This window comes from Sorex fumeus, unplaced genomic scaffold (genome assembly GCF_029834395.1).
Source record: "Sorex fumeus unplaced genomic scaffold, SorFum_2.1 ptg000044l, whole genome shotgun sequence".
NCBI lineage: Eukaryota > Metazoa > Chordata > Mammalia > Eulipotyphla > Soricidae > Sorex > Sorex fumeus.
The window spans coordinates 41,052,977-41,197,155 of NW_026606101.1; the positions used below are offsets into that span (position 1 = coordinate 41,052,977).

A 144,179-nucleotide genomic window follows, 5' to 3' on the forward strand; every position below is an offset into this window, starting at 1 on the left:
TGCTCGGTCACTCTCCCCGCGGCCCCGGAGGCCCGAACGGACTGCCTCCCCTCGCCCCCCCTCGCTCCCCTCCGGACAGCCCGACACTGCTCCCCTCCGGCGGGCGCGCTCCTCTCGGACTGCAGTGCTCACAGCCGGCGGGAGGGCGCGCGAAGGGGCCGCTCGGCTCAGCAGTCCCCACCGTGCAAGACACATGGATACACCCGTCCGCGGGCCCCAGCGCACCGACTGCACGATCCGGCGCGTGGAACGACCGGGGCTCGGGGCTCCGGGAACTGCAGCGGGCCGGGCCTGGGGCTTGCGAGGGACTGGGCCTCCGCACCCCGAGCGCGGGGCTTCCCGGCGGCCCCCGCGGCGTCGCTATGACGTCATTTCCCGCCGCCAGGAGCACGTGGGAGGAAGCGGCAGTGCCGGCCGCCGCTCCCGGGGTCCGCGCGTTGTCGGGCCGCCTGCGCCGGCGCCATGGGGGTCCCGGCCTTCTTCCGCTGGCTCAGCCGCAAGTACCCGGCCATCGTCGTCAACTGCGTGGAGGAGAAGGTGAGCGACGCCACGTCCACGCTGCGCTCGCAGCGGGTCCGGCCCGCGCGGACGGCGGCCTCCGCGGAGGGACGGGGCGGGCGGAGGCCTCTCCCGGGCCTGTCCTGCGGCCTCTCCCGCGCCTCTCCCTCTCCCCGGGCCTCTTCCCGTGGCCTCTCCTCGCCTCTCTCCTGCGCCTTTCCCTGCGGCCACTCCCGCCTCTTCCCGCGGCCTCTTCCCGCGCCTTTCCCCGCGGCCTCTTCCCGCGCCTTTCCCCGCGGCCTCTTCCCGCGCCTTTCCCCGCGGCCTCTCGCGCCTCTCTCCCGGGCTTCTTTCGCGCCTTTCCCCGTGGCCTCTCCCCGCGCCTCCTCCGCGCGGCCTTTTTCCGCGGCCCGGAGCCTGCCCGCTCTGTGCTGCTCCCCGCGGCCCCGCCTGCGGGCCGAGCGTCCCGCCGAGCGCGCCCCCACTCCCACCCCCTCCCCGGCGCGGGGCAGCTGCGCCCGGGGAGGTGGGCGCGTCCCGGGAACGCCTCCCCAGAGGTTTCCCGGGCGCCCCTTCGGGCTCCTCCGGATGAGGCGCTCATTGGAATTTCCGGGGTCTCTGCAGACGCTTGAGCGCTTGCCGGCTGGCTGCCGCGTGTCATTCGTGTGCGTGTGCGTGTGTGTGTGAGTGTGAGCGCACCCTGAGCTCTCGTCCCTCCCCCTCCCGCGCCACCGAGAAACCTGGATTCACGGACCTGACGGCCACGGATGTGCCTGCTTCTTTCTTGCTGATTTAGTCACCGCAAAGTGACAGAGTTACGCGTGGCCGGGCTTCAGGGTTACAGTGTCTCTGCACTGATGTCTCTGCACTGATCCTTGGCCGAGGTCCGCTTCCCTCGGCCTGTGCCACATCCTTTGCCTCCTACGCACCAGTCTGTCTCCTTTGACGTTTTTTCTGAGTGTTTTTGTCCGGTGTCTACAGCGCGGTGGGTGGGTACGGTGGGTAGCTCCCACACCGTGCGCGCTCAGCAGAGCCTCCCCCTCCGCGCAGCAGTGGCCCCTCCCTCCTGATCCCCAACCCCCCTCCCCCCACCTACCCCCCCCCCTTCCTGTCGAGGACCAGTTAGTTCTCCTGTTCTTGGGTTCCATTGTCTCTGGACTTCATTGTTCTCCCATTCTGTTTCTTTGTGGCCTGCATTTGAGAGAGATCATTCCGTGTCCTTCTCTCACCCCCTAATTTAGGGATACTTTCCACATGCATCCATGTAGCAGTGGATTGCTTGGTTTTGGCTTTGCTTACGGCCGAATAATATCCCGTTGTGTGTATGTAGGAGTTTCTTTATCCAGTCATTATTCTTAGACACTTGGGTTGTTTCCAGACTTTGGATGTTGTGGATAGTGCCTCAAGGTACTAGAGGTGTATATGTCTTTTCTCCATTTTGCCTTTGGGCCCGTAGGATATATTCCTAGAAGTGGAATTGCAGGTTCAATTGGTATCTCATACCTAATTGTTCAGGACTGTCATTTTTCTAGTTTTCTCTGGTTGTTGATTGAATACCCTGTTGCAGACACTGATGAATTCATCCTGTGCTTGTTTTTTTTCTTTATGATTCATTTCTCTTTGCGTAATTCCTAAGTGTGCCTTCCAGTTTGTTGCAAATAGAAAACTTTTTTTTTAAGCTGAACACTACATTACATCTTTGCCCATTGTCTTTTGGTTGGTGCTCTGTTTGCTTCTGTATTCTAGCTGTGTAAGCTACAATAAACATCAGGACGATATTTTTGTTTCTTTGCTTAGGTAAGCAGAAGAGGCATTGCATTATTTCCTTGTTTTTGAAACTTTCATCAGACTTTTTTTTGTCCCATTTTTCACTCTTTGGAGAACTGAGTCACATGTATAAATATGAATTATTGGTTTGACATTGTATATTAAGATTAATATGATAGAAGAGGATTTAGTCTCTTAAATAGACCTCTACTAATAGTAAATCTTCACTATTTTTGTTCTTAGGATAATGGTTAGAACATTAATATGCCTTTTTAAATTATATTTGTTTTTGGTCACAACCAGCGATGCTCAGGGAAGTATACCTTTTTTAATTCCATCTCTTGTAAGGTAGCTTAGGTATTTTTCTATCCCTAGCACCCATATTCTTCATCCTGAGCCTTGTCAAGTACAGCTTTTGTCATGTTCATGTTCGTTTATGTTGTAAGGGCTCTGGTATACTGGCTTTGTTTTAAAAGATGGGAAAAGATGGTGTTGATTATTATGTTGTGAAAATTCAGGTTACATGTTGTGCTTGTTTCATTTTTTTTGAGGGGGGGGTTGTAGTGTTGGAGTTTGGGGATTGAACTGGGGTCATCTGCCTGCAAGGCAGTTGCTTTAGCCTTTAACTGTACTATTGCTCACCCTCTTTTCTTATGCTGCCTTTGTCTTTGGGGGGATGACTAGGGGGAGGACAAGACCTTTCTCAATATCATTCCACATCCAAACTATTATATCAACAGGAGAAATACCAGGTTCTCTTCTAAAAGACTTTCTTTTGAGGTCTTTTATTTTTATTGCTGCCACATCCTACCTCTAATGGGAGACTCTGATTTGAGGATCATCATGCTTTTTGGTTAGTAAGCCCTTTCTTGGTTCTTAATACTATTTGTGTTACAAAGAAATGCTTTGTATAGCCAAGAGAGTAAACACATACCTTGCATGCGGGAGACTTGTTTAATCCCTGGCTCTGCCAGAGAGATATAGATTGATGTGGGGTGTGAGTTTTCTGAATTCAGTCTACTTTTGTACACACTGAAGCAGTCTTATTAGCATAGAGCTTGAGGTTGAAAATTAGTTTCTGTCACAACATTGATAGTTGTTTTCCTTTGTCATTGAGTATTCTTGATAAGAAGTTGGGGGTAAATATGATTTATTTAACTATAACATAACACAGACTTGCTTTGTGCATTTTAGCAATGAATTTATATTCTCCTAAATTAACCACATGACTGCAGCTGCTTATTGTTGTAATTATTACCCATGAGAAATATGAAGCACCGAGGGAATTAAGTGATGATTTCAAATCACTTTACTAGTAAATATTAGAGACAGTGTCAAAACCAGGAAGACTTTATACTTAATTTCTGAGTTTGCTCTCGTTCTTTGACAGTTGGCCTATTTTTCTTTCTGACTTTTCGGTGGCTTGGGGAACACATGAGGTGCCAGGGATCGAACTCCAGTCAGTGGTATGGAAGGCAAGCACTCACTCCCCACTGGAATTACTCTGGCCCTTGGAAATACGTGAGGATCTTTTTCCTTGGTAGTGTCAACTTTCACAGTTGTGTACTTAAAGAATTCCTTTTCGTATAAACTAAATTTTGATTGGGATTGGCTCCCTCTGCCTCTGTACCCTTATTTTTTCCAGTTCTGTTCTTGGAAGCATTAACACTTACCACCACCCACCACCCCCTAGACTTTTTCTGGCTGCCTCTGAACTGGATAATAGTCCACCTAGATTGGTGGTTTTTTTTTTTTTAATTTTGGAGTACTGCTATTTATTCAGCCATTGATTAAGCTGATTGAATTGGGCATGAACTCCACATTTTTTTTAACTTTTTAAAATTGAATATTCGTGAGATAGACCATTACAAAGCTGTTCATGATTGGGTTTCAGTCATACAGTGATCCAGCACCTATCCCTCCCAGTGCACATTTCTCACCACCAATGCCTCCCCAGCCCCCCACCCCCACCCCACTTTCCTTCTTGCTTTCTCTCCTTTTCCTTTTGTGCTATACTATCACTCTGGCCCCCGGATTACATTCAAGTCTGTGACTTCCAAAGCACTGCCATGCTGCCGGCCTGACTTCATAGTCTCAGGAGGGACCTTTCAGAGATAGAATCTGCTGAAAATTTGGGTATGCGGGTTTTGTGACTGAAATCTCCAGTCCTAAGGCCGGGATGAGCTACCTTCGCCCGCCTCCCTGTACTTTTGGAAGCCTCGGCAGACATGTCCACAACCCAAAGCTGGCACCCAATTGAAAAACTACTCTACCCTTACCATCCCCATAAAAGTACTGAATGGCCCTGAACAAACACCATGACCTCTTAGCACCTGCATTGCAAACCATAATGCACAAAAGAATGTTGGTGGATGGTGGGAGGGAAACTGGGTACCCTGGTGCAGGGATGGATGCTGCATCATTATTGTATGACTGAAATCCAATCATGAACAGCTTTGTAATGGTCTATCTCTATGGATAGTCAATAAAAAATTAAAAAAGCAATGTGGAGCTCATGCTGCTTCAGTCAGGCTTAATCAGTGGCTGAATGAATAAATAACAGTACTCCTACATCTAAAAAACAGAACAAAAAAAGTATATGGCTCCCTGAAACCATGGATTTTTTTTTCTTTGACATTTATTTCAGATGTTTTAATTTTTTGCCATTTTATAAAATTAAACACAATCTACGGGCTGGAGCCATAGCACAGCGGGTAGGGCGTTTGCCTTGCATGCAGCTGACCCAGGTTCGATTCCTCCGCCCCTCTTGGAGAGCCTGCAAGTTACTGAGAGCATCTCACCCGCATGACAAAGCCTGGCAAGCTCCATGACGTATTCGATATGCCAAAAACAATAACAACAAGTCTCACAATTTGTTGTGAGATGTTACTCGTGCCCGCTCAAGCAAATCGATGAACAGTGGGAGGACAGTGCTACAGTTCCATTGAGATACACAATCTACACCTGTTTTACCTTATATAGCTTCTTCTATTCAGAAAGTTTTAAACTACATCCATATTGTTAATAAATCAGAAATTCTTCCCTCCCATTTTGAGTAGCATTATGTGTTTTGTATATATTGGGTTTCATTTGTTCATTTACCTGATTGGTGAATCTTTGCACTCCTTCCTGTTTTTGGTTATTATTACAGAGATAGCTTTGTGTAATAGCCTTTGTGTTTAGCATATTCTTTGATTCACTTTAGAGAAAATGTCTAGAAGTGAAATGGTATAATTGTATGGTTGGTGGGATTTTTCTTTTTTTTTTTTTTTAAATTGAATCACGGTGAGATAGACCATTACAAAACTGTTAATGATTTGGTTTCAGTCATACAGTGTTCAGCACCCGTCCTTCCACCAGTGTGCATTTCCCACCACCAGTGTCCCCAGTTTCCCTCCCATCACCCACCCAACCTCTCTTCTCCCTTCCTTCCCCTGAGGCAGGCACCTTTTGTGCATTACAGTTTGCAGCACAGGTGCTAAGAGGTCCTCGTGTTTGTTCAGGGTATTCAGTATTTTTATCGGGAAGGTACAGCTGGAGTATTTTTTCATTGTATTCAGAAAGGATCTTTTAAAATTTTAAATTTTTTGGCTTGTAATACTACAAATAATGCTCATGGTCATAATTTTAACACCACACCTATCACCAATGTACCCGTCTCCCTCTCCATCCCCCAATTCAGTTGTGCTCAGGTTGGCAGCCAATTGAAAGTGGCTGAATAGTTATATCAACTGAATGTGTGCCACATGAGTATTAAATATATTAAGTACTTCAAATATGTATCTGGTGTACAGATGCATTTCATATTTCAGAGTTTTTTCATCCAGTTTTTGTAGTTCATTTGTCCAGATAAAACTGGGAATAATAATAACTGGTAACATTGTTAGTGTAAAATTGTATTCTTTTTTTTTGTAATTTTTTTTTTAAATAATGTAGGAGTACTGCTGTTTGCTCAGCCATTGATTAAGCTGTTTGAATTGGGCATGAACTCCACATTACTCTTTTTTTTTTATTGTATCACAGTGAGGTAGAGTTACAAAGCTTTCATGTTTGAGATTCAGCCATACAATGATGGAACATTCATCCCTCCACCAGTGCACATTTTCCACCACCAATGTTCCAAGTATCACCCCCCCCCCCCACACACACACACACACACATATCGCAGGCCTTACTCTGCCTCCAAGGCAGACAATTTCCCCAGTACACTCTCTCTCTAATTTTGGGCATTAATTTTGTTCGAATTTTCCCACCACCATTCAATCCTACCTGCCAGGGGCAGACTCTAGGTAATATATTTTCCATAGCTCATTTCGAATATCACGAGAGCTCACATGGCCACGATTGTAAATGTAAATTTCTAGATTGTAAATGGTTGGGTTCCAGAGACATCTCTGTATGGCATTAATCCATTTTGGGATTCAATTGGGAGTTTCTGGGCCAGGGCTATTGGTGTGCTAAAATGGCATCCGGAAGCAAATTGTGGGTATGACTGCCAGTCTGCTGGGCAGGTGGGAACCTGAGGAGGGACAGCCCTGGTCCTCTACCACCATGTGGCCTGGAGATTTAGTCCTGAACCCGTATACATGGGCCTTGCTTGTGGAAGCTCTAGGTCACCAGGATTTCATCTGGAGTAGGGGGGGGAGACTGCACCTGCTCCACTTGGGGTGCCTCGGTAATAATTGACTCGGTTTGGGGCCTGGAGAAATCTCCAGCACTGTGGTATCTTCTGGGACTTGCTGCTTTGTTTCTGAACAAGGGCCGTTGGTGTGCAAAGATGGCACCTGGAGGCAAATTGTGGGCATGATCGGGACTTGCCTCTCTGTCTATGAGCCAGGGCTGCTGGTGTGCTAAGATCCACATTACAAAATTTTCAGGAGATTATATCTTGGTGAGGTCCATCCTGAGACGGTGGAGTCAAGCTTGGGGTATGGTGGCAATTTTAGATTGTGGAATTAAGTGGGCACAGGCCAACCTGCCCCTTCCAATTTACTCTGGTCAGGTCCGAGCTTAACTGTGGCTTTTGATCGATCTCTTTTGAGGTTTATTTAGGGGTCTCTGAGGCAAGGCCAATAGTAGAGCTTACAGGGTGGCGCTGGAGTTGGTTCCTGGGGGTGACTGCCAGTTCTTCCATGTGTATTGGGAAGTGGGGGAGGTATGCCATCCCAACTCTGAGTGAGCTTGTGTAGCTGAGCTGGAGGTGGTTTGTGGGTGTAACTCCCACATACCTAACTTTTGGCCATTTAATTTCTTGGTAAACTTGTCCCCAAGTTGTTGGGGTCTGGCCAAAGGCACAGCAGCAATTTTGTGGCATCAGGAAGCCTGAAGGCAACATCAGGCTGCTGATGTACTTGCCCCACAGGTGCAGGTTGACCGTTGGCTATACCATACCCCTGTAAAATTGTATTTTTACTGTATTCATCAGCTGGAGTGATAGCACAGTGGGTAAGGTGTTTCCCTTGCACAAGGATGATCCGTGTTCGATTCCTCTGCCCTGCATGGCAAAGCGTCGCAAGCTCCCTGTGACGTATTCGATATGCCAAAAAAACAGTAACAATAAGTCTCACAATTTGTTGTGAGTCATTACTGGTGCTCGCTGGAGCAAATCAATGAACAATGGGAGGACAGTGCTACGGTGCTATTGTATTCATAAGTAAAATCAAGTTTCCTAACTAGCTTTCTCCTTGCTCCCCCCCCCCTTGTAAATTTTGTTTCGCAATCATCCTGTTGTTTGTAGATTGCCTCAAGCAGGCACCAGTAATGGCTCCTTCGCCCTAGCCCTGAGATTTTAAAAAGTGCCATATTCAAGGCTCTTTCAGGGTTAGGAGAATGAGACCCATCATTGTTACTGGTTTTTGGCATATTGGGTACGCCACGGGGAGTTTGCCAGACTCTGCCATGTGGGCAGGTTACATTCGGTAGCCTGCCAGGTTGTCCAAAGTAAGAATGAGATAAGATGTCCCACGCGCTTCCGGGAGCTGGGTTTTTATAGTCTCTGGGTCTTGGCAGTTGATGGGATTACACGGTGCCAGGGGGCTAATTGGTGGGTGTGACCCCTGCCTACTGGAGGGTGGAGGATGCTCAGTCCAGATCCGAGCAGGCTTGGAGATCTCAGCCCCGGGACCTGCATGCCTTTGTTCCTCTCTGCCAGTACCTTCATGTGTGTGGAGAATGGTCTTGCATGGTTGTGGCAGGTTCTGGAGGTCTTCGGCTGCCGGGGCTCTGCTCGGGGCAGGGAGGGAAACTCAAACCCCCCCCCCCCCCCTCCAGAGGACAGCCAGGCTGTCCTCGCAGGGGACAGAACAGTTTTGTTTATTGGTTAATTTAGGGGCGGGGCAGATAGGCCACACTCAACAGTGCTCAGGGCTTTCTCCTGGCTCTGCACTCAGGGATCACTCCAGGTGGTGCTCAGTGGAACATATGGGTTGTCAAGAATCAAACCCAGATTGTCTGTATGCAAAGCAAGTGCTGTACGTGCTGTACAGTTGCTCGGGTTCTAGAGAACTTTTATTTTGGTGATACTTGGAGGTGCTTGGGGTCCTACTTCCAGCTCTGCACAGGGGATGCTTCTAGTGGTGCTCGGGGGAACCTGTGGATGAAACCCAAGTCTGCTCTGCAGAGTGTTCTCAGCCCGTTGAGGTTTCTGTCTGCCTTCCCTGCCTTTAAAAAATAAATTATGAACACAGTTCTAATTTATCAGAATTATAAATTCTAATAAATTTATTATTTATTAATATTAATAAATTCATAGGCCTGGAGAGATAGCACAGCAGGTAGAGTGTTTGCCTTGGACGCAGCCAACATGGCCGACCCGAGTTCGATTCCTCTGCCCCTCTCGGAGAGCCCAGCAAGCTACCGAGAGTATCTCGCCTGCACGGCAAAGCCTGGCAAGCTACCTGTGACGTATTCGATATGGCAGACACAGTAACAACAAAGTCTCCAATGGAGACGTTATTGGGCCCCCTCGAGAAAATCGATGAACAACAGGAGGACCTTAATTAATATTATTAATTTTAATAATATTAAGGAGGAGTAATATTGACAAGGGGCATTGGTGGACCCCTTTCCTGCTTTCTGCTTTCCTCAGTTTTTGCATTTTGAGCCTGTCTCCTATGATCTTTATAAGACCAAGCTTTAATGAATACATTGTTTTTAATGCTTTTGGGATATACCGAAGAAGAAATTTTTCTACTCAGTCTGTGAACCTGGTATAAATTTGACATTCAAATTTGGCAAATAGTACAGGAAAAATATTAAGATCAATCTCACTTGTAAGCATTATATAAAAATTCTAAATGGGATGTTAGCAAGTTTAAATTAAGCAGTGTAAATAAAAAGTTACTACATGAAAAATTAGATTTTCTTTGAAAAGGCAAGGTTAGTTTAGCATTCAAGTAATGACGTGTGCCTTTAATCATATTAAGGTTAAATGAGGAAGAATTAGTAGATGCCAGAAAAAATTTGACAAATTCAAGCTGTTTGTGATTAGAAAAATAGTATCAGGAATCTAAATATTTAAGGACAGCCCCATAACCAAGTGTTAGGTATTAAAAAAAAAGTCCTAAAGTGAACATTATTACTTGCTTTTTTCTCTCTCCCACTTTACAAACATGTTTATTCAGCAAACATCTAGGGAATACCAGTTATGTGATGAAATTTGATGCTGAAAGCTTAAATGATTGACAAAGACCCAAGCAAGACTTGAATGGCTATTACACTCAGGCAGCTATATTGACCCCTAATTCACACAGCATATAATTCACCTACTTAAAAGCTATGGTTTTTCACGTTTCTCAAATGTGTGCAGTCTGCCCATCACTAACAGTCTCTAGTCTACTCTTCCATGCACATTTTTTGACTAACTTTTTAAACATCAGTATTTAAACATCAGTATTAAACATCAGTATTAAATATCAGTATTAAACATCAGTATTTTTAAATGTCCAAATATTTTATGACTACTGTGTTTTTTTGTGTGTGTTGATACACATTTGGGTTATTTCTAAATTTTGAGTTATGTATAGTTTCTGTGTAGATATGGTTTTCATTCTTTTATCTTCAGTTGGGTTTTGGGGCTATATCCGACAATGCTCAGGGCCCTCTCTTGGCTCAGTGCTCAGGGATCACTCCTTGTTGTGCTTGGAGTGCCAGGTATTGAACTTTAGTCAGCCTCCTGTAAGGCAGGTACCTTTATCTATGTGCTACCTCTCCAGTCCCTACCATAGTATTTTCAAGTGTTACTATTAATTATGTAGTACTTCTGTGTTTAGTTGAGAAATTGCTAAACTATTTTCCAAAGTAGCTGCATTTTGTTTTCCCTCTATCAGTGTTGCTAGTTTTCAGTTTTTTACATTCTTAGCAGATGCTTGCTGACTTTAACCCCCTTTAAGTTTAACCTCCCAACAGTAAGAAGTGGTATTTCCTTGGGGTTTTGATTTGTCTTTTCCCAGTGGCTAAAACTGGACATACTTTCTTGTAGGTATAGAACATTTGTATAGCACATTGTGTCTTTGAATTTCAAGTGTCCCTTGATCGTACTTTTTTCCCTCCCTCCCTCCCTCCCTCCCTCCCTCCCAGGCATAGTGCTGGAGGTCTCTCCCTTGCTGTGTACCCATTCCCACCTCGTTGAGTTGTCTCCCCAGGCTAGTTTCGTATTTTCTCCCTGTGTTGTTGCCATGTCCAGCGGTGGCACACTTAATTGTGAGTTGCTGGAAATTCTATAGACTTTGTGGTGCCACAGGTGGCACACCCAAACTTGTGACCTCCCGAAGGTTCACACATTGCCGCTGAAGCACGTGTGAGAAGCCCTGTGTCTTTCCTTGGGGGAGGTGGGTAATCACACCTGCAGCAACTCGGCTTACTCACCGAGTTGCTGCTGCAGGCCTGGTGCTCCTGTGTGCAGAACATGTACCAGCCTCGTGAGCCCTCTCGGGCCTCTGGCACCTTAAAGTCCAGACTGACTATCTCTGGTTTTGACTGGATTCTTTAGTATCAGATGTGAATGTCAATGCAAGGCTATGTTTTACCACTGCATTTTTATTTCCCAGGGGCCCCCACTTTCCCCTTTTCATGATATTGGCATTTTTTGTTGGTTGGTTTCTATGTTTTGTTTTCGGGCCGCAGTCAGCTATGCTCAGGGAACACTCCTGGCAAGGTTTGGTGGACAACACAGGCTGTCAGGAATCCAACCCAGGTTGGCAGGAGCAAGGCAAGCACCCTACCTACGGTACTGTATCACATTATAGTACATAGTATGCCATTGTTATAAACTCAAAATGCATCTTCATTATGCAGCATATGTCATCATACCCTTGGTTCATTTCATCCACCCAATTCTTTTCTGGAACTGTTACTGGGAAATACATTACACTTGTAATTAATTCTGTTACAAGACCAATAGCATATTTTATGCAAATATTTCTAAAATAAACTAAGGGTGGGAGGGAAGATTACAGTATGTATCCTTTTATTGAAGTCACTTGCTTCTAACTAAAAGAGCTACCCTGTATAATTTTTCTTGTAATTTAGTTCTGCTAACAACAAATTCACTGTTTTTTTTTTAACCTGGCAAAATGTTTTTCCCCTTTTTTGGGAGGCATTGTAATCTACAATACTGTTAATGACAGAGCTTCAGATATACAACATTCTAATACCACCCCACCCACCACCAAGGTGCCTTCTTCTCAAGGGCCTCTCCAACCAACCCCTCACCCTAAATTGAGACTTGTGATTGTACCCATCCCATTGGCTCTCTAACTACCTAACAGAAGCTAATCTGACTACTTAACAGAAGCTAGCTTTTAATCTTTTTTAGGTTTCCTGGTGACTTCTTAGTTCCTTTGGAAATTTTCTCCTTTTACCTTCAACATTTTTATTATGATGGTTCTATTTATGTATTATCTTTTGTATTATTTATCTTATCTTACTTGGGAGTTCTTAAAGCTTCTTGCATGTGTAGGTGGTTTTCAGTAAAAGTGAGTTTTTGATCATCACTTATTTGAGTTTTTTTGGGTGGGGGGGATTGCTCCTCAGTGGTGCCCTGGAGGCTCAGGTCTCTCACCAGACTCAGGTGGTTCAGTGGATGCTGTACCTGTGCTGGCAATGACTTGGGTCAGCAGGGCAGTTCCTGGAGGTGGGATCAGGGAAATGGGGGCATGTGGTGCTAGGGATCAAACCAGCTTTGTCTACATGCAAGGCATGTGCCTTTACTTTAGCTCTGTACTATTTCCTACCCTTTGCTTGAAGCTTTTTGTGGAGGGAAGAGAGTAAACTGGTTCTGCTTAGGGTTTACTCCTGGTGCTGCTCAGGGATCACTTCTGGCAGGACTGTCTGGGGTTCTGGGAGTTGAACCCAGGTTGGTCACAGTTAAGACAGGCACCCTACCAGATGAACTATCTGCAGTCCCAGAATTCTGGTGAAATTTACTTTTTTTGTTTGTTTATTTTGGGGGGGTCAGTGCCAGCAGAGCTCAGGGCTTACCAGGGATCACTACTGGTGATGCGTGGGGGACCAGCATGTGGAGTGGGGGATGAAGCTATGTGCAGGCGAGAAACTTCACCCCTGTACATGTATCTCCTGCATTAGTCACTATACCTGTAAATTCTAGAGTTGCCATTTTTCAAAATTTTTTTTAGTGAAACAGCATGAGGTACAGTTGTAGACAAAGTAAAATTTAGCTTTGATGACAAAATGTCTTCAACTTCCTTTATTTTCTTAACTAGTACTTTTTAGTTTCTGTGAGCCTAATTAACTTATCATAAAATCTGTTACTGAATCCTGACAAGCAGTATCTTTTACCTATCTTACCCTTGTATCGAACTCGGGTCGGGCTGGAGCGATAGCACAGCGGGTAGGGCGTTCGCCTTACAAGCGGCCAACATGGCCGACCCGAGTTCGATTCCTCCGCCCCTCTCGGATAGCCCGGCAAGCTACCGAGAGTATTCGATATGCCAGACACAGTAACAACAAAGTCTCCAATGGAGACGTTACTGGGCCCGCTCGAGCAAATCGACGATCAACGGGAGGGCCTTTACCTTTACCTTTACCCTTGTATACGCAGGGTAATACTGTACCGTTTTTCTGCATGCCTGTTATACAGGTAATACTGTACTGTTTTTTATGCATGCCTGATGGTGTTTTCTTCTGTGGTCCCCCTCTCCCAAATCCTTCTAAGACTTCTGTCTTGCTGCACTGTAGCACTGTCCTCCCATTATTCATCGATTTGTTCGAGCGGGCACCAGTAATGATTTGATATTTGAAGTGAGTCTTGTAGTTACTGTTTTTTTTTTTTTTTTTTTTGAATATTTTTTTTCCCCCTTTATTTTATTTTATTTTTTTTAAAGTTGTAGATTTACAATTTTTTGTGCTTTGGTTTCAATTATACAATGATCAGATACCCATCCCTCCACCAGTGCCCATTTTCCACCACCATGGATAATATCCCTCCCACCTCCATCCCCCCATCCCCCCGTCTCTGTGGCAGGGCAATCCCCTGTGTTCTCTCTCTCCTTTTGGGTGTTGTGGTCTGCAAAAGAGGCATTGAGTGGCAAACATGTTCAGTCCATAGTCTACTTTCGACATGCATCTCCCCTCCTGGGAGGATCCTCCAAACATCCTTTGTTTGGTGCTCCCTTCTCTATCTGAATAGCCCTTTCCTCTAGGATACCCGGCTGGCCTCTAAGTTATGGAGTAATCCTCCTGGTGCTGATCTCAGCTATTCTTGGGTATTAATCTCATACTTTGTTACTTTATATCCCCCAGATGAATGCAATCTTTCTATGTCTATCCCTCTCTTTCTGACTCATTTCGCTTAGCATGATACTTTCCATATTGTACCACTTGTATGTAAATTTCATGACTTCATCTTTTCTAAGAGCTACATAGTACTCCATTGTGTAGATGTACCAAAGTTTCTTTAACCAGTCATCTGTTCTTGGGCATTCAGGTTTCTTCCAGTTTCTGGCTATTGTAAAGAGGGCTGCAATGAACAAACAAGTGCAGATGTCACTTCGACTATACATTTTTGCCTCTCTGGGATATATTCCCAGGAGTGGTATTGCTGGGTCAAATGGGAGCTCAATTTCTAATTTTTTGAGAATCGTCCATACTGTTTTCCAGAAGGGCTGAACCAGTGGACATTCCCACCAACAGTGAAGGAGTGTCCCTTTCTCGCCACATCCACGCCAGCATCGGTTGCTTTTGTTCTTTTGAATTTGGGCCAGTCTCTGAGGTGTGAGATGGTATCTCATTGTGGTTTTGATCTGCATCTCCCTGATGATTAATGATGTAGAGCATTTTCTCATGTGCTTTTTTGCCATTCGGATTTCTTCTTTGAGAAAGTTTCTGTTCATTTCATTGCCCCATTTTTGGATGGGGTTGGATGTTTTCTTCTTGTGGAGTTTAACCAGTATTTTGTATATCCTGGATATCAACCCCTTGTCAGATGTGTATTCAGTGAATATCCTTTCCCATTCTGTAGACTGTCTTTGTATTTTGGTCACTGTTTCTTTGGAGGTGCAGAAGCTTCTTAGTTTAAGATAGTCCCATTTATCTATCTCTGTTTTCACTTGCTCGGCCAGTGGCGTGGCATCTTTGAAGATACCATTAGCTTCAATGTCATGGAGGGTTTTGCCAACTTTATCTTCAATGTACCTTATGGTTTCTGGTCTGACGTTGAGGTCTTTAATCCATTTTGATCTTACTTTTGTACATGGTGTTAGGCAGAGTTCTGAGCCTATTTTTTTGCATGTAGCCGTCCAGTGATGCCAACACAATTTATTAAAGAGGCTTTCCTTACTCCACTTCACATTACTTGCACCTTTATCAAAGATTAGATGAGCATATGATTGAGGAGAGATGTCAGTGTATTCAACCCTGTTCCATTGGTCTGCAGTTCTGCCTTTGTTCCAGTACCATGCCTACAGCAAGCATCATCCTCAATGGGGAAAAACTGAGAGCCTTCCCTCTAAGATCAGGGACGAGACAGGGATGCCCACTCTCTCCACTGCTGTTCAATATAGTACTGGAAGTACTTGCAATAGCGATTAGGCAGGAAAAAGATATTAAGGGCATTCAGGTAGGAAAGGAAGAAATCAAGCTCTCACTATTCGCAGATGATATGATACTCTACTTAGAGAACCCAATAACTTCCACCAAAAAACTCTTAGAAACAATAGACTCGTATAGTAAAGTTGCAGGTTATAAAATCAATACCCAAAAGTCCATGGCTTTCCTATACGCAAACAGTGAGAGAGAAGAAAGCAACATGAAAAAAACAATCCCATTCACAATTGTGCCCCAGAAAATCAAGTACCTAGGAATCAGCTTAACTAAGGAAGTAAAGGACCTGTACAAAGAAAACTACAAAACGCTACTTCAGGAAATAAAAGAGGACATGAGGAAATGGAAAGATATCCCCTGCTCATGGGTCGGGAGACTTAACATTGTCAAAATGGCAATACTACCGAAAGCATTGTATAAATTCAATGCAATCCCTATAAGGATACCCATGACATTCTTCAAAGAAATGGAGCAAACACTCTTGAAATTTATATGGAACAATAAGCCCCCACGAATAGCTAAAGCAATTCTTGGGAAAAAGAAAATGGGAGGAATCAACCTCCCGAACTTCAAACTGTACTACAAAGCAGTAATAATTAAAACAGCGTAGTTACTGTTTTTGTCATATCGAATATGTCACAGGGAGCTTGCCAGACTTTGCTGTGAGGGCGGGATACTCTCGGTAGCTTGTGGGCTCGAGGGGTGGAGGAATCAAACCCGGAATTGAACCGGGGTTGGCTGTGTGCAAGACAAACGCCCTACCCGCTGTGCTATTGTCTTACTGATGAACTGAATTATTTTTGGTGTGAAATCTCTTTCTCCCTCACTGTGTCAAGCCTCTGATGACTGCTTTCCAGGGAAGGGCAGACTGGGCATGGCAACAGCCATGCTCTGGGGCATGCTGCTGCCCTAGCCACACCTAGCAGTTAATTCTACTAGTTAACGCCCATTGGTCTGCTTTCAGCAGGGCCCAAGGGTTTAAACTGCTCTACAGGAGTCCAGTTAGACAGTAGCTCTTCTCCCTGATTTGTTTCTGGTATAAATGTTTGCTATTCCTTCCAGCCCCAGAAAGGCCCCCTTTTAGCTTTCTTACTCAATTATTCTTTTCTACAAACTGGCTGGCCCATAATCTCGGCTTCAGAGATCCGTGGTTCTTTTCTCAATTGCTCACTACAATTCTTGCTTTGTTGATGTGTCTTTGTCTTTTTTGAAGAATGGTCAGCATGTTAAGGTGCTGCTAAAAACAATGATTTGATATTTGAATATATTAATAGAATTATCATAGTCTATTGAAAATGTATCATTAAATTTTTGTTATTATGTAGCACTATCCTCGGTTGTTCATCAGTTTGCTCAAGTGGGCACCAGTAACATTTCACAACAAATTGTGAGACTTGTTGTTACTGTTTATGGCATATTGAATACATCACGGGAACTTGCCAGACTTTTCCATACTGGCAAGATATTTTCGGTAGCTTGCAGGGCTCTCCGAGAGGGGCAGAGGAATCAACTCTGGTTGGCCATGTCGGCCACATGCAAGGCAAATGCCTTACCCCCTGTGCTATCACTCCAGTTATTATGATGAGAACTTAAAATATTTACTTTTAGCTGCTTTTTTTTAATACACAGTGCAGTATTGGATAAGCTATCTTTACAACTGTTTTTCTTGTATTTGCTTTTATGTTTTGGATCACTACCGGCTCTGTGTTTGGGTATCATTCCTGGCAGGGCTTGGGCTACTCTTTGGGATGTCAGGATAAACCCTAGTTAGCCATGTACAAGGTCTCTTCAGCAGTAATTGGTCTGTTTCGGTTTTATATTTAAATTCATGATGTGGTTTGGGTATGTTCTGTGTTTAGGATTTGTTTTGTTTTGGATTTGGGGAACACACTTGACAATGCTCAGGGATTCCTTTACTCCTGACTGCTAAGTAATCTGGTGGCATTCTGGGGGCCACATGTGGTGCTGAGGTTAAAATGGGTTCAGTTGCATGCAAAGTTACTGTTTTGCCCAATATACCATCTCTCTGGCCCTTAAGATTAAATATCTAGATTTTTTCTTTTACCTGTTATCTGTTCAGAGGATGTTTTTAGGTTTAAACTTTATGCTCAGATTCAAAGGAAATAAATGTGAAATTTTCATAGTGGCTAGTTATTTATTTTTTTAAACGAGATTACTTTTAGCTTCAGAACCTTACTCAAAGGTTGGGGGTGAGGGAAGAATGAATGGTTGGGCTACACCTGGTAATGGTTTGGGGTTTACTCTGACTCAGTGCTCAGGGATCACTCCTGTTTGTACTGAGATGGAGGGAGGGTGATGGTGTATGTGGTGAAAGGGATTGAACTGGAGCAGCCACCTGCAAGGCACGACCCTTACAAATCCTAATTTTTCTCAATTCCCTAATTCTTAACAAAATTCTTGTCTTTTTTCCCAGAGGAACAAGTGATGAGAACTCCTTACACTACTCTGTTGGAAGTTGCTTCTCCAGTATGATCATTTATCTGGAAAAGGATCAGTTTTACTCATGTTGCATATCTTGTATTTAGTAATTACTAGAGTCATCAACATGAATCTTAGGTTTCTAACAAATCATGTTAAATCTGGCAAAATGACCACTGTAATCTGGTTAGGATGTTAGCTTTGAATTCGGATTGCTGGGTTCAGATTCCAGTCTCCAAACTCAATACCTGTGTATCTTTGGAAAGACTGCTGAGCCCTTCTAAGTTTGTGTTAGCATTTGTAAGTGAGTACCTGTTCTGTGGATAGATTGGAAAAGTCAGAGTAAAAGTCCTTGGAGCAGTGCCTATCCATTTTAAGTGCTCTTTGGTCATGAGCAGTCGTTTTTTTGTTGACCAACATATAAAAAATGAAGATGAAGACTACTTAGATATACAATCTGAAAAACAACCCATCACCCACACATGTTAACATTTTCTATTAGGCAACTCTGTCAAAACTTATGACTTTAATTTTTAACTAAAATACTATAATTTGAAGGCTTCACTAGCTCTTTGACCATTTTTCCTCAAAATATTACTCATGTTTTGAGTTTTCTTCCCTAGAGTCAAACTGCTCTGAGGGGAAATCTAAAACTGCACTTCTGTAGTTTGGCATCTGATTTCCTCCAGTGAGACCTTTCCTTATGAAATCTGAGGCAGTTCAAATTTCTTTAATGTTTTAGTTAAACATGTAGATTTAAACAAAAATATGTCTATTAGGTTGCTATTAACAGTAATGGTTTCTGCCTCATATTTGAGGTGTTTTATATTTGAGGTTTCAGAAGGCCTTATAAGAACAGCAGGTTGGTGTGAATATCATTTTGAGGATTTGCTTCAAAACCCACGGAGTGCATTTTTATGTAGATTCACTGTGTGTTTGTATCATCTATACTACCCATTTATCTTGATTTTTTTTTTTTTTTGGAATCTGTGTGCAAGAAGAATCATTTTCCAACGGCCTGTTTGGGAGCATTCTAAACTTCCTTTCACCATGAAGTAAAGCAGGAACGAGTTGGCCAGTGTAGGCATGCTTTTGTGTCCTTAGGAACTGCACTTCACTTCCTGAGTATGCACTCGTGTACAGGTTTGCAGTTGCCTGTCTCAGGTTGCCTGTGGTAGGACAAGGGAAGAAGGGAGTGCGGGAGGTGACCAGGATTCAGTGCCTGTGCTGATAACCCATCCAAAAGCCCCCTTTGTTCCTTCTCTGTTCCACGGCCCCTCCTTGTGTTCCCTCACTTCTGGGCATTGAGTATTTCTCGCTGCAGTTTTGGCTGTGTTCTCCATTGCTTGTTTTACATTTTAGGCATCGCCCTGGAGTCTCTTCACTGCAGGCCCTGGGGTTGCTGTTACTGTCCAGCACAGTCACGCATTGTGGTTGTTTCAGTGGTTCATGTGGTTGGGTAGAAAGGGAAGGCCACCATGGGCTAGTGGTTCTTACTTGGCCAACAGGTAAAAATACTGCCCTGTGGCTTTCTGTGGAGATGCGGAAGGAGAGTCTCGATGCTCCTGAGTGTGGCTATATCCTTGTGCAGGTTTCAGAATTGCCATTTACCATGAGGTGGAGGGTCACAGAGAGAGTACCTGCCTTTATAGATAGAGCCTGGTTTTTGTTTGGGGTCATCATGTTTTCTTTTATGATACCCCCAAATTGACTTCCTGCTTTACTTGATGTTTGCCCTGTTCCCCCACCCTGGGTGCTCATCACCGCACGTCATGCTGGGGTGAGCCTGGTGTGCTCCCTCCCTCAGAGCCAGCCTCTAGTGCCGGTCAGGGCTGTGTTATGGCATACATTGGAGACACATGGAATAGCTTTCATTGCATTTTTCCTCTTTTGCCCTTAGTTGCTTGATTTCTCCTAATTGTTAATACAGATTAAAGTATTGTCTTGTTTTCTCCCCTTATAGATGATTAACCACTGCCCTGATATTGGTGTTTATGGGTTCCTTCCTTTTCTCAATGCTTTCATTGTGTATATTTCTCTTTTAACAGTGCCTAACAGCAAACCAAAAGAATGTTTATTTTCCAGTAATAAATCATTTTAAAATAACAGTTCTTTTTTTTTTTTCAAATTTTGGGGTCACAACTGCCCGTGTTAGGGGCTACTTGTGACTCTGTTCAGAGGATACTCCTGGCTGTACTTACTGGAGTATTGGAGTATATGCTGGGGTTGACTACATCCATTCATCTTTTTTTTTTTTCCTTTTGGTTAGTGGCAGGAATCAAACCCAGTACTTCCATACATATGAAGAAAGTGCTCTACCACTGAGCCATATCCAGAGAGGTTAAGGTGCTTACCTTGCATATGGCTCATCCCAGTTTAATCACTGGCACCACATAAAGTCTCCTGAGTATACTCAGAAGAGTTCCTGAGTACTTTTACGTGTGTCAACAACTCCCCCCCAAAATAAAACAGCATTTCCTGAACAGATACAAAAGCATTATTTTTAATAGTTTTAGAAAAGATAAATTATCGTTTTCAATAACATTGTGCTAAATGAAAGCCATTAGCTCAAGATTGCGTGTGTATGAGAAGTCTAGAATAGGGACAGAGAGATAATACAGTGGATAAGGCGCTTGCCTTGTCTGTGGTTGACTCAGGTTCCATCCCTGGTCTCTGAGCCCACCAGGAGTGATTCCTGAGCATTCCCTGGTATAGCTTCTCCACAGAAACAAAAGCATTATTTGGGCCCGAGCAGTAGTACAACAGGCAGTGCCCTGGACTCACACATGTCTGACCCTGCACCCCATATGATGCCCTGAGCACTGCCAGGTGTGGCTTAAAAATAAAAGCAAAAAATAAACCCCCACACAAATGCCCTAGAATGGACAAATCAATAGAAACAAACAAGCTTCAATCTAAGGATGGTGTAAAGGTGAGATAGGAAGTGAAATAAACGGGAGCTTTTATTTAGCTAGTGATGAAAAATAAATATTAGAAGACAATAGTTATATACTGTATACTTAAAAGCTGCACATTTAACAAATGAACGTGTGAACACTATGCCGTATTAAGTTATAGTTCAGTGAAGCAGTTAAAGAAATGGTGACCTTCAACACCCAATTGAGAGAGAAAGAGAGAGAACAAAAGGGAATGCCCTGCCACAGAGGCAGGGTGGGATACTGGGATCCGTGGTGCCGGGAAATGTTCACTGGTGGAGGGATGGGTGTTCAAAATTAATTAATTAAAAAAACAAAGAAATGATGACCTTAATTTGGAAAATAAAAAAACCAAAGAATGAATAAACTGCTATCCTATGTAGTAGTATTCCAGATACATGTTAGAGTTAAGAAAATGGAGCTAGATGGTTACATATATTAAGCCTCAATAAGATAAGTTGTAGAAGAATTACACTGTGCCATTTTCTATGTGCTTCAGCTTTTTTTTCTAGGAATAAGGTAACATCACCCAACTTAAGTGTAACTTGATTTCCAGTCCGGAAATGAAACATGTTCATACTGAGTCTAACATGAAACTGTTTTAGATTTGAACAAATAGTTCTTAATTATTACTTTCTTGTAGCCAAAAGAATGCAATGGTGTGAAGGTGCCTGTCGATGCCAGTAAGCCAAATCCAAATGATGTGGAGTTTGACAATCTTTATTTGGATATGAATGGAATCATACATCCCTGTACTCATCCTGAAGACAAGTATGTAACCTTGTTTGGGTGACTAATAGTGCAAGATACAGAGAAGTACTATGCTACAATTACATTGTTTACTTATCATTATAGACCAGCACCAAAAAATGAGGATGAAATGATGGTTGCAATTTTTGAGTATATTGACAGACTTTTCAATATTGTAAGACCACGACGACTTCTTTACATGGCCATAGATGGCGTGGTAAGTATAAAATAATTTGATTTTGTTTTTGTTGTATTCTCATTGTCTGAAACAAAGATTCCCTAACTAATTTGTCCTCCCACCCCCTTTTCAGGAAAAATAGTAAGATAACTAGTTAGGACCCTGGAAATCGACCATTTTTAAGTGTACAGACAGAAATTCCCTCCTGCTTGTCCCAGGCTGTTACTCACACACGCTGGTGCACACAGGCACGGCCAGCATCCGCAGTGTTGGGGAAGCAACCACCTTCTTGGAGAAACAGTTTAGAGCAAGAGTTGGCCAAAGAATGAAAAGGGTGTAACAAATTTGGGCAAGCAAGGCTTCAGTTGTTCATTCAAACATTTCCTTTTCTTTTTCTTTTCTCTGGGGTGCAGGTGGGGGCACACCCAGTAGTGCTCAGGCCCTACTCCTGCCTGTTCTGCACTTGGGGGTCACTCCTGGTACCACTCAGGCAACCATGTGGGGTCCTGGGGATTTGATCACATGCATGACAAATGGCTACCTGCTATTTGTTTTTCCTGCCACTCAGACATTTTCTTAGGTCTGTTTTGACCGAGGTGCTGGGAATGTTGGTGCTGGTGAATGTTGGTTGCTTTTGATTTTTTTGTTTCCTCTCCTCGAGGTACTGGAGATTGTACCCAGTACTTCAATTATACAGAGCATGCATTCTACCATTGAGCTAAGTTGTCAACCTCTGCTCTTGCTTTTGAAGATTTATCATTAATACAAAAGAGACATACATTAGTGAGATCAGGTTTTTTTGTTTTTTTGTTTTTGTTTTTAATTGGCATACCTACAGAACGGCTGGAGCAATAGCACAGCAGTAGGGCATTTGCCTTGCACACAGCCAGCCCGGCTGAGCCGGTTTCGATTCCTCCGCTCCTCTGGGAGAGCCTGGCAAGCTACCAGTGACGTATTCAATATGCCAAACACAGTAACAAGTCTCAAAATGGAGACGTTACTGGGCCCGCTGGAGCAACTCTATGAACAACAGGAGGACAATGATAGTGACCTACAGGGCATTAAGGAAAGAAGGAATAAGTGCACTTACAGGAGTTAGGTGATAGAAAAAGGGACTTTTGTCCCATTTCTTGAAGTTGGACGGTAGTGGGAGATGAGTGGGCAGTGGTGGGGATCGATGGATAACCAGGGGTAAGGAAACTTACTCTCAGTTATTTCAGTTACACACCTCTAATCTTTGGCCACGGTGACACTTTTGGGTAGCTGCAGGTGACTCATGGCAGAAAGGGAAGTCAGGTGCTGACTTGAGAAGGCCTTCCTTTTCTGCCACACTCAAGAACTATGGTTTATCCTATAGGAAGCTTACTGACCTGTACTTCATAATGCCAAGTAGTATTATTAGTATAGATTATAAATGTAGATTGTAAATGACCTGCAGACATATATCACAGTTCAAGAAAAACTAAGGTAAATTATAACCTTGTTTATTCATGTACAGATAGCTTCCTTTTCTTTTATATTCAGTTATCCTAACTGGCCAGCAAAATGATTTTTTGACAATCCAGAAAGCTTTGGGTCCAGAAGATTTAATTCTTCTGAGGTTCCGTTTAACTCAATTAAAAAAAAATCTCAGCTAACAATGAAAAATTTGAATGAAAGGATTTAGCTAACTTAAGCTTACTTGCTAAGTTAAAGAACAAAGGAGACAAGCAATATTAATGGGAGTGTATTCTAATTTACTTTTAGCTAAATGTTGTAAAGATCTGATCTGACTTTTATCTGGTTTGCCTTTATTCCTAGTTGAAGTTTAAAATATGTGCATATTTGTGTGTGCACACATTAACACATTTTTTGTTAAAAATTTAAATGTAGATCTTAGAATTTGGCGGTATGAAAGATAATAGATTGTTTACTATTACAGGAAAAGTAACTTTAAAGAGAATATAAGATATAAAATGATGTATTTTAGATGTTAAGGATCCTTCAGAGCCCCCCCCCTTTTTTTTTTCTTTTTTGGCTCACACCCAGTGATATACAGAGATTACTACTCCTGGCGGTGCTTGGGGGACCATATGGGATGCTGGGAATTGAACCCAGGTTGGCTTTGTGCAAGGCAAACGCCCTACCCGCTCCAGCCCCAGAGCCCTTTCTGACTTCTGAAGTCAGTGTAGTCATTTTAAAACTATAAAATTCAGTTCTTTTCATTCAGATTTATCTATCATATACACTTGGTTAGTACCTGCAAGATGACTCAGAGATGACTTATGAACTGAAGCACATTCTTGGCATTCAGGAGCCCTAGGTTTTATCTTTCCCATAGTCTTGAAACCCCTAGCCTTGGGACATAGTCCCTGAGGAGTACGTATGGGTGTACATTCCCCATATACATAAAATAAATTGATCAGAGTGATTTAAAAGTACTGTGCTTTGGGACTGAGGAATAGTACAGCAGTTAAGCATGTTGTATTGCACCCAGCCAACCTGGGTTTGATCTGGTCCCCAGCACTGTATATGGTCCCCGAAGCTCTGCCACGAGTAATCACAGATCACAAGGGATCAAAGTCGGGAGTAAGCCCTGAGTACATGCAACAACTTTGCTTAAAATCTTGTTCTCTTTTTCAGAAATGTGCCTCATTATAAAGAAAGTGGTAATCATTAGCTTTATTGTAGTGCCTTGAAGTCTTATGATTAAGTAGTTTTTTGTTACTTTTTTTTTGTTTTGTTTTGGGGTCAGACCCAGTGGTACTTGGGCTGCTCCCAGCTCTGTATTTGGGAGTCACTCTGGGAACCGACCATATAATGCCAGGAATTGAACCAGGACTAAGTGCTTACAGGCGAGCACTATCTTTGTACCATCTCTGCACCATCTACTATTGCATAGTTGTTTTCTTTTGCTTTCTTAAGCATTGTGAATTCCATTTAAATGCCAGTTCTGTTTTCTCCTTGTTTCCCAAGAGCTATTGATGTGGACTTAAGGAGAGTTTTCCTGATTCTCATTCTGTAGCAGTTACTCGAGGATGACTGGATCTTTGAGTAGCAACCATTTTTCCCTTCCTTCCTTTCTTTCTGTCTTTCCTTTGAGGTAAACATGTAATTTACCTGAGCTCAACTCTTAAGTCCTTTGTTTTGATATAAGTTCTTCATCATGAAAGAGTTTTTAGTTGTATTGCTTACCTCTTAAATTTTACTGTATTGTATAAAACAATCAAAATGTAAAAATGTAGTTGTGAATATTTTAAAGATTATTACATGATTATAACATGCTTATTTTCAGGCACCACGAGCTAAAATGAACCAGCAGCGTTCAAGGAGGTTCAGAGCATCTAAAGAAGGAATGGAAGCGGCAGTAGAGAAGCAACGAGTCAGAGAAGAGGTTCTGGCAAAGGGTAACGAATACGCATCTTGAAATCAGATATATACATCTATTTTATAAGATATATGCAGAAGGGTAGGGGATAGCAACTTTTTTTTATGAATAGGTGAGCCTTTAACTGGAATCCTAGAATATCCAGAAAAATTAATGTTCACAGTTGAGGGAAAGTATTTAATGGAATCTTTTACTCTCATTAATTAGTTGATTTCCAAATACTGAGATCAATGAGGAAATGAATGGAGAAGATTCTGGTAGGGGAGCAGATTTTCATCACCTTTCAGAATAAGGCAACTCTTCAGGTAGCTTTTACCTCTGTGTAAAATAGAAATAAGTTGAGTGTTTCTTGAGGCTCAAGGAATCTTCCAGCAGGTGCCTGACCTGGATTTGACTTCTGTTGCCACATGGACCTCCTCTCCCCGCAATTCCTCCAGTATTAACCTGTGTGATGGTGGTCCTCTGTACCATAAAGCCCCAATAGTGCCACATTCGGAGGCACACTTGCAGTTCAACTAAGTGACCAGGTTGACTGACCGTGACCCCCAGGCACTGCTTGGGAGGCCTCCCCAAGATAAATATTTCTTTTTCCATGGGGGCTAAGAAAATTCAATGCTGTGTTACTTTGATAAGTTTGCTTATTGCTGCTTCTCCTTGGACTTCATTCTCTTCATGGAGCCCTAGTAGTCACGTATTTTAATCAAGTCATGAGCTCATTAAGTATAGGTTGATATACGGACTATGTGAAATATATGAAGGGGTTTATCAAGTATTGAAATTCCCAGTGGATATATAAGTAGAAGCTGATTAAATCTTAGAAGAGGAACGCCAAGAGGCTGATGCCTATTGGGCCTAGTTTTCTGTTGTGATTCCCAATATGTATGGTTGTAATGATGATTTGTTTTGCTTACTTTGCTAAATAGGTCAGTATGATAGATCAGTAAAGCTGCCATTTATTGGCTTAGAATATTGTACTTGGCAGTTGGGGAAAAAGCAGGATAGTCAACTCAAGCCTACAATTATGAGAAACTTTAATTTGCTCAAAGTGTGTAAATATAGTTAATTTAACGTTGACTTGTAATTAGTGGTCTGAACCAGATTGTCTTCAATTTTATTTATTTATTTTCCCCTTTTTATAATTTAATTTTAAAAAATATAATTTTACTGAATCATACTGTGAGAGCAGTTACAAAGCTTTCAGGTTTAAGTCTTGGTCATACAGTGAAAGACCCATCCCTTCACCAGTGCCCATTTTCCACCACCAAAAACCCCAGTATAACCCCCCATCCACACCATCCCCCTACCTGTGGGGCAGATGATATCCACAACTCTCTAATTTGATTACATTCAATATTTTGACACCAGACCCACCATTATTATGTGGGATTTTACCCCAACTCTCAATCTGCCAAAAAGGCGACCGTAGACAATTTGTTTTCTGTTGTTGGTAATGAATAACATATGATGTTGCACAGCCACAGTAGTGGCTGCGCAATTTTGGAATTTCAAAATTTTAACAATTAAATCTGGAGGGACTTCTGCCAAAATCTGCTGGGTTCCGAAATTTGTTCCTGGCCATTAAGCAGCTTGATCAGGAGCCAGAGAGGCCGTTCGTGAGCAGCAACTCAGGGTCTTGTTGGGGCGGGGGGAAAAAGGGCCAGCTCCACCCCTATCCCGTGAGGCCCCGCATGTTTCATCACTGCGGGCCCAAACCTGACTATCTAGTGGCCTCTGGAGGATGGCGACCACCCAGCCGCCAAGGGTGAGCAGGTAGAAGAACAGCACCCTTTCTCCCTGGGGTGGTCCAGTGACAGTAACCTGCTGCGGGGTCCAGACGCATTTCTGCCAAAAGGCGCTGGGTTCTGAGATTTGTTTCTGAGTCTCTTGGATCATGGCCGTGAAGCAGCTTGATCAGCAGCCAGAGACGTCATTTGTGGGCGGCAACTCGGGGACTCATTGGGGTGGGGCGGAAAGGGCCGGACAGGCCTGACTGTCTAATGGCCTCTGGAGGATGGCGGCCACCTAGCCGCCAAGGGGAAGCAGGTGGAAGAACTAAACCCTTTCCCCCCTGGGCTGGTCCGTGCCAGTAACCCATTGCAGGGACCGGACACATCTCTGCCAAAAGCCACTGGGTTCCAAGATTTGTCTCTGAATCTCTTAGGATCATGGCCATTAAGCAGTTCGATCAGGAACCAGAGAGACCTTGCCTCCAATTATGTAGCTGAGCCGGAGGATTGTGGGTATGTCTCCCACATACCTAACTTTTGGCCGTTTACTTTCTTGGTAAACTCTGCCCCAAGTTTTGGGGTCTGGCCAAAGACACAGCAGCAATTTTGGGATATCAGGAAGTCTAAAGGCACCATCTGGCTGCTGATGCACTCGCCTCATAGGTACAGATTGACCTGCTGGCATCACCATACCCCGTTGTCTTTAATTTTAAAGTTTTCACCTTTTAAAGTTACATGAAGTATATTTGTTTTTTTTGTTTTTGTTTTGTTTATTTTGCTTTGTGGGTCACACCTGGCAATGCACAGGGGTTACTCCTGGCTCATGAACTCAGGAATTACTTCTGGCGATGCTCAGGGGACCATATGGGATGCTGGGACTCTAACCCAGGTCGGCCTCATGCAAGGCAAATGCCCTACCCGCTGTGCTGTTGGCTCCAGCGCCTGTTATTTTTTTTAACATGAAGTATATTTTTATATTGAAACTGGTTTTTAATAAAAGGGGAAATAAGTTTCTAGCTAATAAATATAAAACTATGCTAAACTAACATTTAAGGCATCTTTATATAAATAACTTAGTAGATTTGAGTGTTTAACCTGGGTGTGTGCATGCATGTTTTTGTTCACTGCTGCAGAGGAATTTCAGAGCAATATTTAATATTTTTATATAACAGTGTCATTTGTATACTATATTCTGATTTTGGGGGGGTGTTTCTTGTGTGTGTGGGTTGTTTTTGGTTTTGGTTTTTTTTTTCCTTTTTATTTTTGGTGGTGGGGGTGTATATCTGGCTGAGCTCATGGCTTACTCCTGGCTCTGAGCTCAAAGATCACTCCTACCCATGCTAAGGGGACCATGTGGTGCCAGGGATAGAACCCAGGTCGGCTGTGTGTAAGGCAGACACCCTACCCATTGTACTGTCACTCTGGCCCCAGATACACTGTATTGTTTAAAAGTCATGTTAAAGCTTAATTAAATTTGAGGGGAGGATCTTTATATTCGTCTCCCAAGAGGAAAACAGTGTTCGTCAGATGGCAGTGTTTCTCTTTTTGTATTTGATTTGATTTGATTTGAGCTTCTCATTGTTCTGACATAATACTAAATATTTCATTTCACTTTTTATGAGGGAACAAAACATTGCCTCTTTTTTCTCTAGGTGGCTATCTTCCTCCAGAAGAAATAAAAGAAAGATTTGACAGCAACTGTATTACACCAGTAAGTAGTCTCACCCTTAGCTAGCTATTGCTAACTCTTAAATGATAGGCTAATGTATTTCCTTCTGTCATTTTAGGGAACTGAGTTCATGGACAATCTTGCTAAATGTCTTCGCTATTACATAGCTGATCGTTTAAATAATGACCCTGGGTGGAAAAATTTGACAGTAAGTTTCACATTTTGATACTTCAAGAAGATTAGGGTGATCATCTGAGACCTCACTTATATATGACTGATATTATTTGACTTTTTCTTTTCTCCCCGAAAATGCTAGTTTACTGTCAGAAGAAAGGAAGATTTCAGGGTTATTGGAAATGGGATACCCTGTGTGGTCCAGTTTTTAGATAGCTGAATTTTCTCCCATTGCCAATTTTGTCTTCTTACAATCACCATGAAGCCATAAGATGAAACTTATGATTTTAAAATGTACATATGGAAAAGTAATTTTTTTAATAAAATTTTCTGTTACTAGAAAAAATACACCAAGATTCAAGTTTCTGTGCTCTGGGATAGAGGGATGTGGAGGACAGATGGCCCAGGGCTGGAGTGTGTGCTTTGTATGTCAGGGTACTGATTTCAGTCCCTGGCACTCAGTGATCCCTGGGTGCTGCATTTGGAAGAGGCCCCCAAATTTAAATCTCTGTGCTCCTGAGCATTTATGTGAAAATTAATTTTGGGGGGGGTCTAATTTTAGGTTTATAAGCTTGTTTACTTATTTGATATGGTAAATTGAATGGTTAGTTGCTAAGTTTGATACAAACATTTCTATCTTTTGTTAATATTTGATCTTCCAAAGCAATGCTCCAAATTATCCAGGGTTCACTCCTGGAAGTAGTTTTAACCTGACTCTTCTGGTCAGACCTACCGGTGTTGGGGAACACCAAGACCACAAATGGGGATCATGTGTTGCCAGGGATCTAACTTGGAGTCTTGGCGTATGTCAGGCATGCATTCTAACCTTTAAAATATTTCCTCTGCCCACTATAACATATTTTATGTTCTGTGTAGTCAACCAGTGCAAAAGCTGTGGTGCTTAACGTGTATACATGGTCACGTTTTAGGGGAAATGTTCCAATTAATTACAGTAATGTACTAGAATCATCTACTTTAATATATTTTCTATTGATTTTTGTGCTGTAAAACTGGAAATAAGTTAAAAATGTTAAAAAAATAAACTTTTTTTTATAGGTCATTTTATCTGATGCTAGTGCTCCTGGTGAAGGAGAACATAAAATCATGGATTATATTAGACGACAAAGAGGTAAAATATTTATAAATATTTGACTATCATATCCTCCATTATCCTCAAGGGAGATGTTTCAGGATCCCTGATAGATCCCTGAAACTCCAGGTTGTAACAAGCCCTTTATATGTTTCTTCCTGTAATACATGGTATTATAAAAGTTTGTTATAAATCAAGAGATTAACAACAGTGACTAATAAAATAGAACAATTTTATTTTTAATTGAATCACTGTGAGATAGAGCCTTACAAAATTATTCATGATTGTGTTTCAGTCTTACAGTGTTTTAATACCCATCCCTCCACCAGTGTCATTTCCCAGCACCAGTGTCTCCAGTTTCCCTCCTACCCTACCCCAGCCTGCCTCTGTGGCTGCACTCTTTCCCTCCCCCCTCCCTCTTCCCCTCTCCTTCCTTCCCCTCTCTTCCTCCTTTCTTCCTCCTCCTCCCCTGACCTCCCCCCTCCCCTCCCTCTCCTCTCCCTTTCTCTTCCTTTTTCTTCCTCTCTCCTCTCTCTCTCCCCTCTCTCTGCATTACGATTTGTGATACAGATGCTGAAAGATTACATATATATCATATATCCCTTTACCTGCTTTCAACACTCAGTTCTTGTCCAGAGTGATCATTTCCAAATAGTGTTGTCATAATGGACCCTCCTCTATCTTAACTACCCTCCATCCCCCACACCATTGACCAGCCCTCCTGGTCCATTTTCCCACTTTTTTTTTTTTAATATCCACAAATGAATGCAGTAATTAATAGAACAATTTTATCATTGGACTACTTATTGTAATGAAAGTTGTGTGAAAGTGGTATCTGTAGTTGACCATAAGTAACTGAAACCATGGATGGGGGTGTATACTATGTTCTTCGAAAAAAAGATATCTTTTTAAATATTTAAAAGTATTTGGTAAAATGTATTATCTCTATGTTAAACATGTATGTAAATACATGTTTTCTTTCCCTTTAGCCCAACCCAACCATGACCCAAACACTCATCATTGTTTATGTGGAGCAGATGGTAAGTTTCTTCTTTAGGACTTAATTCTCTTGAATTATGCTGTAGCAAGTCAATGATTTGTTATATAGAATATAGAACATACTATAGAGTTTTCATGATCGTGTGGAAAAATACAAAATATTTTATTTATTTCATGTTTGAGTGGGAACTCACTGAGTTGTGTGATCTGTGATCATGTTCACTTATCTTTAACTTTTAAAATCTTTTCAAGGATTTAATATTGATGAACATACCTTTAAAATACAAAATGTCCCTTGTTCACTTCCTTGTGGTCGACTTTATTTTAGACGCTTATAATCAGAAGACATCTCTTTGGCTGTTTCAGTCCTTATCGCTTTGCTGCTTCTATTCATATGCTTATTTGGATTCTGCTTTATCTTGCTGTTTTGTGCAGTAGGAACGTCTTCGGAATTGGGTAAGGACCTTCTGAAAATGCTCACTGTTTTGTCATTGTTGATTTATAGCTGATCTGATTATGCTTGGCCTTGCCACCCATGAACCCAACTTTACCATCATTAGAGAAGAATTCAAACCAAACAAACCCAAACCGTGTGGTCTTTGTAATCAGCTTGGACATGAGGTCAAGGATTGTGAAGGCTTGCCAAGAGAAAAGCAGGGAAAGGTAAGAACTGAGAGGCAGAGTTACCGCTTTTTTTAAAAAATCTTTTTTCATTTCATTTTTATGTGCTAAAGTATATATAACAAAATATTTTCAGTCTACAGTGTAATAGCATTAAGTATATTCAGGATGCTGCTTTCATTTTTTTTCTAGGGGCCAACTTAGGGCCACAGACCCCACTGATGGTTCTTGGCTGACTGGACTTGGGGGTTCAGTGCAAGGGCTGGAGACTTTGTTGCTCCACCCTGCTGTGCCAGAAGTACTGTGACTACTGTGGGTACTGGCAGCCATCAGGGTCATAGCCAGTGTTACGGGTTTCATTGGATCAGGGGAATGCATCTTGCTTCAGAACATGCTCTAGCCCCCAGGGTGCATTATTTGTAAGTGGATATCAAAGACTGTGATTCGAGTTCTACTACCATCTACTGAGATGTAGCCTTAAAAGTGCATAAACACATACTCCAAAGCAGTGCACTCCCTCTACTTTCTGCTTTTGTAGCATAGCTTATGTCTGCCTGAGGCTTAGGTGTCATGCGATGTCCATTGCATAAGATTAGTCTAAAGAAATTTTGGGTCCAAATGCAAATGGTTATTTTTTTGTTGTCTGTTTTTGTTTGGGGGCTATACCCTAAGGATGCTCAGTGGTTACTCCTGGCTTTGCACTCAGGAGTCACTCCTGGCAGAGTTTGAGGGACAGTATGGAATGCTGGGGGATCGAATCCCTGTCAGCTGCATGCAAGGCAAGAGCCCTACTACTGTATTATCTCTTCATTCTTGTTTATTTCTGGGCCACACTCGGCTGTGCTCAGTACTTACTCCTGGCTCTGTGCTCACGGATGATTCATGGGGTAGGGCTTGGAGGGCCATATGGGGTGCCAGGGATCAAGCCAGGGCCAGCCACATGCAAGGCAAGCACCCTACCCACTATTCAATTGCTTTAGCCCCAACAAATTGCTCTTCTTAGAAGGACTGTGGGAATCTAGAGTGAGTGCTCAAAGGGCTGGAGCACTTCCATTGCATGCAAAGCACCTCCAGCACTGCTGGGAATGACCCTGAACACTGAGTTGGGGGTGACAACGCCTCAACCCCAATGGAATTTTTTTTTCTTTTTGAGTCATACCTGGCAATGCACAGGGGTTACTCCTGGCTCTACACTCAGGAGTTACCCCTGCCAGTGCTCAGGGGACCATATGGGATGCTGGATATTGAACCTGGGTCGGCCGTGTTCAAGGCAAACACCCTACCTTCTGTACTATTGCTCCAGCCCAATGGAATATTTTAAATCCTTGACAGTTTTTTAAGTTATTCCTAATTTAGTAACACCTCTAAGAAACTAAAGGGGAGCAAATTTTGTTTGATACAAGGTTGTGGACCTTCTTGAAAGGACATACCAAGTGTGCGGGGTGGGGGAAACGGGTAAGAAAGGCATGATTTTAGGCTAGAGATGTGGTTCAGTTATAGAGCAGATAAAATAAAGATTCATGGATCTTTATAAATGTTCACAGAGAAAGGTCCACGGGCATTAAGACTTATCAGAATATATCAGTTGGATGTAGGCCAGAGATTGGCAAACTATGACTTTGGATTTGACATGAGCTAAGAATTTTTTTAAATTTTTAATTTATTGAATCACCATGAGAACAGTTACAAAGCTTTCGGTTTAAGTCTCAGTCATACAATGATCAAACACCTATCCCTTCACAAGTGCATATTTTCCATCACCAAGAACCCCAATACCCCCCATCCCACCCCTCCCTCTGCCTGTGAGGCAGATGATTTCCACTTAACTCTCTCTCTACTTTGATTATATTCATTATTTAGACAAAAGATGCACCATTATCATTTGAAATTTTCCCCCACCAATCAGACCTGCTGAAAAGCCATCGTGAAATAATTTGTTTTCTGTTGCTGGTTATGAAGACCATATGATTTTGGATTTCTGATATTTTACTATTTTACTTCACGGCAGAATCTGGCACACTCCCTGTGGCATACCAAATACCAGTAACAATGATGGGTCTCATTCTCCTAACCCTGAAAGAGCCTTGAATGTGGCACTTTTTCGAATCTCAGGGCTCGGACGAAGGAGACGTTAATGGTGCCTGCTCGAGGCAGTCGATGAACAACAGGATGATCATGAGTCTGGAGGGATTTCTGCCAAAAGCCACATAGTTCCGAGATTGGTTTGTGTGCCTCTGGGGCCATAGCCGTGCCGGAGAGCTGCTCATGGTGGGCAACTTGTGGTCTCAGTGGGGCAGGAAGGACGGGCTGGTTCCACCTCCCATCCCTTGAGGCCGCAATTACCCTGTCACCGCTGGCTCATACCTGTTTTCCAGTAGGCTCTGAGGCGGCGGCCATCATGCTGCGGGTGGTGGGGGTTGCACAGCGCCATAGCTTAATGCATAGTCCACTCACATTTCTGCCAAAAGCCACTGGGTTCCGAATTGGGTCCGTGTGCCTCTGGGGCCATGGCCATGCTGGAGAGCCGCTCATGGGGGGGCAGCATGTGGTCTCAGTGGGGCAGGAAGCTGTTATTTTTAACAGATTGTAAAAGTAAAGTAAAATGGCAAAGTACTTAACAGGAGACTTGTGTCCCACACTTTTAAAACATTTTACTATCTGCCTCTTTTTAGGGCTGATGAGGATTATGGATATTTTTATATATATTTTTAAATGCATTTTTCGTTTGTTTTAGGGCCGCACCTGACTGTGCTCAGGGCTTATTCCAGGCTGTGCACTCAGGGATCATTGCTAGTGGGGCTCTGGGGACCATATGGGGTGCCAGGGATTAAACCTGGGTAGGCCACATGCAAGGCAAGCTCCCTACCTGTTTCATTCGCTCACTGATCCCTTTAAATGGTCTTGTAACTTGTTATTTAGGTGGGTGGGGTTTTTTTGTTTTGTTTTGTTTTGTTTTTGTATTTGTATCTTGGGCCACACCTGGCAGTGCTCATGACTCTGTGCTTCGGAACCCATACTATGGTGCTGGGGATTAAACCACTTTTAGCTGTGTGCAAGGTGGTCTCTAGCCCTGTACATTATTTTTTAACTGGATGCATGTACTATTACAGTGGACCTTAATTTAGAAAAATCCATGACTATTTGGAAAAAATTACAACTATAAGAGTGGCCATGTTCAATACTTGCCTTCGTTCTTGCAGCATGATGAACTTGCAGATAGTCTTCCTTGTGCAGAAGGAGAGTTCATTTTCCTTCGTCTTAATGTTCTCCGTGAGGTATGTAACAGTGGGCATTGAACTTGGCATTCTAAAGCAAGTTACCTCCTGATAGCTTTCATGACACTGCTCCTTTTCTGGCTGTAGTATTTAGAAAGAGAGCTCACCATGGCCAGCCTACCGTTCACTTTTGATATTGAGAGGAGCATTGACGACTGGGTCTTCATGTGCTTCTTTGTGGGAAATGACTTCCTTCCTCATCTGCCATCCTTAGAGATTAGGTATGTGTGCTGTTTGAGTTTCTGGTCTGTTTTGACCTTTATAGTACAAACTGTTTCTAATATGTGATGTTTATTTCCTTGTGGCAGGGAAGGTGCAATTGACCGTTTGGTTAACATTTACAAAAATGTGGTACATAAAACAGGGGTAAGTTTACTCTTGAACAATTTCAAAAACAAAAGTATTTGCCTTTATCAGATCATTTTACATTTATTTTGTCACTTACAGGGTTACCTTACAGAAAGTGGTTATGTCAATCTGCAAAGAGTACAGATGATCATGTTAGCTGTTGGTGAAGTTGAGGATAGCATTTTTAAAAAGAGAAAGGATGATGAGGTAAAGTGTTTCTATTGCAGCAGCTAAATTATTTCTATTCCTAATAGGCTATGATGGTACTGTGATTGTATATTTAACCTCCTTGAGTACAGTTGTTAGCATTGATTTAATCAAAGGCCAGTATAATAATGTCAGTGTATTTCTTTTTTTGGATTTTTTTTTTTTTTAGTGTTTTAACCACTTTTTTTTTTTATCTTTAAACACCATATTTTACAAAGTTGTATGTAATACAGTGTTTCGGGCATCCAATCCCACCACCTATTTCATTTCTTCTACCATTGTCCCCAGCTTGTAGATGGTTAGTAAAGTATAAGAAAGTACATGGAGATTGAGTGTCTATGATAGATGAGTGCTTAGGTGAGAAGCTCAGGTTTCTCTCTTGGGCACTTGGGAGCTTGCTTGATTGCTGATGCCTTTCACTGGGAATAGAATTGGGATGCGGACATGATACAGGTTGAATTTCATTTTGGAGATACTGAGTTTAAGGAACTACAAGACACTTGAGAAATCCATCAAGGCACGACATTAGAGACCCATAAAAAGACGGTACATTCTTTAAGTCAGAAGTGTAAACTTGCAAACCTGGGAACTGGTTTAGAATCTGAACACCCTCAGAAGCACAGTCATGTTCTAAAAGGACACAGCCCTAGAGAGTAGGGAGAAAAACCCCTAACTAATAAGTAGAAGCTGCTGGGCTGCCCGAGCTGGTTGAGATGGTCACGCACCCGCTCTTTGGGAAGAGGAGCTGGAGAGACAGCAACCTAGAGGCAGGAAGGGCTGGAGGGGGATGAGTGGCAAGGGGACAAGCAATGACTCGGTTGTAGTCATGAAAAGGGGATTTTCACAGAAACGGATTTATTAATAGTTTTGAGTTTTCTAAACAAGTAGTAATATAGTGTGCTTTGAATGCCAACGCTAACACATGTCTGTCTGATAAGGTCTGACACATGAAAAAGATCACTGGCAGCCATGCTGTGGAAACAAAGAAGTAGTGAGTCCAATTAGGAGAACCTATTGTCATTGTTTTAGGGTACCAGCGTGGGGGCAGCAAAGACATGACCTCATTGGACTTTGAATGTGTTTTGAGGGTAGAACCGCTAGGTGATGTATGGGTTAACTGCTCCATATGAAGGGAATCGTATCAACACCAGTCCTAAGACATTTTGTTTGTGCATCTCTGAGCAGTAGTGATGAGGAACACTGTTAGAGCTGGCGGTGTTGAGTGGGAGTAGGTTCTGAGTGCGCAGAGGCTTGAGTGTGTAGATGTATTTACAGCCATATAACTAGATGGTTACTCTCAGTGAAAGCAGAAAAGCAATAATGTCCCAGAATTGCCCTCAGCAGGAGTTGAAGAGCTACGGCGGCTAGACTGAGTGACAGAGAAAGGGGAGAATGCAGTGTCCTGGATGCTGTTTGAGGAACTGGATTTAAGAAGTAAAGTCACATTCAGATTAAAAAGCAACTAATGGTTTTTACAGTCTGTGGCTCAGTGGTAACCTAGATAGTAGAAGTTGTATGAAAGATAGAGAAAAAAAACTAGATTTAAAAATCTGGTGGGTTTTTTTTTTTTTTTGGTATCTTAGGCGGTTCAGATAGCCAGTCATCATTTATCTTAACAGCCAGTCCCTCTCCTGGCAAAAAGCCCAAATTTCATAGCTCGTTGAGGTCTTATAGTGTAGTTGGCAGTCCTGATTCAGAAGGATAGACTCTTAGCAAGTGGGCTAGCAGTTAAGTGAACCATGGTCCCTGAGCTGTCTCTTTAGAAACTGGAGCACAGGAGGAGTCTTCCTGGGGCAAAGGAGGCTCTGAGTGGCTCAGCTTAGTTAACAGGGAACAGAATCAAACCCAGATTCTCTCCCGCTGAAATTGTCTCCATTTTGAAAATGAGTGGAAGGAAAGAACTCCTGTGCCAACCTTTTTCTGTCAAAACTTTAATTAAACTGGCCCATAATGATACATCTGAATTTTGTTCCTTTCTTTTGGAATGAGGGAGGGTAGGAGAAGGTTCATATTTCATATTACAGAGCCCCGCATCTCCCTCGGCCCAGCCGTGCTTCCGTGCTACACAGAAGCCTGCTTTTGGTAATAAAGATGCATTATTAAATTGTCTTGTTGGTTTTAAATGTTGACTTACTAGTTATTAACTGTAGTCAAGTACAAATAATGAAGAACTGTTTGTTTCCTTTTTCTGCTTTCTCTGTATTGGCAGCATATTCGCTCCAGAGTAAAACCAAGTGTCATGACTTCCACAGCTTTCCTAGAATGATATTTTATTTACTTTTGGTTTTGGAGCTATACCTGGCTGTGTTCATGGTGGACTCCTGGGTCTGTGCTCAGGGATCACTCTTGGCAGGGATGCCAGGGGTTGAACCCAGTTGGAGACGTGTGAGGCAGGCACTCTCCCGCTACTATTGTTTTGCCCCCCCCCCCCCCGCCCATGATACTAAAAAATTGAGAACCAAATTATATTTAAATTTCATTTAGAGTGGTTTCTGTCCATCTAAAGATTGGCTGGCAGGACTGTATTACTTCATTGCCTATATTTAATTATTTAATCAGGGTTTCTGGGGTTTTCCTTTAAAACTTAAATTATTTCCTGAATCATTCCTGGTAATATTTAACTCTGACATTTTGTGTAATTATTTGACAGAATATATGGATTTTATACTTTTAGGACAGTTTTAGAAGACGACAGAAAGAAAAAAGAAAGAGAATGAAGGTGAGTTTTGATTAATTTCATAAGATTGGCAGTAGCATGTGCTTAATTGGAGGATGATGATTATAACAATAACTTCAGTCCTTTTTACAGTATCCACTCAGCTACCTTCTTACTTGGAGGAACAATATTGGTGTAGATTTTATAGAAATCCTTTCTATTCTCTGGACTGAAAGAGAATACACTTTGAGTTGGGATATTTTTGTTGTTGGTGGTGGCGGTAGTGGTGGTTTTGTTTTTGGACCACACCTGGAAGTGTTCAGGGGTTGTTCCTGGCTCTGCACTCAGAAATCACTTCTGGTGGGCTTGGAGGACTCTGTGTGATGCTGAGGATTGAATCTGGGTTGGCTTTCTGCAAGGCAAACACCTTACCCACTATACTGTAACCTCCCCAGGAGGTGGTTTTTAACTATTTTAAAATTATTTTTTTCAGCTGTATGAATTTTTTAAAAATATTATGGTTTTTGTAATGCAAAAAATCCTTTCTGCCAGCTTGAAAAGTTACTATACTTAAGTTATTTGCACATTATTTTTGGGTTAATCCTCAAATACGACACTTCACTTTTGGTTATGTTTGCAAGAAGAAATGACACTGATGCCTTAGTCCTTTCTGAATTCAGCTCTTTGTCTGGAATGGAAAAGGTACCATGATCTGGTCAAGTTTTTGCCACCTAACTTTTCCCCAGCTGGTTTCTAACTGTACCATATTTATCCTGACTCAGACGTTGCCTTCTCTGAACCCTCCAAGCGAGTTTCTGATCACATCTCTCAGCTCCCCAGAAGCCTCCCCTTGTTTTTTCATGATCCCAAAGAATTCTCCTTTGAACTTTGTGCCTTTTGAGTTTGTGATACTTGTTTCCTTGGTGGCATAACGCTTTGTGTTACTTGAATGCTTTATTTCCGGCCCTTCTCCTTTTGTTTTAAAATTTTTTAATGTATGGAGTTTAGGGACTGCCTTTTATTATTGCATTTTTTGAGATTTAAGTAATTTGGGGAACTTGGAAGGGGGAAATATTGTTTTTACAGGTAATTTTGAAATCGGTTAGATTGGAAATGGCACCTTTGGTTTCTACCTAACATTATTTTCAATTTCTTTTAAAAATAATACTGTACCCATCAACCATGGCTGCCACTTAACGATATGTCTTGTTAATAGCATGTAATAGTTAAATGCTAGTGGAAATAGTTAAAAGTATAGCATATTGAAGGACAAACAAAGGACAAACGAAAGTTGTATTTCCTCAGGTATAATAATTTTTAAATATAGTAATTCTAAGTTTAAATCAATCTCCTCTGGTGCCAGGTATCAAACTCAACCTTATATCCAAGGCTGTGCCAGATTATCAGTTCCCTGACTTAACTTTTTACATGAATAGTAATTATTATTATTTAGTCATATAATTAATTTTACTCATCAGTAGTGTATTTTTGTCTGAACTGAAATTGTGTCCCATATATTTTTTGAAACGAATTAAATGGATTAGCTTGAGAGTTGAATGGATTCTGTTGTATCAGAACAATATATTTTAAATATGTTTGGAAGTTATTAGTCATAACATACTATTGTTTGTAGAATTTATATCAAAAGGTAGACTATATGTAGTGTTAATAGAAATTGTCTTAAGTATTTATAGTGAGGACTCTCTCTTTTTTTTTAATCATCTTACTCTCGTGATTTCATTTGAATTTTTACATTCACTTTCATTTGTTAGAGAGATCAACCAGCTTTCACTCCTGGGGGAATATTAACCCCTCATGCCTTGGGTTCAAGAAATTCACCTGGTTCTCAAGGAGCCAATAATCCAAGACATGCGGCCTATGAAATGAGGATGCAGAATAACTCTGTAAGTGTCTTGCTTTTACGTAATGTTGGTCACTCACTATCAGATGCTTCTAGCATTTGTCTTTAAGTTTTATACCTTAATACGGATGTTTGGAATTTTGTATAATAGTTTTCATGAATTTCTTTTAACTTGAGTTAAAAACAGAATAGAACAGGCTGAGCCCATTCTTAGAAATAATGTAAGTATCTAAATACCATTTAAGGAGAAGAATATTTGTGTAAATACATAGTTAAGCTATATTGCTTCTCTTATGTGACTGGAATGTAGTGCAGTGACCCTTCACCAAAAGGTCAGTTCGTGAAACTGGAAACATGGGGGGGGAGTATGCAGCTGTGTCATAGCTGAGGCAAGGAAGGAGAGTAGATTTTCTTGCCATATTCCTCTTAACTTCCAGTGATCAGTTAAGTGAATTTTACAGAAATGTATTGCTCAGTCTATTAAATACAGGTAGTCTTTATAACCTAAGCTCATACTCCCTCTCAGGCAGGCTCAGTACTTTGGGTTTGGCTGGGTTTGGTTTTGGCTTTGGGGCCACACTCACCAGTGCTCAGGGCCTCTTGTGTCTGTGCTCGGGATCACTCCTAGGGGACTCGAGGATCCATACAGGATGCCAGAGATTGAACCCGGGTCGGCTGCACTAATAATACGCCCTCCCTGCTGTGCTATTGCTCCACCCCCCTGAGTACATATTTTAAGATAGTTCTCACTATCCAGTCTGGTTTCCTCTTAAAAACTTAGATCTGAACTGATCTGCCTCATGGAATTCTCCTTGTTTGAATTTGGTCATCAAAACTATTCTCTTTTGCATCATGGTGCTCTAGCATGGGTGAGAAGATAGGTCATGGGCTAGTCTGCAAAGATGGCAGAGCATCAAAGCTGTGGCTTATTGGGTTTGGTTTGGTTTTTTGTCTTGGGACCACACCTGACAGTGTTTGGGGCTTATTCCTGTCTGTGGTGCTCAGGGGGCTGCGTGCAAGGCAAGTGCCGTCGCTGCTGTAGTAATGCTCTGGGCCCAGCTATGGCTTATTTGAGATTAGTGGCCATTAGAGTGTAATAGAGAATATGCTCTGTAAGGTTGGAGATCTTAATTTTTTCCCCACCTTTCCTTTTGTAGTGATGATTGTAGTGGTACTCACCTGGTGCTGGTGCTCTCTGAAGGAGACTGATTGCATTTATATTCCCTTTGAGGAAAGGCAGGGAATTTCCTTTACCCTGTTCTGTTCTTCTAGGGCTGGTAGTGCTAAATAGACTAATGAAAGAGAACCCCAAATTAAGCTTTGAATGCATGGAAAGCTAATACAGACTTGAGAGGTCTGAGGACAGAAAGAAGTGAGTTGTATGTGCCATTCTAGCTAAGTAATGGGCTAGAGGCTTAGGGCTTCAACAGGAGGAGGGAGGGTAATTTACATGATGAAAAAGAAAAGTGCTCTGTCATAAACATAGTCTATTCACTTCACTGTTTATGGTAATAACCCTGATTCTGTGTGTGACAACCAGTTTATTCTTTCAGGTATTTGAGTGAATGGTAGAGATTTCTTTTGATCCTGCCGGGTCTGAATTGATTTCACCACAGAATAATCTGCATGCCAAAATGGCTTATTTTGAGGAGGCATTCACACCTAGAAATTTTGGAATCTTAGATTTAGAATTTTAGAACTGAGATTCTGTCCCCTGAGAGCTGCAGACTGTATTTCTTTTGTGTATAGGTTCTCTTGATTTTTTTTTTTTGTCTTATTCATTACACCGTTAATGGTGGCATTTGGAGGGTCAGAGAAAGGGGTTTGTTTTCATAGGACACACGAGTAAATAGAAAAGGTTGTGAACATTATTTAAGATTTTGGTAACAGAGAGGAACTAAAAGTGATTGATTTCTTTAAATATGTTGATGTCAGAATGCCTGTTTTCTCATCTCAAATTTGCCAACTATTATTGCTGTGAGACTGGTTCCAGTGTTACATTTGGGTTATATATACTGATGATTGTAACATCTGCTATGGGAGTAGGAATGGGAAGATTGTTCATTATGTTGCTAAATTATTTCTGTAGGTATCTTTGCATGGAGGGATATCTGCAACCAACTTTAATTTAGTAAATGTTGTCTATGAGAACCATTTTTCACAAAGAAATTTGAAAGAATTGGTATGATTGGAACATTTAGGAATGAATACTTGTGCTAGAGAAAAGCAGTAGGAGCAAGCATTTCTTTTTTCTTTTTAAAATTTCCTTTGAATGTACATTATTTTATTAACAAAAGATAAAGTTTGTGGGGCCAGAGATAAATCAGAACTGGAGCCACGTGCCTAGCATGTATGAGGCCCTTTGTTTGGTCTGGTACTATGTGTTCCCCACCTCACCAAGTGGCCCTAGAGACCCCCAACATTGCTAGACCTGAGTAACACCAGGAGTGGCCCCTGTACCCCTAAGGTGCCTCCCCATCCTACCCTATCCCAGTGAAAAGACAGCTTTTATATTTTTTGCCAATTCAGGGATTTTTTTTTCTTTCTATGAAACTTCACTGTACTTATTAAAATGATCGATATGATTATTGCCCTTATTCATATGAATTAGCGTGGTGAACTATGAAGTGGTTATCCTTTGGTGCAAGTCAGGATGTATGCTGTTGGTCTTTCACACGTGTTATTTTTACTTTACAGGATCTTTCAATAACCTGTAAAGAGCCACAACATTATCATCCCCACTTGAAATTAGGCTGACAGAAATTAAATTTCCCAAGGTTGTATAACCATTTAGGATCAACTTGGCATTTCCAAACTCAGGTCTGCCTGGGACAGCGCAATAGCTCAGAGGGCTGGAGCACAGGTCCAGATGTGCTGGTTGTGGAGTCCTGTCTTAGTAGCTCCTAGCACTGCCCCTGGAGAGCTTTCCCTCTGCTTCAGGCTCAGGTTGTCCAATGAGAAATGCCCATCTTATTTTCCAAGTATAATGTCTTCCCGTGTTTGGTCTTTTGTTTTTCTTCACCCCACAACATTGGCCATAATTATTATAATTACAATATGTATTTTTTTTAAAAAAGTACTTAGTTGTCACTTTCCTTGGCCATGAGTGACCCTTTGAGGTGGGTTTTTTTGTTGTTGATGTTGTTTGCTTTTTGGGTCACATCCGGCGATACACAGGGTATCCTGGCTCATGAACTCAGGAATTACTCCTGGTGGTGCTCAGGGGACCATGTGGGATGATGGGAATCGAACCCAGGTCGGCCTAGTGCAAGGCAAACGCCTTACCCACTGTGCTTTTGCTCCGGCCCCACCCTCTGAGGTTTTAGTTACTGTATTACAATAACTTTCTGAGGTCTCAGTTTTAAAAGAATTCTTTATTTAAAATAGCCAGTAACTAATAGGAAAGTCTAACATGGGAAACCTTTCCTACTACTTATATTTGTGATCATTTGATGTAAAAGTAAATTTGCAGTTTTTTGTTTTAAATAAAAGTCCCTACTGACTAGTTATGGCAAAAAGTTTAGTATAACTAAGATGAACTCTCATTTATATAATCGTGTATGTGTTTAATTTTATATAAGTGTGTGTGTATATTACATATATATATATGTATATATATATAAACTTGCAGAGCAGAGCTGGGGACGTCAGTTCCCTCAGCAGCTGAGCCCCAGTTGGGTGGATGGTACAGTGCTGCTTGAGCCTGGCAGTGTTTGGGACCACCAGGGCCAAACTGGACCTTTAGACGTGGCAGTTGTATACTTTGCTCCTGGAGCTATCCCTGGGCCATGCAACCCTTTTTTTTTTTTTTTTTTTTTGCTTATTGGGTCACACCCAGCGATGTACAGGGGTTATTCCTGGCTCTGCACTCAGGAATTACTCCTGGTGGTGCTCAGAGGGGACCATATGGGATGCTGGGAATTTAACCCGGGTCAGCAGCATACAAGGCAAATGCCCTACCTGCTGTTCTATCGCTCCAGCTCCCCAATTCAAATATTTTTTAATGAAAATTTTATTTACTGTTGGTTTATAATGCTATATCAGTTGGGGGAGTATAGCTTTAAACCTTTGGTGTGTAAAAACCACTCCCACCATTAAAGTTCTACTTTTTAAGATTTAAGTTTTAAAATCACGTGAGACTCCTACCTCCAGGGTTAGCACTGGTCTTGTAAACACAAATCACGTGAGGCGCGTTTTAGTACTGCAGGTTAATAGTTGTAAAACCACTAATGGTCATAAGTCTAGCTAGTTAGCTGCAATAACATACTTCTTTACCTCTACTGAAGAACATTGGTGGCCCTGGTTTTAAGAGTGTGCTGGAGCGATAGCACAGCGGTAGGGCGTTCGCCTTACAAGCGGCCAACATGGCCGACCCGAGTTCAATTCCTCCGCCCCTCTCGGAGAGCCCGGCAAGCTACCGAAAGTATTCGATATGCCAAACACAGTAACAACAAAGTCTCCAATGGAGACGTTACTGGGCCCGCTCGAGGTAAAAAAAAAAAAGATAATACTGAATTTAGGGTAATAAGATAATAAAATCAGGCACCATAGTTGATATCTTTGCATATTGAGTTTTTTAAAACTATGTATATAATTAATAGCTGATAGTCTCAAACTATTGCTATCCAGAGTGTTTATTGTATTTATAACTTTGCTACTTCATTCTCAGTAGCACTTATTTTTATATATTACATGATGATTTATGTAGTACAACTTTATCCCTTGCAACTTTTGGAAAGTGATTTTAAAAGTATAGAATGGGGGGGGAAATGACTGTTTATTAAATGACTTATGATTTTCATTAAAAAATGACTTTCATTGTTTCACATTGTGAAGTAATAAGGTAAAGGTAAAGGCCCTCCCGTTGATTGTTGATTTGCTCGAGCAGGAAGTAATAAAAGTAATAAAAGAACATTTTAGTGTGTAAAAAATAAATTCACCAAATGAGGGAGTTCCCAAAGGAAAAATGCACATTCAAGTCCTGTCATCTAAAACATCTGTGAAATTAGTTTTCTTTCTTCTGAAACAACTGTTTAAATTCTTTCAAGTTTAGGGGCCAGAGAGATATAGTGCAGTGAGTTGGGTGTTTGCCTTGTACCCAGCTAACCCAGATTTGATCCCCAGCACCCAAAATGGTCCCTAAGCACCACCAGGAGTGACCCCCGAGCGAAGAGCCAGGAATAACCCCTGCGTACTCCTGCATGTAGCCGAAAAACAAAACAAATTCTTTTAAATTTAAGTTTAGGGTGGTTGTAAGTCTTTCAGGGAAAGAGGAAACGTGCCAGCGTCTGTCTTTGTAGTTTCTAAATATATTTACCATAATAGCCTTGTTTTAAAATGCATTACTGCGAAGCATATTGGTCATTGTGGTTGGATATAATTCTCATATGAAATGAATAATCAAATTCTTCGTTATAATGTTATAATTTTCTGCAGAGTCCCTCAGTGTCTCCTAATACAAGTTTCACTTCTGATGGTTCCCCGTCTCCGATAGGAGGAATCAAGCGAAAGGCAGACGACAGTGACAGTGAACCTGAGCCAGAGGATAATGTCAGGTGAAGCCGTTTTTTTCAGTAGCACTTTGTTAGCAAATTGCTGAAATGGATGCAGTGTAATTAATGCTGTTTAGCTTAAAACAGCAGTGCCTTCTGATGCTTGCCTGTGATCTTTTTATCCACCAGTAATTAATGTGGAGAGTTGGAACAGTCGGTAAATTCCAGTGAGATATGTAAGCTATAGCTGTTAACTCTAAGCATCTAGATTAGTATGCGCACAGGTTTTTGTCCTCCAAGCCACTTTTCCCTCTGAGACCAGGCACTAGATAGGCTAGATATGAGGTGTTTAGCTCTGATTATGTGATCTGAATTTTACTGTTTTGAGATTAAATTTTCAAGCAGCTTAACCTAGAAAGTTCAGTTGCATTTGGTTACTTAATATAGTTTGCTTTAATATACTCGATTGAAAAGATTCTTCCTCAAAATGAAATATGCAGAAATTATTCTTGAGATGTAAACATGTACATTTGTTAAAAACACAAGCTTGCATGTGAACAGTTGTATTTTATAATGTTTTCCTGTAGTTGTATATTTAAAATTTATAGTAAGAGATTTTGATTTTTTATCCGATAATTTGAGATCATTATATAATGAGATCAAATGCTTCAGGTATAATTAAATCCAGATTTGTACCATGGACTTTACTCATGAAAGACTCACGATCTCAACAGTAGTAACTCACTAAGAATTTAGCAAAAGTATATATACCAAAGTTAAACATTGGGTTCCACAACTCATGTTTCTTTTTGTATAGGCATTGTGTTTGTATTCATGACTCGAAACTTCACAAGTATCATCTGTGGCTCTGTTTTTTTTTTTTTTGACATCCTTTGAAGTCATATTCTGAGACCTATGTTGATTTGTGAGTTTTATCCTTGTGCTTCTGTAACTTGGTTTTCCTCTTAGGAATAAACTTTTGTAGTCATTGCGATTGTTACAACTTATTCACATAATCTACTTAACACTTTATTGGCTAATGCTGGTAGTAAGCATTGTCAAGAGAGAAATGCTTCCAACAAGAAATACCTTGGGTTCTTAGCATTTGTTTCATCAGTATTTCTGTAAAATAGAGATAATCCATTTTTATAATAGAGGGTATTTCTCCCAGTTGATGTTTGTAAATACTGTGCTTATGTGGAAGACTAAAATCAGTAAGGTCAGTTTTCAAATGTGGCTACCATGAACTTGTAAGAGCTGGTATGCAGTAGAAAATAGCTTTTAGGCTAGGAAAGATATCTCAGCAGAATGAGTAAATGCTTTGCATGCAGGAGAATGAGGTTTGAGCCCTGGCACCGCGTAATTTCCTGAGCGCACCCATTGGTGACTCCCAAGCATTGAGTTAGAGTTGGCAGTTGCTCTTGAGCACCTGCAGGTATTAGCCCCCCCCCCCCCCCAAAAAAAAAAAGAAAACGAAGGAGAAAAGCAAAGAACCTTTAATGGAGTCATTTTTATGTGTTTTTTTTTTTTGTCCTTGTTTAAATCTATTGGAAAATGAGAAATGAGTACGTTCTGTTTTTTAAACATGTCTTTGAAAATGTTCTTTGCATTGTATTTTCAGTGATTGGTGATGATTTGGTGAATTAATTGATTTTTTTCCAAATCTTACCAAAAAGTATATACAGGGACCAGTGAGATAAACTCAGGGGTTTAGTGTTTCCTTGCATGCAGCTGACTCTGTTAGACCCCCAGCACGTGTCCCGCATTATAGTACCCTGTGTGATTGGCCCTGAGTACGGAGCCAGGAACACCTCTGGATATCAGGAAAACAAATCCTATATGCGTGCTTGTGTATATGTTCATGCACACATTGTGAACATGTAAACTTAAGCCAGCATTTCCTAGATGAAAAGTGGAATAAATCCCAATAAGGAGAGTAGTAATGCACTTAATTTAGGCCTGGTTCATATTCCAACCTATTTTTACTTTTTTTTTTTTTTATAGCATAGCTGGTAGGAAGTTTGCCTTGCATGCAGCCGACCCGGGTTTGATTCCTCTGCCCCTCTCGGAGAGCTCAGCAAGCTACCGAAAATATTCCGCCCACACGGCAAAACCTGGCAAGCTACCTGTGACTTATTTGATATGCCAAAAACAGTAACAAGTCTCACAATGGAGAGGTTACTAGTGCCCGCTCGAACAAACAAAGGGAGGACAGTGCTACAGACAGTGCTTTTTTAATTTTAAGTTTAGTTGTAGGGGAGACAGCCAGCATCTACCTTGTGCTCAGGGCTTCTAGCTCTACATTCAGGGATCACTCCAGGCAGTGCCCAGGTACTTTATGGGGTGCCAGGGATCAAATCCATGTCAACTGTGTGTAAAGCAAGTGCCCTACCTATTTAACTGTCTCTCTGGTCCCCACTTTTACCTTTTAAAATTTTACCTGGTTCTCTACATGGGCTATGATTCAGTGGTTGCATTCATATTTCACATGTATGAGGCCATCAGTTAATCCCAAAAAATTGCAGAAAAAAACTTTTTTTTAGCACTGACGTTGTATAACTTAAATATTATATATGTGTGTTTAGTGAATTTATATTATAGAAAATATCTTTAATATTTAAATCTTTGGGGGTCAGAGGGCACACGCAGTAATGCTCAGGTGTTACTCCTGGCTCTGCACTCAGGAAGTACTCCTGGCAATGTTGGGGGGGCCATACGGATGCCGAGCATTATAGAACCTGAGTCAGCTGCGTTCAAGGCAAGCGCCTTACCTGCTGTGCTATACTCTAGTCCTTAATATTTAAATCTTTACATGTAAATTTAGAATTGTTTCATTAAAAAAAACACGTAAGACAGTATTGACATATAAACAAATAAGTATTCTATACTTATGAGTAGCTTTTCTCTTATTTTTTAAAATGTTTTATAACGGTTTTATAGGATCACTGTTTAGGTTTTTGTTGTTTACATTGACAATATATCTCATGAAAGTGGACATTTTAGAAACAAATGAAGCCAACTTACATTTTACCTAGGTTTAACTTACATACTGGCTTACAAATCGATAGACCATTAGTGAAGTGTACTCATTCAACATAACCCAGCTTTACCTTTTAGGCTGTGGGAAGCTGGTTGGAAGCAGAGGTACTACAAAAACAAATTTGATGTTGATGCAGCTGATGAGAAATTTCGTCGGAAAGTTGTGCAGTCTTATGTTGAAGGGCTCTGCTGGGTTCTTCGATATTACTACCAGGTACAAAAGAATGGTTTCTAAGTCTAATCATTTTAGAAGATAGGAGTTTCTGTAACAATGTATATTACTGAATTATATTTGAACACAGACTTATTTTTAAAAGTTTCCTGTTTAGAAATTCATTGCCCTAAACAATAATTGTAGAGACCTTAGAACTAATACATAAGTAAAGCTATTTTCATATTATGTTAATGATTGTAGCGTCATATAGTACAATCTGTATTTTATGTACTTTGTCTTTAAAATTATTGAGGTTTAGTTTATTTTACATTGGAATAAAGAGTAACTGAGCATTAAATGTTTTTACTGTATTTACTGTTTTTATATCTAAATGGTTGAATCAAAAAGAAAGTCTTTTACTCATAATAATTTGAAAAAAATTTGAATACCATTTTCCCTGTATAATGCAGTCATGCTACACGAAGTACATTCTAATTGAAGTAATCTCCTTCTGACTTCAAGCTTTTGATAGTTGAGATGCCTAATTTCTAACAGATTAGGTAGCCTTACTGTGGATTTTAGCACTGAGTACGTGTGTGTGGTTTTGTGCTTGCAAAATGACATAATTTAAATTTTGCTATTATCTGGAAATAAATAGGTGAAGTTTGTTAACAAATAAAAAATAGTCCATTCAGTACTGTTGACTTAGTTCTAGTTTTATGTTTCTCTGTAGACTCAGATTTAAAACACATACCTCTGTAATTTAAAAATATAGAGGTTTATAATTTAAAATTATCTCACTAGACTCAGATTTAAAACACATCTCTATAATTGCCTTTTGTTTCAGTTTCTTTGATAAGCTTACTTGACTATTATTGTAGTTAAGAAAAGTAATATTCATATATTCCTTATAAAAATATAAGGAATTATAAAAGGAAATTTGGGCTGTTTTGTTGCATTCTGTTGTACTGTTTTGTCATGTCCTTTACCCACCTGTATGCTCAGCTGCAGAGGTGAAAGCATCTTTAGATTTGGAAAGAGATACCACCAAACACATTTTAAAAATAAAAATTTTCACTAAATACTAAAGTATTTGGGCTGGAGCTACAGCACATCAGGTAGGGCGTTTGCCATGCACACGGCCTACCTGGGTTTGATTCTTCCTTCCCTCAGAGAGCCTGGCAAGCTACCGAGAGTATCCCGCCCGCATGGCAGAGCCTGGCAAGCTCCCTGTGGCGTGTTCAATATGCCAAACACAGTAACAACAAGTCTCACAATGGAGACGTTACTGGTGCCCGCTCAAGCAAATCGATGAACAACGGGAGGACAGTGCTACTAAAGTATTTAGTATTATTGAAGATGCTTTTCATTTTTATATCAAGGGGACATTACTAGAAGTCAAAAGTTCAAATTTAATCAATAAAAGAGAAAATATTCCAGAACTCTCATGTGTTTTATAAACAATACTGTGGGCTGATAACCTAGTTCTCTGGGGTATTTTTTATTTTATGGTGTCCATATGTAACACAGATTTTTGGGTTGTTTTATTTTGATGATTCTAGGGCTGTGCCTCCTGGAAGTGGTACTATCCATTCCATTACGCACCATTTGCGTCGGACTTTGAAGGCATTGCAGACATGCCTTCTGATTTTGAGAAAGGCACTAAACCGGTAAGGTGGACTATTTAGAGATATGAATTTTATAGAATTTTGGCTTGGATAAAAATGTTCTTACCTTAAACATTTTTTTCTTTCTGTAGTTTAAACCGTTGGAACAGCTTATGGGAGTGTTTCCAGCTGCAAGTGGTAACTTTCTACCTCCTTCATGGCGGAAGCTTATGACTGATCCTGTGAGTATCTCAATATTTTGAGTCTGTCTGTAACTGGGTTTTGTCAGACATTTTACTATTAGTCACGATAGGTTCTGCATGTCATAGTTCACTGTCACGGTCCTCCCGTTGTTAATCGATTTGCTTGAGCCGGCCCAGCAACGTCTCCATCATGAGACTTGTTGTTACTGTGTTTGGCATATCGAATACATCACAGGGAGCTTGCCAGGCTCTGCCGTGCGGGCGAGATACTCTCGGTAGCTTGCCGGGCTCTCTGAGAGGGGCAGAGGAATCGAACTCAGGTCGGCCATGTTGGCCGCTTGTAAGGCAAACAAATGCCCTACCGCTGTGCTATCACTCCAGCATGTCATAGTTAAAAAATAAAATGTATAAGCAAAGTAAAAATGAAAGAGTTGCTTTGCATGTTTCTCACTACACTTTGTTCTACTATGCTTTTCTTGTGATATGTCTGTCAGTGTCACTGCCCTCCCATTGCTCATTGATTTGCTCAAGCAGGTCCAACAACATCTCCATTTTGAGACTGGTTGTTACTGTGTTTGGCATATTAAATACATCACGGATAGCTTGCCAGACTTTGCCGTGCGGGCAAGATATGTCAGTACTTACAAATAAAACCAGTTTTGGATTTTGGCTTACTTGTAAGGCATTATTTCATTTGTCCTCGCCATGTAGAGCTCAGAATAGCTCTGGCCTATCTGAAATTACCACTGAACTTTTTTTGTGTACTAGCTAAAAAGAATGTGACTTGGCCAGGAAATATATATAAAAATCAGTAAGCCCTTCACAGGCTGCTGTTGGGCCCACAGGTCAAAAATTCTTTTGCAATAATATCTTTCCCCATCTTTAAAAAAATTTGCTAGTTTTAACTTATGTAACCTATGCTTAAGGACCATTTGTCCAGCATTCTTTTAAAAGACTTGAAACCTCATCTTGTCAGACCTAATAATTTGAACAAAAGTTGTCTTACTCTCTATAATAGGAATGTGTAACCTTTGTTTTGAATCTTTGTCTTCCTGATACAGGATTCTAGTATAATTGACTTCTACCCTGAAGATTTTGCGATTGATTTGAATGGGAAGAAATATGCATGGCAAGGTAAAATTTAGATATTCTTTTCTGTTGAAAAAATATATTTTAATATAAATAAGATGATTTGTGGGCGAAAAGAATTTCTGTAATAACTTTTAGAGAATTATTTGTAAAGATTTGATTTTCCACCAATCTGAAATTAGCGCTGAATAAGCACCATTTTGATACATTGTAAATTTGATTGATGTGGAAAATGGTATGTGGTGCTGGGGATTAACTTCAAGGCCTCATACATGAGAGACAAGAGCTCTACGACTTGAGATATATCCCCAGCTCCCCAAGTAGAACTTTTAAAATTTTTTGGCTATACTAGTTAGTGCTCAGGCTTACTCCTGGCATTGTGTTCAGGGGTCACTTTGATGGGGCTCAGAAGACCATATGCTGTGCAGGGATAGAACCCAGGTCAGCCAGATGCATGACAAGTACATTACCTGCTGTACTCTCTCCAGCCCCGGAACTTTTAACTTTAAATATTTATTTTGACTTCTTAAATGTAGTGGAATGCTATTTATCTCTGAAAATATAATACTAAGCACTTGACAATTTTGGAAAATATTTCATTTCTCATTATTTAAATGAGAATCACAAATACAGCAGTTTTAGTTAGCAATAGTTTTTTGTTTTTTCTTAAAAACTTTATCTTGCCAATATATTTTACTATATACAGCAGGGTGTATGTATATATGCATGAACATCTTTATATAGTTATCCACCAATAGAGTCTCTATTACTAGTATGCCACTTTAAAAACTATGTATGTAGATAAAATAAAACAACTTTTATTCCAGCATAGTAAACACACTGCCTGAAAATAAAAAGCTGCTGTGCTTATTTCCCTCCACAAAGAAAGTTATTTTAGCAAGTTTCTAGATTTTTTTTTTTATTTTCTGGTTTTAAATTCATGGCCACTGTAGATCTAGAAGGGGCATTCAAGTATTCTAGTGAGTAGACTCTGATTGTTTTGTAGTTGAATATTCTCTTTTCCATAAAAGAAACCAAGTGCTATGAAAGTTTGTAAGTCTGTAACTGTACCTCACAGTGATTCATTTAAAAATGAAAAGAAAAAGAAAGAAACCAAGTGCTAGAAAGATGAAAAGAAAAGCTCGAGCCCTTGGGAGATTAATAGAGTTGTCTAAGGTCATCGTAAAAGAAAAGGAACAGAGAATCCAGGTGGGCACTTACTCATATAATTTAAGAATTTTATCATCACAGAATTAGATTCAGCCAGCGTGAGCCATTTTCAGTATGTGCCTTTGCGTGTTTAAGATGGAGAGTGATACGATTTTACCACCATGTGGAAGTATTTTTTGGCTTGAGTTCAGTTCCATTGGGGCTCAATTTCAAAATGTTTCTATATCAGCTAAAATAATCTACTAGGAGTGTCTCTATATAACCAGAAATGAGTTGAAATTAGGTAATTTGAATTGCTGTGGCAATTGATATTCATTTGTTTTCCCAGGAGTTGCTCTATTGCCATTTGTAGATGAAAGAAGACTTCGAGCTGCCCTAGAAGAAGTATACCCAGACCTCACTCCAGAAGAGAGTAAGAACTATGTTTCTCACTTGCCTTGTATCTGTCTGTAATGTAGATATTGTAGTTACTTAGTGAATTTGGTCTTGGTCTTTATTTGATGTTTATAGCATTGTCAAATTTCCCACAAAAGAGGTGTAAGTCAACAAAAAAGCAACTTTAAAAATATCTTTTGACCTAACTAGAAATTGAGCTTCCATATGACCCCGCAATACCACTTCTGGGGATATATCCCAAGAATGCAAAAAAAGCACAGCAGAAGTGACATCTGTACCTACATATTCCCTGCAGCACTGTTCACAATAGCCAAAATCTGGAAACAACCCAAGTGCCCTAGAACAGATGACTGGTTAAAGAAACTATGGTACTTCTACACAATGGGATACTATGCAGCTGTCAGGAAAGATGAAGTCATGAACTTTGCTTATAAATGGATAGACATGGAAGTATCATGCTAAGTGAAATGAGTCAGAAAGAGAGGGACAGACATAGAAGGACTGCACTAATTTGTGGAGTATAAAACAACATAACATGAGGCTGACACCTAAGAATAGTAGATACAGGTAGATTGCTCCATAGCTGGAGGAAGCCTGCCTCATGAGCAAAGAAGAGAAGGCAGCTGGAATAGAGAAGGGATCAGTAAGAAAATGATTGCTGGAGTGATCAGTCGGAATGGGAGATGTGTGCCGAAAGTAGATAATGGACCAAACATGATCACCTCTCAGAATCTGTATTACAAACCATAATGCCCAAAAGTAAAGAGAGAGTATGGGGAATATTGTTTGCCATGGAGGCAGAGGGAAGGTGGGAAGGGGGGGGTGTGGTATACTGGGGACATTGGTGGTGGGGAATGTGTACTGGTGGAGGGATGGGTGTTTGATCATTGTGTGATTGTAACCCAAACATGAAAGCTTACTACTTTCTCACGGTGATACAATAACATTTTTTTTAAAAAAAGAATCTCTTGGCCTTTAACCTCATAAGCACACAAAAGTAATTTTTCATGTTGGGATAGTAGTAGTATTGATCTTCCTTCATCCCTCCCCAGATGGTAACTTTGCTTGAAAAGTTAGATGGAAATAAAGGCATTACCCCTAAGAGTGCTAATAAAAAATATTTTGCACAAAATGTATTATTTTGTCATTAATACCGACAGAATTACTGCGAAATTGCAAAGCCAGTCTCTCTTGGGATATTTAAATCCAGCATAATCTACAAAATACTCTTTCTTAGCCTTTTTCATGATATAGTTTGTGTTTTCTCAGGGAATGAATGTTTTGTCAAGAAATTAATTTCTAGGCCAGAGTGATAGTAAAGTGGGTAGGGTACTTAGCTTGCACGAGTCAGCCTGAGCATTGCCAGTTGATCACCCTTCAACAAAAAGACCCAGAAATTAATTCCTATATAAATAAGAAAATGTCTCTTACAATATTATGTGTAGGTGTCTTCTGTAATCATTCTGAGAGTGATTGATGCTTGAACCGCTATGGCTGGTAGCTTCTTTTCCTTCTGCAAAAAAGTGTCACATGTTTAGGACTTTTGCTTTAAAATTATTTTTTGTAAACTTTGTAATGAAGTTTTAAAATTTAGATGCTTTTTATATTACCATAAGTTGTTCTTTCAGGTATAATTATTTGAACATTGTTCTTGTTCACTTACTTGTCCCCCAGCTAGAAGAAACAGTCTTGGAGGTGACGTCTTATTCGTGGGGAAGCATCACCAACTCCATGATTTTATTCGAGAGTTATACCAAACAGGTTCTACAGAGGTAGGATCCGGTCACTTTTCAATAATACAACTACTAAGGAAGCTAATTTTCTATTTTTGCTAAAATTTAAACACAATTACCCACTTTAAATTGATACACTGACATGATTCAAAGTGCATTGGCCTACATTCATTGTTGTACAACCATCACCACTTCCCATTTTTTAAAATTTGAACTTCTCATATAGAAACTAACCACTGATCTGGAGGTTTTTGACCACCATTCACTGATCATTGGCAAATCAATTACTGCCACTTTACATGATTTTTATTTTATATTAGATATTAAAACTATCCATGTGGATGGTGCGAGAGGGATCATGCTAATTAGTAAGTCTGGAGCGACTGATGCAGACTGCCGCTATCAAATGTGGGATATAAAGAAATACAATAGGGAGTAACAATGACCAAAGGCAGGAGAATCTGCAGAGTTGTCTGCAGACCTGGGTTCCCCAAGGGCAAGAGGCTGGGAGTGCTTGGCGGGGTCTCTGAGCTGGGTGGAAGGGAGCAGACACTCTGGGGAGGCTGTGGTCGTAGAACATTGCATCATGAAACTCTGACAGTGACAGTATTAGAAATCATAGTCCTCCAATCAAAGAAAGATACTAATACACAAAATACTCTTGAAAACAGTGCATTTGATTTGTGCCTCAGTGATCCATAAAATGTTCCTTCGTTTCACTGATCCACAGTGTAAAAAGTTAAAGGAAAAAACCATTGCATTATACACGTTTTCCATTTTCTTTTTCCTCCTTCCTTCTGTAACCTTTCTTGTTTCCTATCTAAATTTCCCTAATCTTGATACCTAACATAAATGAGCTTTGCAGTGTAAATCTCTGGGTCTGATTTATTTCACTTAATATTTATGATTTAAAGGTTCACCATATTTAGCATGTATCAGAATTTCATTTCTTTCATGCTGAATAATTCTCTATTACATTTCATTTATCCATTTTTGGGTAGGAACGTGGTTTGTTTACATCTCTTTGCGGTTAAGAATAATGCTGGAACACAAATACCTATTTGACCTCTTGCTTTCTGTTCCTTTGGAAATATAATCAGGAATACATTTTTCCACAGCCAGTCGATGTCCCACCTGAATTATGTCATGGGATTCAAGGAAAGTTTTCTTTGGATGAAGTAGCTGTTCTTCCTGATCAGTAAGCATTCACTTGTATATAATTGGGGAAGCTGGGAGGAGTTTAACATTTTTTCCTATGTTACTTAAGTATTTTATTTTCTATTAATTGTGAGTAAACAACACCTTTCCACACCCATGCTGATGTGTAAAGATTCACATTTTTTATTTTATTATTTTTTAAAGTTACAAATAATTGTTATATTCTGTTGGTATTTAAATGATTTCTTTTTATTAAAGCCTACCAAACATAGTGTTTACTCCCACTTAAAGATTACAGTTTACAAACACATGGTTCTTTCTTTGTTATGTCTCTTTAGAACTGTATGTTCTCCTGTCCCCATGTTAAGGGACCTGACCCAGAACTCTGCAATCAGGTATGTTTCCTAGAATTCATGGCAGAGCCCCAGCACACTGCTTTGAACTTTACAGATAAAACTAAGTAGACCTTTGATTCACAAGGAAATTGTGCCTTTTTCTGAGATATTAGAATCCCGGTGTTGCAGAGCTTCTTGACTTTAGATTATGTGTATTGGTAAGGGCACTGATTTAACACGTTTGCTTTTCTGCTTTTTGGTTTCCCTGACAACCTCTAATTCTTCCTGGATTAAGAAAGTGGGAGGTAGAAAGTAGTCGTCTCTGGGAGTTTGTTAGAAACGAGCAAATAGACACCCCGTTGGACCAAATAGCTTCATTGTATTATAACACTTTAATTTTGACCCTGTGGGATTAGAACAAAACTACCATGTACTTTTGTTATTGTTAGGTAGGTGAGGTGAGATTAGAAATTGATTCTAAGATGCGGTAAAATTCATGGATATTATGCAATTATAAAATTAAAAGGTTTATTTCTTTACTGAAAGAAGTGTATTTGTACTTTATTTCTTCAAAGATGACAGTATTTTATGAAGAGTAAAAGTACAAACTGATTGTTTAAAATAAAAGCCAACACTACTCATGTATATGATTATAAAATTGCTATTCTTGTTTACCTTCAATTTCAGGCAAGTCTAAGGGCATATTCTGGTAATGCTTTGGGAGGGTCATTATTAAATCCTTTCCCATTCATCATTTTTAATTCAGGAAATATTTTAGACCTTGCTTGGGTATCTCATTATGAAGTTACAAGCATGTTTATTTTCCTGTCGTTGGTGAATTTAGAGAGCAACTGCTGTACTAGAGAGAGTTTTCTTTAAAGAAAATTTGTAGATTTGGGAAATCTTTTTAGTTAAATGCTTTTTTAAAATTTTTGCACGTAATTTGTCCTGACTCTTTTCTTTGTCTTGGAGCTCAGCATTGTAAGCCGTGCTTCTCCGCCCGCGCATCACAGCTCTGGTGTGGGTCCTGCGCATTAACTCCCCGGTCTGACTTGCAGTGGTGCTTCAAGCCAGCTAATCCCACCAGTTCTCTTTGGCTGCCACATGTTTGCTTGTGCTCCTTAATTTTTCTGTGTGTTTTCAAGGGTCTTCCTGTCCAGACCGCTGGAATTAGTTAATACTACTTAACTTTCTAATTACAATAGAGACTTTCCCAAAGGGAGAGTTAAGAAAATAAGTCCTGGACTTTTTGTTTGTATGATTTTGTTGGTTGGTTGATTAGCTCTAAGTCCATAGGGGCCTTGGTGGTTGGTATTCACTGTGTTTATAAAATCTTTGTATATATATATATATATATATATATATATATATATATATGCAATCCTAGATTGAGTTGCATATCTAGATCCATGTTGAAAATAGCTTTGTAATAAAATTAATTCTATTAGGTTAATTTCCTAAAGACCAAAGTTAATGTCTTATATCTACAGTTTGTGTATCTGGGGTTTTTCTGATTGTTTTTTCTGGGCTTGTATATCCCATTGTTATATATATTTCTTAAATAGAAACTTGAAAGTGCAACTTTAGAGCCATTGTTTCTTAATTTTTGCTCCTGGCATTTTCTCACCTTCTCTTACTGAATTGTCTCATAGTGTTTGAACTAAATTCCTTATTTGAGAAGTTGTTACCTCAAGATGAGTTTAGTTGGACTCTGCATTATGTTAGGGCTTGTCTGTAATGTTGAGAAAGCAGATAATAGAGGTTGTTAAAATGTTTTAAATATTTCTAGGAACCTTTGAGAGTACCTAGCTGTGGCTAGGTGATTGTTTTTTTGTTTTTCTACTTGTGGTTCTGTAAATAATTCTGTATGTTTAACCCCTAACTTTGAATAGAACTGAGCTACCTCTCCCTTAATCTTCCTCATCCTGCTTTTTCATCTACCATGTAATGTACTCGAATGTCATCGTTTTACCTCCAGATGAAAGCTTGATTTTCATAGTGTTGGATCTACTGCATGCCAGTATTCTCAAAGCCCAAATTTATTTGTTTTGAAGAATGTTTCTTAAACTCTCAATGTTCACCTTGTTGGGAATTGTGCAAGGGATAGAATGTTCAATTTCTTTTGAGGGCCTTGTGGGGTGGGTTGGAGCACAACCAAGCACTGTCAGTGGGTCAGTCTTGGCTCTGTGCTCAAGGATCACAGATGATGGTGGAACCGGGGTTGTCATGTGCAAGACAGATGCCCTAACGCCTGTTAGGTGCCCCTCGAAAGTTTCATTTCTTTAAGGAGAATTCTTAAAATGGGAATATTTGTTGTTGGACTAATACAATAAAAACAAATTGGCTGACCTAGGTTTGATCTCCAGCACCCCATGTGGTTCCCTAGCCCACCGGGAGTGATTTTGAGTATGGAGCCAAGAGTAATCCTTAGTACCGTTGGGTATAGCACCAAACAAAGATAATCCCCAAAAGGTGAATGTTTGCATAGATTTTTTTTTTGGGGGCCTTTTTGGGTCACACCCGGCAATGTACAGGGGTCACTCCTGGCAGTGCTCAGGGGACATTGTGGTATGCTGGGAATTGAACTCGAGTCAGCCGCATGCAAGGCAGACGCCCCACCCGCTGTGCCATCACTCCAGCCCCCCCGATTGCATAGATTTTTTTTTTCAATGTAACTATTACTGCAGTGTTCAAGAGGCTTATAGTTGCAAACAGGTAACTGGAAGTTAGAAACTTGAAGGAAGAAGAATGTATAAAATATTAATAATAGACTTGATGGTTGAAAATTGCAGGTTTTTAATTTACTGCTTCACATGATATGTGACTGGTTATTCTCTTCAGATCGATTGTCAAAGGCACTTAAAGTTTTATAAACTTTTTAAAGTATATTTAAAATGTCAGGTATATAAATTGTGCAAATATATCAGTTTGCATTGGTATGCTCACAGTGTTAATTATGGGGAAGATAAAGTTAAAAATGAAACATTGTTTTTTGGAGTTGTTTTCTTTGTGAAATATGCTGACACTCTCAAATAATCGTACTTAAAATAGCAATTCTAAAGATAAATCTTGAAGTGAATTGCATTCAGAATTCTATTGAGACTTTGTAATAGTATTTTCTTCTTAGTAGTAGTGTTTGATGGGATAGAGCTGTATCCTATCTCAGTAGGAGAGCCTAACTTTGTATGTATGGCACCCTGGTTTCAATTCCTGGTGCTCCCCTCCCCACCCACTTTGTGATACAAATACACTCTTTGTGGTTCACCTACACACCCCACTATCATATGTACCTTCATCTTAAATTTTTTTGTGTGCAGGGACAGGTGGTTGGATCACACCTGGCAGTGCTCAGGGCTGTTTCTGACTCTGCTTAGGGATTGCTCCTGGTGGTGCTCAGGAGGCCATATGTGGTTCTGGGGATTGAACTGGGGTTCACCTTATGTAAGACAAGCACCATATTCTCTCTTCAGCCCTTGGTCTCTCCTCTCCTCACTTGTTCCCCTTCCCTCCTCTCCCGCTTCCCTCTCATCTCCCTTCTTCCCCTCCCTTCTCCCCTTTCTCCTTATGGGCTGGGGGAATTTGTTGGATTAACCCATTTGTGGGATTGAACCATAATCATCATGTGCAAAACAAGTGTCTGACCCATTGCACTGCTTCTCTGGCCCCTGGACAACTTATTTAGTCCATAGGCTGGCTCTTTTCTCTGTTTTTTGCTTTTTGGGTCACACCCAGCAATGCTCAGGGGTTATTCCTGGCTTTGCACTCAGGAATTACTCCTGGCGGTGCTTGGGGGACCATATGAGATGCCGGGGATTGAACCTGGGTCGGCCATGTGTAAGGCAAATGCCCTACCCAGCTGGCTCTTTTCTTAATTTACCTCTTTTCTAACGGTGCTTCTATCTCACTGTTACTTTTCTCTCTTCCCCTGATTAGCTTTGCAGTTCCTTTTGTTTCTGTTTGTGGGATTTGTTAGAATGATCTTTTATCTTTTTGCTCCTTTATTATTGTTATATTTTATTATAATATTTTCTTTATTTTGGTGTTCTACCTTTAAAAATTATTTGAGTCAAATAAGCCCAGGGACAACGGAAGAAATTTAGGATGGGTCTGAATAAAAAGTGATCCCGTTTGATCTTTGCCTAATAGGTATCTTCCTGGCCTCTGGTTTCACTTTTAAGACATGTGCTCAGGTTTCGAGTGATGTTACCACATAGAAAAAGTGCAGTTGAACTGAGATTTTGCTTTTGTTTTTAGTAAAAAGCAATAGTTGTTAGTCTTACTTGGGGAGCAAACTGAAATATTAAAAGTTCTCAGCCAGTGATAACCAACCAGTTTTAGGCGAGAGTAGGTAAGTCTTCAAATTCTCAAAGTTTCAAGGGAAAAGGATATGTTAAATTTTTGAAATCATAGTGTCCTTTGTCCCTTCAGTAGGGCCCTCAAACTTATTTTTAGATACTTCTTTTCTGTCTTCTAGTAGTTGGACCTTGCTAAATATATAGACCACTCTGTTAATTATAGTCCTGGGGGGATGTAGGGGAATCTTGGAGACTATTTTTCTATTAGCTTGAAATCTTTTTTTCCTTCAGAACATCAGCATGAATAATGGAGTTTTTAAAAACAATTTTATTGAGCACACACTTGTTAAGTAAAGGGATATATTTTCCTGAATGGTCTTTTGTAACAGTACCATGTCTTCCAGGAGAAATCATCTCCATGACCCTGAGACTATTTTTTTCTTGCTTTATTTTTTAAAAAAAAAATAATTTTTCCCTCTCCACCTTATATAAACGCTGTGGTTGACAAAGTTGTTTGATGATTTGTTAAAGATGTTTAATATACCAACACAAATCTCACCACCATTGCATCTTCTCACCACCATTGTCCCCAATTTTCCCAACCACCCCTTAAACCTGTCCAGATAGCAGGCCCTTGGTAATTTATTTTATATTTCTTATTATAATTTGCTAAAAGAGTGATCAAAAAATGTTTTCCTCAGAAGAAAGCGAGGATGTATATCTTACCATGGAGCTGCTAAGCCTTTGTATAAAAGATTACTAAGATATTGTTAGCGGTTAAGCCTACTGTGTTTTGTTAATTAAGATTGGATGCCTTCTATATTACATCCTATTCAATCTTGTGTGCTACTTTTGGTTTATCAGTGTTGTAGAGTTTGAGGTGTCACAAGGCCTCGAATGTAGCCCCACACTCCAGGAAGTCCAAAATTTTTACTGGGGTGATACAGCTGGAGTTAAATTTTTAACTGGGTGGCTGTGTGTGTGTGTGTATGTATGTATGTATGTATACCAGGACTTCTGGAAATACAGGGAGATGGGGGAGATGTGTGTGCGTGTGTGTGTATGTACATGTATGTGTACTTGTGTCCCAGGACTTCCAGTACAGGGAGATCGGGGGGAGGTGGCCCATTCCCGACTGCTTGGAAGCCTGGAGATTTCAGTCACAAAATCCACATACCTGAATTTTTCAACAGATTGATTTCTGGATGAGGCTCCACCCGAATAGTGGAGTTCTTGGGAGCTTGGCACCTTGGTTTTTTGCTTCATTTTTTTAAGTTCCAGCTCTTTCTTTGTATGACTTGCAGGGCTTCTTGAGCTTTTACCAGAATGTGATTTTCATTCCCGATTTCTAACACTTTTACTTGTTCAACATTCCTACCTCAAACATACGTTGATGGTTTTTCCTAGACTGTAATTACTTTGCATCTGTTCTTTTCCTCTGCTCTCCTATAGTCTTCTGCTAGCAGGTTCATTCTAGTTGCATCTTTGATCAGTTATAATTCCTGTCAACATTTTTTTTTGTTGTTTTTTCGGCCATACTCTGGGTGCCTAGGACTTGCTTCTGGCTCTGCACTCAGAGATCAGACCTGGGCTGGTCATGTACAAAGCAAATGCCCTACCTGTTGTACAATCTCTCCAGCCCTAATCCCTTAAAACTTGAGGTGGCTTCACTTTGTGGTCAGAGCAAGCCATTTACAACAGTAACCCAGTTTGACCAGCCTCTTATTGCTCCTTCTAATCATCGGCCTTTTCGCACTAATTCGGTCCTCAGTAGAGTTTTGACCTACCTAGGAACCGAACCTCAAGAACTTAAAGCTTCTGTTGCATGTGAACAATCAGTTTGTGTTCTCTATTGAGAATGGTACTAGTTAATCTTAAATGGGAATATATTCACTTAATATCTCGAGAACATAGTCATCCAGGTAACATTTTTGTAGGACTGATTTCTCTCCTGTGTCTTCGCTGGCAAAAGGTTGCTCCAAATGAACTGGCCTCCAACCAGACCCATTTTTGTGTTTGTGTCCCGTTTATTTCCTCTGTTGTTCTATAACCCATTCTGTCCCACATTAACAATTTTCTTAAGCCTTACAACAAATTCTGTTTCCTAGGGTCATAGATGTTTTCCTTGTGTCCTAGTGTAAATATTCCTTTCTGCCTTCCCCATATCCTGGTGTGGTTAGCCAACACTCAGAGATGCTTGTGGAAATTGGAAGCATTCAAAGCTTTTGATTTGGCATTTGTTTCTGTTGTTATCTGGCCCACCACCTGATTAAGCATTCATATTTAATAACATATAAATTGTGTTATAAACATTGCTATCTCTCTTTTTGAAGGGGACACAGGTTTTTTGCCTGGTCTGTGTTCATACACATTCCTACCCTAATACCTGTGCGTAGTGGACACTTAGAGTCTGTTTGGTAGCCTGTTGGGAAGTCCTACTGACACACAGGCATCTGCTTTGAAACTCTTGTCAAAAGGCCTTTTTTTTCCCTTTTAAGTCTGTTTTCTCTTTATGTTGTATCTGCAAAGCCCTAAAGGAAGCCCAAATACTTAATTTCTGTTTTCTCACTTAAACTTTCAACATTGCCTGTTACCCTTTGCCCTGCCCTTTGCTGCCTTGATCAGTAGAGGATATTTGAAGTAAAGGCCGTTGGTAGAGAAGGCAAAGTTGTAAGAGAAACATTGCATAAATGAAGTGTTGCTCAGTGATTATTGAGCTCATGGCATTTTTATTATCAATGAACCTGGATTTTGTGTACTTAAAATATACATACAATTAATCAGAGGGCTTAGCTCAGTGGGCTGGAAGGCATGCAGGAGGTTCCCTTGTGTGATCCCTCCTTTGCCTGGACCTTGCCTCCACCCTGAGCACTGAACCAGAAGCTGAGCATTGTTGGGTGTGTGAAGTTTTAAAATCAAAACAGACTAACCAAATCCAGGAATGAAACAGTAGTTAGATGCTTTCCTCCCGTACTGTGTTTGATCCCCAGTTACACATACATATTTACCCATTTCATTTTCTCGCCACCCACCCCCACCACACACATAATACACATAATGTTAAATTCTGTAATAAAAATATCTTAAAGTGGCAGTATGTGAAGAGAAAAAGTCATGTAAAATGGCAACCAGATCATTCTGCCTATGTAATTGGTAGTCATTGGAGGAATTTTAGAACATACAGTTTACCAATAAGAGGATTGCAGAGAACATTTCACTGATAACCTTTTGATGAATAGTGTTTAGTCAGTTATATGTATTTTTTCCAGGTCATTATGAACTTTTTAAGAATCTCAGTTGAGGATATTTAGGAATGACCTTAAGTTCTTCTCAGTATCCACTGTTATTTATACATTTAGAATTTATAGCTTTTCAGCAATAAGACTACTAAGAAGAGGACATCCATAACTATAAACCTGGCACATGATCAGTCCTAGACATTACTGATGCAGAAGTCAGTACACTTAGCTTTAGGAATGGTCACATGCCCATACATACTAACACCACCACAAACACCCCAAAAGTTGTTTGATGTAGCTTAAAACTTACGTACTTATTCTGGGCTTTTAAGTAAAACATTTTATTTGGAGGCTTTTAGGAAGGAGGAGAGGGGGAGAGAGGAGCGTGTCCGAGAGAGAATGTGGCTTCTCCCAGGACACAGACAGCCCCAGTTCACGTCTCAAGAGGAAGGGCGGGTGCCGTGTGTGCTTGGCCATGGAGGCACAGGCACATGGGCTCACGTAGCACATGTGCGAGCTTCCATTGTTCAAGGTGGCTTTTATAGGGTTTCTCCAGTCTGCCTCACATGTGGCTGCTTCACCTTTGTGTAGCTTGTGGGAAACAGAACAAGATACCAGGTTCAAATTGGGCAAGCGTTTTGTTCCACAGATTATTAGGGTTTGTTTTTTATTTTGCGAATGTTTTTGTTGGTGTTTGCCTCTTTATTGCTAATCTTCCCTAAGACGCTCGAAGAAGAGTATCTGAACAGAATAAAAGATTTAAGACTTTTTTATTCTTTTTTTCCTTTTTGAGCCACACCTCATGGTGCTCTGAGTTTACTTCTGGCTCTGCACTCAGGAATCATTCCTGGCAGTGTTTAGGGGCCCTTTTGGAATGCCGGGGATTGAACCTGGGTCAGCATGTACAAGGCAAAGCACCCTTTCTGCTGTACTGTGTATCCTGCCCTCTAAAACAATTTTTGTTATTTTTACAGCAATTTAGCAGAACTTTTCATTGTTTTTAGAGAAGAATTTATTGCTTGAATATGAAAAATGGTTATTTTACATGGTAGTTAAGCCAAGCTAATACAATAAAATCTTAAAGTGTGTATTCTTCTCTTCTAGTATTAATTTTAAAGACCCACAGTTTGCTGAAGATTTCATTTTTAAAGCTGTAATGCTTCCCGGAGCAAGGTAAAATTGCAGTTAGAAAATACACTTTATTTGAGATTGTTTTGTGTGAATGATGTTCACCTGTATAACTGTGTATTGTGTTTTCAAATGGTTAGAAAACCAGCACCAGTTCTGAAACCTGGTGATTGGGAGAAATCCAGCAATGGACGGCAGTGGAAGCCCCAACTGGGCTTTAATCGAGATCGGCGGCCTGTGCACCTGGACCAGGCAGCATTTAGGACCTTGGGGTGAGTGGTGGGACTCTATCCTCTGTTTCTCTCACTGCTGTATCCATTGCATGGATGCTGCAGAGAGTAAGACACCAGTCAGGCACAGTTATTTTGAAGATATTTTAATGAATCTGATATGTTTGTGCTTTCCTTTAGATTTTAAAAAAAATGCACTTGTTTTATTGGTATTATACTGTTTTATGTGTTGCTTGAGAATTCCAGTATTTCCTCCTCAGGTTTTACTTACTTCTTTATAGTTAAAGAAAACAATACTTTCTTCTTTCAGAATTTCTCAGAAATTCTGTTTTTGTTTGATTTTGATTTTGGGCTATACCCAGTTTCCCTTAGGACTACTCCTTGCCCTGAGCTCAGGGCTCACTCCTGGAGGGCTTAGAGGACCATACAAGGTACTGAGGGTTGAGTCTAGTTTGGAGGTATGGAAGGGAAGCACCATATCCGCTGTGCAATCTTTCTAGCCTCAGCTCTCAGAAATATTTTGGTTTTGTTTTTGGATCACATCCAGTGATTCTCAGGGATTACTCCTGGGTCTGCTCTCAGGAATTACCCCTGGTGGTACATGGGGAACCATATGGGATGCCGGGGATCAAACCTGGGTCAGCCATATGCAAGGCAAGCACATTACCTGCTGAATTATCTGGTTCCTCCCTTAGAAATCTTAACCCGTTTGATGTATATCAGGAGAGTGTTTCAGTTGCTAACCAGCATAACAGTTCACAAAGTCACCAATCTCTTAGGACTTTTATGCTTAATATTATTGGTTGGATTTGCATTTCTTCATGATGCTAAATCATGTTCATTGGTCATTTGTGTTTTTTCTGTCAGTTTTTGTTTTTTTTTTTTGTTTTGTCCTTTGCACCTATTAGTTATTCGATTCTACTTTTCCTACCATAGAGAAGCAGCTTTGAAACAGTAGCAGGTAAATCTGGGATAAAAATAGAGACAGTAAAAAAATCCACTTCTGAAATGTTCATACAAAAAAATAGCAATAGATCAGAGAAAATATTAATGAGTTATTGTAATTAATGATAACTCATAAGCAGGTATCTCCAATTTATAGGATATCTTTAAGATTCAAAATGGGAGGGCCAAAGAGACAGTCCAGCGGGTAGGACATATGGCCAACTTGGGTCCATCCCCATCATTACCCCAAGCAGGCACCACTGACTATACTCCTCTCCCCAGGCCCTTCCCCCAAAGAAATTTTTTTCAGGATTGCATATCAGCAGTAGATCACAGTTATCATCTTATAAGGGATAGTATTGCATAATAGTTAAGAATATGGGCTTTAGATTCTAAATGTCTGGATTCAGATCCTCCCAGTTCAGTTTTTTCTGGTTTTTTTTTTGTTTGTTTGTTTTGTTTGTTCCTCCGCCCTTTTCTTCTTTCATCATTTTTTTAAAAAATTGGCTTATTTTGATACACATGGGTTCTGCAGCATAGAATTTTAGAGCTGTAGTGGGGTTGAAGGTGGGGAATTCTCGCCTCATGTGTTCAGGGCCTGGGGGTCAGTCACAGTGGTGCGGGGGACACACAGTGCTTGGGATGGAGCCTGTATAAAAAGGGTCTGCTCCATCTGTTTACTTGTTTTTCTGGCCCTCAGAGCTTCACACCTCTGTGTACATTGTGCCTTACAACTGAATGTGCAATTAAGACTCTGCACTCACTGTCAAACTTCCATTGCCATCACACCATTTATGTGTTTATTTATTTTTTAATTTTTATTTGTGAGACACCATGAGGTACAGTTGTAGACTTACAAATTTTGTGCTTGAGTTTCAATTATGCAATGATCAAATACCCATCCCTCCACCAGTGCCCATTTCCCACCACCACGGATCCCAGTATCCCTCCCACCCCCCATTCCCCCTATCCCACCCTGCCTCTCTGGCAGGGCATTCCCCTCTGTTCTCTCTCTCCTTTTGGGTGTTGTGGTTTGCAAAAGAGGCATTGAGTGGCAATCATGTTTGGTCTATAGTCTACTTTCAGCATGCTTCTCCCATCCTGGGAGGATCCTCCCAACACCCTTTATTTGGTGCTCCCTTCTCTATCTGAGCTGACTTTTCCCCTAGCATATGTGGCTGGCCGCCAAGCCATGGAGCAAAATTCCTGGTACTAATCTCGGCCATTCTTGGGTGTTAGTCTCCTATTTTGTTACTTTATGTTCCCTAGATGAATGCAATCTTTCTGTTTATCCCTCTTTTTCTGACTCATTTCGCTTAACATGATACTTTCCATGTAGTACCACTTGTATGTAAATTTCATGACTTCGTCTTTCCTAACCCCTACATAGTACTCCATTGTGTAAATGTACCAAAGTTTCTTTAACCAGTCATCTGTTCTTGGACACTCAGGTTTTTTCTAGATTCTGTCTATTGTAAAGAGTGCTGCAATGAACAAACAAGTGCAGATGTTACTTCGACTATACTATATTTATTTATTTTTTAAGTTTTATTTATTGAATCACCGTGAGAACAGTCACAAAGCCTTTCAGTTTGTCTCCGTCGTTGGTCATACAATGATCAAACACCCGTCTCTTCACCAGTGCACATTTTCCACCACCAAGAACCCCAGTATACCCCCTCTCCCATTGCCCCCCCCACCCCCTGTGTGGCAGATTTCCACTTTACTCTCTCTCTACGTAGATTACATTCAATATTAAGACAAAAGATCCAACATTATTACTTGGAATTTTCCCCAACATTCAGACCTGCCAAAGACATCATTAGATAATTTGTTTTCTATTGCTGATTATGAACAGCATATTATGTCGTGGACTGGAGCTATAGCACAGCGTTAGGGCATTTGCCTTACAAGTGGCCAACATGGCCGACCCGAGTTCGATTCCTCCGCCCCTCTCAGAGAGCCCAGCAAGCTAACGAGAATATCTCGCCCGCATGGCAGAGCCTGGCAAGCTACCCGTGACGTATTCGATATGCCAAACACAGTAACAACAAGTCTCACAATGGAGACATTACTGGGCCCGCTCGAGCAAATCAATGAACAACGGGAGGACCGTGACCGTGATGATGTCGTGTGGCCACAATAGTGGCCAGGCTATTTTGGATTTCTGATATTTTAGTAATACCCCTAGAGGGAAAACTGCCAAAAGCCCCTGGGTTCTGAGATTGGTTTGTGTGCCTCTGGGATCATGGTTGTTCAGGAGCCGGAGGAGGCATTTGTGGGTGGCAACCCAGGGCCTTGTCAGGGCGGGGAGGAGGTCCAGTTCCACCCCCACATCCCACAAGCCCTGCGTGCCTTGTTAATGCAGTCTCATACCTGGCTCTCCATTAGGCTCTAAAAGATGGAGGCCACCATGCTGCTGCCACAAGGGGGGACAGGCAGAGGGAGAAACACCCTTCCCCTCCGAGGGTGGCATAGCACTGTAGTTAAGTGTACAGTCCAGATGCATTATGGTTGGGCATAATGTTTTGCTCAGATTTTCCCACCACCATTCAAGCCTGCCTTCCAGGGACAGACGCTAGTTCATTTACTTTACATTGCTCACTTTGTGTATCAGGAAATGTCCAGCTTATTCGGCAGTGCTGTTCGGACAAATAGTCCTGGTGCCCGCATACTGGAGCCATGATTGTAGAATCTCATGGTTGCCGGGATTCCATCTGGAGAAGGCAGGAAGACAGCACCGTCTCACCATTTAAAACCCCTTACTGTTCCTTCTACTATTATACCTTACCTTTTGAGTCTAGGAGTTACTTTTGGGTTCATTGTCAATTTTTCTGTTTCAGTTATATTCCATATATGAATAAAGCCATCTGGTGATTCTTTCATTTCCTTATTTCAGATAGCAAAAATCACTTCAGGGCCCCTTTTTTTTTTAACCCCAAAAGACATGATTTTATATTTTTTTTAAATGCGCAGTAATGCCCATTATATCCCTAACATACCACAGGAGGGATAGTCATTAGTTTTTCCTCTCCCCCTTTTACATAGTGGTCACATTTTGGTCACAAACCTGGTCATATTTTGCGTGTTCTCTCTGTCCCTTCTCTCTGTCTCTTTCTCCCTCTCCTCCTCTCCTCCCTCTCCCTTCTCTCTCTCTCTGCCCTCTCTCTTCCCCTCCTCTTCTCCACCCCTCACCCCCCCCCCCCCAATTCGTTGTTGTCAGTTGTCAGGGATAGTTATAGTGGCCATACCAGGATCAATGCTCAATATGTCGAACAGTGCCAGCAAGACACGCTCTCCACCATTTAAGCCACAGCCCTAGCCCCAGAGTTTTTATTTTTCATAGTAAAAGAACTGCAAATTTAAAAATAGTCTTAAGTTATCATATTGCAGTATTTCTACTCTTTTGGAAACCACCTTAGAAGCCCCTCTAAATAGAATTCTGAGCTTGAAGATGATTTTACTTATTTATTATTATTTTGTTTATTTATTTATTTTTGCTTTTTCTTTCTTTTTCTTTTTTTTAAAGCGATGCACAGGGGTTACTCCTGGCTCTGCACACAGGAATTAACCCCTGGCGGTGCTCAGGGGACCATATGGGATGCTGGGAATCAAACCTAGGTTGGCCGCATGCAGGGCAAACCCCCTACACGCTGTGCTATTGCTCCAGTCCCTTGAAGATGATTTTAATTTGACTCAAATTACTATTTCTCAGAACTTATCCCTAGAAAATAATAGGAACTGCATAAAATTATATGTTTAGATACCTCTGTTGCATCATTCTTCATAATACTAATATTCATTGAGCGAAATGGTTTAGTGAAATTAGAGCCAACAATATAATAATATTACAGTGACACAAAAGATTCAGAGAATGTATAACACAACACGAAAAAAGCAAATTACATAGTGTATATAGTTATAATAATAACAGCATGGGTTGTTGAAGACAAAATATAATACAAGAGAAAGAAAAATATTTTTTTCTAAAGTAAGCATAGCAAATGAACTTTCGCTGTCAGTGTTACCATAGGGTATTGTTTTGAACTTTGTTAATTAGAGATCTTTTGAATTTATATTAGCTTTCTAGTTGTAAAGAGACAGCTATTAGCATTGTTAAATTTGTATCAACTGTAATTTGATGGTTCTAGCTGTATGATTTTTTTTTTTAATTGGGGATGTCTTTATAGCCATGTTATGCCAAGAGGCTCAGGAACTGGCGTGTATAGCAATGCTGCACCACCGCCTGCCACTTACCAAGGAAACTTATACAGGCCGCTGTTGAGAGGACAAGCCCAGATTCCAAAACTTATGTCAAGTAAGTTTTCGCTGATTGTTTATTTAATTTGTTTAATTAAATTGCACAATAATTATTGGTTTCTTATCATGCTTAAGGATTATTTCATCAGTGCAGGTACAGTTGAATTAAACTATTTAATTAAAATGGTATGCAACTGATCATTCAGGTGTTTTTATCTTTACTGGGTATATTTATAAAATAAATTGGATTTGTTATTATTATAAATTTGCTTCTGAATAAACACAGACATACATGGAATGAATTTCTATTTAGTCTCGAATACAGGGACCAGGTATGTCGCTCAGTGATAGTATTCATGCCTTGTGGTGTGGGAACCTAGGTTTGATTCCCTAGTACCACAAAGAAAATACATACAAGTGTTGAGGCAGTTAAATCAGTTGTCCAGTAGATACGCAGTTGCACCCACTTTAATTAAAGATGACAATAGTGCTTCTCTGTTTGGGGTTTTGCAGTGTTCTGGGTCTGATCATTCCTGGCGTGAGTGGAGCTTGACCTTTGGATGCCCACATGCAGAGCAAGCGCCCTGCCCACTGTACTGTCTCTGTCTCTTCCAATACCGCTGTCTTGATTCAAATTGCATGTTAGATAACAAAAAAGATATTTAAGTTGAAATAGGCTTATAAACTGTGGTTTCGTGAAAATCACTCTTTGAGCCAGAGTGATAGTACAGCAGGTTGGGTGTTTGTCTTGCACATAGCCCACCCAGGTTCGATCCTGGCATCCCATGTAGTCCCCAGCACCACCAGGAGTGACTCCTGAGTGCAGAGCGAGGAGTAACCCCTGTGTATCATTAGGTGTGACCCAAAAAGTCAAAGGGAAAAAAAAACATGATCTTTCCTAGACACCGTATCACTTGTTTTGTGGACCGAAGTGGCTCAGAAATGTTAACTATAAAAAATTATGGAGCCACTTTGACTTCAGTGCAAAAGGGGAGAAAAATGGTTGAATGTTAGATGTTGTAGATTTTTATATACCCATTTAAAAGTCATCTCCATTTTTATCTTTCAACTCCGTGCATGCTCTTTTATTAAGAATGTATAATATGTGCCGAGTTTCAACCTTTTTTGGGGGGGGGGTTGGGGGCCACACCTGGCAACACTCACTGAATCTTGGCTTCACGCTCAGAGATCACACCTAATGGGCTCAGCCTATGTCAGCCACATGCAAGGCAAATGCCTAACCTACTGTATTACTTTTCCAGTCTCTCAAATACTTTTTTAATGAACCCCCCCCCCCACCCCGGTTTCTCCTTTCCTGGTGGTCTTGGTTACTGTTCAACCAGAAATTTCAGCATAGGGACTGGTGGGGAGGTGGCATGCACAACTGGACAGCAAGATGCTGAGAACATTTGTTAAATCTATGTCTTATATTTAAACACTTTTCTAAGTGTGTGTGTATTGGCTTTGGGGTCCCACCCAACCATGCTCAGGGCTTACCACTGACCCTCTAGCTCCCTACTCAGGGGTCACTCTTGGTGATACTTGGGACCATATGTCGTGCCAGGGATTGAACCATGATTGGCCACATACAAAGCAGAGACCTTTATCCTCTGATCTGAGCTGTCCCTCCCCAGAATGGCTTCTGTTCTGTTCTGTTCTGTTCTGTGGGCCACACACAGACATGCTCAGAGTTTACTCCTATCTCTGCTTGTTAGTGATCACTCCTCAGCTCAGGTGACTCTCTGTGGCGCTGGAGGAGTGAAAAGTTTATAGAAATCACAATCAGCAAAAAAAAAAAAAAATAATAAAGTAGTATTTAAATGGAGATAATGGGATTTGGAATATTCTAGGCTAAGGTTAACAAATAATGACCATCAAGAGGTCCCCCACGTGATGCTGGGCCAGCACCACTGTGCAAGGCCCCCAAGTAGGGCTTCTCAGTTGCTTAATCTCAAAAATACTTATCTTAAAAACTGATTTTCTACCCAGACAGCTTAATGAGTTCATTTCATTTCAAAGTTCATTATTCTTTTCTGTATGTCAAGACACAGTCATGTCTTCTACAGATAATGAAAGTTATATTCACTTTCCAAGTTTTAAGACTTTTTAATCTTTTTGCTTAATAGCATTGGCTGGAACTTCTTGTACCACTTGTATTACTTGTCATCCCGTTGCTCGTTGATTTGCTTGAGCGGGCGCCAGTAACATCTCCATTCGTCCCTGTAGTGTGCTAATGTAGCCCAATGGCATCTGCTTGCTCCAGGAACACGAGCTACTCCTGGCGGTGCTCAGGGGACCATGTGGGATGCTGGGATTCAAACCTGGGTCGGCCCGCATGCAAAGCAAATGCCCTACCCGCTGTGCTATCGCTCCAGCCCCAAGAACTGTAGATTTTATTGTTGCCTATAAATAACCTTTGTTTGAATGAAAAAATTTCCTTTTTTATTTCATGTTTTTCTTATCCATAAAATTTTGTAAAGTGCTTTCCCTCCATCTGTTGATAATAATGTGGGGTTTTGTCCCCCTTTTCTGTTAAGTGTTTTACAGGGATTGATTTTCCACTGTTTAGCCATCCTGGCATTCCTAGAATAATAATTCTTTCTTTTGCACAGTGGTAGGGCGTTCGCCTTACAAGCGGCCAACATGGCCGACCCGAGTTCGATTCCTCCGCCCCTCTCGGAGAGCCCGGCAAGCTACCGAGAGTATCTCGCCCGCACGGCAGAGCCTGGCAAGCTCCCCGTGACCTATTCGATATGCGAGACACAGTAACAACAAAGTCTCCAATGGAGACGTTTCTGGGCCCGCTCGAGCAAATCGACGATCAACGGGAGTATAGTGTTTGTATGACACTGCCTTTGATGTATCAACATGTTACATGTTGGGGGTTTCAGCTACATTAATGAGAGAGAAACTCACAGATTGCATTGTTCTGGGTATAGTAAAAAAGGTAGAAAGAGTTTTCTACATTTTTGGTTTCTGTAAGAGTTAGTCTAAGTATCTTAGTCCTAAAATGAATTAGTGGTGAAGCCTTTTAGGCTTCATATTTCTTCATGAAAAACATTTTAATTATACATATAGCTTATTTTTAATTTTGTTTTTGAGGCACACTGAGTGGTGCTGTGGGGTTGCATCTGGTGCAGTGCTGAGGCTGTGGGGTACGCCCAGAGATACATAGGGGATCATGTGGTGCCAGGTTTGGAACCTCAGCCTTCATGTGTTAACCCCTTGTGCTCTCTCCTCTGGTTCAGGGGATGCTGTGAAATTGTCCACTCTGAAATTTCAGATTTACTAAAATCATGTATAGTACACATTAATAAAATTAGTTTAAATCTCATAAAATTACATAAAACTAAAACTAATGAATTGGTGTTTCTCAGGCCTGTCTAATTACTGATAGGATGTTCCATTTTTTTTCATATTGAGCTGGCGTTGATTTTCATTTTTGTTGATACTTTCCCCCACGTTGTATGGTTTTTTTTTATTTCAGTTTAATTTCTGCTTTTTACTCTTTCCTAATTTCTTAAGGATTAAATTGTTATTTTTCTAAGTTTTTAAAAATGGAAGCCTAGGTATTTTAATTTTAGTTTTATCTAATTTATGCAACTTTGTGCTATAATCACATGGACTGTCATACTTGTTTCATATAATTATCAGTCTCTTCATAATTTCAGATTTTTGTTTGATCCTCATAGATTAATTTAAACATACTATTTAAATTTTAAACCGGGAGAGAGGGGGAAGGGGAGGGAGAGGGAAAAATGATGATGAATGTGTGGTGTGTGTTGAAACACACCTGGTAGTGTTCAGTGCGGGGGGAGCTCTCTCATGGCCTCTTGGAATGCAATAGACGTACTCCAGCCATTTGATCTCTCTCCCTGGCACAAATGTACACTTTTTCTAGTAAGTTTTTTTTTTTTAATTAATTTATTTATTTATTGAATCGCTGTGGGAAAACTTACAAAGCTTTCAAGTTTAGGTCTCAGTCATGCAAATATCAATCACAATTCCCTTTACCAATACTTATTTTTCACCACGCAGAACCCCAATAATCCCCCCCCAATGTCTGTGGGGTAGATGAATTCTGGTTAACACTCTATCTACTTTGACTAGCTTCATTGTTTTGATAAAAGTTGCACCATTATTATTTAGACTTTACCCCCCCCCCCCCAAACTCAGCCATGCTGAAAAAGCATTGTGAAATGATCTGCTTTCTACAGCTGGGTTCGAGAATTAAATGATGTTGCACAGCCGCAATAGCGGCCGCGCGGTTTTGGATTTTTGCTATTTTATTTATTAACCCTGCAAGTATTTCTACTGAGAGTCAGATAATTAAGAGATTGGTCTCTGTGCTTCTGGGGCCGTGGCCGTGCCGGAGAGCCGCTCATGGGGGGCAACTGGTGACCTCGGTCGGGCGTGAAGGACGGGCCGGAGCGCCCCCCGTCCCATGAGGTATCCATCCCGCCCCCACCCCCGGCTCAGACCTGCTCTCCACCAGGCTCCCATGCGGCCGCCATCTTTCTTTCCAGAGAGGAGAAGCATAAGTTTTCTTAACTGTATTCCACATCTAGACTTTTGGTTAGCAGCATATATTAACCTCCACATAACTTATACCATTTTCTCTTAACAACAGATGAGAATCTTTAATGTCTCTGTCACCACCAATACCGGTGTGTCCCTTTGGGCTGGGGCAGTGCAGGGAGAGCTTGCCCAGCAGAGCTCAGGCTTAGTCCTGGCAGTGCCAGGGGAGCATTGTGGTGGCAAGAACTCAACCTGGGTCGACTGCATGCACGGCAAACACCCTATCCGCTGTACTGTCACTCTGGCCTGGGTATTGTCCTTTTATGTTCCTGCTAATTGGATGATTTTAAAAGATTATTTCTATTAAGATTTGATTGAGGAGAGCCTCCCTGGCAGGACTCAGAGACCCAGGGGGGGCCTCTTCTGGTGATCTCAGCCCAGCTATTGAGCACCTTGCAGTGGAGTGCTGCTTGAGTCCAGTGGTTATGGGTCCACTAGGACTACATCCTGTGGTGTTTGGGCAGGGCATCTGGTTTGGAGGATTAGACATAGGACCTTGGACTTGAGAGGCATGAGCTCTAGCCACATTTTGAGCTATCTCCTTGATGTTCATTTATTCCATATGAATTTCAAGAGTATTTTTGTCCATTTATTTGAAATGTTCTTTATGTCTTTTTTTAAACTGCATCCAAGCATTTGATATTCTTAGGCACAATTGTGAATGTTTCATTTTGGTTTTTTTTTCCCCAATTTCTCTTCTTTTTATTGTTGATTGAAAAAAAGCTACAGATTTCTTCACATAAATTTATTGCTTGATGCTTTACTGTATAAGTCCATTGCTTCCAGGAGCTTTTTTGTAGAGTCTTTAAGTTTTTCTAAATACAATATCATGTCATCCACAAATAGCAAGTTTGACTTGTTTTTCAGTTTATAAGCCCTTAAGATCTCCCTCTCGCTTTTTTTTTTTTAAGATCCCTTTTCTTGCTTAATTGCTATGGCTAGAATTTCTAGTACTAGAGTCATTAGTAGTGGTGAGAGTGACCAATCTTGTTTTGTGCCTGATCTTAGAGGTAGCTTTCCATTTTCACCATTATGTATGGTGTTTATTGAGCACTTGTGATGATGGTTTGAACTGTATTGAGGAAAGATTCTTCAATTTCCATTCTTTTGAATTGTTTGTTTTATTGTGAGTGAGTATAGGATCTTGTCAGGCTTTCTCTACATCTATCGATATGATCATATGATTTTAAATTTTTCTTGTATTGATATATGAATACAATATAATAGATTGTATAAATAATAAAATAGAATAGAAGGTATTCTATTTTATTCTATTCTGTTTTATTATTTTTCTATTTCTATTCTATTTTATTTTGGGCTGGAGCAATATAGCACAGTGGAAGGGCGTTTGCCTTGCACGCAGCCGACCCAGTCGACCCAGGGTCTATTTCTCCACCCCTCTCGGAGAGCCTGGCAAGCTACCAAGAGTATCTCGCCTGCACGGCAAAGCCTGGCAAGCTCCCTGTGACATATGCGATATGCCAAACACAGGAACAAGAAGTCTCACAATGGAGACATTACTGGGCCTGCTCGAGCTAAATCGATGAACAACGGGAGGACAGTGCTCAGTGCTACATTCTATTTTATTTTATTATTTTTTTTAATTTTAAAATTTTTTCTGACGTACAAACTTTTTGAGATTACATTTCAGTCATACAGTGATTGAATACCCATCACTCCACCAGTGTCCATTCTCCACCAACCAATATACCCACTATCCCTCCCATGACCCCCACTTCTCCCCCTGCCTCTGTGACAGGCACATTCCCTTTTACTCTCTCTCCTTTTGGGTGTTACGGTTTACAATACAGTTACTGAGTGGCCATCATGTTTGGTTCATAGTCTACTTTCAGCACGCATCTCCCATCCCTAGTGAACCCTACAAGAATTATTTATTTGGTGGTACCTTCTCTATCTCAGCTGCCTTTCCTCCAGAATGTGAGGCCAGTTTCTAAGCTGTGGGGCGATCCTCCTGGCCCTTGTCTCTACTATCCTTGGCTGTTATTCTCCCATTATGTTACTTTATGTTCCACAACACAACTGAGTGCAATCATCCTACGTCTGTAGGACTCATTTCACGTAGCATGATACTCTGCATGTCCATATATTTATATGCGAATTTTAGAATTTCATCTTTTCTAACAGCTGCATAGTATTCCATTGTGTAGATATACTAAAGTTTCTTTTAACCGGTCATCTGTTCTCAGGCACTGGGACTTTTTCCAAATTCTGGCTATTGTAAATAGTGCTGCAATAAACATACAAGTGCAGATGTCATTTCTACTGTACTTTCTTGCATGTCTGGGATGTTCCAGAAGTTGTATTTCTGGGTCAAATGGAAGCTCAGTTTCTAGTTTTTTGAGAAATGCCCATATTGTTTTCCAAAAAGACTGGACCAGTCGACATTCCCACCAGCAGTGAAAGAGGGTCCCTTTTCTCCCCACATCCAGGCCAACACCAGTTGCTTTTGTTCTTGTAGATGTGGGCCAGTCTCTGTGGTGTAAGATGTTATCTCATTGTTGTCTTAATCTGCATCTCCCTGATGAAGAGCATTTTTTCATGTGCCTTTTGGCCATTTTTGTTTCTTCTTTGAGAAAATTTCTATTCTTTTCATCACCCCATTTTCCGATGGGATTGGATGTTTTCTTGTAGAATTCAACCAGTGCCTTCTATATCCTAGGTATTAACCTCTTATCAGATGGGTATTGGGTGAATATCCTTTCCCATTCTGTAGAATGTCTTTGTATTTTGGTCATTGTTTTGAGGTGCAGAAGCTTCTTAGTTTAAGATAGTCCCATTTGTTTATCTCTGTTTCTACTTGCTTGGTCAGTAGCGTGTCATCTTTGAAGCTACCGTTAGCCTCAGTGTCGTGGAGGGTTTTGCCGACCTTGTCTTCAATGTACCTTATGGAGTCTGGTCTGATGTTGAGGTCTTGAATCCATTTTGATCTGACTTTTGTACATGGTGTTAGGTAGAGATCTGAGTTCATTCTTTTGCATGTAACCGTCCAGTTTGCCGGCACCATTTGTTAAAGAGGCTTTCCTTGCTCCACTTTATAATTTTTCCTCCCTTATCAAAGATTAAATGATCATATATTTGAGGGGGTGTATAAGGATATTCCACCCTGTTCCATGGGTCTGCAGCTCTGCCTTTGCTCCAGTACCATGCTATTTTAAATATTACCACTTTGTAGTATGGCTTGAGGCTGGGAAGGTGAGGACTCCCATCTTTTTTCCCCCAAGAATTGCTTTAGCTATTCGTGGGACCTTGTTGTTCCATATGAATTTCAGGAGTGTGTGATCAATTTCTTTGAAGAATGTCATAGGTATCTTTATAGGGATCACATTGAATCTGTATAATGCTTTGGGGAGTGGTGACATTTTGACAATGTTAATTCTCCCAATCTATGAGCAGGGGATGTGTTTCCATTTCCTTGTGTCCTCTCATTTCTTGAAGTAGCATTTTGTAGTTTTCTTTGTTCAGGTCCTTTACCTGCTAAGGTAAACTGATCCTGACTTGGTATTTTAAACCATCCTTCTATCCCCAGAATGAATCCTACTTGGTTAGGGTCTGTGATCTTATTTTGATGTATTATTGGATTCACTTTACTAATATTTTGTTGAGGATATTTGCTTGTACCTTTGTCAGGGATATATGCCAATAGTTTTCCTTTTTTGTTATGTCGCTCTGCTTTTGGCATCGGGGATGTTTGCCTCATAGAAGCTGTTTGGAAGGATTCCTGTTTCTTCAACTATGTGAAAGAGCTTAAAACGGATTGCCAATAAGTCTTTTAGAGAATCCTAAAATTTATACATTTCTTTTAGGTCCTCCAGTTTCATGGCATAGAGATTTTCAAAGTGAATTCTTAATAATACTTTGACTTCTTCTGGTAATTGGTGTGTCATCTCCCTTTTCATTTCTGATTTGGTTTAGCTTCCACTTCATTCTAAGTTTATTTCCTTCTGTTTGCTTTGGGTTCCTTTTGTTGGTGTTTTTCATGTAGTAGGAAATTACACTCAAGATAGGCCATTTGGTCAAACTGCCAGCTCTGTATTGAGTTCTACATGTTTTTTACTCTTGGTACTTGATTTGTCTTTTGTATGTCAGTTTTTAGTTGATGAGTAATTGTCTGGATACTGATAACTTGTTGAAATCAAGTGCATCCGTGAGTACTTTGAATACAGCATTTGGTTTCTGCAACCTAAAGAACCTGATGTTTAACTTCTCTTCAGTCAGTAAACTTGCCAATTAGCTGCATTTGAAAAGTGATTTTTGATTAGTGCAATCAGTAAACATAGAATCTTCTCTATGATTACCACACTGATTAGGTAAATTGTCACTTGAGATGCTGTTGGTGAAGTCTTCATTTAGGTGGCCTTAGAGTCCTAGGAAAAGGGTAAGATTTTTAAAGACCAAAGGAAAAAATTAACTCTATTTTTTTCTCGCCTCCTTTCTGAAGTGCAATTCACTGTCTCCAGTATTTTCTCTCCCTCTCAAATGGATCTTCTGTTAGAGCCATACAAATGAATGGTAATAAGTTTGTTTTACCTTATGTCTACTTCATTACTTACCTGCCAAGAAATATTTCTGCTTTTTGAATACTTAAGGGCTATATAGATACATTGCTCAGAACCCCATGAAGAGATTTGTTTAAAGGTAGCTTTAAGTTTTTCTTTAATCCTTAAAAAAAATGTTAGATTGTGTAGATTTAACAATATTACAGTATTTTGATATGAGTATATATTGTTTTAAAAGAGATCCAGGAGTTATCTTGGACCTACCCCCATGGATTTTTTTGCCCTATTTTTCTTTTTTGTTTTGTTTTGGCCACAGGCCACACCTGGCAGTGCTCAGGGCTTACTCCTGGCTCTACAATCAGGGTTCATTCCTGGTGGGATTCAGGAGACCGTATGGTGTGCCAGGGGCCGAACCTGCGTCAGCCATGTGCCATGTGCAAGGCAGTATTTCTAATTTGTTTTCTTTTGAAAAGAAGGGTTTTTTTTTTTTATTGTTTTTTAATTGAGTGAAATTGTTTATGGACATCCGTAAATGCGTCTCCCCACTTCCTTTCCAAGAGAGGTGGTTCTGTGCGTTTGGTTCTAAAAAACCCTTGGTAGTCATAGGGGTAATTTGTACGTTTAGGAAACCACTTAAGCCTTACCACGTTTTGAGATTGGAGGAAGCAAAGAAACTTTAAGCTTCATGTGGGAGTCATCCTGAGTTGCCGGATAGATCACTTTTGTTCCATCTTCTCCTTGATAGGATTTTGTGGATTTTCCTAAAGCAGTGTTCTCTCTCTCTCTCTCTTTCTCTCTCTCTCTCTCTCTTTTCAGTTTTATTTGGGCTGGAGCAATAGCACAGCGGGTAGGATGTTTGCCTTGCATGCGGCCCACCAGGCTGACCCAAGTTCGGTTCTTTCGCCCCTTTCAGAGAGCCCAGCAAGCTACTGAGAGTATCTCACCCGCACAGCAAAGCCTGGCAAGCTACCCATGAGGTATTCAATATGCCAAACCCAGTAATAAGTCTCACAATGGAGACCTTCCTGGGCCCGCTCAAGTAAATCGATGAACAACGGGAGGACAGTGCTACAGTGCGAATTTTATTTATTTTGCTTTTTGAGTAACACCCAGCAATGCTCAGGGGTTCCTCATGGCTCTGTACTCAGAAATCACTCCTGGCAGTGCTCAGGGTGCCATATGGGATGCTGGGGGATTGAACCCAGGTCGGCACCTGCTGTGCTATCATTCCAGCCACTCCTCTTTTTCCTCCTCCCTTCTCCCTCTTTCGCCTTTCTCTCTCTCCCCTTTCTTTCAAGCAGACCCCAGGTTTGTGGGGTTTGGGTTTTATTTGGGGTTTATTTTTTTGGTTCCTAACAAGGGATATGCTTTCATTTCTTTTTTGCTTTAAGAAAGTAATTTTGAAAAGCATGTTTCTAGTTTGTGTTTCCATTAAAATGTGAGCCTGAATACATTATAGTAAGCCTTGTTATCCTTGGGTCTCCGGAGTCTGGAGGAGGTTCTTGTCCTCACGCAGTGAACTCATTAGGCAACTCCTGAAACCAGCTCTTTAACTGGGTCACACCAAAAGCCTGAAGCATGGCTACCAGGACTTGGGGCGCAGATGGGGCCTCAGTTGCTCTCACCAACTTGCTGAGTTCCGTTTAACCCCGGCTGAGCTGCTTGGGTGGGAGTGCCCTTCTGCGTACATGCTTACCTACATAGAGGAGCAGCAGCCACTTAGTCTCTTGTAATCAGGGATGGTAATTATGCTTTGTGTTAGAAGGCACGATTCGACCTTCAGAAAACAGTTGAAAAGTGGGCATTTCCTTTATTGGTATGTCTACCTGACTGAGGTATTTTTTTGCACTCCACTTCATGTTATAATGGGTCAGTCAGTCAGTGATCCTTTTCAGTTCACACACTAAGGGGAAATTGTCCGCTTTCTTTCTCCTTGTTGTTATTGTTGTTTTGGTTTGGGCGTCATACCCAGCTATGCTCAGGGCTTACTCTTGGCTTTGTGCTCAGGGATCACTCTTGGCGGGCTCTGGGAACCCTTTGGAGTGCCGGGGATTTAACCCAGGTCAGCTGTCTATACTTGCTCTCCTTTCTCCACAACCGAAGTTTGTTTCTACCTTTGATCCATACCTGATGACGCTTGAGAACAATTTGCAGTGGCGTTTGGGGCCCCAGACAATGTCTTGAATTGAACCCATGTGTCAAGGATGTGCTCAAGGCCTTTGAGCTATCTCCCTGGCTCCTCAGGATTTTTATTAAACTTACTGTCCGCTTAGTTTTTGTTCATAGGAAAATCCGAAGTATTCCCTCCTTGTGTAACAAATAATTACCCATAACTTTTAACATGCCCCTGCACATATATAATGAGTGAGAGAGAAGTGTGTGAATTCAATGATATACTGATGAAACTATGTTTTGGTATCAAATATAGTTTCAGATTCTACTGGCCCTATTTTACATATTTTTACATTTTTAGTTTGTATATACTTATTCCAGTTCATAGTCTAAATTTTATTTCAGAAATTTTTAATTTTGACATGCTGGTATGCTGGTAACTTAAAAATGTTTGCTTTATAAAAATCTGACCTTTTTTTTTCCCCCCAGACATGAGACCCCAAGATTCCTGGAGAGGTCCTCCTCCTCTTTTCCAGCAGCAGAGATTTGACAGGTAATATTAGAGCACCTAGGAATTTTTCCACATCAGCATTTGGGGTTTGAACCTTCTTGCTTGAAATATACTTTCTTCTTTTTCAAGTTTCCTTTGTGCCTAATCTTGAGGAAAATAAGAGGTTAACATGTTGTAGAATCCTCATGTTTATATACTTTCCTACTTTCTCCATTCTTGGCCTTTATTTATTGAGGCTTTTGAGGTGCCCTGAAATATGCAGCACAGAGAGCTTAAAATTGTATTAGGTTTTGGCCAGGCTAAACAAATTTCTTTTTAGAAGGGTTGTGCAGCTTAATGAGGCATAACTAATGGTGTTCCACTTTTATCATTTCTGTGCCGGCAATGCAGCATTAGTACAGACCAGCCATTGATTCTTGCTACAAACCTCTTGAAGTCCTAATCAGCTTCTTTGGTACAACTTTTTCAGGGCTGACAAGCCTATTGTAGAGCAGTGTCACTGTAGGTCAGTAGTTATTAGTTGCCACTGAAAACAGTTTCTTTAACTACTTAAGACTGAACTGAATTAAACGCAGAAGGGACTCAGAAGAGGATTATGGGATCTGCAGTCTAATAAGTACCACGGACTAGGAAGAATGTGACATGGTTTAATAACAAGGGATGTTTGACATGTGTTCTTTCATTGAGAAGTTGTGTGCTCCTAAGTCAGGTGGTCTCGCATGAAAAGATAGCTAGTCATGTTATGAGTAATTAACATCTGTAGAATAATTTTTATAACAGGCAGCTTTAAAATCTGTTCTTCAGTGCTGGTTTTGACAGAATTAGAATATGCTTAAATGAACTTAGTCCCTGCACAGTAAGGCTTCCTCACAGTAAGGCTTCCTTCTTTGCTTTCCCAGTTCAAATAGAGTTTGTTCTCTTTTCCTTTATCATTTTAGCAGTCTAATCTTTTCACCTGTGAAACAAATAATGTTGTTTATATATATATATATATATATATATATATATATATATAACAGGGTTTTAAGTGCTGTTCCCCTTATAAGAAAACTTTTTGGAAATTGAAACTTCATTTTTTTCAGGCATACTTTAAAACATGAAATTTTTTTTTTTATTAATGGTATCAGCTACTGAGTACAAGTTACGTGTACTGTTAATACTGCTATATTTATGTAAGTGCTCAGGACCAGAGAGATAGTACAGTGGGCATGTAGTTGTTTGCCTTGGCACGCAGCTGACTTGGGTTCCATCCTTGGCACCCCATATGGTCCCTTGAGCACAGAGCCAAGGAGTAAACCCTGAGTACCACCAAATGCGGTACCAAAACTTTAAAAAGTGTGTCTGAGTGCTCGAAAGATAGCTTATGTATGTCTGTTTGCTCTTCCCTCCCTCCCTCCCTCCCTCCCTCCCTCTCTCCCTCCTCCCTTTCCCTTCCTTTCCCTCTTTCTTTTTGCCCCCTCCCCGACACACACACACACACACACACACACACACACACACACACAGGTTTTGACCACACTGGCAGTGCTCAGAGATCACTCATGGCATTCCTCTGGGGACCATATGGGGTGCCAAGGATTGAGCTTGCGTCATTCGGGTGTATGGCCAGCACTTTACCTGCTTTACTCTCTTCAGTCAGCTTATTTACGATTTTAACATCCTCAAAGTAGTTTCATTTTCAGGCAGGCACGATTTTTTCCTAAATTAATCTAAATATATTGAAATTGATATTTCAAATATCTGTCATATCTCCTGTTGTTTGTTTTGTTTTGTTTTGAGGCCTTACCCAGTGGGCCAAAGGTGACTGTTCCCAGGGAGGAAACCCTCCCTCCCCGGCCCCCCCCCCCCCACGGGGGGGGAGGGGGGGTCAGTCCGAGCAGTGATGAGGATTAAGCCCAGGGCTCCTGCATACAAAATATGTGCTCTAGACTTTTGGACCATCTCACTGCCCTCAAGTCAGTTTTAAAATCCGGTTGCCCCACCTTGTTCTCTTATTTCTTTTATTTTGGTAATCACTAACATTTATTGTCTGCTCAAGAAGGTCCAGCATTAAGCTAATGTTTTTAGAAACATGATTTATTTCTCCTAGCAGTCTTGAATTAGGTATTGTTACTTTTACAGATGATAAAACTCAGGTGCACCAGAAGTTTAGTTATTTTTCCATAGATCTCTCTTACATACCATGCATTATATTTTAAAACTTTTCACTTGAACAGAACTCATCAGAATATTTATTTTGAGCATAATTGTGTCCATAGGAAATCAAAGAAAGCAAAGGACCAACTTCTGCTTCTTAAGCACTATTTGTTTAGTTTCAGTTGCTTTCTTCTCCCATTAAAATTTTTTTGAAGTCCATCACCATTGTCTCTTGCATTTTTCTGATACCCATCTCTTTTGTTGCTCGTCTGTTGGCATTATTCTGACTGACTGTGAACCAGGCTACTAGACATTCAGTGGGGCATTTTGGTTTTAGTTTCTGTCCGAAACTTAAAAACAAAAATTAAATGTGAGCATAATAGAATTTTGTGCCTTAGATTAGGATCATTTAAAGAATATACCATTTTACCTCTAAATAAAACAGCACCTCAAAATTTCTCCATTAGCCAAAAACTGCATCAGTCGTTAGGTAGCATTTGTCAGCCTGACTCTTAAGACATAGAGGAAAAACACTCAGTCATTTTGACTTTTCTGAGCTGGAATCAGATAGTACAGATCTTCGGTTCAATATTTTCCACTACCTCTATATTAATAGTTATTTCATAATGAAAGCTTTTTATTAAAATAGTAATTTAGAAACTCAAAAATGATGTCTAACACCTTCATAAAGTTGTCTCAATTAATTGCTGCTGATTTCTATGGAAAAATAAATGTTCTTTCTGACCATGAATGTTCTTTCTGATATTCCTCTTTGTTCTTTTTGTTTAATTTTAATTATTTTTATTATAAAATCATTTTGTCAAAACATAATTGTTCTACCCTATTTTTGGAACATAAAATATTTTTTAAATTGATCTTAAAATAGATATTAACTATACGAGCTAGCTATTAACCATACTACCACACTTTCCTTGAAACTCAATTGAGTTTCATTATTATAAAATAAAAGAAAAACGGATCAGAGTAATGTGATGTGTGAATTGTGGTTCTGGCATGTGGATTCTACGTGAGAGGCTCAGATTTGTGAATCTCCTTGACCACAGAACAGGTTCGTAGGCCTCCTTCCCTCAGAGAGGCCAGAGGAAACAGTCCTGTGTCTGGGGCAGAGCTGCCCCAGCTGTAATAGACACAACATTCTTGCTAAAATGGCAGCTCTGGCATTGGCACAAACACAACCCCCAGTAATTAAAAACCCAGCATGTTTGCACTTTCATGCTGAGAAACTTTTTTTTTATTTGATTCACTTACAGCAAATTATATTATTTGAGCCCTGGTTTCACTTCTGACTGAAGAATCATATTAGCCTTTCTGAGTTATTCAGAGAGCTGTTTCTTCAAGCCATCACACAAAAAATAATTCTTTTTGGGTTTTTGTTTTTTTGTATTTTGTTTTGTATTTTTAAGAGGGGAAGTTCCAAATCAAGCGAGAATGGGTCAGGTGTGAGCAGCTGTGAGAGAATGCCTCCCTTTCTCAGGGAGCCAAGTGGCAGGCTCTTCCACACCTCTCTCCACTCCACCCTACCCCAGGACCTACGAAGTGAAATTTGTGGGCTTATGTCAGTAGTACCATTGCTAATTCCACCAAGTCAGTCATATAACAAATTTAAATTTTAATTGTAATTATTCTAGCATTTTAAATGGTCCCAGAATTTTCTGATATTAAAATATATTTGAAGAAACTTTATTTGTTTTATTTTTGCATGACTATTCTATAAAATGGAAATTGAAAAAAATGCCTCGGTCGGGAACTATGTCTTACAGTGATAGCCTTTAGAAGATGTGTGTATGTTACTTTGTTTATGTGGCAGTTTTTAATACTTAGGATTCAGTTCCTTATACCTATTGATTTGTATCAGCAAAGTGAAAATAGACACTTGAACACAATTAAAACATTTCTTTTGACTAGTAATCTAGTCTGGCAACCTGGGCTACAATAGCTGTCGAGTCTGTGCTCCCGTGTAAACTGTCCACCAAATGCCAGTCAGCCCTTGCCAATTAGTGCTCATGTTGCTAGGTCACCATGGTCAATTGAAAGCTGCATCAATAGGACTTGAAAAGGTTTCCTCCCAATCAGACCTCCTGACATATTGAGCAGAATAATGGATGGGAAAAAACTGCCAAGTTCCCTACCCTGGATTCAAAATACTCAGCAGTAAGAATTCGTTTGCAACCTGCAATTAACTAGGAAGAATGGACTCCAGATACCAGTCAGACATTTTTAAAAACTAAGCCTTATTCTCCTGCCTTATACTGGTTTGTTTACTCTATGATAGCATCTTAAATGTAGCCAACTTGGTGATCCTTGGGCCCAAATCTTGAACTAACTAAAAGGATATTCATTACTGAAAAGAACTTTAAAATCAGACCTTTCTTAACCAGTTAAGTTTAAATATGTTTATTGATAAATCTTGGTGCTTCGTGAAATATTTTGTCTTCACTTATCTGATTCAGAGGTTCTCATACTACGTATTCTATTAGAAAAATTGAAGCATATCAAATTATCTTTAGATTTTAAATTGATCTTGCCAGTGACAAATTTTTGAACGTGTAATTGCCTTGATTTCTAAGAAAACATGCTTTTCCACAGAGGTGTGGGCGCTGAACCTCTACTTCCATGGAATAGGATGCTCCAAAATCAAAACTCTGCCTTCCAGCCAAACCAGTATCAGATGCTAGCTGGACCTGGCGGATATCCACCCAGACGTGATGATCGCGGTGGGAGACAGGTGAAAAGCTACGGGCTGGTGGGGGGGTGGGGGGGAGCATCCTGCTCACTTGGTACTTAGCCGTGCCTCTCTCCATGTTTTCTGGTGGTGTTTGTCTGCATTTGCTTTTGTTTTATCTAGTCACTGTGAAATTACAAAGTTATTCATGAGTGGGTTTTAGGCATATGTGTTTCAGCGCCGATCTCTTCCCCAGCATCTGCTCTGCTCCCCTTTCCCTCCCACCCGCCAGCCTGCCTCTTCAGGAGGTGCTTTTCTGTGCACGTTTTTGCACTGCTGTTAGCATGCTGTTACTGACAGGTCTGAGTGTCACGCCTTACCACCTGTCAGGACCCCCTGCTCCTCCCAGTTGAGCACGTCCCTCCACTAGTCACTGTACACTGCCTTGTCCTATTCCTCAGCACCCATGCCCATCCTGACTCCGCCCCCCCCCCCCCCCCCCACACACACACACACGCACACTCCTGCAAATGGCTTGTTTTCTGTTGAAGACCAGTTCTTACATTCTTTGTTTCCATTGTCCTTGGACATTCATTTTTTTACCATTAAATTTCTTTGTATATTCCACGTATGAGAGACTCCCTTTGAGTCTCTCCTCTGACTAAAATTCATTCAGTGAGACACTCAGATACAGCCATGTAGAAAAAAATTGCACGTTTGTTGTTGTTATTGTTGTTGTGTAATGGCCAATAGTCCACATATCTGTATCATGGTTTCTTTATCCAGTCATCTATTCGTGGACACTTGGGTTGTTTACAGATTTTGGCAATTGTGGATGGGGTTGCCAGGAACTTAGTGGTGCAAATGTCTTTTCTCCATTTTGTTTTGAGTCCATGTGGTTATATTCGCACAGTTAGAATTGTTGGGACAATTGGAAGCTCAATTCCTAGATGGTTTTTTTTTTTTTTTAAGGAATGTGCATATTGTTTTCCACAAAGGCTCAAAGGCTAGACCAGTCAACATTCCCACCAGTAATGGATGAGAGTCCTAGGGCTCCATGTTTTCTTAAAGACATTTCTGAATAAGATACTGATAAAGTGGCTCAGCCAAACTTGGTCCCTCATTAAAAACGTATGTAGTTGAGGGTTCAGAGAGATAGCACAGTGGGTCAGAAGCATGCTTTGCCATCAATATTTCCAGATTCAATCCCAGGGACCTCCGGGTCCCCAGGCATGAGAGTTCCCTCCCTTCGCCCAATACAGAGTCAGAAGCAGCCCTTAGCGGTGGCACAAAAACTAAAGGGATGCGAGGGAGAGTATCTGCCTTAGTTAGGTTACACCTTGAACTTGCCAGAGAATTTCCCTCCCAAAACCCTTTTAGTCATACCTGTCACATTTAGCTTAAATATGCCAGTCACCAAATGATACTATCTTTATTTTAATAGGAACTAGTTCTCTCATACTAGGAATTTTCTAGAAATTGAAAGTAAGAATCTTCCTTTTCAACTGTTTTATTTTTACCAGTTTATTGCTTGATTGATACTGTTGCTCATAGAAATCACTCCTTCAAAATCTCCACATATTTTTCTACCAAATTTAAACAGCTATTAATTGATTGAATATAATTGTTGGACAGATTTAGTATGCATAAGTTTCATTTCCTTTGTATCATCCAGTTTAACAGCATCAAGATTGACATCTGTTTGCCTCAATCTATTTGTCCCTCAGCCATTTGATCCTTGCCAATGTTTGGATGCTCTATAATCACCTCCTGGCCAGATAAGAATACTGTGATTTAGAGTATGTGCAGCCTGTGGGGTTTGTGATTTAGAATATGTGGAGCCTGTGGGGTTTGGTACCTATAGTGATTATGAAGTGGTTTTTTAAATTTCTTACTTACTATTATGATAAATCTTTTGAAGTACATCATTTACAGATTTTCTAACTTGTTATGTTCTTGTTATGACAGTTAAGAAAAACAATTTTTTATAGTTTGGATGAATACTTTTTTATCTTCTCACTTTGTGAGAAAATAGTCATCTTTAATTGCCTTTTAGAAAATTTTATTATGTTCATTAGACTCAACTCTCCTAGTATTTTATTTTGAGTACTGTCACCTTAAGACATCTAAAAATTGTCTGGAGACTTGGGACCAGTTATGGTACAGGAATTAAGATGATACAAGGCAAGCTAAACAAAGAGTATTACATAAAGTAACGACATACTTAAAACCAGAAGACGCTCTGCATAGTCATTAGTCCAGTCCACTCATTTTTTCAAATTAGGAACAGAAGTCTCCAGCACCTAGTTTGTCCCAACCACCTAGTTTGTCACAGAGTTGGGAACTGACTGTTCTGTAATTCTGACTTTAGGTTATCTTCCCTGCCTCCTTCCAAAGAGATTATTCCTTTAAAGGAAGGTACTCTGCTCTTGACAGGAGGTAAAATTCATACTCAAGTAAAAGATATAAAGCAGTAAATTTATCATTCTTTAAGAATCTTTTGGAAAGACATTTTTTCTTTCCTACCAAGATAACAATTTCTAGAGTATAATCAAATTATAGGAACTATTATTATTTAACACAGTATAATTATGACTTAACTATGCTTGTGAAAGCTTATATGATTAAATAAGGTTTTAGACTGTGTTAACATTTAGGGTCTCCACACACAATTGAAACACACATGGTGCTTGGCAGACCATACAGTGACAGAGTATGTACCCTGATCTCCTACATGCAGAGATACTGCTCCAGGCCTCTCAGATATTTCTTTGGTCCAAGGGTTCATTTTTAAATGCTGGAGCTTAAAAAAAGGAATCCTGAAGGAAGAAGTATTACATTTGAATTAGGGGTGGTAGGGAATATATTGATCATTAGTGTTTTACATAAAAATTTTTAACTATATTGTCCCTTTATATTCATTTAAAGAGATTTGTTCATTGGTTGCCTGTTTGATATTTGATGGTAGCATTTGTGCTAGTGTCAAGTTTGCTGTAACTTTTGTGTAAAGCTGGACCCAAAACATCTCTCTCTGGAGATCTTGGGGTCAGGTGTATGTATTTTTAACACATATATAGATTCTTTATGGTGTGTTTTTCTGTAGAGTTGTGAAGTAGATTCTTTACAGGGGTGTTAATCCAGAAAGTAAACTCTTTCTTTTGCTTATTTTCAGGGATATCCCAGAGATGGAAGAAAATTCCCTTTGCCTCCCCCCTCAGGAAGATACAGTTGGAACTAGGCTTTCGTAAAGCTTTCCCAACTCCTTTCATCATTCTACAATTTTATGCTATTTGTGGAAAGATTTTTTTCTCAAGTAGTTTTTAATAAAACTACAATACTTTGTGTATTTCTCTTAATTGTGTATATTTCTACTGGTCTGATCTCACTGTTTTATGTTACTTTCCAGAGGTGTGTGTTGCATAATACAGTGGATCTGAATTTATTATTGCTTGTAAAACACATTTGTTGTAATAGGAATACTGATTTTTCATTATGGTCAAAAATCCAACCAGCTGTGGATTTTTCAAAACACAGTGTATTCTAGATCATCTTAAGATCCATGCTGATTTTTAATGCACAAGAATTAGGTGTAAACTCTTAAGCTGGAAAATTCAGCCAAGTAGATTATATATTGTTCAATATTTTTCTTTGGAAACATTTCATTAATGTACTTGTCTTATGAAAATTTCTGAACTTTAGTAAAAAAAAACACACCTAAAAACTTTGGTCTTGTGTTCTTATTCTTATGTGGTATTTCAACTTTTGAAAATCTTGGTCAAGCATATTGTATTATTTTTTTTTCCAGGAATTCATGTCTACAACTTAATGTCAAGAGAAAAGAATTGAATATAAATTTTAAGTGGATATGGTCAGAAACACCACCTCAAGAAACTTAAAGATGATGTCTGTCTGTACTGATTTAGTCAACTTAGAAAATTTGAGTGTAGGCCGGAGTGATAAGGCAGCGGTTCAAGGTGACTGCCTAGCACAGGGCCATCCCAGTTCACCACCTAGCACCATGAAGAGTGATTCTGAGCACCACCAGGTGTGGCTCAAAAACAGAAAATTGAGAATAAATTTGTATTTTATACATTTCATATTGATTTGTGCTCGGTTTTAAGGTCTTGTTTTGTGTGTGTGTGTGTGTGTGTGTGTGTGTGTGTGTGTGTGTGTGTGCGCGCTGGTTTTTTTGTTTGTTTGTTTTGAGGGGGTGTCACACCTAGTGATGCACAGAGGTTACTCCTGCCTCTGTGCTCAGGAATTACTCCGTCGGTACTCAGGGGACCATATGGGATGCTGAGAATCAAACCTGGGTCGGTTACGTACAAGGCAAACACTCTACCTGCTGTGTTATTGCTCCAGCCCCAGGTCTTGGTTTTAAATCTTTAAGAAGTTAAAATTTAATTCCTGTATGCTAGCCAGGCTCTTTCACGTATTTTTTATTATTCATAATTGATTTCAATTTTGTTTTTCCCTCCCACTGTGATAGTAGTACACTATTATTCCTTAGATTTGTGCTTTGAGTTCACATAGAAATTCCATCTATTTTCACTTGATTGCCACAACCACTTGAAGTCAAACTGCTTTCTTTCCGTTTTTCTCATACCGCAAAACAGAGGTTTCTTCCTGACTTACTCTATTTTTTACTTTAATATTCAACAAAGGCACACTTGTTCATTTTATTTTCTGTGGGGGATGGGGGGGGACACCATAAGCCTTGTACCAAAATACTTTGAAGATATCTTGAAGTTACAAATCCATTTCTGGTATTGGAACTTTTTTTTTTCTTTTTTGGGCCACACCTGACAATGCACAGGAGCTACTCCTGGTTCATGCACTCAGGAATCACTCCTTGCGGTGCTCGGGGGACCATACGGGATGCTGGGAATCGAACCCGGGTTGACCGCATGCAAGGCAAACACCCCACCTGCTGTGCTATTGCTCCAGCCCCATGGAACTGATTTTTTTAAAAATTGGTAATAATACAGTTGTGCGGCTCATTTCCTGATGGCGTGAGCAGACAGGTCTCACCAGAAATCAGTGGCCCAGTTACTGTATTCATGTGCGATTATGGCAATAACACTTTGTATTAAATTTTTCTAATTTATTCTTAAAGTATTAAAAATGGTCACCTAAAATTAGGTATGTTCCCCAAAGGGACCCTATACTGACAGTATTTTCTCAGATCTTTGTGTTTACCTGTTTTATGCTTTGAGTGTGTCCTTAAAATAACTGATTTGACCGCCTCACAATTACTTGTACCTGTTCAACTTCAATTTGAAATTTGTTTGAAAATGAATATTTGAAATCATTGAGGTTGGGTCCTGAAGGATTTCTGGCTGAAATTTCACTTCTCTCCTGGTATGAGCGTTAGAAATTTTGCGTTCTTTTCAGTTTATTCCTTCACTCTAGCTTTCCGCTTTCACTCTTCATTTCTCTTACTTGGTGGGTTTAGCTCTTGGGGTGAGGGAAAGCTTTCCTATTTCAGCAAGACTCTTTAGAATTTTAAGTGCAATATTTGACGCTTGAAATATCCCCTCGCATTATGCTGTAAAAATAACGTCAACGGACCAGTTTAATTTGCCCCATTATAGTGCTCCTTTAAGTCGCGCAGTTTTTCTGAGTCTCATAGTAAAGATTCCTTAAAATCTTAGACCCTGGTAACCGCCTGGCGTCATTGTTGCACTGAGGGTCCTTAACGAGCAGTTGTCTTCTCTTTTAAGATCAAATAGGGTAATGCACATTAAAGTACAAAGCCATCTACAGACCCTTAGATTGCCGTTTAGCGTTACAAAGGCAAATGGGGTGTAATGACCTATAGGTTAATTTTCGCCTGATGATGCGGGACGCTGGGGGCTGGCGGGTGCGCATTTCCGCGGCGCGCGTCGGCGTCGGCGTTGGCGCCCTCGGGCTGGAGGGCCGGCGCGGCGGGGTCGGGAGCCGCGCAGGGGGACGCTCGGGCCCCTCTGGACCTTAGCCACACGCAGCCCGTCGTCTGTCCCGCTCAAAGCTGTGCGCCCACCCCCCCCCTCCCCCCGACCAGGCGGGCGTCCAGCGGGGAGTGCAGAGAGCTCAGGACCTCCACTCCCGAGCCCTGCGGGTCTCTGCCGCGCAGGTCCAGCCCAGCCAGGGTTCTGCCGCGGTCCTTGCAGGAATGCAAACCCAAACCAGAACAGAAACAGTGAAAACGCTCTTCCTTTGGAAGCTGCTGGCAATGAATTCTGTCCGAACACAACTGAATTTAGCTATGTATAGAAAATTTGGACGTTATTCGAAGTCAACTGAGATTTCCCAATCCCAAACGTCAGGCGTCAGGGGAAAGACCCCAGCTTGCTTCGCTCTTATCCCTCTCTTCTTCCTGCTCCCAGAGAGGGGAGCGGAATTGAGATCCAGCCTAGCTACTTTGAGCTGCTGTTCTGAACTATGATTTTTTTTTAATCAGTAATAAAAACTTGAGCGACTTCTTTCTCGATGGCATAGTTAAAGAATGCCAGCCAAGACGATGTGCTTTAATTTTCGTGTGAAATTGCAATAAAACTATTCACTGCAAAAAAAAAAAACTTCATAGTTAGAGTTAAACAATATAGTAAAGTTTATGTCTTTTATTTTGAATTCACCTAAACAATGAGGTTACATAGATATTTTTAAAGACATTTCATTCCATTGCAGGTAAATATTCTAAAGCAAAAAAATAAATAAAACCCAAAAACTTCTTGAAGTCTATTCCTTACTAACGTAAATCACAAAATCAAAGTGACCTCAAAATGAAACTGTGTAAAGCAAATTACTGCTAGGAAGTAGATGTAGTTCCCAGTCTGCAAGATTCTTTGAATTTTCTCCAGATGCGCACCAATTCTTACCAGCAATAAGAGGCTTTTTCCTTTCCTTTTTTAAAAAATAAAATGTATCCTAGTTCCCTATCTTACCGATTAGGACACGGCATAGTAGCTTTTAATTTTACTTTTTAAAGCTTTTAGACTGAAGTAATTAACATAGGACTTTTCCTGTTTGTGTTAAAGAGTTGGGCAATACCATTCATGCTTTGAACTATATCTGAAATGCATATTTCACACACTTGATTTTTCTTATGCACAAATTCATATATAAAAATCCAAACAATGGGTCTATATGATTGTGGTTCACAAATTTATTCTAAAAGTCTTTCTAACTCTTCAGTATTCAATGCAGTTAACAAAGCAAGTCTTTGGAAGGTAAATTGAAAGTAAACAGTCACTATCACAATGAAGTTTGAACACAACATCTGTGTTGATAAATGGCTACTTGTTCGACATTAGATTTTAGTTCTAAGCAAAGCCTTAAATAGAAGACAACTTTATTATACCCCCAACCTTCCACATACAAAACATCCTTCATGTGTCAACAGTGCACTCTCTCTCTCTCTCTCTCTCTCTCTCTCTCTCTCTCTCTCTCTCTCTCTCTCTCTCTCTCTCTCTCTCTCTCTCTCTCACACACACACACACACACACTTCAATTTACATCGGCAAATTCAATTTACCGGAATACCAAGAAGTACCTGCAATCCCTGCTATTCCTCTTTGCTACTTTGATTCTACGGTTTGGTTTCTATGCTTCAATTGGAAAAGATAAATTAGCTTGTTGTTAAAACCCCAAACAGAGGAAAATAACACATCTGCGGTTGGTGCTTCTGAAGCTTGAGTTTTGCTATGGCCTCTGCTAAACTTTGAAGGGGCTTTGTTCCACTCAGACACTGTGCTGTGCCAGTCCCCCTCTTGGTGAAGACACTTATCCTCCTCTTCACTTAATGAGTTTCACCTAGTCTGGCCGTTTGTGTTTTTATAAAAGATCTGCAAAGCACTAATTGCAAAAGAAGAAAAAAAATCTTGTTTTGAATTAAGCAGATGAGGAATTCTATACTAAAAATCTTTTTGTCTCATGAATCAAATCTTATCCTATAGGATATGTGCACATAAGCTCGGTACATTTTAACTCAGGTTTGGAAGCCTTTACAATTTAAAGCAGTACTGAAAGGAATAAAGACGTCCCTACACTAAATATACTTTCAGAGTTTAAGGACTGTTTTCCTTGATCTGATAGAGTTCATCGGTCTAAGGCATTCTTTGTTCTGGAAACAAATTATCAAGGCAAAAACTGACCATTTAGGCTTATTTTCTTTGAATGTGTTCCTGGGGTCCTGAATCCATAAACTATTATTGCCTTTGTTATATACTGGGTTAATAAAAAATGTTGCAAACCACATGGACTTTGGAACACACTTCTTAGAAGTAAAATACCAAAATTCTGGTACTACTATCAATTCATCAAATCAATCTAAGCAAGCAGTTTGAAATTTGACACATTAGAATTTATGCTAGCTTAACGTTTTAAAAATCAATCACTAATATGCAAAAATCCTCCATTGGGGGCATTTTCTATAGGTGTATTTCATCATTCCATGTTATTTTCTGCTCCAATTATTTATTATGCACATCAGAAATTTATTTCCATATCCCCTTGCTTTCTAGGTGCTTTTCCTCTCTCCCTAAAGGGACCTGGAATTTTTGCTTTTTATTATAAAAATACAGTTTAGGGGAAGTATAAGTTGAACTTTAAAGACATTCACATTCCACATTCAGCGAAACACACAATGACATGAAATAAAATGCGTCAGCCTCAAATTAATCCCAAAAGTTAATGTGTTGAAGATATTTTAAGATCTCTACTCTTTGTTTTGATCATTTATAAATAATGCTTTCACCTTATTGTGTTTTTATTTTCCTTAATTTTATAAATTCACTTCTTAAGCTTTATTTTTGCATTTTTATTCTGACACAAGGATAATGAAATCATGAGTAAACTAACAACTAGTGTTTAAAAAAAATCAAACTCAAAACCCATATAACTTTGTGAAAAGACATGACCTTAGGGTTCTTTTAAGTTATATTTAAATATCCATTTGAAACATAGGAAATATAAATTGCCGTATTAAAGAGTAAATACATTATTTGTACAATAAAATACCAACAAAATTGGTGTGCAATCCCTATTGAGTTTTAAATAAAATGAAAAATCATACATATTTTACTTATTTTTTGCACCCCAATTACAGTTCAATAAATCATTTTATTCTTTTCCTTCTTGACAAGTTCTGAAACAGATTAATCAATTTTGCTTATTCTAGTATTTTATCAAGGTATCCAAATTTTGACTGTGAAATACCTTGGGAAGAGTAAGCAACATTTCTACAGAAGGATAGGATATAATATTTTATGGGTTGATCTCGGGCGATTCAGTACAAGTAATGTCAACCCTTCTCTCTTATGATAAACTGCATCTTGAGCGAGGGGAGGGGAAATCCTCTTTGGGGGGTACTGTACAACACTCCACCAAATAAATGGTCAAAATATTTAAAACGCATTAAATTTGAAAAGCCATACCCGTCCCTATAAGCAACAGTTTGGTTCTTCTTATTCCGTTTTTCTATGATCTAAGTAGCGATAATTCCTTTGCAATAACGTCGCTGTGTGCACGATCATCTTGAGCAACAATTCAAGTTACTTGCAATCAAACATTAATGAAATTGCACTTTAGGGGAGGGGGTTAATCTACCGACATAAACCCTACTTCAAAAAGAATTCATGTGTTAAAGCTGGGTTGATTTTGCAGAACTACAAACGTCCACCAAGTTTCCAACTTCTAGAACTCTGAGAACTCGGTGGATGTGGACTCGGCCAGCGTTCCTCTCAATTTAAGACCTGAAAGGAGATCAGCACCGCCTCGCCCGCCGGCCGGTGTGATGACAGGTCACCAGGTTTCGGCTGTCGCTGACCCCTGCCCCTGCGAAGGAGTCGGAGTCCGTCCGACCCGCCCATGAGCAAGTATCTTCCCTTTTCCAGTCTCGGCGCGCACACCCCAAGTCAGCTCCGATCGGGCTCCGCGTCCCGGGTCGCGGTCACCACGTCCTGCCGTAGAGCAGGCCGGCGCCCAGCCCCGCGCCGAAGTCCCCGGGCGCGGCGTCCAGCGCGGCCAGGCCAGCGCCCGGGCCGTGCGGACTGGGCGGCTCGGCGGGCGGCGGCGTGGCCGGGCCGCTCGGACACTGCTTGCCGTCCCTCACCAGCACGGGCACGGCCACGCGGCGCGGCGACGACGGGCCCAGGCCCTCCTGCGGCGGCGGCGCCGCCTTGTCCTTGGCCTGCCGCTTCATCTTGTAGCGGTGGTTCTGGAACCAGATCTTGACCTGCGTGGGCGTCAGGTGGATGAGGCCGGCCAGGTGCTCGCGTTCGGGCGCCGACAGGTACCGCTGCTGCTTGAAGCGCCGCTCCAGCTCGTAGACCTGCGCCTGCGAGAAGAGCACCCGCCGCTTCCTGCGCGGCGCCGCGGCCAGCGACTTGGCGGCGTCCGCGATGCCCGTCAGGGAGCCCACGCCGCTCACGCCCACGCCCGCCGACGGCCCCACGAACCTAGAGACTGGGGGCGCGGGGCGGGGGTGAGCGCGGGCGGCCGGGACCCTGCCGCGCCCCGCACCCGCCGCCCCGCGACGCGACCCGCGCGACGCCCGCCGGGCCAGGACCCCCGCTCCCAGCCGTCCGCGGCCCCCGCGCCCGCCGTCCGCGCCCCGCGTGCCTCCCGCGCCCGCCGCACCCGCCGCCCGCGGCCCCCGTGCCCCCCGCGCCCACCGCGCCCGCCGCCCGCGCCCCCAGCGCCCGGCCGCTCACTTGACGGGTAGCGCGGGTCCGGGCTGGCGCCGTACCAGCCGCTGGCCGCGCCCGCGCCGCCCCGCACGCCGTCCGGGTAGGCGGGCAGCTCGCCCGCGCCCAGGCCGCCGCAGTAGCCGCCCACGGCGCCGTGCGGGAACTGCGCGACCCCCGGCAGGTGGTAGGCGGCGGCGCCGGGTCCGAGCGCGTGCGCCTGCGGGCCGGGGCCCGGCGCGCGGTACGCGGCCCCCAGGGGCGCGCCCAGGCCCGCCGCGCCGTCCATGCCGCCGAGCTTGCGGTAACTCTCCTCGATGGGGCTGAGAATGTCGGACACGGAGAAGGGCGTCGTGTGCTTGGGGCTCAGCGACATCTCGGCCCGCCGCGGCGCCGGAGACGGGCGGGCGCGCGACCCCCGGCGCGGGAGCTGGGCGCCTTTTAGCCGGGCGCCGGGTCTACGCCAGCCTCGAGGGGCGGAGCGACGGCCCCAACGAGCAAACAATGGTCATTGACATCCTTTCGCTCGCCCCCTCCCCGTCACGGAGGCAGGAAAGGTACTGCGGGGTGTTCCTGGGGAGGCGCGGCTCCCGGGGCTGCCGTCCTCCTCGCGCGCGGGCGGCCGGCGTCGGGGCAGGCCCGCGCGCCCACCCCGCGTGGCCGCGGCTCCCCGCGGTGACGCCGCGGCGCGGCCTGGGCGGACGGGGGCGGAGGGTGTGGCCGTGAGTTGGGGTGTGTGCTCGGACTCGGTCCCTGCTCTGCGACTCCCGCCCCGCACTCGCTCCATCTAATAAAGTGTTAAAATAAAGGGGGGTGGGGGAGGGTGGCGGACGGCGGCCACCACGAGCACGCATAGAGGTACAATGACCGTCCTCTCCCATTGTAGGACGCCTAATTTATGCATCTTTACACCCTCAAGCATCATTTTGTGGCAACCCAACGGGCTCTTCCAAATTAGCTCGAAGTACCCCAATCCAAAGAAGAGAGAAGGCACACGTACAAAGCGGCACTCACAAACGCACAGATGCTAACTTGTAAGTATTCTGTTTTTCCTCTGTGGACGAGGGTTGGTTAGGGGAGATGAGATACATTTTTATTTGTTAAACTGTTTCTTGTGTAGTTGCACCTGTAAAGTTCTTTACAGCTTTCTCCTTCTTTGTTTTTGCCCCCTCTGCGCTCACGCTCCAACTTGAGATTCATTTTATCATCACTACCAAGAGCAAAAATGAAGACAAAGGAGGGAGAGGAAAGGAAAATATTTCAGTTCTAAATGGGTCTTCTTGTGGAAAAAGTAACACTGTGAAAAGAAAAATTAAACGGACACAGAAATCACACGAAAAATAATAGTATATCCGAAAAATACAAAGCCGGAGACAAATTAACTTTTAAAAACACTGTTCCCTTGATTTGTAAATTTAGCCACACACACAGAAGGACTTAGAAACACTGTGAACTCTCATCCAAATACAGAGCGTTTTGAAAATAAGACAATGGAAATGTGCAAAGCTTATTGAGCAAATCTTGAGAATAATTTTGTTGTAAATACCTGATGATTGGGGGAAAATACTTTTTTAAAGTTTTCTTAGAAATTGCGTAGGAGGAAGAAAAACAAAAATAGTTACTTCAATCTTTCTTAAACAAGACTTTTTGGTTTTATAAATGGAGAAAAGAATGTGCAAGAATGATTTTCGTTTAGTCAAGTAGTATTTGTTTGAAAGGTAAGAAGTGTTTACCTTTTACTCTTCCAATTTGTTTTTAGTCCTTTGGTTGAACACTGTGTAGCTTTGTTCTTATTGTTTCAGTCATGTTGTTTCGTGTTGTTGTTGTTGTTTCCCGGTTTACTGTAGTTTTGCTGTTCCCCCACACCCCACCTCCATGTCATTGGTGTTTTGCGAAGAATCTGTTATTTCTGCTACAAGAAGGAACCACTTTGATCAATGATAAAAAGTGTCAACCAGGGAATTCTATAGTATTTTAAAGGATGTAATAGAAATTTACACAAATTGTTGCAGTCTTTACTTCTTGATTTAGCAAATTGGGTATTGCTACAATTCTAACTTGGTACTACTTTTACAGGTCTTTCCATACCCTGAAAGTCTTGGGGCTAGGTCTTCCCCTCACCCGCACTGGGATCGCCTGCTTAATCCTTCCCCTCCCCCTCAAGTTAGTGATAAAGAAGCAGCAACAGCTATGTATTCTATAAATTTTGAAAGAACAGTTTTCTTTACAAGTTTTGATTCAATTCAAATTTTATTGTTTACTTAGATTAAAATTTTTAAAAAAGGTCTTTAATTTCAAACTTTCCTCAGAAATAAGGTAAGTGGAAATACTGTTATATCTCTAGATGAACCACTATAATATCTACTTCTGAACCACTGAATTTTATTTTTCAAGTTCAAATGTGTTTGGGAAATGGAACCCACTATTACAATCATGCTCATTAGTTATCTAAATTGAACTAATATTTTTTTGTTTTATTTTATATTCAGATTATTTATTCTATTTTTAGACCATACTTTTCATGTAATTTTTTCAGCCAGAACCTTGGCATAGCAGTCCATGCAAGTCATTGATTATTTTGATTCTCAACTGTATTAGGTCCTGTGACAGCTGTATTAACATCTGAAGATACCTGTCTTTAAATGAAAAATCACGTTATGATATTTGGAGGCTCTCTTAAGATAGTTACTTTCTGACTGCTTGAGTACTTTATCCCAAAATAGTACTCCTTCACTAGACATGAGCAGTTCTGGAAAACAAAATCCACATTTCCCACATTTCTATTAATTGCTTGGGCCTCTAGAAATTACATAGGTTTATGTTGGAAACCTTATTTGGTATTTATAGATGATTCTAAAAAATAGGGGTAGGTTAGAGTATGTATATGTACAATTATACATGCACACAAATGAAAATAGTTGATGGTCCATTAAAACTCTTCATCAAATTAATTTTATTGTGTTTTCTGCCTAAATTGTATATGGGAAGCATATATTCAGTAGATTCTTAAATACTATTAACAAAATTGGATTTCATAAAAATGTATTTCTGAGGTCTACTTTTTTTTTTTAGGTTTTTACTTTTCTTAAAACTAATGCTGGCACTTGACAAAAGACATTCAGGTGCTCCTAAAAAAGAATGAAGAAATGAGAGGTCCCTCCACTTCTCTGAGTTTCACTCAGAGGCGCTAGTGCATGTTCTTCTGAGTTAGTCTACAGTCTTGAAGCATATTTATATTTCTTCTGCACACAAGGGGTGGCATGCTCTATGTGGTTTGGAACCTTACCTTACCGCCCCCCCCCCCACCACACACACACACATAGTTTCAGGTATCTTATTGTTGTTGTTTGTATTTGTATACCACACACACTCAGCACTGAAAACATAATATATGGACTGTGGCAGATAAAGAAATTTTTTTCTAAGCATAATGATTCAGTAGACTCCCTTGGCGTCATGACAAAAATATGGTATTTATTGAAAATTCCTCATGTGTTTGTTAATCTTTGGGCAAAATTGTTTGACAAAAATATTCTGAACTAGAAGGCTTCCCTAAATTTGGGGTTTGCTGTCTTCAGACAGAATCTCAGAGAAAGAGACTTGAGAAAAATACTTGACATCTTAAACCAGTAATTGAAATGTTTTTCTGGGGTGGATTTCTAATGTGTCCCAAGTTTCCTCACAAAGACAAACTGTCTTTGAAAATAATTACTTACTGCTTGCAACTCAAGAAAACATGTACACCTTTTAGAAATAATACACTTGCTATGCTCTTTTAGCTTTATAAATAGTTACGAAATATTTTCTGGCAAGAGCTTTCAAATATAATTTTTGTAGTTAGGAAGGAATAAGGAAGCTACAGTATTGTGTAGCAAAATTTAAGCTATAAAGAGGAAAGCTGTTCTAGAGATAAAAATGAAAGTTTATTTCGTGATCAATTTTTGCTCATTTCACTTTTCTAAAATTTCTTTTCAATTCTGCCACAGATTTTTTGTTTTAAGTGTTCATTTAACTTATTTTAACCTTACATTTTTGTTTATATTTATGACTTTGTTATTTCTACATAATATTTTTTTCCTACTTTCTTCATAAAATGCAAACTCCTTACAATTGAACTATTAAAAAAAAACTTCAGTAGCTCTTCCTGAGATTCTTATGTTTTAGACAGAAAATGGTGTTCTGTGTTCTGACTGATGAATATACTTTAAATTGACAAGGTTATTAGTACAACTGAGAATGAATAGTAGGCTTTAAAGACATTGTTTTGTTGAAATTATCATAAGAATGAGTTTTAATTAACGGATTCCTAAAATAAACTTAGGCAAAAACTAGAAGCCTCCCTTCTAGGGTCAAGCTGTAATACTAGTTTTAATAGTCACAGTAGAAGAATTAGAGAATAACATTATTACACCCCAAGGTGTAATAATTTGAAAATAGTTCGTGCGTGTCACACCTTATCATCCATAGATAGAGAGCTTGAACAAGTAATGAAAATTTTTTTGTTTTTAAAATAATTTTGAATATTGCTTTGGTTTTTGTTTTTTTTTTTTGGGCCCAGTGGTACTCAAGGATCACTCCTGGCTCTATGGTTGTGTATTACTACTGGTGGTGCTCAGGAGACAATGTGGAACTGGGATCAAACTCAGGCCTCTTGAAATCAAAGTAGGAGCTCAGCCATTTGAGCTATATCTCTAACCCCAGACATAATTTTAAAGTTATTTTTAAGTAATAAAACATGTCAGGAAATTATAGAAATATGGAATATATTTATATATATTTATATACTACAGATATTATATATGTATATATATATAGTTTTGGGGCAGTGCTGGTGGTGCCAGGGATCACTCCTAGTGGGCTCCAGCACCATAGGGGATGCCAGGGATTGAACCTAGGTCAGCTGTGTGCAAGGCAAGCAACCTATCCATTGTACTATTACTCTGATTTATATATATACATACACATATATATGTATATACATACACACATATATTTGGTTCATATTTGTTCTGCAATATATATATATATATATATATATATATATATATATATATATTTGGTGTTTGGGCCACACTTGGAAGAGTTCAGGGCTTACTCCTGTCCCTGTACTTGAGAATCATTTTTGGTGGGGCTTTGGGTACCAGATATGGTACCAAGGATCACACCCTTGTTGATCATATTCAAGGTAAACGCCCTGCCACTGTACTATAGCCCCAGATGCTTATATTTAAAAATTGTAAATATCTTATATTGAAATTTTAAACTTATAATGATATGTTTTAAATGATAATCATATTTGCATTAAATATTTTTTAATATTCTTTTTGTTTTTTGTGTCACACTCAGCAGTGCTCAGGACTTTCTCTTGGCTCTTCACTCAGGAATTACTTCAGGTGGAGCTCTCTCAGGGATGCCGGGGATCAAACCCAGTTTGGCTGTGTGCAAGGCAAGCGCCCTACCCACTGTACTGCTCCTGCTCCTATTTTTAGTATCTTTACATACTTTGAAATGTCAAATGGTTCTTTTAGAATAAAAAATATTATTTGAATTTTAAGCAAGCCATATTTGTTTTGCAATATAAGCAAGCCATATCTGCTCTATTTATTAATTTGTGTGAGGAACTAGTCATTGTAAATGTTACATAATTTCTCTACACATACCTAATTAAAATGAACACATACATTTTTACATTTACTTATATAAAGATATGCTCCATCTTCTTAACTTTTTTCACACTCACTCAAATTTTTCCAAATGTAAGAGGCTCTAAGAGTAAACTTAATGTAAACGTTCAGTTAAACATGTATCACTTTTCATTTACAAATTAATTTGTAACGGTTAAGAAGTATCAGTCTTTACACCTGAGTCAGATAATCAGTTATTTGTTGTCTTCTCTTACTTGAAGGAAAAAGTCTATTTTTGATGTTTTTATAAACTGTTTCTTTGTTGCATTACTAAGAAAGTTTGACATCTTAAAATAAATGACTATGACACTAATATAAAGAATAATTTAGGGCCAAAGAGATAATATAGCAGGCAAGGCTCTTGCCTTGTACATGATCATCCCAGTTCAGTTGTCAGCATTCTATATGGTCCCCTGAGCACTGTCAGGGGTGATTCCAGAGTGCAAAGCCAGTAGGAACCTCCAAATATCACCAGATGTGGCTCCAAAACAAACAATATAATTTTGTCAATTTTGTTTTGCTCTGTGCTGCTAATATCAAAAAAGCTATTAAATACTTGCATATATCTGTTTGTATTTCAGATTTTGCTGGAAGGAATGGGCTCATATTGACTATACAAATCGATGTCAGTTTTGATAGCTTTTATGTAATTACTGATTTAATAGTTTGAATTACGAAGAAAATTTATTTACTCTCCTTATACAGAAATCATTTAATTTGATAGGGAAACCTAACTGATTAAAGTGCATCATGAGGTTTCCCTAAAAACCTAATAAGGTGAGTATGGACATTCTTGTTGGACTGTCAGGTGAACTTGAAAATTATTCATTATTGCCTCAAATTATTGATTTTGTAAACTTGTGATCATACTCTGCATCAAATCTGTATTCATTAATAATAGTTGTAAAGTGAAGTACTAAATTTAGAAGGAAATTTGATCTTGTTATAATAGCTAGTTGATTATGTAGGTGTATTACCAAAAAGATGATTCAAACTAAAAATAATGAACATTTCACAGAGGCATCATTAACTTTTGATGTTGGTTCCCAACTACGCTAGAGAAAGAATTGCTTGAGAAAATCAGTTCTAGCTTTCACAAAAACAACTTATCATTATACTTAAGTATACAATGATATACATATATCTTTTAAAATATGTAATTGCCTTGAGACAGTGGTGGGGGGACACTGGTGCTCTGGCGGTGGGTATGGTATAGGAATATTATATGCTGAGACATTACTATTAATAGTACTATAATTCACCATGCCTAAATAAAATATTGTAATGCAATTACAGAGTTACCTTAAATTATTGAATTCCATTGGGGAAGAAAAAAATAAAATATAAGCCAATGGGTCTTCATCAAACTAAAGCATTTTTGCTTTGTGAAAGAAGTTATTACTAAAATGTAAAGACACTCTACTGTACCAAACATGATGGCCTCTCAGTATCTGTACTGCAAACAGTGTTGCTCCAAAGTAGAGAGAAAGTAAGAAGGAAAGTGTCTGCCACTGAGGCAGGGGAAGGGGTGGAATGGGGTGAGGGTGGCAGAAGGGATACTGGGAACATTGGTGGTGGAAAATGTGCACTGGTGGAGGGGTGTGTGTTCAGTCATTGGATGACTGAAACTCAATCATGAAAGCTTTGTAACTGTATTTCACGGTGATTTAAAAAATAATCAGAGACAAAAAATAATAATGACACCCTCCTGAATGGGAGAAAATAATTGAACATCAAACATCTGACAAAGGGCTAATAGCAAAGACTATACGAAGGATTCATGAAACTTAACCACAACAAAAGAAACAGCCCTATCAAAAAATGGGAGGTGCTGAAAAGAAATTTATGCAAACAATCAGGTGGCCAACAAGTTTCTGAAAAGTGTTCATTATCTCTGATTATCAGGGAAATAAAATCAAAACCACCAGTGAAAATGGCCTACATCAAAAAGTCTGGAAACAGCCAGTGCTTACAGGGTTGTGGTGAAAATGGAACCTCATTCTCATTCACTCTTGGTGGTACTGTAAACTCATTCAGCTTCTATGGAGAAAAGGGTATGGAGATATGAAGACAACTCCTCCCTCCTCTCTCCCTCCCTCCCTTCTCTTTTGCTTTTTTTTTTTTTTTTTTTTTTTTTTGCTTTTGGGCTATACCTGATGATGCTCAGGGGTAATTCCTGGCTCTGTACTGGGGATAGAATTTAGGTTAGCTGCATGCGAGATAAGTTCCGTACCTGCTGTATTAATGCTCCAGCCCAATATAGAACCTTCTTAAAATATTAAAAATGGAATAACCATATGATTCAGCAATTCCACTCCTTGAAATATTTCCCAAGAATACAAAACATTATTCACGATTGTTCATTTCTGTGCTATTGCCAATAGCCAAGATCTGTAAACAATCAAAGTTCTCAGCAACAGATGGGTAGATAAAGAAATTGTGCCATATATATGTTATGAAATATAATTCAACTATATGAAAAACTGGAGGGCTGGAGCGATAGAACAGCGGTAGGGCATTTGCCTTGCACGCAGCCAACATGGCCGACCCGAGTTCGATTCCTCCGCCCCTCTCGGAGAGCCCGGCAAGCTACCGAGAGTATCTCACCCGCAGGGCAGAGCCTGGAAAGCCACCGTGATGTATTCGATATGCCAAACACAGTAACAACAAAATCTCCAATGGAGACATTACTGGGCCCGCTCGAGCAAATCGATGAACAACGAGAGGGCCTTTACTTACTTTACTATATGAAAAACTGAAATCTTGCCATTTACTACATCTTGGTTTCATGAAACTAAAGGGTCTTATGAAGTAAGTGAGGGAGAGAAAAAATGTTGAATTATCTCACTCAGGTATTATATAAAGAGATAAAGCAAGAAAATGATAAGAAGCCAGTGAAAAGAGTCTTCGGTGCTGTGACAAGTAGAACTGAGGTTACCATGCTGGGAAGAGATGGGACAGATAAAAAAAAAGACCTGTGGGGGATTTAGGAAAGATGGAGGTGGGGGAGGGAGAGAGGGAGAGAGAGATCTGTAGACAGTAGTAGAGAGGGTTTTTTTTTTCATTTTTTAAACAATAAAATATGTAATTTTCTAGAAGAAACACCTTGGGAGTATAGCATCTTTTCAAAAATAAAACATATGCATTGCAAATAAATTTTAAATAACTAAGGTAAATGTCAAACCACAATAAGCAAAACATAGTTTTTAAATACAGAGTTAGAAGAAAATAAATGAATTGTAATTATTTAAAGGTCTCTTTTTGTGGGGAACAGTTTTGCGCCACAACCACCTGTGCTCAGGGTTTATTAATGACTCTATGATTAGTACCTCCTGGAAGTAATTGGGGGAACCATAGCTGGTGCTGGGGGTCAAATTACAATGGGCCACTTAGAAGGCAAATACCTGATCCCTTGTATGGCCCTAAAGCTCACATTTTAGTGTGATAAATCTTCAAAAGTATATTGAAGTTTAATGCAATGGATAAGCTCTAGGAATTATGTGCTGGGATATTTTAAAAGGTAATTGAGAGAGAGAAAGAGAGGGAAAAAAAGTGTCTGCCATAGAAGCAGGCAGGAGGGAACTGGGGACATTGATGATAGGAGATGTACACCCACCAAGGGGTGGCTGTTGGAATGTTGTATGACTGAAATCCAATCAGGAACAACTCTGTAATTGTGTATCTCACCATGATTCAATAAACAAAATACTTGAATGAATGAAAAGTTTCATATAGGAAGTTTTTTTTCCTCTAAATATTCTGATGTGTCTGATGATTTACTCTAAAGATTCTTCCCTTAAATGCAATATATTTTTATTGTTGCTGTATTCAGTGGTGCTCTGCGACTGTTCCCAGTGGTGCTGGGAACATGCAAGGCTGGAAATCATATCCGGGGCCCCAGCTCCTGTATGCAAAGCATTGCTCCAGCCCCTGGTCCACCTCTCTAGTCCCTTAAATATAATATTTATTTAGAATAATCAGCTGTGAAGCATATGTGATTGAACTACCTTTGTGAACATAATTGATGGCTGACTATTTCAATGCCGTCTTACTGGCAGTTTGCAGAGATTGGAAGGGAGATGGGAATGGTGTTTCAGCAATGTGTCTAAAGACACGGGAGGGTTGAAGCGCAACCTTGGGGTTTCCAGTGCCCTCTAAAATTATTTTTGCATAAACCCAGATTTACTTAAGAACCTTGCTCATAAAAATTATTCACTTAGTGGAGTAAGGAAAGCCTCTTTAACAAATTGTGCTGGCATCACTGGACGGCTACATGCAAAAAAATGGGCTCAGAACTCTGCCTAACACCATGTACAAAAGTAAGATCAAAATGGATTAAAGACCTCAACATCAGACCAGAAACCATAAGGTACATTGAAGACAAAGTTGGCAAAACCCTCCATGACATTGAAGCTAATGGTATCTTCAAAGATGCCACGCCACTGGCCAAGCAAGTGAAAACAGGGATAGATAAATGGGACTATCTTAAACTAAGAAGCTTCTGCACCTCAAAAGAAACAGTGACCAGAATACAAAGACAGTCTACAGAATGGGAAAGGATATTCACCGAATACACATCTGACAAGGGGTTGATATCCAGGATATACAAAATACTGGTTAAAATCCACAAGAAGAAAACATCCAACCCCATCCAAAAACGGGGCAATGAAATGAACAGAAACTTTCTCAAAGAAGAAATCCGAATGGCAAAAAAGCACATGAGAAAATGCTCTACATCATTAATCATTAGGGAGATGCAGATCAAAATCACAATGAGATACCATCTCACACCTCAGAGACTGGGCCACATTCAAAAGAACAAAAGCAACCGATGCTGGCGCGGATGTGGCAAGAAAGGGACACTCCTTCACTGTTGGTGGGAATGTCGATTGGTTCAGCCCTTCTGGAAAACAGTACGGACGATTCTCAAAAAATTAGAAATTGAGCTCCCATTTGACCCAGCAATACCACTCCTGGGAATATATCCCAGAGAGGCAAAAATGTATAGTCGAAGTGACATCTGCACTTGTTTGTTCATTGCAGCACTCTTTACAATAGCCAGAAACTGGAAGAAACCTGAATGCCCAAGAACAGATGACTGGTTAAAGAAACTTTGGTACATCTACACAATGGAGTACTATGTAGCTCTTAGAAAAGATGAAGTCATGAAATTTACATACAAGTGGTACAACATGGAAAGTATCATGCTAAGCGAAATGAGTCAGAAAGAGAGGGATAGACATAGAAAGATTACATTCATCTGGGGGATATAAAATAACAAAATATGAGATTAATACCCAAGAATAGCTGAGATCAACACCAGGAGGATTACTCCATAACTTAGAGGCCAGCCGGGTATTCTAGGGGAAAGGGCAGTTCAGATAGAGAAGGGAGCACCAAATAAAGGGTGTTTGGAGGATCCTCCCAGGAGGGGAGATGCATGTCGAAAGTAGACTATGGACTGAACATGTTTGCCACTCAATGCCTCTTTTGCAGACCACATCACCCAAAACGAGAGAGAGAACATAGGGGATTGCCCTGCCACAGAGGCAGGGGGGGGGATTGGGGGATGGGGGTGGGAGGGATATTATCCATGATGGTGGAAAATGGGCACTGGTGGAGGGACGGGTATCTGATCATTGTATAATCGAAACCCAAGCACAAAAAATAGTAAATCTACAACTGTACCTCATGGTGTTTCACTAATAAAAAAAAATTTTAAAAAAAGAGTTAACTGGGTCAAAAGGTACAAACTTCTAGTTAGAAAGTAATTAAGTCGTGGGAATATAACATATGCTTACTGCATTGCCTAGTTTCCTAAACTGTGGGTCAATACTCCGTGAGATGCCATAATTGAATGTGGGGGTTATGAAAAACTTGACAACAGTAAAAGGCCTACACACATGCAAAAGCAAAGCATTGATTTAAATCCAAATGCATCAGGAATGAATCTGAGATGTTTCTGGGCAGAGCTTGCCGATATTACATTTCTCAGGTGGAAAGGTGCTGCCGGTGGAAAGAACTTAGGACACCATGTTGTGTTGCATATATCAGAGTTTTGGAGAGAGTAAATTTTAAAATTTCTTATGTCAAGAAAAAAATTTTGTAACTGTAGTGACAGATGTTAATTGGACCTGTGGTAATCATTTTCCAATATTTACAAATGGTAAATCATTATGTCATACACCTAAGACTACTATATATTTATATATAAATTACACTTTAATTAATAAAAAGTCTCCTAAGAGAAGGAGTCAGGCCAATAGGTTTTGCTCCTCTCTCCTATTGGCCAGACTTAGTCCTAAGGACCAGCAAGAAAACTCTCAGCTCATTTGTTAGAATGAGAGTCACCACGGGAGAAAGGGAGAGGGTTATTGCAGAGGACCAGGCAATCTGGGACCAACACTGAGTGGAAGCACCAAAGAGTGAATGCACAGAAACGTTTTCTGGTGTCCAATCTTGTAGATTCTTGTGAACTGGGTTTAGGAATTCGGACTTGGTTCTAAAGGTAATGGGAATCATGGAAAGGTTTTGAGCATGAGTGAGAAATAATGAGACAATAAACTAACATCAGTGTTTGAGATAGATCGTCAGGTGGGAAGATAAAAAAATTATTCACGTAGCATAAAGAGATAATTTTGTCAAGGATTCTGGACAAGTATGAGTATACCTATTTCAAAGAAGAAATGGAGAATGTTTATCAATTTATCTTATGTGGTTGCATTAAAATAAAAAGATACATTAATATAAGATGATACATTGCACACGGCCAACCTGGGTTCAATTTCTCCGCCCCTCTTGGAGAACCTGGCAAGCTACCAAGAGTATCTTGCCTGCACAGCAAAGCCTGACAAGCTAGCTGTGACGTATTCGATATGCCAAAAACAGTAACAATAAGTCTCACAATTTGAAATATTACTGGTGCCCGCTTGAGCTAATCGATGAACAACAGGAGGACAGTGCTACAGTGCTGCTCCTGGAAATCAAACATTTATACCTCCCAAATCTATTATTGAATTGTATTTAACTTCCTACTGTAGACTCATTTCCATGAGTCGGAGCAAGTAAGTTGTATATCTTCACTAGATACTTTGATATATATAGGCTCCTAGAAATTGGTGATATGAAACAAAAAAAAGACAAATTTATACATTTCTCCCTCCACCTTGATTCATAGAAAATATAAAGCAGCATATAAACAGATGCATTTAAATTTCTCAGGGAAAAAAATAAATTTCTCAGGGAAAGAAGCATTTCCCAACACTTTGTTCTAAAAAAATTTTGCTATGTGCGTTGCACAAGGAGCATCAAATATAAAATTCTTAATTCTGTGCTGACTAAAGTTGCTTTTTCTTCCCTCCCTCTCTCTCATTTTTATACCACACTCGGCAGTAAGCCTGGGGCTTACTCTTGCTCCAGTCCCAAGTTATTGTTTAAGTCAGCTCATTATAGTGGCTGTTCCTCAAAACTTTGACGCTTTAATACCAAATCAACTCAGTAAATATAATTCTGAGAGCTTGGAGCAAAAGATGACCCAGCTATATAGCCTTATGATACATCAGGAATAAAATGCATACTTTTTCAAATAAGACATCACGAAAACCACATTTGTTTTAAAAGCCTGGTTATCGCACTGGATATATATTATAGAGGAAAGGCTCTTGCCTAGCCTGCAGCCCACATGGGTTTAATCTTCAGCACCAAATATAGTCCTCCAAGCACAGCCAGGAGTGATCTCTGAGCACTCTCAGGTTTTGCTCCCCCCGCCCACCAAATTTAGAAAGTCTGCTGTAACAGTGATATTACTGAGTCTTATTCCTGCTCCCCTAAGTAAGTTTGTGAAAGCAGAAGCTAAGGACAATGTTTCAGTTGCTTAGCTGCAAAGAAGAAATTTTCTTTTATGAAAAAGTGGCAGAAAATAGCTTTTAAAGTGGAGGTTCTTTGGTTAGGGGTGGGGCACATCCTGGCTCTGTGCTAGATGATCACTTCTGGCTGTTCTCAGGGAACCATATGAGGTGCTGGGAATCGAACCCAGGTTGGCCACACACAAAGCCAACACCCTATCTCTCTGACTTCTGTTTTTTTAATTCTTAATGTGCCCTTTTAATCTAAGGAGAAAAATTCCACATCTCTTCCAAATTTTTCTCTGAAAAGAGTTTTAATCCATTTATGACATTTATAACGGCTATGGCCTTTGAGAAAACTGATGGAGAGTGTTTTTGTTATTTTTTCCAATAATCGAATCATTGAAAAACCTCTGAGATACATATCCTGAAGAATTCTCTCTATTTTTTTCTTAATGTATTTTATGCTTACTAGTCTAATGTTTATATCTTTCCTCCATTTTGAATTAAATTTTTTGAAAGGTGTGAGATACAGATACAGTTTGTTCTTTGTTTTTTTGCAAGTGGCTATCCAGTATTCTCAGTACCATTTATTGGAGTCTTCCCATACTCCACTTCATGCACACAACTCCCTTTGTAAGTTTAACGTCCTTAAATCCGAGGGCTTAGGGGCTGGAACGATAGCACAGCGGGTAGGGCGTTTGGCTTGCACGTGGCTAACCCTGATTGGATTCCCAACATCTCGAATGACTCTCTGAGCACTGCCAGGAGTAATTACTGAGTGCAGAGCCAGGAGTAACCCCTGAGCATTGCCAGGTGTGACCCAAAAAAAGAAAAAAAAACCAACCAAACAAACAAAAAAAACAACATCTGAGGGTTTATCTCTGGATTCTCATTTTTATGGAAATTTTACTGAATTAGTAAAATGGTTTGATCATTTTGACAGTGCTAATTTTTCTAATCCATGAACAATAATATTTTCCATTTTCTGGTGTCCTCTTCTTTTTCTTTCAATAGTGACTTATATTTACAAAGTGTATGTCTCTCATATCCATTGTTACTTTAGTTCTGCTGTCATGGAGGCAGACTAGAGCAAGGGGGAGAACAGGTAGGGAGGGTAACAGGAGGGAAATTTGGGACACTGGTGGTGAGAATTGTACACTGATGAAAGGATGGGTATCAGAACACTGTAACTGTGTGTCTAATGGTGATTCAATTAAAAATAAAATGTATTTGGTTCTAGGTATTTGATTTTATGGAAATTTGTTTAAGTTGAGTTCTCTTTTTATTTCTTTTCTAAGTCATCATTTGCATATAGATATGCAAGTTAGTTTGTAGGTATTTTGTTGCACGGCAGAGCCTGGCAAGCTACCTGTGATGAATTCAATATGCCAAAAACAGTAACAATAACAGGTCTCATTCCCCTGACCCTGAAAGAGTCCCCAATATGCCATTGGGCTACGCTAGCACTTGACAGGGACGAATGGAAACATTACTGGTGCCTGATCGAGCAAATCAATGAACAACAGAATGACAAGTGCTACAATTGATAGAAGTGAAGTTATTTTGTAGTCTGTTTTGCTATATTGTTTTATTTTTTTCTGTGTTTTTAGTGAGTCTTTAGCATCTTCTATGTGTCATATAATATCACTTGCAATTAGTGATAGTGTAACTTCTTTTCCAATTTGGTCCCCTTTAAATTATTTTTCTTGCCTAATTACTGTGGTGAAGACTTCCAAAACTATATTGAATAATAGAGGAGAAAGTGGTCATCCAGGGGGTATGGTGCTGCCAGCAGGTCAGCCTGTACCGGCGGGGCAAGTGCATCAGCAGCCTGATGGTGCCTTCAGGCTTCCTGATACCCCAAATTGCTGCTTTGCCTTTGGCTGGCCCAACAACTTGGGGTCAAGTTTACCAAGAAATTAAACAGACAAAAGTTAGGTATGTGGGAGCCACACCCACAAACAACCTCTGGCTCAGCTATACAAGCTCATTTATTGGCCTTATTTCAGAGACTTGTAAATCTTTAATGAGATCAAAAGACACAGTTAAACCCGGACCCGTGCATGGCAGAACAGATGGGGGTAAATCGGAGGGGGAAGATTGGCCTGGGGCCCGCCCAAGCAGAGCCCCCTGCAGCCACTTGCTTCCACAATCCAAAATCACCACCATATCGCTGGCCTGACTTTACCATCTCAGGACGTACCTCACCAAGAAATAAACTGCTGAAAATTTGGGTAGTTGTGTGGGTTTTGTGACTGAAATCTCCAGACTTTCTTTTGGTCAGGATGGGCTACCTCCTCCCAACTCCCTGTGCTTCCAGAAGCCTCAGCAGTCACACCCATCCCCAAAGCAGCCACCCAATTGAAAAGCTACTCCAACCTTATCATCTCGATAAAAATACCGAATGCTGTGGCTGGAGCGATAGCACAGAGGGTAGGGCGTTTGCCTTGCACGCGGCTCACCTGGGTTCGAATCCCAGCATCCTATATGGTCCCCTGAGCACCGCCAGGAGTAATTCCTGAATGCAGAGCCAGGAGTAACACCTGTGCATCGGTGGGTGTGACCCAAAAAGCAAGGAAAAAAAAAGTGCCCTGAACAAACAGCTATATTGCAAACCATTAACACATATTGCAAACCATAATGCACAAAAGGAAAAGGAGAGAGAGAGAGAGAGAGAGAGAGAGAGAGAGAGAGAGAGAGAAGGAAAGTGCATCCCATAGAGGGAGGCTGGGGGGTGAGGTGGGGTGTTGAGGGATGGTGATAGGGAAAAGGGGACACTGGTAGTGGGTGCTGTATTATTGTATGATTGAAACCCAATTATGAACAGCTTTATAATGGTCTATCTCACGTATATCCAATTAAAATAATAATAATAATAATAATAAAGTAATGTAGAGCTCATGCCCAATTCAATCAGCTTTATCAATGTCTGAATAAATAGCAGTACTACTACATTTAAAAAAAAATAGAAAGTGTTCACCATTGCCTCTTACTTGACCAAAAAAGGAAGGGTTTGTTTTTCACTGTTGTGTATGATGTTGATTGTGTGTTTTTGTAAATGGCCATTTCTATCTTGAAGTATGTGCTTTATATGCCTATTTTGTTGAGGATTCTTATCATGAATGGATATTGAATCTTGTCATAATCTTTGCTATATGAAATTATAATGTCATACAATTTTTACCTTTTCTTTTGCTAATACAGTGCATTGCATTCATTGATTTGTGTTCATTGGTTTATTCTTGCATCCCTGAAATAAATCCTACTTGACCAAGATGTTTAATATGTTGTTGGATTTGGTTTGCTAAGATTTTGTTAAGGATCTCGGAGTCAATGCCCATTACAGGATATTTGTCTATAATTTTATTTTTTAATAGGATGGACTGGAGTGATAGCACAGCGGTAGGGCATTTGCCTTGCACGTGGCTGGCCTGGCCAAGCTGGGTTTGATTCCTCCGCCCCTCTTGGAGAGCCCGGCAAGCTACCGAAATTATCTCGCCTGCACGGAAAAGCCTGGAAAGCTCCCTGTGACATATTCAATATGCCAAACACAGTAACAGCAAGTCTCACAATGGAGACGTTACTGGACCCACTCGAGCAAATCGACGAACAATGGGAGGACAGTGCTACAGTGCTATAGTAGCAATTTGTCTGATTTTGGTATTGGGTAATATTGGCTTCATAGATATTGTTATAAAGGATTCCTGTTTCTTCAAATTTTTTGTAAGCACTTGAGGGGTATAGGTAGTAAATCTTCTTGAGGGTATGGTTTAACTAACTGGTGAACCTATCTGGACCTAGTATTTAGGTCTTAAGGATAATCTTAGTTACTGCTTTAATTTCTTTACTTGTGATTGGTCTGTTCATATTTCTACTTCTTCCTCATACAGTCCCTAGAGGATGTATGATTCTTAGACTTCATCTATTTCTTCTGGTTCCTCTGGCTTAATGGTATAGACTTATTCATAGCAACCTCTTATGATCTTTTGTATTTTTAAGGTAACTATCCTAATTTCTTTCCTTTCATTTTTTTTTCTTTTTGGATCGCACCCAGTGATGCTCAGTAATTCCTGGGTCTGCATTCAGGAATTACTGCTGGCAGTTATTGCAGGACCATATGGGATGCTGAGAATTGATCCCAGGTTGGCTGCGTGTAAAGCAAATGTTCCATCCACTGTACTATGGCTCTGACCCCTTTCCTTTCATTTCTGACATGATTTTTCCCCCTTCTTTTTTCCTTGTGAACTTAACTAAGGGTTTGTAAATTTTGTTCGTTCTTTAAAAAATCCACTTCCTCATCTCACTTATCTTTTGAATTGTTGCAGAGATTTCTATATCGTTGATTTCTGCTTAGTTTTATTTTTTCCTTTATTTAATTTGGGACTCATTTGTTGTCCTTTTTCTATGTTCTCAGTCTGTGAGGCTAGGGTAAGTATTTGATGCATAATGCCAATCGATTGACAACTTCAATCTCTGTCCACAGCAGGGGTTTAGTCACTGAGAATGAGACCAACACACACAGACTATCCAAGTTTTAGGGTTTCCTTGGCAGCCATCAGCTGTCTCGTAGGCAGATCACTTATTCAGTACAATATTGCTCTCCCATCCAGGATTCCAACATGTGAGTCATTGCTTAAGTTTACGGAAACATTAAGGAGAATCATTTAGTATATTAACATTCAACAGGCACACGAAGAACAGAGAATGGGGTGCTTCACATCGCCAACTAGCAGGCACCCTTAGAGTATCAAGTCATGACAGTTTCCTATTCTATTTTTTCCATGTTTCGCTCTACATCTAAAATACCATAAACAGTTTTATTCTAGGCTTGTCTGGGTGTACATTTACAGCTGGCATATATTTGTTATCTATTCTATTCTTTCCTGCAATTCTACTATTTCCTGGGTGCAGATTTTGGACAAACACTTTGTATTCTAAGACCTAAAGTGTTTTACCCAAGGGAATATTCCAATCTTGGGGATTTTAAAAGGGGTACAGTTTCCCACAATTTTGGCTTTTATTTTTGGTTTCCTGATGTAGGCCTGTATTGCTATGAATTTTCCCCCTTAGTACTGCATTAGCTGTGTTACATGAGTTCTGATAGTATGTCTCTTCATTCTCATTCATTTAAAGGAAACTTTTCATTTTTTTATCCAATAGTTAACATGTTGTTTAGTTCCAAAAATCAATGTTTTTCCTACATTTCTTTTTATGATTCTTATCTATTTTAATGGCATTGTGATCTGAAAAAATATTCTTTCTATTTTTGTGATTTTATGTACTTTGAATTGTGCCCTGTCATGTCACACTCCATCCCCTATCTCTTATTACTTTTTTTTTTGCTCTCTTGGGTCACACCCGGCATGCACAGGGGTTACTCCTGGCTCATGTACTCAGGAATTACTACTGGCGGTGCTCGGGGGACCATATGGGATGCTGGGAATCAAACCCGGGTCAGCCGCGTTCAAGGCAAACGCCTTACCCACTGTGCTATTGCTCCAGCCCCTCTTATTACTTTCTTTAGCTTAAAAAATATTTGATCTGAGTATGGTTATAACTAAGTTTTTAGTCTACCATTAGCTTGTATGATTGTTTCCCAACCTATCACTCTGAGCCTGTGTTTATCATGAGAATTTAAGTCTTTCTCTTTTGTAAGCAGCAGAAAGTTAAATTTTGTTTCCTGATTTATCCAATCACTCTGTTTTTTTTGATAGCACTGTTCACTCAATTGAAATTTGAGAAATTATTTCTACAAAGAAATATATTGCCATATTTTTATGGATGTTGGTTCTTTTCCTCTGTTGATGTGTTGATGTGTGTGTGTGTGTGTGTGTGTGTGTGTGTGTGTGTGTGTGTGTGTGTGTGTGGACCACACAGTGCAGTGCTCAGGGATTACTCCTGGTTCGGGACTCAGCTATCACTCTGGCAGACTCAGGGGATAATATGGTATGCTGCGGATCATACTCCGGCCATGCTTTACCTTCTGTACTATTTCTTTGGCCCCTGATATTTGTTTTTTAAAAGGTCATTTAGTATTTCTTGAGAACTAGCTTAGATGCAACAGATGTTTTTAGCTGGTTAGTGTAAGACTGTTTAGCACTATCTCAGATCTGAGTAAAGAATTGTTGGTTGAAGGTTTTTATCTCTCAGTGCTTTGATATTCATTTCCCTTCTTGTTTGTCAAGTTTCATTTGAGAAATCTGATATGAAGTTATGTATTTCCCTTATATTTCATGCTTTGCTTCTCTCTTTTTTGTTAGCCTATCTGTCTCTTTTGTTTTTGCCCATTTGATTTCAGTGTACCTTGATGTTGTTCTGTTTGAATTTATTTTCTTTGACACTCTATGGACCTTCTTAATCTGTGCACAACTTTCTTTCCTTCGACCAAGGAAGTTTTTAACTATTATTTTTTTTTTATCAACCAGTCTTCTTCTCTATATTTTTCCTCTTCTTCTGGAATTCCTATGAATTAGAGTTTTTCATCTTAATGTTGTTCATTAAATGTTGTTAAAAACTATGCACGCTGAAGTTTGTGTGTTCGAGGGCTCTCTAGACGGCTCTATCTCACCGCCCACGTTTGGTGCTCTAGAGCCACTGTGTGTGGCCTGAATCCGGATGTCTGTTGCCAAGGACAGACGAAGGAAGAAACAAGAGCCAGGCTGGTTGGTCTTAGTTGCCGTTTATTCTGATCCTCTTCACTCCTGTCTCTCTTCTGCCAACCCCCAGTCCAATCTTCCAGTCTAGTTATATCCCCCAGCATGAGGGGTTGGGGTAACAATCACACATAGGTGTGGTCACAATCAATAGGACAAAAGTTCTTCTCCCCCAGGGGATGCTGCTTCTAGGACAGATTCTCTTTCAGCAGGACCGCCCACCCAAGGGTGGAATCCCATGGGTGTGTTTCTCCTCTCCTTGTCCAACAAACGTATAAGCATAAGCATTCATAATATCAATCATTTTGTATGGACACAGTAAGAGATGTATTAAGCTTATAGAATTGCTCTCCTGGGGTTATCTCGATCTCAGACTGCAATGCTCAGGCCAGATTAGTCTTTCCTATCTCTAGCAGGGTCCTAGTCTCATCGTTACTTTTGGACTATAACAGCATTTGTTATGATCAAGCTCTTAACTTATAATTAATAATTATGGCACTTTGGCCAGTCCCATCTTGATGCCAGGGTAGCACATAGCTTACCGCTTCCTCTGGTTTCATCCAGTCCCTCATCGGGACCCTGCTTTTGGGGGTACTAGGAAGTGAGGGCAACTGAGGCTTAAGTTGAGAAAGCAGATGCCTGGGAATGAATAATATTTGAAGCCGATTAAATCCCATGTTACAAAAGCATAATATTAATTGTCTTCTTATGTCAATACAAAAGGACATTGCTCTAAAGCAAATTATTCAAAAGACATAAGGAGAGGAGAAGTCAATATTAACTTACAATATAAGTTCAGTGTCCTAGAAAGATATGACTTTAAAAATTAACAGAAACTGATTAGGGGAGCTGAAGACATCCTGTTTCAGCCACAGCCATGCTTAAGACCACTCTCCACATGTTCAGACGAGTCTCACACATGAAGGAACTGGTAGAGGAACCCAGGTGTGCGGGGCCCAGGGTTTAGATTTCTAAGCCTGCTTGGATTGGGACTGGGCCTCCTCCACCCAGATCCCCTATCTTCCAGTATGTAGGCATTACCCCCACCAACTGCGCCCGGCACTGTGTAATCCCATCAATGGCCAAGACTCAGAGACTATAAAACCCAGCTCCTGGAAGCACGTGGCCACAACATCATATTATCCAGTTCTTACTCTGGAGAACCTGGCAGGCTATCAAAAGTATCCTGCCAGCACGGCAGTGTGGCAGACTTCCTGTGTCGTATTCAATGTGCCAAAAACCAGTAACAATGGGTCTTGTTCTCCTGACCCTGAAAGAGCCTCGAATGTGGCACTTTCTAAAATTTCAGGGCTAGGACAAAGGAGACGTTATTGATGCCTGCTTGAGGAAATCGATGAACAACAGGATGACAGTGATATAGTGACAGTGATTAGGGGAATATGCTGATTAACTGTTTGGGGAAGAAAGCATAGAGAAATAAATACAAATAAACAAAAGAATGGGAATGACTCGGGAGCTCTGGGATGGGTGTGACCTGATAAAACCTAAGATACCCAAGGAAGGACAAAACAGTGTTATCCTATAAAATGTCTTCATTTTTTATGTTAAAACCTCTATTTTTGGAGTTTTTAGGGCTTGGGAGATAGTACTGCTGTTCTCTGCTGGGCATGCACCCAACCTAGGTTTAATTCTGGGCACTGCATTGTTCCCTGATGTGCACATGTACCCAGATTCAAGAGACCTGAAGAATGCCAGCTAAAGAAGATCCAAATAAAAGCACTCCAAGACATCCAAATGACAAAAGCAAAAGATAGAGATAGAAAACTGAAAGCAGTATTATCAATGAAAGTAACTGCATACAAAAGAGCATCCTTAAGATTTGCAGATTTATCAAATGAGACACTGTGGGCCCAAAGACAATAGTGTGATATAGTAAAACCAACCAATCAACCAACCAAAAACCTTCAATGAAATGTATGCCTTACAAAGAATACTTTACCCAGCCATACTTTTATTCAGATTTGAAGGAACAAACAGAACTTCATGAGTAAACAACAACTCTGGACCTTCACAGACTCAAAATAAACTTTACTAGAACTGAAAGGGCTTCTTTATATGACAAGATAAATTTCATAAACACACCAAATTTCTACAGAAAGATGGCACAAACTTCATGAAAATGATTTCACTCAATATCAATGCTCTGCACAAATTAAGAAACAAAGAGTGGTAGGATGGATTAGAAAATAGAATCCAATCTTTTGCTGCCCACAATAACACATTTGAATAGTAGAGGCAAACACAGACTCAGTCAAACATTGGAAGACCATATTTCAAATTAACAACACCCACAAAAAGGCTGGGGTGGTTATACTTGTATCAGACAACGTTGACTTCAGCCTTCAAAAAGTTATGAGACAGGCTGTTTTTTTAATAATTAATGGATAGATAAATCATGAATAACTAAACTTATATGCACCTAACAAGGGACCAGCAAAATGCTTAAAACAAACAGACTTGAAGGAAAACACAGCAACACTGTATTTTCAACACTGCTGAGACTTCAACTGAGACTTCAACACTGCTCTGATACATCTCAATAGACCAACTAGATTAAAATTTAGCAAGGAAACTGAGTTTGAAGGATGAAATAGAAAGCAAAGGTTTAGAAAAGATATATAAGGCTTTTTGTCCCCCAAATCTTGAATACACATTCTTCTCCAATGCACATGGGACTTTCTCCTAGATAGATCACATGCTGGACCACAAAATATACTTTCATAAAGTCTAGAAGACAAAAATCATATTAACTATCTTCTCAGACCATGATGCACTGAAAATAGAAATTAATCACAAACATAAAAAGAGAAATAACTTAGACACCTGAAAATTAAATAGCTCATCACTGAAAAACTAGTGATTTCAAAGAGGAAAGCAAAGAGGAAATAAGTATATTTCTGGAAACAAACAGGAATGACACAAGCTATTCATACTTGTGGGACACAGCAAAAGCGATGCTAAGAGAAAAGTTCATATCTATGTTTTCATTCATCTGGAAATAAGAAATGACCAAAATAAATAACTGAAAAACTTAAGAAACTGGAAAATGACCAACAAAAGGAATCTAAAAGCAGGCAGGAAGAAGGAAATAATAAAATTTAGAGAAGAAATTAAAGAATTAAATACAAAAGAAAACAAATAATCCAAAGGATTAATAAAACCAAGACCTGGTTCTTTGGAAAATTTAACAATATCAGTAAACCACAACAAGACTCACAGAGAGAAAAACCCCCAATTAATCAAATCATTAATGAAATGGGAAATGTCACAACAGATACAACAGAAATTCAAATAATTACCAGGAATTACTTTGAAAGTCCTTATGCCATAAACCAAGAGAACCTAGACAAAATGAATAAATTATTGGCTTTCTATTACTTTCCAAGGCTGAACCAAGAAGATACAGAACACCATAAAAGATATATCACTATCGAGGAAATAAAAATGGCAGTCAAAAATCTTTCCCCAAATAAAAGCTCAGGCCTAGATGAATTCAAACCTTTAAAGAAGAGCTATTGCCACTCCTTTTCAGGCTCTTTCAGGAAATTGAGGGAAAAAAACCCAATTCCCAACAGTTTCTATGAAGCGAAATACTAAAAGCAGACAGAGACAGCACAAAAAAGGAGAATTACTTACTGATATCCCTCATGAACATAAATATAAACATCCTCAACAAAATACTGCAAACTGATTTGAGCAACTCACCAAAAACAATATACACCACGACCAAGTGGATTCATACCAGGGAAGCAAGAAAGGTTTAACATAAGTCTTGCAATGTGATACACCATATCGATAGATGCAGAGAAAGCATTTAACAACATCCAACACCAATTCATGATAAAAAATCTCAAAAAATAGAAATCGAAGGAACTTTCCTCAATATAGTCAAAGCTGTTTACCAACAAGCCCACAGCAAACTCAGTAGAGAAAAAGTAAAAGCTGTCTCTCTAAGATCAGGCATAAGACAAGGTTGCCCACATTCACCTCTTCTATTCAATGTAGTTTTGGAAGTAATTGCCATAGCAATGAGGCAAGAAAAAGATACCAAGAGCATCCATGAAAGAAAGAAGTCAAACCTTCAGTATTTGAAGATCCTGATGCTATACTTAGAAAACCCTAAAACCCTTTATATATATATATATATATATATATATATATATATATATATGACTCCTTAAAACTATAGATTTGCAAAGTAAAGTGGCAGACTACAAAATTAACATGACAAAAGTCCATAACTTTATTACAAGCAAATAGTGAAATAGAAGATATATATATTATATATATAATCTCATTCACACTGTGCCTCAGAAAATCATGTACTTAAGAATCACTTAAATAAACAGGTGGAAGACCTCTACAAAGAAAATTACAAAATACTACTTAAAGAAATAAAACAGGACATGAAAAAATGGAAATATATCCCCGACTCATGGATCGGGAAGATAAACTTCATGAAAATTACAATACTCTCCAAAGCATTATATAGATTTAATGCAGTCCCTATAAGGATACCCATAACATATTTCAAAGATTTAAATCAAACACTCCTTAAGTTCATACGGAACAATACCCCTCCCTGAATATCTAAAGCAATACTTGGCAAAAAGAAAATGGGAGGCATCACTTTCCAAGTTTTAAACTGTTCTACAAAATGGTAATAAGTAAGACATTATGGTACTAAAATAAAGACAGACCTTCAGATCAATGGAATAGAACTGAAAATCCAGAGGCTGACCGTCAGGTATGTGATCAGTTCATCTTTGATAAAAGAACAAAAATATGAAGTGGTGCAAGGAGACCCTCTTTAGAAAGTGGTGCTGGGAAAACTGGCTGGCCACATGCAAAGAAACGAATTCAGACCTCTTCTAATGCCATTTACAAAAGCTAAATAAAAATGGATTAAAGACCTTGATATCAGACCTGAATCTATCAGGTACATTGAGAAAAACAGGCAAAAGTCTCCATGACATTGAAGCATCTTTAAAGACTCCACTGACCAAACAATTGGAAAAGAGAAACAAATGGGACTACATTAAATTAAGAAGTTTCTACACCTGAAACGATGACTAGAATACAAAGACAGTCCACAGATTGAAATAATTTATTTGCCTGCCACTCATCTGATCATGTTAATATCTAAGATATATAAAGCACTGGTAGAACTTTACAAGGAAAAAGGTCCAACCCTATCAAAAAATGAGGAGAGAAGATGAACAGAAACTACTCAAAGAAATACAGATGGCCAAAAGGCATATGAAAAATGCACTAAATCACGAATCATCAGGGAAATGCTATCAAAGCAGCGAGATATCACCTCACACTGAAAACACTGGCACTCATCAAAAATATTGACAACTACTCTTGACATGGTTGTGGGGAAAAGGGACCCTCATTCACTGCTGGTGGGAACGTCAACTTGTTCAACCTTTTTGGAAGAAATATAGACATTCCTCATAAAACTAGGGATTGAGGTTCCTTATGATCCAGGTATTCTACTCCTGGGAATATACCTTATGTATTCAAAAATACAATGCAGAAAAGACATCTGCACTCATGCCTGTGTTCATTGCAGCACTAGGACTATTAACAAGAGCCAAAGCCTGGAAACAACCCAACCATCCAAGAACAGATAACTGGATAAAGAAGCTGTGGTACATATATACAGTGGAATACTAGTAGGCCATAAGAAAAGATCAAGTCATATAATTTGCAGATACCTGGCTAGACCTGGAGAGTATCAAGCTGAGTGAAATGAGTCAGAGGGAGAGGGACAGACACAGAGCTATTACACTATTATACAGGATATAAAGAAAAATAGCACTGCACTATAGCACTGTCCTCCCATTGTTCATCGATTTGCTTGAGTGGGCACCAGTAACATCTCCATTGTGAGACTTGTTGTTACTGTTTTTTGGCATATTGAGTACGCCACGGGGAGCTTTACAGGCTCTGCCCTGCAGGCGGGATATTCTTGGCAGCTTGCCAGGCTCTCCAAGAGGGACGGAGGATTTGAACCCAGGTCGGCTGCGTGCAAGGAAAACGCCCTAGTCACTGTGCTAATGCCCAAAGACAATAGAAATGAACAGCCAGAAATCTGGTCCTGAGTAGGAATCTTGCCACTCTAGGGACAGGAACACTGCAACAATGACGAAATGGTCACTCTCAATGAAGTCTGAGTGCTGAAATGAGGTAAAGTGATATGCATGAGACCTATCAATAGCATTATTGTAAACCACAGTACCTAAAAAGCGAAAATAAAAAGGAAAAAGGAAAAAGTGCCTTCCATAGAGGCAGGCTGGGGGGTGGGAGGGAAATGGGTGACATTGGTGGAGGGAAGTGCACACTACTGGTGAAATTGTATTAGAAAATTTTATGCATGAAATTCTGTTACTTTGTAATTCACAGTGATTCAATTAAAAAATTTAAATGTAACAATTTTTTTCTTTGTGACTTCTTGTTTTTAACATTTTCTTCCACTAAGAGATTATTAAAATATTCATTTATTTATTGCTTCTAGTGATTATTTATTTTGCTTTTAGTGATTTTTAGAAAATCTTCTAAGCATGGAAAACTGTTTTGTAAGGAAGAAACTTTATAGAAGGACTTCCCATGCTCATTGGAGAATATGAAGTAACTTCCTGATGATGTGGTGAAATAGAGTCTATGGGCAGTGTAAAATTTGAGTGGATCAAGAACTCTGCTTGAGAACATCTGTTGTTTATACAATTACCTCAAAGTTTGATAGGTAAGTAAAAAATTGAGGCTATGACTCTTTTTCAACATGTTTTATATGTTGAAATTGTTGATGCTATATATAACAAGAGGGTATGAAAGGGTTAGTTGATAGATAGAAGATAGATAGATAGATAGATAGATAGATAGATAGATAGATATTTCTGGAATATTAGAGTAGGTATGTGAGGCGGTCTAAAATGACTTGAGAGAATAAAGAAAAGAGGAACAGTGTGTGTGTAGTGTGTGTGTGAGAGAGAGGGGGGATGGAGAGAGAGAGAGAGAGAGAGAGAGAGAAGGAGAGAGGAAAGAGGGAGGCGGGGAGTAGGAGAGGATTCCTGTGTGTAGACAAAGTTGCTTGCTTTAAGTCTTCCTCTGGAAGCACTCAGGCTCTCTTACCAATTTGTCCAGATGTCAGATAAACAAGTAGAAGGGCAGAATGAGAGTTATTATTTTTAAAACTCAGTTTTAGATTCCTTATTATTATCACTAATCACTGAGTAGTTACATTTATGTATACTGGCTCCTTGTAGTACTGAAAGGGGAAGCATCAATGTATTGAAGAAGTTTACTCCTTCCAAATGCTAGTTTAGATTTGTTTTTTCCTGATACTAAGTAATAAGGAGCACTTTTCCACTGGCTTACTTGACATTCATATGCTTTCTTTGTGGAAGTGTCTTGTCACCTATCTATTTTTTTGATGAGGTTATTCTTATTGTTGCTTCTGAGTTCTATAATTGCTTTACAGATTCGGATGTTACTCCTTTGTCTAAAGATATAAGAATATATCTTGTCCAAGTCTATTTGGTGTCTTTTAAATTTTAACTTGAGTTTCTTCTGCCATGCAGAAATATTTAATTAAAAAAAATTTTTTTTCTTTTTGGGTCACACCCAGCGATGCACAGGGGTTACACCTGGCTCTGCACTCAGGAGTCACTCCTGGCGGTGCTCAGGGGACCATATGGGATGCTGGGAATCGAACCTGGGTCGGCCACATGCAAGGCAAATGCCCTACCTGCTGTGCTATCTCTCCAGCCCCCATATTTAAAAAAAATTTTTTTTGAGATTTTTACACATTTTATTTTCATAAAGTAGTTTACAATAGTTCATTGCAGGTAATGCTCAAACACCTACCCAACCATCAAGCATCTTTTCACCACAATAAGAGGGAAGTGTGTAAAGGTTGTTGATTTCCTTCTGGGGCCCTTTAAGCCCATATATAAGAGAATGCAAGCAAGTATGTTAAAACCAAATACATATGTGCTGCTTTAGGTACATCAGTGGACTAGAGTATAAGAGGTCGCACGGCTGCAAATGAAGAAACTTTAGGACAAAATGCGTGACTCTCTTCCGGGAGCTTTGTTTTATAGTTTCTGGATCTTGGGGTTGATGAGATTACATGGCGCCAGGGGCAGTTTGTGAGTGTGACTGCCAAGCTACTGGAAAACTGGGGATCTGGGTGGAGGAGGCCTAGTCCCGATCCGAGCAGATTTGGAGATCTCAGCCATGGGTCCCACACACCTGGGTTCCTCTGTCAGTTCCTTCGTGCATGAGGCTCGTCCGAGCATGTGGAGAGTGGCCTTGAGCATGGCTGTGGCTGGGTATGCAGAAATCTTTCAATTTCATGTAGTCTCACTTAATTTTGTTTTTCATGCTTTTGCTAATGAAACCAAATCATTGAAGACTCCTTTTATGCTAAGATTCTATAGAGTTTTGCCTATGTTTTTTCTTCAAGTGGAGATTCTTGGGCACATGGGTGGTGCTATGAAAGGTAACAGAAGGCAATATAATTGTAATTATAATAAAAAGTAATAAAAAATAATGGGAGAAAGGTTGGGTGAAAAGAATGATGGCCCATAGATGACACAGGAATGAGGAGGGCCATGGGCACTTCGATGTTAAGGGTGTGCAGCAATTTTTTTGTTTGTTTGTTTACGGAGATCAGAAACTTTAACATAATTGCAATTGCATTAACTATAAAATTTAAACAAAAAATTACTAGTTTATATTTAAAGGTGTTTATGTAGCTGTTAAGAGTCAGAGACAAAGATTCACCTGAAAAGGTTAAAAATAGATATAACTGGGGCTAGAGCAATAGCACAGCAGGTAGGTTGTTTGCCTTGCACATGGCCGACCAGGGTTCGATTCCCAGCATCCCAGATGGTTCCCCGAGCACCACTAGGAGTAATTCCTGAGTGCATGAGCTAGGAGTAATCCCTGTGCTTTGCTGGGTGTGACCAAAAAAGAAAAAAATATATAGCTGTATCATTAAATGTTTAAAAATAGACATATTAATATATCTATTTTTATGTAGTGACTCTGGATAATCAGGACCTGGGTGTTCTCCATACCTAACCTGGTATTCCTTGATAGTTCACACATCTATGATGAGACAGATTTTTAACAGCCTCCTCAGACATATTGACCCCATGGCCTAACCTCTTTTAACAGTATCTTCATTCTGCGTTTTTCTGTTTCTTCGTGATTTAGTTACTAATGTCCTCTGAATCAAATATAAGAAATGCATTTATTTCTAGAATGCTGAGTATCAAAGCTGAGTAAACTGTGGCTATTTTCCTTTGTGAGAATTCTCTACGTTGATACATGATTTTTTCATTTCCTCCTGAAATCACTCCATCATTGTCAGTAATTTCATTCTCTCTCTCTTCAGGCAGCAGTTACTGCCCTTGACAACTTGCTTGTCAGATTTTCTTTCTTCTTCAGTAACCACTTTTAACAGTACAAACTGATATGGTTGAGGATCTATTTCTCAGATATATTCTCTATTTTGTTGAGAGTATAAATGGCATAGATTTCAGTGTGTTCTTCAGATTAATGTAGTATGTATATCTTTGTGAACATATTTAGTTCTGAGTTAAATTTGGCTTCAGGTTTAATTGTAATTGAGAAGGGCTATATGCTTGGTTGGGGAAATTGAATGATCAAATATTGCTTATTTTATACTGTGTGATTAAATTTTTGCATATATTTGGCTCTTAAGTTCTCGATTTCATTGAGCTATTCGTTTCTAAAGAATTTGTATTCTGTTCTTTCGTTTTTATAATATTTTGTCTTTTTAAATTCTTTAATCCCTGTTTACTCCATAGGCTTTTATTGTTTGTGCATAAGGCTTGCTTTTAGCCAGGCAAGAGCTCAAAGGATACTGTGATCATGCTTTGCATGTAAGTGGCATGGGTTCAATTTCTGACACTACATGATCCCCTGGACATTTCTAGGAGTGACTGCTAAGCATAGAACTTGAAGTAACCCCTGAGCACCACCAAGTATGGACCCAAACGTCCCCATCTCAAGTTTTCTTTCTTTTTCAAGGCATTGTCAAGCACCTTTCACTGCGTAAATCCTTTTTATTCCATTTTCTGCCTGTGGAATTTCACAATAGAAATTTCTCAGAGTTTGGAATTTCATATTCAAGCTCAAGTTTTTTGTTTTACTTTTGTTTTTCTTTGGTCACACCCGCCAGTGCTCAGGGTTTTCTCCTAGCTCTGCACTGAGGAACGCACTCCCAGCTCTGCACTCTTGCAGTGCTTGGGGGACCATATGGGATGCCAAGGATCAAACCCAGGTTGGCCAAGTGCAAGGTTCTACCTGCTGTACTACCCACTCTGCAAGGTTCTACTTGCTCTGACCCCTCAAGCTCAAGTTTATGCACCCAGACCTATTTGGAGAAAAATTGCTTATACAGAATACTGAAAATTAAAAATAGTCCTTGCTTCAATTTTTCTGGAAAAAGTTGAATACAGTTTCACTTAAGTAGGGGCAGTAGTCTTCTGATCAAAACAGTTTTGTTGACTCCCTGTTTTTACAGCCAGAAACTCCATGGCAAAGTACAAGGGCACTGTGCTATTAGCATTCACAGTGGCTAAGTTTACTTATTTCTTCTTTCATTTCTGTAGTTCTTAAAATCCAACCCAGGACCTCAAATATTCAAAGCAAGCTACTGCTGAGCTACCTTGTCAGATCGATTATATTTGTTCCTTAGGTCAAATGAAATTAAAGAACAAAACTCTGAATTCAGAAAAAAAATAGAAGTATTATGCAATCATGATAAAACATGCATCAAATATGCCTATATATAATCACAATTTTATACCAAAACTATATTTATGTACCAATACATTAACTGCTGAAAGATTGTTGTCTTATTCCTTATGAAAATAGCTATTCTGTTAATATGATGATGAAATACTGCTATAAAGGTATAGTCATGACAAACAGCTTCCAAGAAAATGTGTCTGAAAAGTTAAATTATAGTTCAATGTGGTGCTCTTCCAGCATTATTATTTACTGTTTTAATTTATGTCTAATTTTATAAAGCAGTATGACAGCATCAAATATTTTTATCTTAGTATTAGAATGTTTCTATTGTCTTTTAAGAGGTCTGACTAAACCACGGAACCTTGTTCAAGGGTTATATTAATGAAAATTAGATATACCTCTTGTTCAGTGAATCCAATCTGGGGTTAAATGGCACATTACAGCATGTACCATGCAATCATGTATGAAGTAAAAGTGAGAGCTAGGTGCTATGAGTGACCATGCTTATTCAATATCATAGGAGAGATGAATATTTCCATGGTTTCTAACAGCCAACCCAATGATAGTTATAGAATAAGAGTTGCAGAAAAAGACAGCATGGATCCATTCTGGGTCAAAGTAAAACATTTCCTCTCCCATTTCTATCCCTTCCGTAGGCATGGCTCTACACAGGATTGACTAATTTAGATGTTAAGATTCTCAAGATATAGGAGGAACTTAGAACTTAAGGCATTTAGAAAGGTTGGAATTAGAAGTAATGTCACATCACAGTTTTCTGGTATGTGTAATTTATACTAAGGATTCTAAGACACTACTGATATAATGGATAATTTTATGTCAGCTTGACTATGCAAACTTTTCGGTTAAGGTACTTTTGAGGAGGTATTTTACATAAGAGGTATTTGATTAACACTAAAATAAAGTCAGTAAACTTTGAGTTAAACATTTTACTCTCCATAATGTTGATGTGCTTCATTCCCTTTAGTGGTAGCCTTGAAAGAAATGAGGTCCCCAGGGACAGAGTGTAGTTCTGTGGGAGAGCACTGTGTGGACTGGGCCTGAAGCTCCTTCTGCCTAGTGCAGACCTAGCAGCACTGCTTTGGGGATCTCCAGCACCACCTCAAAAAGTCTGCAATTTCTAATGCACTGAAACCAAGTACATGTCTTCTGAATACTCCAACCAAGTGTCTGACCCCCCAGGAAGCACAACCAAGTGTGTCCCCCAGCAGCCATCACAGCAACAAAGGAAAATTGGGAAAATAATTTTATTTATCTATTTAATTTTGCCAGGTACAGCTGCTCTTTAGTGAAGTGGCTTGAAACAACAGAGTCTTCAGCCAAAAGCCGCAGGATCTGGCAGAAAGCACATTTGGCACGTTTGCAGCAATTATAGGTTCAGGAGACAGGATCCGATGAATAAGGGCTGGACATCCAGTCACTCAGTCCTGGTGACTCTGTACCATCCTGCCAGCATCTGGTACAGACTTGGTGAGGGATGTTCAGAGCAAGGAGCCCAAAGAATAACAGTGAAAGTGACTCAGGTGGGGCTGTCAGGAAGGAAATCCTGCATGCTGGTAGCACAGGTGCTGGGCTGGGCTGCAGCTTGATGTCGCTCTCCGCTACAGATAGATCTGTGTGATTGTGTCCAGGCTTCAAAAGGCACACCAAGTCATTCACCACCAGTCCCACAGCAATCATCTCCCTGCCTTGGTTCACAGTGCTTGTCACAAGGGAAACCTGAAGAAAATAAGACAGCTCATCCTGGTGTTCATTAAAATTTTGGGGATGTACCAAGCATCCCTGGTGACAGAAAATAAAATATCTTCCCACTAGCACCTCGTCAGCCACTGTATGCTTAAAGACCGCCACCTTAACCAAGCACATGATCAAGGATTTCTTCTGTCTCTCTGTGCAGCTCTGGATGGACTAATGTATTCATTGCAGGTGGTGACACTGCTGAGGGCTGAAAGATGTTCCTCTATCCCCCTGTATTTGCACTAAATCTGAGAAGCAATTTTGAATGTTTGCAGCTCCAAGTGGTAGGAGACCATGTCCCCAAAACATGTACTAACGATTCAGCAGCCGGTGATGGATGTGGTGCCATGTGGGGTGGTATGGGAGTGCTCACCTTCAGACAGACTGTAGGAGCTTTCTCATCCTCCAGTAGTCATCAGGTGGCAGTCTCTAGGTGTTGGTAACTTTGGCAAAGCAGTGACCTGCACAGTTGTTCTTAACCAATGCTTAGACTGCCATGCTATCAGGAGGGCCTTCTAGTATCTCTCAACACAATGTGCTGAGTAATCATAGACTCACCCAAAAGAGAATTTTAAAAAAGTTATTAGAATTTGGAGCACAGTGGGTAGGGCGCTTGTCTTGCACATAGGAAGTTCAATCCCTGGAACCCCATATGGTATCCCAAACATTGCCAGGAATAAGCACAGAACCAGGAATGCACTGAGCACTGCTAGGTGTGGCCCCATAACCAAAATAAAAAAACAAAAGTTATTGGGATTTTGTTTGGATTAAAACTAATTCTATAAATCAATTGGAAATAATTTATAATCTTGAGCATTCTAACGCATAAAATATGCCTCTTCTCTTGTCTAGTCCTCCTAGATGCTTTATATTTTACTGAATAAATACTTTACACATATTTTATTTAATTTTCTTCCAGGACAGTGATTTTAACTGTATTACTTGAGAAATATTAAACAATATTCTTAGGCAAAAGGGCTATCCCATATGATTTGCAAACAGGAAGTTAAAGTTCAATCCCTGTCACCTTCAGTGTCCCCCAGCACCTCTGGGAGTGAACCCCAAGCATAGAGACAGGAGTGGTCTTCAACCAGTTGGGTGTGGGCCAAAACAAAAAGAAATATGTATTTTCTAATGATGCCCATATATAAAAATATAATTACAACTACATGGAATACCATGAAGACACAAGGAATGGTGAAATCATGAAATTCGCTGAATCTTGGATGAAATTGAAGGATCTAATCAAAGTAAGTCAGAAGGCCAAGGAAAAAATATTCTTAATCTCCATAATCTGTGGTATGTGAATGTCATATCTAGGGAACAGAAGTTATCAAAGGTGAGAAAACCCTTGGCCCCACATTACAGAAATAAAAATAGCAGGGAAGGAGAGAAGTGGATGGGGGAGGCAAGAAGTTGTTTGTAAATAAGATAGTGACAAGAGGTAGGGGTCTGGGGGCTTATTTCTGATAAAAGATGAGATATTTGCATGTAAACACAAGCACTGATGCTTCTGTAAGCATTGGACCCAAACTACAAAAATTAAAACACTGTCAAGGAGAAGGATGAGGGACTGGGAGGGAACCCAGGGTCATTGGTGGAGGGATGCAGTCACTAGTAATGGAATTGGAATAAGGACATTATATGCCTGATATTCTATTGTCAGCATCTCTAAATAAAAATAAAAATAAAATATATAGTTGCATATAATGGAACAAATATCTAGTTGCACATAAATACTTTAAGTCCCATAAATTTGCTAAATATCACTATCACTATCATCCCGTTGTTCATCGATTTGCTTGACCGGGTGCCAGTAACATCTCCATTTGTTCCTGTCACCTGCTAGTGTAGCCCGATGGCATATAGGGGGCTCTTTCAGGGTCAGGGGAATGAGGACCATCATTGTTACTGTTTTTGGCATATTGAGTACACAGCGGATAGCTTGCCAGGCTCTGCCATGTGGGCGGGATATTCTAGGTAGCTTGCCGAGCTCTCTGAGAGGGATGGAGGCTTTTGGGGCAGTCTCTAATCACATTTACAGGTGTTCCCAGTCAGGCATATATGCGGGCAGGATACTCTCAGTAGCCTGCTGGGTTCTCTGAGTGCAAGAACTAGACAATAAAAGGTCTCGAGGCTGCATTGGCCGCATGCTTCTGAAGCTTGGTTTTATAGTCTCTGGATCTTGGCCGTTGATGAGATTACATGGCGGGGGCAGTTGGTGGGTGTAACTGTCTAGCTACTGGAAGATGGGGGATCTGGGTAGAGGAGGCTCAGTCCCGAACCGAGCAGGCTTGGAGATAAATATATTGATTTAATAATTTCTCAACTGGTTATTTGAATTTTGTGCACACATATTGTCTATAAATAAGAGCAAATTTAATCAAATCAATTTATTGTTTGGGAGTTTTTCTTTTTTTCCCTTCCTTTCTTTCCTTCTTTCCTTATTTTTTTTCTTGTAGTGTTGCATCAGGGACTGAACCCAGGGCCTCACACAAGTGCTCCATTACTGTGCTATATTTCTGATACAAACATCTTTTTTTTTTTTTTTTTTTTTTTTTGCTTTTTGGGTCACTCCGGCAATGCACAGGGTTTACTCCTGGCTTTGCACTCGGGAATTACTCCTGGTGGTGCTCAGGGGACCATATGGGATGCTGGAAATCGAACCCGGGTTGGCCACATGCAAAGCAAATGCCCTACCCACTGTACTATGGCTCCAGCCCCTAAAATCATCAATTTTTATGCCTAAAATATTCTAGGATTTTTTTTACAGTTTAAATTTGTAATTACATTTTATTTCATTATAGAATTTTTACAAGCTATTTTTATCTGTATTGCCCAGGTCTTTTTGTAACTTTAGAAAGTTTTATTTAGGTCTTGTTTTTCTTTGATTTGGCCACACACTGTGGTGCTCAGGGCTTACTCCTGACTCTGTTCCCAAAGATCAGTCCTGGAGATGCTCATTGGACATATGCAGTGCTGAGAACTGAACCAGGATTGACTATTTGCAAGGCAAGTGCCTTAGCTTCTGTACTATCTCTCTAGCTCAATATCTTGCTTTTTCGTTTAACTTGATCTTATATCTCTCAGGAGTACCAGTTTTCTTTTCTGTTACCTTGTTTTTCTTTTCATCTTTATTATTCTCTGAGTTTCTATATTGGATGAGCTTCTTAATGTCAACCATACTTCCAGTTTGTTTTCCACATCTTCAAAGTTTGATGTCTATATGCTACACTTGTGGCTTGTAATTATTGCATTTTTGCATTTATCCTTAAGTTAGTCTGCATATAGTAGGTGTTTCAATCAGATAGACAACTTCTATTTTTTGTTTGTTTTGTCTAGTGCTCAGGGCTACAACTGGTGCTGTTCAGGGACTATATGCAGTCTGAGGATAGAACCCATGTCAGCTGTGTGCTAGACAAGTAGCACTCTGTTTGTTGTATTATTTGGCTATATCACAATATATTTTTATCACAGTTGTAAGAAGTAATTGGTTGATTTGGTCAAATTCATTCACAGAATTCTTACTGCCTATTTTATAATACTGATATAGGAACATCTAATTTTTACTGGAATTTTTTTAGTAGACATAATATATACTCTGTGCCTGATATATGATAAATCCTCAATATCTTAGAGCTGTTACTGAGATTTTATTTCAGCATCTTTTCATTTCTTTCCTGTTGCCTTATTATTTTAGTCTATTATTTGTTTATGGATTTCTGCTGTAATATCATCTTGGGGCCAGAGAAACAGTACAGGGTCAGGACGAATGCAAGGAATGCATCTTACCTAGGTTCAGTCCTGAAAACTCCAGGGCCTCTTTAATAACACTGGGTGTGGACTTGTAGAACCATGCACTGTCAGTTGTGTCCCTGGTGGAACCTAGTACCGCAGGGTCTAAGCAGGGCTGCATCCCCAGCCCCTAGGGTTGAACTGCTGAGTAGATTGACCAAATTTCTCCAGGAGTGGTCCCAGGAACCCTGAGCACCCTTTGGGAGGCACAGAGAAATTTTTTTCTTCTATTGAATCACTGTGAGATATAGTTACAAGCGTTCATGTTTGAGTTACAATGATCAAACACCCATCCCTCCACGAGGGCACATTCCCCACCACCAATATCCCCAGTATACCCCCTTTCCCTACCCTCCCCCTGCCTCCATAGCAGACACTATTCCCCATACTCTATCTCTATTTTGGGGCATTATGGTTTGCAATGCAGATAGTATTGTGTTTGGTCCTTTATCTACTTTCAGCACACATCTCCCATCACGACCGATTCCTCCAATCATCATTTACTTAGTGATCCCTTCTCTATTCCAGCTGCCTTCTCCCCCCTCCCCACGCCCCCCCCCCCCTCATCCCGCCATGAGGCAGGCTTCTAACTATGGAGCAATCTTCCTGACCCTTGTATCTACCATCCTTAGGTGTCAGTCTCATTTTATGTTATTTTATACTCCACAAATGAGTGCAGTCCTTCTATATCTGTCCCTCTCTTTTTTTATTTTTAAATTTTTTTTGATAAATTTATTTATTGAATCACCCATGAGAACAGTTGCAAAGCTTTTGGGTTTAAGTCTCAGTCACACAATGATAAAACACTCGTCACTTCACCAGTGCACATTTTCCACCACCAAAAATCCCAGTATACCCCTATTCCACCCTCCCACCCCCTCCCCCTACCTGTGTGACAGATGATTTCCACATTACTTTCTTTGTAATTACTTCGGTTACATTAAATATTTCAACATCAGATCCACCATTATTATTTGGGATTTTCCCCCAACACTCAGACCTGCCGAAAAGGCAACATTAGACAATTTGTTTTCTATTGCTGATGACTAGCATACGATGTCATGCAGCTGAAATAGCAGCCACTCAATCTTGGAATTCTGAAATTTTAATAATTAAATATGAAGGGATTTCTGCCAAAAGCTTCTGGGTTCTGAGTTTCACTTGTGTGTCTCTGGGATCATGGCCGTTAAGCAGCATGATCAGTAGCCAGAGGGACCATTCGTGGGCGGCAACTGGAGGTCTTATCAGGGTGTGGGAGGTCAATGGATGGCACCACCCCCATCCTGTGTGCCCCTCTCTTTCTGACTCATTTAACTTAGCATGATACTCTCCATGTCTATCCACTTATAAGCAAGTTTTATGACTTCATCTCTCCTAACAGTTACATAATACTCCATTGTGTAGATGTACCAAAGTTTCTTTAACCAGTCATCAAACAGGGAAACTTTTAAAATTAAAAAAACCCTAACATCTTTTATAGTGTTTTGCTAGCTAGTCGTTTCTGTTTAACCTTATAGTTGCATTTTTATCTCCTTGACAGATTTTTTTGAGACTGTGGATGTGCTGTTGGCAATAGAGGTATGTAAATAAAATAAGTGGATGCGTTAAGTATCAGCTTACTGGGGTAATAGAGCTAATACAGCATGTAGGGCTCTTGCCTTGCATGGGGTGAGACTGGTTTGATCCCATTTGGTCCCCTGAGCCCCACCGTGAGTGATCCCTGAGTACAGAGTTAGGTGTTAGCCTTGAGCACTGCCAGTTGGTCTCTCACCAAAATAGGTCATAGATATTTCAGCAAAGTTGTTATTATCTTCTCTATACCCTCTTTGTGTGCTCACTATCCCTTATGTGTTGACCTTATGTGTCCAAGTATCTAGACCTTTTGCTGAAGATTTTCTCTAGCCAGTATTTCTAAGTATTTGTCATAAATACTGGAAAGTTAATATTTCTCCACCTCAGCAGTCCTCCAGTTATCCCAGGTGGTGGCAGGTTGGCATAGAAATCTCCAAAGGAGAACAATATTATTTTATTTTACTTTCCCCCAATTTATTTAAACACTTTTGTAGTTTACAAAATTGTTCATGATGGTTTGTCACAGGCATTAACTATTCCAATACCAACCCTGCCACCACTGTCACCTTGTCTCCACTATTGCCTCCATTTTCCCAAACATCTCTCAAGCCTGTCCCAGTAACAGGCCCACAGTAATTTATTTAATATGGTTGTCATCACTATATAACTAACAAAACTATCAAAAAATATTTCTGTAGAGAAAATTTGTGAAAATTTTCATATCTCACCATGGGGACTGAGGGTTTATTAAGTTGTTGTTGCAAGTTAAGCCTTCTGTTCTAGTATTTTTGTTCATTGAGATTGGATGGCTTTTATATTACATCCCATCCAATCTGGCATGCTACTACTGGGATGTCAGTGTTGTAGTTTGGAGACGTCACTACGTCTGGGCAGCCTGGCCAGAGGCATAGTGTTGGCTTTGAGGTTGGGAGTGGCAGCTGGCGTTTTGTTTGGGTGGGAGCTGGCCTGCTCCCTCTAGGGTCAGCCCGAAGGTCTCAAATGGCTGTCTGAGAATTTGATTTTTTTTTGTGACTAGTTGATGTCTTTCAAGATTTACTTATGTGTCTCTGGAACAAGGCTGGTAGATGAGCTTACAGGCAGCAGTGGTGGGATGTGGGCGTGGCTTCCAGGTCATTAGGAAGTATGGGCTGGTGGGGGCAGTTCACCCATCCCAACTCTGAGAAGGCCTGGATTTTTCAGTCAAAAATAACAAAAGGGAATAATTTTGAAGTATATTCTATATCAGGGTTTCTTAAACTTTTTCCACTTGCAAACTCTTTTATTCCCCCAATATTTTGTAATTTTAGGATATAGAATAATACAAATCAAACATTTATTGATAATAAATAATACATTTGTTCTAAAACAAATGTTTTGTGGCCTCACTTCAATTATATAACCCATATGTGTGTGTGTGTGTGTGTGTGTGTGTGTGTGTGTGTGTGTATAATAGAGAGAGAGAGTCTCCTGCTCCTGCGCCTGGCTGTCCTCACTGGGGCCCCTTGGAGAGAGGTTGAGTTTCCCTCCCCACACCGAGCAGAGCCCCAGCAACCGAAGACCTCCAGAACCAGCCACATCCATGCTGAGACCACTCTCCACATGTCTGGACAAGCCTCATGCATGAAGGAACTGACAGAGGAACCCAGGCATGCGGGTTCGGGGGCTGAGATCTCCAAGCCTGCTCGGATTGGGACTGGGCCTTCTCCACCCAGATTCCCCATCTTCCAGTAGGTAGGCGTCACACCCACCAGCTGCCGCCAGTGCCAGGTTGGTCCCATCAATGGCCAAGATGCAGAGACTATAAAACCCAGATTCCGGAAGAGAACAGGGCAGAGTCTCCTGCCCCTGCACCTGGCTGTCCTCACCGGGGCCCCTTGGAGGGAGGCGGGTTGAGTTTCCCTCCCTCCCTCCCCTGAGTAGAGCCCCAGCAACCAAAGACCTCCAGAACCAGCCACAATCATGCTGAGACCACTCTCCACACGTTTGAACAAGCCTCATGTATGAAGAAACTGACAGAGGAACCCAGGCATGTGGGTCCTGGGGCTGAGATCTCCAAGCCTGCTCGGATTGGGAATGGGCCATTGGGACTGGGCTTTCTCCACCCAGATCCCCCATCTTCCAGTAGGTAGGCGTCACACCCACCAGCTGCCACCAGTGCCAGGTTGGTCCCATCAACGGCCAAGACACACAAACCCAGCTCCCGGAAGCGCGCGGCCACATTCAACAGCTGTGCAACATCTTATTACCTCATTTTTCCTTTGGAGAACCCGGCAGGCTACCGAAAGTATCCTGCCCCGCACGGCAGAGTCTGGCAAACTTCCCGTGTCATACTTAATATGCCAAATACCAGTAACAATGATTGGTCTCATTCTCCTAACCCTTAAAGAGCATTGAATATGGCTATTTTAAAATCTCAGGGCTAGGAAGAAGAGGTTACTGGTGCTTGCTTGAGGCAATCGACGAACAACAGGATGATCATGATCATAATATATATAATATGTATTATATATTATATGTAATATAATATATAATATATATATAAACTGTCCCGTAGTTTAAGAAATTTGGTTGTACATAGTCTTCAGAGATCCCCAGCAGGATTGAGCCCAATGACCCAGAGTGGTGACCTGTCTTGACATTATTTCTTCTTATCTCACTTTTATGCTCATGAGGTGTATTGTGAAATCACCACCCAATAAAACACTTGCATTTATTAATTTACTTTTTGGGAGCCACACCCAGTGTTGCTCAGGGGTAATTCTTGACTCTGTGCTCAAGGGCAGGTTCCTGGTGGGCTCAAGGAATCTTATGGGATGCTGGAGACTGAACCTGGATGTCTGCTTGCAAGTCAACCTACTCACTGTACTATCACTCTGGCCTCATAAACCACTTGCATTTAACTTCTTGTCCCAGGACTGCTTCTGTGGGAGCTCAAATACTTGTGTTTATTGGCATTGCTGTCAGATGAGGGAGACTAGTGACCAAAAAAACAAATGTATAATCAAACTCATATAAGGCACTTTTTTGGTCACTGGAAGACAAAAGAGTGCTGAGAAAGACATTTTAATTTGGAAATTGTTCATATATTATTTACCAAAAATTGTTAACACATGCCAGTTATAAGAAGTGGAAAAAGCATTTACATAAGTTTCAGGAAGGTTGAATTAAGTTAAAGTGAATCCAAAAATAAATAGCTTCTGCCTCCTTTGACTTTTGAATTCTAAAGCAGACAAAACAAATACAGACATACACAAGGAGTTTTGAATATGTCATATTTTATGGATTTCTTCCTAATCACTGCTTTCTGTTTGCTGTGCTTTTGTGCTCAGAAAACATCTGAAAATGGTAGTTGCTTATACAATCAGATGCTTGACAATAATCCCTGGAAAATTATCCTTATCTTTCTTTTATAATGAATTCCAGGAACAATCAGGTCAATGGAGAATCTTAGATGCTGCTGAGAACTACCAATTTTGTGGCAATCATTGAAATTGTGCTACATTACAGCTTCTTTGAGGACATACAAACAAAGAATGTAAATAACTCTCTTTATTTTTCTCATTCCAGCTTTGTTTTTTTCCTCAATGTTAATCAAATTCAATGCTATTGAAGAAAATATGGCATAGAAACGATATCTTATTTTTCCCAGGTGGTTATTATTTTACAATTATCTGGAAAAATAAGAACCAATATTTAGTCAGTTCCCATATGTGATACATTGTCTTCCTGCATTATTTACAATGCATAACAACCTACTTAGCAAACATAGAGAAATATAATACATTCTGCAATCAAAATTGGAACATGACTGTCTGGTACTAAATAAAAAGAGCCAGGGTTGTGAAATGGGCTTTTATGAAGAGACTGTTTAATAATCATGAGTGATGACACATAAACCTTTCTTCATAGAGGCAGTGAAAGTGGAAATAGTAGGAAACTCAAGGCTTCTGCCAACTTTATTCAAGGTGTAAGTAGGAGATTTCGACTACATGATGGATGAGCCCACAGAGTTACATCAAATATAGAATAAAACTTCCCAGGCAGGATCTGAGATGGACACACACACACACACAAAAAAAAAGTCTTTGAAGACATGAATTAGTTACCTGTATCCATCCTTTTAAGTCAAGATGTACTTTCAGAATCTTAAGTTTCAAAGAAGAAGCAAGAAATAGAAAGATAGTACAACAGTCAGTGCAGGATATCTTGTCAGTACTCGGGGCAAGACAAAGCAGGGCATGGTTAGGGACCAAAGTGGGAAGTGAAGGTTTTATGCATGGGGCAGTAATGAGCAGTATAAAAGAAAGCAAAGAGTTTGATTGGGCTAACAACAAAGGAATGTCAAAATAAGATCAACAGACTTTGTTTAAAATGTCTGACAACAATAAATATTATGAGAGCACACAAAAATAAAAGTTGTCCTAAAGGTCAGTTGAAAACCTCAATGTGTTTGGGAGTTGCTGGAAATGAAAAATGGATCACACATAGCTTTAGCTCTAGGAGAGATTTTGTTTGTTTCATTGGTTTGAGGGCCACACCCAGTGGTGCTCAAAGCTTATTCTTGGCTTTGTGCTGAGAGGCCTCTTCTTAGTCATAAAGACAGACTCAGGGACCAAGTGTGGTGCCAGGGGTTGAACAAGGTCAACTGCATGCCAGGTATGTGCCTTATCTGCTTTACTATCACTTCAGTCTGACCTCTAATTTTAACGTGAGTGGACAGGTATATGCATCCCAATATATATCACTATATATCTTTTATTGTATACACTCATAATCTCTAATTCAAATATCCACTGCTGTATAATTCAGAATCTAAGGCAATATGGTGTAAATGACACTTTTAATATAATAATTCCTGTGGGATTTGAAGCAACATAGAGTAATCACATATAAATTTTTTTTATTTCTAAAAGCAAAGCATAAATTTTTCTGTTTGACTATAGTCTCAAATCCGTCCAGATTAGGTTAAGCCAACTATCTGCATCAAAAGGTTACAAAAATAGTTTTTATTTTGAAAGCATTTCACATTTTTGAATTGGGAAAGGTGTGTGACATGAATCATAGTTTCTATGAGAACAGGTACTTCCATCTTTGTATTGAGGGAAGACTTTGAAAAGGAGATGCTGCTTCAGTAAGTAGGGTCTTGAAGAAATTGTTGGCTTTTGATGAGCAGAAAATGTGAGTAATGGTAGGAGAGTCGAAAGAACCTTCCAAATAGAAGGAAGAACTTGAGCAAAAGCACACAGTCAAGAAAGACAAGAAGGGAAGCAAACATCGCCTTGTTACCAAAAGCAGACAGAAATGCCACAAAGATAATTACAGGCCAATATCCCTGATGAACAAAGATGTTCAACAAAATACTAGCAAGTAGAATGCGACAACTCATCAAAAAGATCATAGACCATGACCAAGTGGGATTCATCCTGGTGATGCAAGGATGGTGATGCAAGTCAATTGGTGTATTTCACCTCCATCAATAAGAGAAAAAATTAAAATTATATAATTATACCAATTGATGCAAAGATAGTATTTGAAAATATCCAACACTATTCATGATAAAAAAAAAAACTCTCAGTGAAATGGGAATTGAAGAAATTTTCTTCAACATAGTCAAAGCCATTTACCACAAGCCACAGCAAACATTATACTCAATGTGGGGGTGGGGAATTCTATTTTTTTAAAATTTTTATTAGTGAGACACCATGAGGTACAGTTGTAGACTTACCAAGTTTTTTTTTCTTTTCAGGTCACACTCAGCAATGCTCAGGAGTTACTCCTGGCTCGACATAAAGGAATTACTCCTGGCAGTGCTTGGGGAACCATATGGGATGTCTAGTATTGAACCCAGGTTGGCCGCATGCAAGGCAAACACCCTCCCCATTGGACTATTGCTCCAGCCTCTTCTAAGATTAGGCACAAGACAAGGTTGCCCACTACTTCCACTTATACTCAGTATAGTACTGAAAGTACTCAAAATAGCAGTTAAGCAAGAGGCATCCAAATAGGAAAAGATGATGTCAAGTTCTCACATTTTGTGGATGGTATGTTACTGTGTTTACATACCAGTAAAGACTCTACAAAAAGTTCCTAGAAATAATGTATTTGTGTAAGAAGGTGGCATAGTACAAAACTAATATACAAAAGTCCATGACTTTCCTCCATGCAAATAATAAAAGAGCACTGCAGCACTGTCCTCCCGTTGTTCATCGAGTTGCTCGAGCAGGCCCAGTAACGTCTCCATTGTGAGACTTGTGAGACTTGTTGTTACTGTATTTGGCATATTGAATACGTCACAGGGAGTTTGCCAGGCTTTGCCATGCGGGCGAGATACTCTCAGTAGCTTGCCAGGCTCTCCGAGAGGGGCGAAGGAATCAAACCCAGCTTGGCCCTACCACTGTGCTACTGCTCCAGCCCAATAAAAGAGAAGAGAGAGATATTAAAATAACAGTCCCATTCTCAATAGTACCTCAGAAAATCCAGTACCTTATAGTCAGCTTCACTAAAGAGGTGAAGAATCTATACAAAGAAAACTACAAAACACTATTTCAAGAAGTAAAAGAGGACACAAGGAAATAGAAACATACACTCTACACATGGATTGGGATTAATATCCTCAAAAATGTCACTACTCCCCAAAGCACTGTACAGATTCAACAGGTCCCTATAAGGATAGTCATAGCCTTTTTCAAAGAAACAGATCAAACACTAGTGGAATTTATATGAACGATAAATCCTCACTAAATAGCTAAAGCAATCCTTGGGGGGTGGGGGGGTTGGAAGTCACTTTTTCCAACTTTAAACTGCTACAAAGGGGAAATAATTAAAACAGCATGGAACTGGAATAAAGAGACTCTCAGATCAATGGGATAGTTAAATATTCCGAGACAGGCCGTCAGGTATATGATCAGTTAATCTTCATATAAGAGCAAAAACACAAAGTGGTGCAAGGAAAGCTTTTTCAACAAGTGGTACTGGAAAAACTAGCCAGCTACATGCAAAAATATAAACACAGACCTCTTTCTAATGCCATGCACAAAAGTAAATCAAGAGGGATTAAAGACTTTGATATCAAACCTGAAGCCATAAGGTGCATGGAGGAAAATGTACGAAGAAGTCTCCATGACATGGACACTAAACGAATCTTCAAGGATGAAACACCAGTGACCAAGCAAGTGGAAGCAAAGATAAACAAATGGGACTATATTAAATTAAGAAGCATCTGAACCTCAAAGTAAGTGATGATCAGGATATAAAGACAGCCCACGGAATGGGAGAAATTATTTATCCAACCCTCAGCTGATAAGGGGTTAATATCCAAGATGTACAAGGCACTGGCAGAAGTTCAATAGAAAACAACATCCAACCCTATAAAAAATGGGGAAAAGAGATGAACAGAAACTTCCTCAAAGAAGAAATACAAGTGGCCTAAATTAGGCACATGAAAAAAAATGCTTTACAACACTAATCATCAGAGAGATACAAATAAAATAATCAATAAGGTATCATCTCACACCACAGAGACTAGCACACATTCAAAAGAACAAGAACAACCAGTGCTTGCATGGATGCAGGGGGAAAGATATTTTCTTCCACTACTGGTGGGAATGCTGACTGGTCCAAACCTTTTGGAAATCAATATGGACATTCTTCAAAAAAAAAACTAGAAATTATAACTGTGTCTCAAGGTGATTAAAAATATAAAAGTTGGGGCTGGAGCGATAGCACAGTGGGTAGAGTGTTTGCCTTGCATGCAGCCAACCTGGGTTCGATTCCCAGCATCCCATATGATCCCCTGAGCACTTCCAGGAGTAATTCCTGAGTGCAGAACCAGGAGTAACCCCATTGCCGGGTGTGACCCAAAAAGCATATATATATATATATATATATATATATATATATACATATATATATATACACACACACACACACACACACACACATATATGTGTCAAAAAGAAAAAAGCTAGAAATTGAGCTTCCATAAACCCTGTAATACTGTTCCTAAGAAATATACACTAGAGGCCCAAAGTCACATTACAGATAAGCCATCTACACTCTTATATTCATTGCAGCACTATTCACAAAAGTCAGAATCTGGAAACAACTCAAATGCATCTACACAATGGAATACTATACAGCCGTTAGGGGAAAAAATCCAGCAAATGCCCCTTTGTTATCTCCCTGATCCTAAAAATAAATTTATAATCTTAACAAGACCTCTGAACAGTAAGAAGGAAAGCCGAAGTTGTGGTTTTACAGCCTCACCCAGCAGTGGTAGTGCGAGGACTGCAGGTGTGCTCTGACACCTTTTTTCTGGGATCAATGCCAAGCTAACGATGGTGGATTCTCTGCGGCTGGAGCGATAGCACAGTGGGTAGGGCGTTTGCCTTGCATGCGGCCGACCTGAGTTCAATTCCCAGCATCCCATATGGTCCCCTGAGCACCGCCAGGAGTAATTCCTGGAATAACCCCTGTGCATTGTCGGGTGTGACCCAAGTAAAGTAAAGTAAAGGCCCTCCCGTTGATCGTCGATTTGCTCGAGCGGGCCCAGTAACGTCTCCATTGGAGACTTTGTTGTTACTGTGTCTGGCATATTGAATACTCTCGGTAGCTTGCCGGGCTCTCCGAGAGGGGCGGAGGAATCGAACTCGGGTCGGCCATGTTGGCCGCTTGTAAGGCGAACGCCCTACCGCTGTGCTATAGCTCCAGCCCTAGTGACCCAAAAAAGCAAAAAAAAAAAAAAAAAAGATGGCGGATTCT

At 40.3% G+C, this 144,179-nt stretch overlaps 2 protein-coding genes across 2 annotated transcripts; one reads left to right on the forward strand and one right to left on the reverse strand.

The window, feature by feature from the left end:
• The first annotated feature begins 410 nt into the window (after positions 1–410).
• On the forward strand, positions 411–90,645 carry XRN2 (5'-3' exoribonuclease 2). Its single transcript, XM_056121522.1, has 30 exons — positions 411–537; positions 21,343–21,470; positions 21,555–21,666; positions 24,902–25,013; positions 28,374–28,432; positions 28,509–28,598; positions 29,621–29,693; positions 30,644–30,694; positions 31,159–31,316; positions 34,475–34,549; positions 34,637–34,770; positions 34,858–34,915; positions 34,997–35,104; positions 37,779–37,823; positions 39,533–39,664; positions 45,058–45,176; positions 48,231–48,366; positions 49,869–49,976; positions 50,066–50,155; positions 51,178–51,250; positions 52,704–52,787; positions 54,446–54,543; positions 55,623–55,702; positions 56,001–56,057; positions 64,636–64,704; positions 64,800–64,931; positions 70,025–70,152; positions 81,791–81,854; positions 86,556–86,694; positions 89,804–90,645. Exons 1-30 carry the CDS (start codon positions 463–465, stop codon positions 89,867–89,869), a joined length of 2,853 nt encoding a protein of 950 aa, XP_055977497.1. The 5' UTR covers positions 411–462; the 3' UTR covers positions 89,870–90,645.
• A 5,917-nt stretch (positions 90,646–96,562) lies between these two features.
• NKX2-4 (NK2 homeobox 4) lies at positions 96,563–97,674 on the reverse strand. The gene is made up of 2 exons (XM_056121523.1): positions 97,326–97,674; positions 96,563–97,077 (listed from the first exon to the last, which is right to left on the reverse strand). The coding sequence occupies exons 1-2, from the start codon at positions 97,672–97,674 to the stop codon at positions 96,563–96,565; spliced, it is 864 nt and encodes a 287-aa protein (XP_055977498.1).
• Positions 97,675–144,179: the final 46,505 nt, after the last annotated feature.

Bases quoted from the DNA above. Each gene is read 5' to 3' on its own strand.
- XRN2 (XM_056121522.1), top strand. From the start codon at position 463: ATGGGGGTCCCGGCCTTCTTCCGCTGGCTCAGCCGCAAGTACCCGGCC. The intron at 55,703-56,000 runs GTAAGCATTCAC...ATGTCTCTTTAG, and splicing joins GTAGCTGTTCTTCCTGATCA to AACTGTATGTTCTCCTGTCC. The intron at 64,705-64,799 runs GTAAAATTGCAG...TCAAATGGTTAG, and splicing joins GTAATGCTTCCCGGAGCAAG to AAAACCAGCACCAGTTCTGA.
- NKX2-4 (XM_056121523.1), bottom strand. From the start codon at position 97,674: ATGTCGCTGAGCCCCAAGCACACGACGCCCTTCTCCGTGTCCGACATT. The intron at 97,078-97,325 runs GTGAGCGGCCGG...CCGCGCCCCCAG, and splicing joins GGACCCGCGCTACCCGTCAA to TCTCTAGGTTCGTGGGGCCG.